The sequence below is a fragment of the Heloderma suspectum genome, chromosome 6 (assembly GCF_057233095.1).
Source record: "Heloderma suspectum isolate Gila_16-S chromosome 6, 16-S_ref, whole genome shotgun sequence".
Taxonomy (NCBI): Eukaryota; Metazoa; Chordata; class Lepidosauria; order Squamata; family Helodermatidae; genus Heloderma; species Heloderma suspectum.
In genome coordinates, this window is record NC_139463.1 from 87,177,460 (window position 1) to 87,316,195 (window position 138,736).

A 138,736-nucleotide genomic window follows, 5' to 3' on the forward strand; every position below is an offset into this window, starting at 1 on the left:
GGAATCCACATTCTGCAAAACCCTGTCAGACCCAGAAAGGCTCGTAGCTCCTTTGGGCTTTTAGGAGCAGGCATATTTTGTATAGCTTGAATTCGATCTTTGCTCAGGGCTCTTGTTCCCATTTCAATTTCATAGCCTAAGAAAGTGACCTTTGGTTGGCATATTTGAGCCTTCTCTCGTGATACTTTGTACCCCCTTTCTCCCAAGGTGTTCAGCAAGGACTCTGTTGCTCTCTTCCCCATTTGCATGCTAGGGCTCGCTATCAACAGGTCATCAACATATTGCAACAGTGCCACCTCCTGGTGCTTGTCTCTCCACTGCTCCAAATCCTTCTGCAATGCTAATCCAAAAATGTGGGGGGCTGAAACGAGCCCTTGGAGCAACACAGCCCATAACAATTGAGTTTTATGATAAGTATCTGGGTCTTCCCATTCGAATACAAATATTTTCTGGCTGTCTTTGTGCAGTGGGATAGAGAAGAAAGCATCTTTTAAATCTAGGATGAAAACACCCTTGCATTTGCTGGGACTTGGGTCAAAATGGTGTGGGGGTTCGGAACCAGGGGATGATCCACTAAAACTTTCTTGTTTATGGCTCTCAGGTCTTGCACCAGCCTGTAGGAGGTGCTGTTTGGTTTGAGCAACCCCAATATTGGGGTGTTAAAGGGGGATGAGCCCTCTACTAGCCAGCCATACTTCTTAAACTTTTCAATAAGCAGTTTTAAGCCTGCACGAGTAGCTCTCTTCAAAGGATACTGTTTCACGCACACAGGCAGCCCTCCCTCCTTTAGGGGAATTTTGATTGGTGTTACATACTTTGCCCGAGCTGGGGTTCCATCTGCCCATACACACGGGTCAACATTCTCTAAGAGCTCAATCCCCTTGGCCTTTGACACAGTTTCAGTTGCCTGGAGGGCCATCTGGTAATTTGAGCTCTGCTTCACTGGTAGCTGTACTACAATCTGATCCCCACGAAAGAAGATCTCAGCTTGCAGCTTCGTCAGCAAGTCCCGCCCCAGAAGGGCAACCGGACATGTGGGCGAGACCACAAAGGCATGTTCTAGTCTATTGTCTCCGATCTTTGTGAGGAGGGGCTCACATACAGGCAATCTAGCCTTTCTTCCTTCAATTCCTTCTATTGTTACGTGTCGTCCGCTTTCTTTGGCGAGGGTTTTTTTTGCAGGGATCATGGAAAAGGTGGCTCCAGTATCTACCAGAGCCTCATAGTCTCTGCCACCGACCCTTATCTTTACCATGGGATCTTCCCGAGTACTTACTCGTAGGGTGGTGGCTTTAGATCCCGGTCTCCTTCAGCTACATTCCTCATAGGAGTCTGCTCTCAATTGGCGCCCCTCCCCCTGGCTCTTCTCTCTTTGCCTTCTCAGCAGGCAGTCCTTCTTCCAGTGTTCCTTCTCTCGGCAATATGCACATTCGTCAAACCTTGGGCGGCCCTTTCCCTTCTTCTGCCCCCCCTCTTGCCTCTGCTGAGGCTCTATGCATCCTGAGTTGCCACTCAAGGCGGCTGCTAGCATCGCCAGCTGCTTTTCGCCACGTTTTGTCTCCCTTCTTTCTGTTACTTGCTCTCGGTTGCCATACACTTTATATGCAATCTCTACCAACTCGGAGAGTGGCTTGCCCATGGCTCCTTCAGCTTTCTGCAGCTTCTTTCTTATATCTGGTGCTGCTTGCCCTATGAACATTGTATTTACCATGCGCTGGTTTTCTGAGGCTTCAGGATCTAGGTCACTAAACTTCCTAAATGCATCAAACAACTGTCCTAGGAACACAGAGGGATTTTCATCCTTCTCTTGGCGGACTTCATACAACTTTGAAAAGTTAGTCACACGTGGCACAGCCCTCCCCAATGCCTCCACTATTATTCCCAAATAGTCCTGACTCCGCTCTCGGTCTCTGGGGTCGTTGGGATGCCACTCAGGGTCTACTTGGGGGCATAATTCATGGGGGTCCCTAGTAGTTCCTGCTACTCGCTCCTCAGCGATCCTATTAGCGGTGCCTTCCAGTAGGCGCCTTTCCTCAGATGTTAGTAGGGTTTGCAACATCATCTGCACATCTGCCCATGTGGGACGATGTGTCTGCCCCACAGATCGAAATAAACTTTGCATCTTATCAGGGTCTTCTCTAAAGGAAGGATTCTGATTTTTCCAATTGAACAGATCAGCAGTGCTGAAGGTCACATATACAAATGCAGTCTGCCCCTCCCCTGTCATTACCTCTCGCATCAGGCACTGGTATTTAGGGTGCGGGTTTCGGGTAGCCCTAGGCTCAGCCAGAGGAGAAAAATGTATTGCTAACTGGGATGGATCCTGCAGGGGTCTTGGTGAGCCGGGTTGGGCCACTTGTCTTGGGACTTGGTCAGAGGAGGAGTCGGCAGGGCACGAGGGAGTCACGTTAAACTCTCCATCATAGGGTGGTGGTTGAGAGAGACTTTGCGATGTGGACCCGGCTGGCCAGGGTTGAGAGGCTGTGGCCACCGTTGGGGTACTTTCTACTGGAGGTTGAGGCGAAATTGCACGATCACGATCCTGCCCCCTCAAACCTTGCGCCAAGTCTATCTCATCTTCTCCCTCTAAGATTGGCTTTCCCTTCCCTCCCTTCTTTCTCTGAGGGTCTGCAGCCAGCATTTGTTTGCACATCTCTCCTTTACATTGTTTCACCCAGGAAGGGTTGCTCAAAGCACAACTCAACCATGAGTCTATGTAGGGATACTGATCCCAGTGCCCATCATTTACAACAATAATGTGCACTTTTCTAATTGTGGCCTCATTAAAGGAGCCGATATCTGACCAGTTGACTCCAAATGACGGCCATTCCAATTGACAGAGTGTAACCAGCTTGCCTTTCGACAACTTAGTGCCATAATTATCTTTGACTTTGCTAAAGTTCTTTAGCATGCATCCCAAAGGAGTGGCAGAGCTTTCTAAATGGGAGCTACCCACACCCATTGTGCCTACCTCTATTTGAAACCATACACGGAGCCTGACAAACCTCCGACACTTACACGGAGTCTAACAAACCTCAGACATTTACACAGAGTCTGACAAACCTCAGACGCTCCGAAGGCAACTCAAACAGAAAGACACAAGGGAAATCAAATACTTACTCTGCCCAGCACCCTGGCGCCGTCTCTTCGGACCCGTTCAGCCTGGTTGACTCAATCAATGGAGTCCACACCTTTAACCTCCTGGGTGTCCCGACCCCTGTTCTCTGGTGCCGTGGCAGACCTCAAAGGCGGTCCGGCATGCCCCACAGGCACCTTTGCCGGTTCTGTCATTTGACCCCAGGGTGCTCCAAGGGACTCCTGGCTACTCGCCAGTTTGTTGCACGAAATGCTAGTTTCGCCCCCTGGAGGCTAGTCCAATTTGCCCCAAAGAGGAGAGTCAACTGCAGGCTGGGTCCAACTCGATTTTATTGTTTGCAAACAGTTCGACAAAGGAGCTCACGCTCAAAAGCAAAGTCGACCCCCGGCAACCCCCGCGCTACAGTTTTATCACTTAGCTTGCATTCCTCAGCCAGCATGTTACTTTTGATTGGTTGCCAGAGGTTTGCTTAGCAACCTTATCTTAGGGTTACTGTCCGCTCATTCCAGGTATGTGCAGCTCTTACCATGCTACGTGCTGCTTAAGGCACATACAATGGCTTTTAGGTTACATTTTTACTACACTGCCTATTTGTAAATAAACTCAAATACGGAAAAATGCCATAAGCCTCCATTGCCTACCATCCAAAAGAAATCAAACCCAGGTAGACACAGCACCCAACACCAGCCCTACCATTATGCTCAGCAAGCCTCTTGCTGAGTTGGCAGAATGGGATGGGTGGTGAAATGAGAATCCGCCCCCTCCATTCCCAGCTCAGCTTCCAGATACCACTGCCACCCTTGTTTAGTGTTCAGTTCCTGCTTGTGTCATGTTGGGTATTGCTCAGCTAACATTGTATGTCCCAACAGTTGTCACTACTGTTTTAAAATGACAGAACAGCTCTTTGCTTTGAGAATTTTAGTTGGAAAAAAATCAAATTTCACCTGCACCTAGCTCAAACAATACTGGGCCAAACTATCTGAAATTTTGGAGGTGGACTCCCCACCATGGGAGCTGAGAATCCCGATGATTTTAAAGGGTGGTTGCCTTCTGCTGTGTCCAATACGCAGGAGTAAAGTGGGAGCCAAGTTTTTACAATAGGATGCTACTGCTATGATTGCCAAAACCAAGTAAGCTGAGCTGTTAGGGCAGAAGGATGTAATGAGTAGAGTTCCCAGGTCTGGAACATCCCAGGCCCTGAGATTTCAGGATACAAACCTGATACCTAGAGGTGGCCCATGGTGATGTCAAGGCGGCGGGCCCTGGTGATATCATGAAGCATCAACCATGATTGCTCAGAGCATGTAATTCAAACAAAAAACACAAAGGCCAAAAAATGAGAAAATATTTATCTGGTTGGAAATTACGATAGAAATCTTAGCTAAAAGTGGGTGTTCCAAGGTCCAGCTGAAGTGAGGGGATCATTCCTTCTCACCTGTTTACAAAGCCTTGCATTAAGCCGTGATAGGCTACATAAGTATTTACGTAGCCTATCACGACAAAAGGCAGGGACGCAAATGGCGGCCGCTCCACCATTTGCTGCTGCAGCCGCAAATGGCGTGCCTGCATTAGGCCGTGATAGGCTATGTAAATACTTATGTAGCCTATTATGGCAAAGAGCAGGGGCACAAATGGCGTAGTGGCCGCCATTTGTGCCCCTCCTCTTTGCCATGATAGGCTACATAAGTATTTACATAGCCCATCACAGCCTAATGCAGGCACGCCATTTGCGGCCGCAGGAGCCCGGGAGCAGCTGGAAGACGAGCCGGAGCCGCTGCATCCGCCGCTGCCACCGCATCCGCCGCATCCACTGCCGCATCCGCCGCCGCATCTGCTGCCGCACCCGCATCTGCCGCCAGGTAGGTCTGTTCCAGGGGGGATTTCGGGGGGGTGGCGGGGGGGATGCCGTTCCACCACGGACTCCGGGGGCCTGTGGCAGAATTCTCGAACATCCCTAACTGCAGCCACAGTCAGCAGCAGAAGGAGAGGGATTCCAACCCCAGACATCAGCCAGTCTCTCTTAGCCTTGTAGGAAGAGTGCATCAGCCACTTCTCTAGTCCTGGGAACTAGGGCTGTGCGTCACTTTGTTCTGAAGCCCGAATAATGAGGCAAAGTGGGCTAATTCGGAGGTGCCCCCGCGTGATACAAGGTGAACAGCACCGAAGCGAAGCGGCTGATATACAAGGTGCCTCATCCACCTTGGAGATTCGTAGCTCTTTTGATGCCTTCTGAACACCCCAGTGGAGAGATCAGCCTGCTTGCTTGCTTCTGTTACATTGTGTGGGAGGGTGGTGCCCTGGGGCGAAGTGACACCTCCAGAAATAACGTTAGGAAAACATCACCATAACTCTAAATCCTTTTATGCATCTTAATGTCCTGAGGCACACAGTCTTCTCTAACATTATTTTCACTGTTTTATCCTGGTATTGCAAAGCACATTTTGAATCTGCTGAGTACATTGGGGCTTCTGAGAGCCTGACTAGGGATGCTGGAGAAATCCGAAACAGACTCTAATGGGTCTGGGGTGGTCTGTGATTTCCTCAGCTTTTAAAATTTTATTTACCAAAGCAGCAACTTCCTTATAAATTTACTGTGTGTGTGTGTGTGCGTGTGTGCAGTATTGTGCTTACTGGTAACATAGTGAGTAATATGGGTGTTCTTTTTTTCCATTTAAATCCTAGTGTGCTGTAATGTCCACCCTGTTTAGTGAACTTCCTGGAATTCCATAAAAGGACTCCTGTTCCTCTCATGGGTATTCCTGAGGGAGGTGCCTGCATGGAGGCAAAGTGCCCATTGACAGCATTGTTGTCTTCAATCTTATACACACTTACCCGAGAGTAACTGTCATTCAAATCAGTAGGACTTATTTTTGAGTAGACGGGCACAGACGTGAGCTGTAAACTAGTTAACCATCCCCAGTGCTTCTCTGAGATCCCACTCAACACTGCAATGCTTGCTTCTGAGTAAACACATTGGCTGTAAGGCTATCTTTTTCTTTCTTTCTTTTTGGGGAAGGGTGCAGGGAGGTCTTGTCTTTCTCAGCAAACCTTCTGCTTTACTGCTGCAGTCCTCAGAGTGTTTAGAATCCAGTGTCAGTTCTAACTGCAACAAGATGCTACTCAACATTAAAAGAGGGAGTTTGGCTGAACTGACTTGTAGATTGTATTGAAACGTGTGGCTTCATAACGACACCTGATCCTTTACTTTCCTGGGAGTAGGTGCCATTGAATTCAGTGGGGCTTGCTTCTGAGTAGGTTTGCATAGCAGCGCACTGTAGTCTGCTTAGAGTAGCAGTCTTAAGATCCCTCATCCCCTTCAGTGCGTTTACTTGGAACCTCCCCCTCCCACTGACTTCAGTGGAGTTTTTATCTAAGAGAGGGAGGATTCTCCTCCTTAGCCCTTGCCTGCTTCTTCTCCCTTTTGCTCACTAGTTTGATGGATGCCCCCCCCCCGCTATTTTAAAATGCCTTCCATCCCTCCCTGAATACATTCATAATGCAGAGCTTGGCATGGTCATTTTTAAAAGTTTCACTGCCTCCAAAGCACAAAGAAACCTTAAAGGCAATTTGCTTTCAGTGAGATTTCCCTCCCTCCTTGCAAAGATGCAGGCGCAGGCAAGCCGGACCCCAGGGATTTCCCAATGGAAGGGTGGACCTGAAAACCCAGACCAGATTAAATACAATCCTAATATCCCTATGGAGGACAGAAGGAAGGGATTTAATAAAATCCCTAGTTGAGCAGTCGACAGCAGTCACTCATGCCAACTCTGCTGCCATTGGTTATCCCACATAATGGCTGTGAAAAACACACACCCTTAACACAGAGAATGAGAACACAAAGGTAAAACATATTAGAGAATATATTACATTGACACAGTGGTGAAATAGAAGATATACAGCTAAATCAGTAATGTTAGAAAATGTGAACTGTGATGCAGCTATAATGGTATACGATATGATATAACATCATATACCCCAACAGTTGTGACTACTGTTTTAAAATGACAGAACAGCTCTTTGCTTTGAGAAGTTTAGTTGGGAAAAAAAATCAAACTTCACCTGCACGTAGCACAAACAATACTGGGCCAAACTATATGAAATTTTGGAGGTGGACTCCCCACCATGGGAGCTGAGAGTTCCCTAAATTTCTTTTTTTTAAATCTATTTTTATTTTATTTTTATAAATGAAATAAACAATACCAACAACATAATCAGAATCCTCAGTTTCCAATAATACAGTATTCTGAGGGGGAAAAAAGGGAGGACAGCAAAAGAAGAAGGAAAAAAAGAAAAAGAAAAAAAGGGATTATATCTAAAAGCAAACGAAATATCCAAATATAAATTCAACTGCAGATTATACTTATACAGCACTCTTCCAAACATTGCACGTATTATTAAATCTTCAATCCACTGCACCACAAACGATGATCCTTATCTTTCAGTGTCATAACCTCAGTCTTATAGCAAAGGAACGGGAGCAAACAATCCATTTCTATTGGCCATATATTACCATTCAATTAACATGTATTAATAAACATTAAAGGTTTAGCCAGCAAGGAATAGTAATAATCATAATCCCATAATGATGTTAATAATAATAATAATAATAATAATATTTTTTTAAAGAAAAAGATAAAAAACAAAAAAGCAAACCATTTGTATATTTTAAGTAATATCATATCTAAAAATATATTTATATGTGTGCACACACATATACACACAAACAGGCATTTTATTACAATATAACATAAAAAAGGAGAAAGAAAACAGAAATATGCAAACATTTGCTCTGGCATGCTGCCTAGACATCTTATCAGCTATAGCCCAAACAGCACTTCAAAAGAACAGTAAAGATGGCTAAATTCCAACTCTGGAGGTAGGGTTGGCAGAGAATTTCTCTCCGAAACTTCGGGGGGCCGAGCGCCAACGTGTTCGGCCCCCCGAACAAGTTTCGGGGAGAAATTCTCTGCACCCCCCTGCCCCCGCACCCCCCCCAGGATGGGACTTACCTTTGGCGAATGTCCCTCCCTGCGGCGGGTCTGGCCGGCGGTTCAGCGGGTGTTCGTCCGGGGCGGGAGCGGCAGCCGGTCTTTTGACCGGCTACCGCCGCCGCCATTCCAATCAAAGAAAAAAAAAACACCCCCGTGATAGGCTACGTGACGATTAACGTAGCCTATCATGGCTAGATTTCCAAAGTCAGCCTTGATAGGCTACGTAAATCGTCACGTAGCCTATCACGGGTGACTTAAAAAAAAAAAGCGCGTACGGATAATGACGGCCCCCATAGGGAGCTGCCATTCCCATTCCTTATTTGGTCGCTGTAGTCTACGTAAATCTTTATGTAGACTACGGCGAAAATAAGGGAAATGCTATTTGCGTTGCCCTTATTTTCGCCGTAGTCTACCTAAAGATTTACGTAGACTACAGTGACCAAATAAGGAACGCGAATGGCGGCTGCCTATGAGGGCCGCCATTTGCGTACATGCTTTTTTTTTTTAAAGTCACCCGTGATAGGCTACGTGATGATTAACGTAGCCTATCACGGCTGACTTTGCAGATCTAGCCGTGATAGGCTACGTTAATCGTCACGTAGCCTATCACGAGGGCGTTTTTTTTTTTTTTTAAACTTTTTAGTTCGCGGCCGGGCGAGGAGAGGCGCCTCTTCCCTGGCCTGAATTTCGGCCGGGCGAGGCAGGAAGCCTCCCCCCCGGCCTGAATTTCGGCCGGGCGAGGCGGGAAGCCTCCCCCCCAGCCTGAATTTCAGCCGGGCGAGGAGGGAAGCCTCCCCCCCGGCCTGAACTTCGGGGGGAGCAGCGAAGCGCCTCCCCCCCACCATGAAGCAAGCTGCAAGACCAGGTAAGTGACTTTCGTGCACCCCTAGATTTCTTTAGTTAAATCAGGAAAGAGCATAATCTTGTCATTTGCTGGTCCCCACCGAAGCTCACCTCGTTCTCTTGCCAGACACATAAGATAATTTTTTGTAGAGACTCATGAAAATTGAACAATAACAGTCCCAAAAGTCCCTTTAGTGCTATGTATTGAACTAGGAACACGATATGCATGCTCAATACCAAGTAGAAAATCAGATGGTAAAACCAATAGGTCATGCAAAAGTTTATCCATAAATTCAGCCAAGAGACTTCCCCAAATTTCAAGTATTTATCTTGAAAACTGAAAACGTTATGGCCATTTGTGTTTCCCCATGCAAGTCAATGGGAAAACATCAAAAATAAGTGATTTGGATGTCCAAACCTTGCTTTGGATTCCGATTTGAGTCAAAGCAGATGGGGTCTGAATCGGTCTGAAGGGAAGCGGGGCTATTTCAGAAGGTCCGAGTTGGCATCAGAAGCAAAGTGGAGAATCCGTGCACAGCCCTACTGGGAATCCTATCCTATCCTGTGCTTGCTTGCTTGCTTTCTCCCTCATCTCTGGGCTGGGGGTGGGAGAGAGAGAGAGAGGAGAGGTCGTATCTTGACTTGTATAAAAGCAAGAGGATCTCTTCCAGTGGAGGCAATCTTGGCAGATCTTCTTCACGCCAAAGAGAGAAATGTGGGAAGCTGCAAAGTTGTCTGGGACATTGGTGGCACTCACAGGGTGGGCTGGAGAAGCTGGCATGCTTCTAAAAGGGGGAAGGGGGCAGCAGGCAAGGGTGGGAGGGGGCAGAGAGCTCTCATCCGATCAGAGATTCTTTCCCTCCCCTCCTGCCCTAAGGTCAAGGGTGGGGCCCAGATACCCTGGGCAGGGCCCGGGGGTCTGGCAATACTAGTCATGAGTGATTGGCACCAGCCACAGGGCCAGGTGCATGGGAAGCAGCCTGATTGGGGGGGGGGGACAGTTTTGTTGTGTGTGTGTGGGTGGGAGGGGGGAATCTTTGTTTACCTACCTTAGGCAGTGGCATGGTGTGGGCTGAGGCTGACAGTGCCCCAAGGAATTCACTGAGAGAGAGAGAGAGAGAGAGAGAGAGAGAGAGAGAGAGAGAGAGAGAGAGAGGCTTCTCAGTGAGCTTGTGGTGGTCAGGTGAGATTTAGACCCAGATGTCTTGGTTCACAGTTCATGCATTATCATGCTAAACCTCAAAGCACCATGTTCTCTCTTGTATTTGAGTTATCTTTTATTCTATTTTTCTTTGTTTCTTTGTTCTTCCAGACATGGATTAATGCAGATGTATGAGAGCAGTGCTGTCTGATTAGAAGTTATTTAAACCATGCTACACTGTTGCTTCAAGGCCTCAACTATCTTTTTAGATTGCATTAGCTCTGTATCTCTCATATAAAAAGCACTACTTTTTCCTTCCAGATATGGATTCCTGCACTGAATGTTCAGAAGATCATTACTCAAACTTAGAACAGAATCAATGCATTCCCAAGGTTATACACTATCTCTCATATGAGGAACCTTTGGGGATCACTTTGTCTTTGTCTGCTGCTGCTTTTGCTTTGGTCACAGCTTTGGTACTTGGAACCTTTGTAAAGTACCAAGAGACTCCCATTGTTAAAGCCAGCGACCGGAACCTCACCTACATCCTCCTCATCTCCCTCCTTCTTTGCTTCCTCTGTACCTTGTTGTTCATTGGAGAGCCAAAGAAGATCACCTGCCTTCTCCGGCAAACTGCTTTTGGCATCATCTTCTCAGTCGCCCTTTCTTCTCTTTTGGCAAAAACTGTCACTGTGGTTCTGGCTTTCATGGCTACCAAACCAGGATCCAGAACGAGGAAATGGGTAGGGAAAAGGGTGGCAAATTCGATAGTCATTTCCTTCTCCTTTCTTCAAGCAGGAATTTGCGTGATTTGGCTAGCTACATTTCCTCCATTCCCAGATATGGACATGCATTCAATGAATGAGGAAATTGTAGCAGAATGTAATGAAGGTTCTGTCACCATGTTCTACTCTGTCCTGGGCTACATGGGCTTTCTGGCCATTGTTAGCTTTACACTAGCTTTCCTTGCAAGAAAATTGCCAGACAGTTTCAATGAAGCCAAATTTATCACTTTCAGCATGTTGGTCTTTTGCAGTGTTTGGCTGTCTTTCGTTCCAGCCTATCTGAGTACCAAAGGAAATACCTGGTGGGCATCGAGATCTTCTCTATACTAACTACCAGTGCTGGCTTACTGGGTTGCATCTTTTCTTCTAAATGCTTCATCGTTGTCTTCAGGCCCCATATGAACATCAGAGAGCAAAGCATAAGGACAAAGAACTCACAAAAATGTGTGAATCATTAGCTTGAATTGTTTATGAATAAAAATAGTGGTCCTACTTCACAACCAAACTGACTGTATTTTATTGAAAAATGTGGGATTTGTTCTATGTGTATTGCTTGTATGTATGTATGTCCTTCTGGGTATACAGAGGCATGCTGCTATATAATTATTAGGTTGAGGACCTTGGTGATGACTACAGACTTGTTGTACCTTTGGCTTTCAGTCTGTGGAGGGAGTCATGTATACGTACCCTGACTGAATCCTAAATCCGTATGTGTTTTACACTGATTGAGACAATGGCCTGGCTGGTTCACATGTAATGACTAACTATGGGTTAAACTACCCATAGTTAGTCAGCACTGTACCAGAGAAAAGCACACACTGTGCTTCCTACATGCTTGCCAGTTTTGCTTTATATCCATTTTCATAAACGGTCCTGGAAAGCCGCATTCCTAAGTTGTTTGATGCAACGTCTAAACCCAGAACTCTGGGTTGTTGTGTAATGAACAAACCACATGTTTTGGCAATTCTTAGGTTAAAACACTGAGTTGTTTTTCCCTCAACAACCCAGGGTTCCAGGTTTCGACTTCACATTAAATAAGCCAGGAATGGGGCACTCCTCTTGTTTTGTTTTGTAATGAAACTGAATGCAAAACAGAAGCGATGGCATGTGGGAAGTAGCCCGCTTGCCTGCTATCATGTGGCCATGACAATTCGTGGATTAAACAACCCAGGAGGTGCCATTACATGCAAACCAGGTCAATGTGTGTAAATGTTATGTTTGTAAATTTAGGATTTTTCAAACAACAACAGCAACAACCAACATTTGTTGCATCTAATGAAGGGAAATACTTATGCCATCATAAAAATGTTAATGTGGAAGAGACTGCAGAAGCTATTTTGGACAGTTGCCTATCCGGTCTCCAGTCCCCCTCTGTCCTCTTCCCTGAAGCTGCAGCTAGACGCTAGACTCTCTATCCTGTGCTGCGGCTGTCCTGCATAGGATCGTCAGTAGACTCCGAGGTTGGAGGCTGGTGCCTCTCTCGATAGGATGGTGCCCTTGCTGTCTCCATTTTAATGTCTTTTGAATTTATGATTCCAATTCCCCTGGTGAATGAACTACATCCGGTGATTCACTTCAGTTTTTCTTTCAAAAAATGGCTTTCAAGGACTTTGTCTGTGGTCTCCGACTTCCTCAGCTTTTGGTGTATCAGGTTTTCCTTTGCACCCAGAGTTCCATGTCAAAAGATTCTGCGTCTCTATGTTTAGTTGACAGGTATGTAATCTGCAGGCATGTATGTAAATAGGCACATGTCACAACAGGTTGAAGAGAAGGGTGCCAAGCTAACTCGGGCTTTGCATCAGGGTGGGTGGGCCTGTGATGGGAGGGGAGCCAGTCAACAACATCTGGGGGAGGCACAGCACAAATGTCAATTGGTCAGGTTACAGATCGAGCAAGGGGGTTTCAGATCTCCTCCCAGTGAACCTGGTTGGTGCACAGGTGGTAGTGATCCGGGCTGGCACTGCCTGGACATCTCGCTGCCCACATGCATTGAGAGGGCAGAGCTGCCCACAATAGTTAGCTCAGGACTTAGCTGAGATCCTGGGGACCATTTACTTGCACGGCATCTATGCCAATCGGCCCAGGCATAGGGAATCCATGAGCTGGCTCTCCTCCTCAGTGGCTTATAGTTGTTTAAAGAGTTGTGTGTGTGTTTTTAATATAAGTTGAGATTAATAAGGCTGCAGACTGTTTCAAAGTAGCACACACAGTTCTGCAAGTGGTGGGGCTGTGGTCAAGTGGGTGCAGATGCTAAATGAAATGAGGATTATTTCCGTGTCTCTCATACCAAAACAGCCTGAGCAGAAAGGCAGCTGACATTCCCCTTGCTTGGGCTAAGGGTGGCCAAATGCACTGGGTCACCTGCCGGCTGCTGCTGCAGCTGTTGTTTGGCTCCTTTCCGTGCCACAGTAATGGCAGCACAGGGGAAGGGAGTTTCCTCCCCTGTAATTATTGGCATGTCTCTGATTAACTGTGCTCCTCACTAAGCCCCAAGGGAGATCTAGAGGCCTCAAGAAAAATTAACAATAATACTGGGAAATCCTGTAAAAGACATCCATGATGCTCAGAGCAGTGCAGAAGGGCCAGAGGCTCTGTCCATGAGGTTGTTTGTTGATCATTTTCAGGGATGTCTGCACTGCACAACTTTCCCGGGATTTCTCTCAGGGAAAAACTAATACGAGTAGCTTGAGAAATCGGCAACTATTGGGGTCATCTCTCTGGCAAAGGATTGCTCCATTTCTGGGTCTTGTTTGTTGCACTAGTATAGGAAAGGGTCTAAATCTCTGTGGGGATACAGCAGTGCATGAAGCAGTACCAAGCCCTCCTAAACATTTTGAAATAAAGGATGGGGGAATTGGTGAAGTCATATCTGATATAAGTTGACCATATTTTCAGTAGGGTCGGCACCCATTCAAAGCAGGTTGAAAACAGCCCAGTGCTGAGACATTAACTGCTCTGGAGGAAAACAGTGGAATGTGGGTCTAGATGGGAACGTTTCTTCTCCAAATGGTGGTTTTCTTGGTGTGGCTGCTTGTGCTGCTGCCACATGTTGTGAGCAAGAGAGATTCTGTTCATCCCAGCATGAAGACTCCTTCCAGTAAATGCAGAGTCATTGACCACATCGCGAGTTGGCATGAGTTTTATCAACCGGAAGACCTTGTCATCGGAGAGATTGCTTCTACATTCTCTTCCCTCTACCCCTCTACAAATTTCAGTGCAAAGTCATCTCCACTGTTCATGAAGGAACTCATGTAAGGACTTCTCCTCCACACCCATAGCATCTTTTTGCTTAGCTCATAATAACTTGGAGCAGATTATTATCCAACTGAAAGCTTAAAAAATGGTTTCCGTTCAGTACAAAAAAATGTATCTAGGCCACTTCTGGGTTTTCACTGATTTTGTTTGTTAATTGGTAAAAATTAATTTATTTTTTCCATCACTTAATTCTAACATGAAATGAAAATTAAAGACATAGGGGCAAAAAGTCCTTTTTTCCCTGTTCTTTCACATGGTTTCTCTATGGAGCAAGTGGAAACTAGATCAGTTTTTGACCTTTTTTGTGGCATTATGCCTGGCACAATGTTATTGTAGCACTCCAGGAACAACCCAGAGCTGTAGTAATTTCATGCTATGTAGAATCCTGATGCTACACATAACGCAGAAGAGCAACCAATGTCCCATCAAAAAAAATCAAGTCCATAAGAAACTCTATTTCTCTAAGATGCTTCAGCTATTGTTATTGTTTCAGTACACAGTATGTATCTTCTATTGCAGTGTGATGCCAAAGAATTACCAGCATATCCTAGCCTTAGTATTTGCTATCAAGGAGATCAATGGAAATCCCTCACTCCTACCTAATGTCACGTTGGGGTTTCGCATCTCTGAGAGCTACTACAATCCACAGATTACTTATATGGCCACCCTTGGTCTGCTTTCTACAGTGCATAGATTCCACCCCAACTACAAGTGTGATCTGCAGAACAATTTGATAGCCATCATTGGAGGAATGTACCCTCTCATCTCTCTTGAGATTGCCACAATTTCACAGCCTTACAAGATTCCACAGGTAGGTTTGTAGACATGAATTGGCTCCTTCCCCCATAATAGGAGAAAGAGCAGGCTTTCACAGTTGAATTTTGGCTCCTTCCTCACATCAGTTAAGAGGCATAGGCAGAGAGAATGGGCAGTCAGTGTTTCTGCAAGGTGGTTCTTTGATTGGTATTTTGTTCCAAAGCTGAGAGGGAACCCCAGGCAATGAAAAGCAAGCAGGAAGGTGCTGGCATTTATCCATTGTGAGTTCCATACATGTAAGTTTCATCTGGTGTTTACACCTTGCAAAATAAAACACATTGCAAAAATTGCCCATGTATACTTACAATTCTAACAATGATAAACCCAGAGAATGTGAAGATCTTGTGCAGAAAGGCAATGAAGTGGTTTTTGAGACTTAAAACCTTAGTTCCACATGACCTCAAGGAGGGGGTGGATTAGTTTTCCTCTGGAAGGCTGAGCGCCGAAGAATTGATGCTTTCGAACTGTGGTGCTGGAGAAGACTCTTACGAGTCCCCTGGACTGCAAGGAGGTCAAATCAGTCAATCCTAAAGGAAATCAACCCTGAGTGCTCATTGGAAGGACAGATACTGAAGCTGAAGATCAAATATTTTGGCCACCAAATTCGAAGAGAAAAGTCACTGGAAAAGACCCTGATGCTGGGAAAGACTGAAGGCAAAAGGAGAAGGGGACGGCAGAGGATGAGGTGGCTAGATAGCATCACTGATGCAATGAATATGAACTTGAGCACACTCCAGGAGAGAGCAGAGGACAGGAAGGCCTGGCGTGCTATGGTCCATGGGGTCACGAAGAGTCGGACATGACTGAACGACTGAACAACAACACGTAATTCAGACCTTACAGCTAGAGACACTTCCCCTTGGAGTACCAGTACAACCAGTTTGTCCCTGACATTTAATCATGAGTTATGACTAATGCCTGTGTAGCAGATTGATAACTTCTGTTGTATGGTGTAAATTGTAACACCTTGCATCATCTTCAAATGTAAGAGACAGCACTGACAGAGGTCTCTGAAGGCCTTTTAAAGAATTGTAAGTATACATATACCATTTTTGCCATGTGTATTATTTGATGTTAGTAGTTATGGATGATATACTAAACTAATATATTTTCTGTTTTTATGGTCCCAATGAAGGACATTACTAATAATCTGTCTGAAACGCTTCGGGTTTCTGGAAGAATAGAACTATGTTTTCAGAGAAGTTATAACCAGGCAGGCAGACAGAGTTAAGCAGACATTCAGTTCTGGCAGTTCCCCCATCACACCCCAGATAGGCATGATTCAGAAGGTGGGCTTAATATTTGCCATTCCACACGCCCAGCACCTACCAGCACCTAGGGACATGAATTCGGAGTGGGCGAATATGTCAGTTTCAGTTTTTCACACATTCATTAAAAAAAAGCAAAACACAAGGTTCTCCCCCCACCAGATATGTTCACCAATTTTGGTTCCGATTTGGTTCCTAAATTCCTATCAAAACTGGACTGAAATTAAATTCTCACCAATTCCTACATAAAATATCTGGAAATTGTGAGTGGAGATGGGTTAAAGAAGATGCAGACAACAAAGTTTGGGTTGAAAATTGGGCCACATTTATTGAAAATATCTGCAAAGGGGTACCTAGGATGGGCACCTTACTGTGCCAGCGACTAGCTGGCACTTCTTGGGCGAAAACACACCCAGCCTGAGGGGTGGCGTCGATCTCGCCATCCCTCCAGACTGCCCCTTCTGGGGGAGGTAGACCTCCCCCTGTCACCCCCTCCCGGTGCCACACAACACCTGGGTGAGTGAGTAGGGTTGGTCTCCCAGGCAACCCTTATCCCCCCGCTGAGCAGCACAACCTGTTCAGGGGGCCTCAGGCATCACCTGTCACTATAAGGTGCCTCTGCATGCACACCATCCCTAATCTCATTCTGCTTTTGCCCATCCTAACCACCAACTGAAATGTGACCTATGAGAGATTGAACTTGATTTGCCTACTAGATGCACCCTACCCCAATAACAGTGTGAAGTAGGCAAAAACACATGTAGTAAAGGCCAACTGAACTGTGAGCCAAACTTACCTCGTGCGAATGTCCCCCCGTGAAAACACCGTGATAGGCTACGTAAATCTTTACATAGCCTATCATGGCTGACTTTGAAAAAAAAAAGAAAAGCGTGTATGCAAATGGCGGCGCCCATGGGCGCCGCCATTTGTGTTCCATATTTTGGCACGGGTAGTCTATGTAAATATTTACGCAGACTACGGCGAAAATAAGGGCAACGCTATTTGTGTAAGCGCTTTTCTTTTCTTTTTTTCAAAGTTAGCCTATCACGGTGTTTTTTTGAAAATCTAGCTGTGATAGGCTACGTAAATCTTTACGTAGCCTATCACATTGGTTATTTTTTTTTTAACTTGGAAATGGCAGTGGCGGCAGCTGGTCAGAAGACCGGCTGCCGCTGCCGCACCGCCGCCGCACCACCACCGCACCACCCCCGCACCGCCGCTGGGACCCACCGCCGCGAGGGACATTCGCACGAGGTCCCATCCTGGGGGGTGGCAGGGGGGTGGCGGACTGTTTGTCCACCAATTTTGGGGGGCTGAATGCATTGGCATTCGGCCTCCCGGAGATTCGTGGAGAAATTCTCTGACATCCCTACTTGGAGGTGGGCCGAAGTGGTGCACAGCTTGGGCTTTGGGCTGAAGCAGTGCATGGCCCTACTCTCTCTCTCTCTCTCTCTCTCTCTCTCTCTCTTACACACACATACACACACCAATCCATCTATTCACGCATGTGCACGCGCACACACACAATAGCAAGGATGCCATGTCCTCATAATGCACACGTCCATGAATACACACAGGGCCTGCCCTTCTGTTCATTGCAACCCCAGTTAGATCACACTCACTCTCCTTAGGATCCCTCCAAAAGCCCCCCTTTGGGGAGCACCCCTAAAATCTTTATTTCTCCCCTTGTGTGACGCACACATATGCATCTGACCTCCATTCAGACATCAGGAAACTGCACTGCCTATCACCCCCAGGACACTTGAAGCTGGCTCCCCTAACCCTCTGGAGGGCCTCCTGCTGCCCTTCCTAGGCCCCCACTGGTCTCCCTACCTCCTCACTGCTTTCTAACCCCCGCATATGCTGGATCTTGCCAAACAGCAGCAACAGGCATCCCATCATCTTCTCCCCCCTTCTTGGTCTTGATGGCTGGGTGTGTTGCAGAGGGAAGTATCAACCTGCAGCCATCCAGCCATCTTAATTTCCTATGCCTGTCTCTGAGCCCCACATGCAGGCCAAAGCCATGCATGCGACAGTTGTAAAGGCAGGGGCTGGAGGCCCTCGCTTCGCTTTGAAGCAGTCCCAGCTGCTTGTAAGTCCTTTAAAAACAATACTGTAAAATAAAAATCAGGAGGACGAGGGCACCATGGTGGGCACCATGGAAGGTATCGGGGGGCACACTGGTGCCTGCAGGCAACATGTCGCCTACCCCCGATAACCAGAACAGGCCCAGAAACAGAGCACTCTATGGCCCACACCCCAAACTGACAAGAACAATATTTTCCTTAGATGTAATGATATGACCCTAGTCACATGTTGGGAAACTGAGCATGACTTTGAGTATCCCTTTTGTTGTTGTTGTCATTCAGTCGTTCAGTCGTGTCCGACTCTTCGTGACCCCATGGACCATAGCATGCCAGGCCTTCCTGTCCTGCATTCTCTCCCGGAGCGTGCTCAAGTCCATATTCATTGCATCGGTGATGCTATCTAGCCATCTTATCCTCTGCCGTCCCCTTCTGCTTTTGCCTTCAGTCTTACCCAGCATCAGGGTCTTTTCCAGAGAGTTTTCTCTTTGCTTTAGGTAGCCAAAATATTTGATCTTCAGCTTCAGTATCTGTCCTTCCATTGAGCACTCAGGGTTGATTTCCTTTAGGATTGACTGATTTGAACTCCTCGCAGTCCAGGGGACTCGTAAGAGTCTTCTCCAGCACCACAGTTCGAAAGCATCAATTCTTCGGCGCTCAGCCTTCCTTATAGTCCAGCTCTCACAGCCATACATTACTATTGGGAAAACCATAGCTTTGATTAGACGGACCTTTGTCGGCAAGGTGATGTCTCTGCTTCTGACTATGCTGTCTAGGTTTGCCATAGCTTTCCTCCCAAGGAGCAAGCGTCTTTTAATTTCATGGCTACAGTCACCGTCTGTGGTGATCTTGGAGCCCAAGAAAGTAAAATCTGTCACTGCTTCCATTTTTTCCCCTTCTATATGCCAGGAAGTGATTGGGCCAGATGCCATGATCTTCATTTTTTTAATGTTGAGTTTCAAACCAGCTTTTGCTCTCTCCTCTTTCATCCTCAACAAGAGGCTCTTTAGATCCTCTTTGCTTTCTGCCATTACAGTGGTATCGTCTGTGTATCGGAGGTTGTTGATAAGTCTCCCGGCAATCTTAATTCCCTAAATGTCCCTAAATGTATATCAGTAAAAGACACATTAGATCAATAATATTAATAAACAATGGAATATATTTAATGAATCCTAAAAGGTAGATGATGATGATGATGATGAATTTCCCCCCATCGGTCCACAATTTCCAGAAAGTTTAGATCTCTCATTTTTCTATAAAGGTCTTCTTATTACATAGTTCGTCTTCTTAAATGTATTTTAAAACAAAACATGTCTTAAAACAAAATATTTCATAATCCAGAGTTGCTCATTTCTTCCAAAACATTCGTGTGTGTGTGTGTACAAAACAAGGTCCTTAGGAGGGGAAAATTGAAAAACCCATTTTTTTCCCTGGATTTTCTCATTTTCTTGACCTTCACATCTCTACCCCCACCATCATGCTCTTGATGGCAGGAAAAACTGGCATTTCCTCCAGGCCATCATGCACATTAAATTTCAGTCAGAGTTCACTAAAGTAAAGGTGAAAAAAATGTGAAAATGATAATGAACGTATTTATTCTTCACATTCTTGTCTCCTTTTTGTCTTCTTTTCATTCTCTTTACATTAAACAAATATAGAACAAATGAGAAAGCATTGATTTCATGTTTCATTTCTTTTTTATAGGAATGCACACTTCTGTTTTCTGGCATACAATGATGTTCACCAGCTTAGGCTAGTGAGCAAGCTACAACATCTCCGAGACAGTGATTGCCTGCCCATTGTTTTATCCATGCACTATTACCCTGTAGATTGGAGTGCTGCAATTAGGGATGTACGAAAGTTCCACCACGGATCTCAGGGAGGCTGAATGCCAGCGCATTCGGCCCCCCGAAATCAGTGGCAGAACAGCCCGCCACCCCCCTGCCACCCCCCAGGACGAGACTTACCTTGGGAGGATCTTTCTGGCGGCGGCGGTGGCTGGTCTTCTGACTGGCTGCCACCACCTCCATTTCCAGGTTAAAAAACAAAACAAAACAAAAAAAGTTATAGGCTACGTAAAGACTTAAGTGTGCTAGATTTTAAAAAACCCCGTGATAGGCTACGTAAATCTTTATGTTGCCTATCACGGCTGACTTAACCCCCCCCAAAACCACGCATATGCAAATGGTGGCAGCCATGGCCGCCGCCATTTGTGTTCCTTATTTTGGCACGTCTTAGTCTACGTAAACATTTACGTAGACTAAGACGGTGAAAACAAGGGGAATGCAAATAGCTTAGACACGCGTTTTTTTAAAAAAAATCAGCCGTGATAGGCTACGTAAAGATTTACGTAGCCTATCACGGCTGACTGCAGGGACACAAACGGCGGCGGCTATGTCTGCCGCGATTTGCATCCCTGCTAGCCAGTGGCTGGATGTCCGGCTGCTGGCGGAGCCGGCCGGCGGTTCCGCAGAATTGCTGAGGAGTGGAGCCGGCCAGCCAGGATTCTGGACGGGAGGAACGGAGTGCCTCCCCCCCCGGCCAGGATTCCGGGGGGAGAGACGGAACGCCTCCCCCCCCATCAACATAATCCATGGAAAGGTAAGTCACTTTCGTACATCCCTAGCTGCAATGCATTGTATTTGGGGCTGCCTTTGAAGACTTCTTGGGAACTTCAGTTAGTACAAAATGCAGCATCTCTGTGATTCCACAGCTGGCTGGAGAACCATAGGCTGTCTTTACACAAGGCGTTTATTGTGCGCTCGTGATTGGTCACTCATGGAAGGTTGTGGGTCATTTACATAATGCCATCAGCCTCCAGGGCACATCCAGCTGGTTTTTTTTTAATCTTTATCCTGCTAAATAAATAAATAAAAAGAGATAATCCACTACTGAGATGTAAATTTGCTTCAATGGCTGTTTGTGTGTGCAGTTCTGCTATAACCACAGCCTGGGAAAAAGAAGCCATTGAGCTAGTAGGAAAATCACAATTCCACCCCCTTGACTTGGAGGAAGATTTGGGGAAATGCTTCTCAAATTTGCAGATGACCCAAGATTGGTGTGGTAGCTATTAAAGACAGCAACAAAATTCAAAATGATCTTGATAGGTTAGAAAACTGGGCAGAAAGGAACAGAATGAAATTTCACAGGGGCAAGGGCAAAGTTCTTCATTTAGGGGGGGAAATCAAATGCACATGTGTAAGATGGGGAATGCCTGGCTGGTACATATGACAAGAATCTTGGGCTTGTAGTCTATCACCAGCTGAATATGAGTCAGCAGTGCGATGTGGCTGTAAAGAAGGCGAATGCATTTTCAGGAGGCATCAATAGAAGTATAGTTTCAAAATCATGGGAAGTAATCATTGCATCCAACACTGTGCTGGTCAGACCTCGCCTCGAATACTAAGTTCAGTTCTGGACACCACACTTTAAGGAGTCAGATAAATTGTAACGAGTTGGGCAACAGAGACGATCAAGGTATGTTTAGCCTTTAGAATAGTAGACCAAGAGGAGATATCATAGCACTTTTCAAGGACCTGAAGGAGAGGGCCACAACCTGGTCTCTACCATCCAGGACTGTAGGACATGAAATAACATAGCCTGTTGAATGGTTTAATGTGCTTTTAGCTGTATAAATTCTTTATTGTTTTATACTGTTGAAATTGATTTTCTTTGTAAGGCACCCTGAGAACTTAATGATATACCAATGTTTTAAACAAACAAACAAACAAACAAACAAACAGGCTTAAGGTAGGTGAAGGAGGATTTTGGTTAAATATCAGAGCAGTCAGACAATGTGTCCACATGCCTAGGGAGGTGGTCAGGTATTGAATACTGGAGGTATTCAAGCAGAGACTGGACAGCTGTCTGTCAGGGGTACTTTAAACTGGATTCCTGCAGTGAGCAGGGGGTTAGACTCGATGGCCTGTTATAGGTAATTGATACTATGAAAGGATGACTCTATACATATTTTGTATAATACAGTTTAAATCCCTGAAAATACAACTAGAATGTCAGGGATAAAGCTTTAGATGAGTCATTTTTCTGTAGGAGGGGCAGCATTGAGAGGGTTCCATCAACTGAGACTTCAACTGAAGCATAAAATGATACAAGAGATACATTATGATAACTAGACCTCATTTATCCATGCAGGGAATTTTTACCCCATCCCATCAGGTATTTGGTAGAAATGATTAGATGTGTCATTTATTGCACACAAAAATGTGTGCAATTCATAAAATATTCATATTCATAAAATCTTTTCATAAAATCTTTATATTTCAGCTCACCTGTGCAGCATTTCTCCCGGCTTGGGGTGACAAATCAGTCTCCCGTCCTTTGTACCAGATGGTCCCAAATGAAGCTCAGCAGTACACTGGGATTGTCCAGTTGCTTGTGCATTTCAAATGGACATGGATTGGGCTCTTTACTGTGGATAATATTCATGGAGAAGGGCGTTTGCAAAAATTACTGCCAATGCTGTCACAGGGGGGCATCTGTGTTGCCTTCATAGAAAAATTGCCACCATTCCAAAAACACGCTGAAAAGGCAGGGTCATTGCAGGGTGAATTGGAATACAATTCAGCCTTCATGGAAACAAAAGCCAATGTATTTTTTGCTGATGCTGCACATACATTAATAATTAAAATTAGCTCATTTCTTCAGAGGGCAGTCCTGGATTCCCCAATAAGTAAGGTATGGATTATGAAAACAGCCTGGGATTTCACATCAGGCACCAATTTAAGGGGCCATGATATACAGTCCCTCCATGGCATGCTATCCTTTGCAGTCCACTCAAAGGAACCGTTAGGATTCAAGCAATTTCTTCAGAGCGTAAAACCTTCCTGGGCAAAACAAGACGGATTCATCCATGATTTCTGGGAGAAGGTTTTCAAGTGTTCATTGAAAAAATCAAATGAGGGTGAGGTGATAAATCAAGGCTGCAGTGGGGAGGAGGAACTGGAGAGCCTCCCTGGAACTTTCTTTGAGATGAGTATGGCTGGTCACAGCTACAGTGTTCACAGTGCTGCCCATGCTGTGGCGCATGCTCTACACTCGATGTGTGAATCCAGATCCAAACACAGGTCATGGGTGGCCGGAAGAAAGCTGGAGCCCTTGAATCTGCTGGCATGGCAGGTATTTTCACTCAAAAGTTCATCTCTTCTTTGTTTGGATTGGGTGGTGGCTGTGGGAAATGTAAGCTGATACCAGTGCCATCAAAATCCATGTAAAACCTTTTCATGTCCACTCTACGTTAATTAATTAATTTCATTTATTTTATTTCTTTCATTTCTATACTACGCAATAGCCAAATCTCTCTGGGTGGTTCACAAAAATTAAAACCACAAAAACACAGCATAAAACCATATAAAATGTGAATGCTTAAAACCACCATAGAACAGTACAAACAGAATAAAACAAAGCAGCAATGCAATGATTTAAAATACAGATTTAAAACACCAAAGATAAAAGACTAGGAGGCTTAAATGCTAAAATACTGGGCGAATAGAAGGCTCTTCACCTGGTGCCTTTTATTAAGGAGTACGGCATAGGTGCCAGCCAAACCCCTCTAGGGAGCTCATTCCACAGCCGGGGCGCCACAGCAGTAAAGGCCCTCTTCCTGGTAGCCACCCACCTCACTTCCTTTGACAGGGGCTCACAGAGAAGGACCACTGAGGATGATCTTAGGGTCCAGGCAGGCGCATATGGAAGGAGGGAATCCTTCAGATAACCTGGCCCCAAGCCATTAAGGGCTTTGACTGTTAATACCAGCACTTTGAATTGGGCCTGGAAATGGACTGGCAGCCAGTGCAGCTGGAAAAGTACTGGTGTAATGTGATCTCATTGGCCAGTCCCTGCTAACAGTCTTGCTGCCCTATTTTGGACTAGCTGAAGTTTCTGGACCATTTTCAAAGGCAGCCCTCCTATAACGCATTGCAGTAATCCAGATGAGAGGTATCAGATCATGGAGTTAGAGGTTATCAGAGGTTATCAGAGCATCAGTAGCTAGAGTTTTGCTGTCCAGATAAGGGTGTAGTTACCACAAATTGCTTCCCAGCTTCTCAATGGAGCATTGCTTGAAGGCATGAGCCCTATTCAGGTATTCATGTTACCATGTTCAATCAACACACAAGGAGAGGGAACGCTCCAGCCCCCCCCTCTGCTGTCACATCTGTCACTCTGTATACATGGAGGGTGATGATCTGAAGAGGAGCAACTCCTGTATCTATGGGTTCTTAAACAGGGTTCCTAATGGGGCCTCCGTGGATACAGGAAGCTCTTCTCTTCCAACTGCCACCATCCACATGTACAGGGCGATGGATGTGGCAACAGAGCAGGGTGGGGCTGGAGCACACTATCTCCTCATGTGTTGAGTAAACATGGTAACAAGTATGCCTGAATGGGGCCATGATACATGAGTTGTTAGGGTTTCGATTTGGGTTAAATTAGGGTTTGTTGTTGTTGTTCAGTCGTGTCCGACTCTTTGTGACCCCATGGACAATAGCACGCCAGGCCTTCCTGTCCTCTGCTCTCTCCCGGAGTGTGCTCAATTCCATATTCATTGCATCAGTGATGCTATCTAGCCATCTCATCCTCTGCCGTCCCCTTCTCCTTTTGCCTTCAGTCTTTCCCAGCATCAGGGTCTTTTCCAGAGAGTTTTCTCTTTGCATTAGGTGGCCAAAATATTTGAGCTTCAGCTTCATGGTCATAATATTGACCATGTGGTGATGTGTAGAGTCACCATTTTGTGCTGTTGGAAAAGAGTGTTTGCTATGATCAGCGTGTTCTCTTGGCAAAACTCTATTAGCCTTTGTCCTGCTTCATTTTGTACACCAAGGCCATGCTTGCTTGTTAAATTAGGGTTAAATACTATCAATTTGATCATTGTCTCCATCTCCTTTTCCAGAAACCCCTGATCAGTAACTTAGTTTTCTCGAGGGTCACATTAAGACAGGATGGGGGTGTGATGACTCAACACCTAATTAACCAAATTGTTCTGTCACAAATTTCTGTTTCCACTCGGTTAGCAAGACAGACAACTCTTCCTGGTAGACAGACTTTGCATCCCTCCAGCCACAGAACTCTCAGGGAAAGCCTTTAAGGGGCTAGACCCAGACAAATGTAAAATATTCTCAACAAATCTAGGATAGTTACTTGTCAGTGTGATTGTGAAAATACTTTGCTGTCCCATTATATCTTTTCCTCCTTGAATTTAGCTCCATCCTTTTCTAAGGGGCATCTCATTCAACAACAGTGCAGGAGAGACAATACAGTTTGATGAAAATGGAGAAGTAGTCACAGAATTTGATGTTACCAACTGGGTAATTTTCCCAAATCAGTCTTTTCTGAGAGTTCAAGTTGGAAGGTTTAGTCCACAGGCTCCTTGTGGAAATCAGTTAACAATTGAAGATAAAAGCATTGTGTGGCCTAGGATGTTTAACCAGGTGAGACAGAAAGAACCTAAAGTTTTTTTAGATGAAAAATTGTAGATGGCTAATTCATATGAGTCTGATTTAACACAACCTATTTTTTGTGAGTTTGTTGAAAATGAACTTAATGCCATCTGTCATATACAACGTATCAAGGTGATAGACAACAATAACAACAATATCTAAATATTAAAGGGCCATAGCTGTGTGGCCCTGTGTTAAGGCTGAGTTGGAACAATCTCATTCCATCAGTATAACCAGAAATCAGCGGGGATTACGTTCTATATCATATACTGAGAAAATGTCTCAATGGACTGATCTGAAATCTCAAAAGAGAGCCTTCTCAGTAGTGATGCCCACCCCCTGGAACAACTTCCCCCATGTAGTTCAGGAGGCTGAAAACAGGACGTGTTTAAGAGCCTCCTGAAAATGTACCTGTTAACTCAAGCTTCCCCTGGCTTGTAATTAATAATTGTCATGCTGGTCCATTTTATTCTTTTTATTATATTTTTGTCATACTAGATGTAATTGTTTAATAACAGTATATTTCTAACAGTAATTTTAATACTTTAGTACGTGAATCGCTTAGACACTTTGTTATATTAAGTGGCATGTAAGTTGGGGAATTCTGTTGGGGAACTCTGCCATGGAACCCAATGAGGCTGGATTCCAAGAATCCGGCCCCATTGGGGTCCATGGTGGAATGGAGCACTCACCTCCGCGCCCCTCCGGAATCCGTCTAGGCTGGCTCCTCCATGCGGTGACCCTGTGGAGCCAGCCGCTGTTTTTTCACGCGATAGGCTTAGGGATGTCAGAGAATTCCGCCACGGACTCCAGTGAGGCTGGATTCCTTAGAATCCAGCCCCCTGGAATCTATGGTGGAACGGCCTCCCCCCCGCCACCCCATGGAATCCCCCTGGGACAGAGCTTACCTGGCAGTGGATGTGGAGGCGATGGCTCCGGCTGGTCTCCCAGCCGCTGCCAGGTTGCTGTGGCCGCCATTTGCATGGATTCCTTTTGCTGTGATAGGCTAAGTAAATACTTATGTAGCCTATCACAGCAAAGAGCAGGGGCGCAAATGGCGGATGCTACACCATTTGCGCCCCTGCTCTTTGCCGTGATAGGCTACATAAGTATTTATGTAGCCTATCATGGAAAAAGGAAGCCACGCAAATGGTGTAGCAGCCACCATTTGCGTGGCTGCCTTTTGCCATGATAGGCTACATAAATACTTAAGTAGCCTATCACGGCTTGACAGCCATGCGAATGGCGGCCGGCATAGCAGCCACCATTTGTGGCCGCAGCAGCCCAGCCATGGCCGGAATTCCGGCTGCAGCCAGCCCTGGCCAGCTGCTCAACGGAGTCGCCACAGACTGGAGCCGACCGGGGAGGATTCCGGGGGGAGGGACGGAGCGCCTCCCCCCTACCGCCGATGCCCCAGAACAGATTGGTGAGTGGGATTTGTACATCCCTAGATAGGCTACACAAATATCTACATAAATATAATTTGCATAGCCTATCGCATGAAAACAGGGACGCAAATGGCAATGTGGACGCCATTTGCGTCCAGGTTTAGCACAGCAATATGGCACGGCAATGGCGGCCGGCTGTATTGCCAGTGCTGTGGAGCTGGCAGCTGGATCTGCAGGATCACCGCAGAGCGGAGCTGGCATGGATGGATTCCGGGGAGGAGGGACAGATCGCCGCCCCCCCCAGCCGGAACGGGGTAAGTGATCTACCCGGCCCTACATGTAAGTATTGTTAACAAACAAACTCATAGGAAATCCACCCCATTTCAAACACCACGTTTATTTACACCTGCAAATGAGTCCTCAGCCATCAGATGAATCCTCAACCATATCATTCTCAGTCCTAACCCTTCTCCGCTGATATTTCTGATTAGGTGCTGCCCCGTTCTCTGTGTAATGACAACTGCCATCCTGGTTACAGCAGGAAAAAGAAGGAAGGGGAGCCATTTTGCTGTTATGATTGTGTTCCATGTCCACGAGGGAAGGTTTCTTATCAAAAGGGTAGGAGGCATAGTCTTCACAGCTGTCAAGTGCACTACATCTCATACTATCAAGCAAAACTAATTTAATCAAAATTAGCATGGCCCCTGATCTGGAGGGAGTCAGAAGGTCTTAGGTGTCCTTGAATATACCAGAGCCCTTGTTATAGAAGAACGTAAATCTCCTTTTCACATACGGGCCTAGCTATGCTTGGTTATGTCTTTCAACACTCAAAACACTGGATTTGTGGTTTGATTTAGTTAATAATGTGCTTCATAAGCAAATGAAAGAAGAAAGATATATGTACGTAGCTACCAACAAAGAATGCATGGGCATGTCATCTCACAAAAACGATGTGTGTTTTGGGTCATGAGAGCTCTATGGCTGACTCTATGTTAGTCATGTAATTAAATATCTCCCCATACCTCAATGGAAAGAAATTACTGCATACAGAAAGGTAGATGCCACAGAGAAGGATTCTGGTGTTTATGCACATTTTATTATAGTCTTAAGTCCCATGACATTGTGTGTGTGTGTGTGTGTGTTTAAGCCTTCCACCATTTTAAATGGTGATCGGGGCTTGGGTTGTTCTAACTTTTATAAAATTGGAATAATTTCCCCAATCTCTCTGAAACTTTCAGATGCCCGAAAGAAGGTTCACTGTACATATCCTGACAATATCAGGAATATTGGTGAATGTTTGAGGGAGAAAGAGCAGTTTAAAGACAAAAAGTGAAAAAAGCCGCTCCATTTGTCAGAAGTGACTTTCAGGTAGGGATGGCGGAGAATTTCTCCCCGAAACTTCAGGGGGCCGAGCGCCAACGTGTTCGGCCCCCCGAACAAGTTTCAGGGAGAAATCCTCCGCCCCCCCCCAGGACGGGACTTACCTTCCCTGAATGTCCCTCCCGGCGGCGGGTCCGGCTGGCGGTTTGTCCGGTGTTCGAGCGGGGCGGGAGCGGCAGCCGGTCTTTCGACCGGCTGCCGCCCCCGCCATTGCAATCAAAGAAAAAAAAAAAAAGTCCCCTGATAGGCTACGTGACGATTCACGTAGCCTATCACGGCTAGATTTGCAAAGTTAGCCGTGATAGGCTACGTGAATTGTCACGTAGCCTATCACGGGTGACTTTAAAAAAAAAAAAAAAGTGTGTACGGATAATGGCGGCCCCCATAGGGAGCCGCCATTCGCGTTCCTTATTTGGTGGCTGTAGTCTACGTAAATGTTTACATAGACTACGGCGAAAATAAGGGCAACGCTATTTGCATTGCCCTTATTTTCGCTGTAGTCTACGTAAACATTTACGTAGACTACAGCCACCAAATAAGGAACGCGAATGGAGGCTCCCTATGGGGGCCGCCATTCGCGTACGCGCTTTTTTTTTTTTGAAGTCACCCGTGATAGGCTACGTGACAATTCACGTAGCCTATCACGGCTGACTTTGCAGATCTAGCCATGATAGGCTACGTGAATCGTCACGTAGCCTATCAGGGGACGTGTTTTTTTTTTTTTACTTTCGTATTCGTGGCCGGGAGAGGCGGGAAGCCTCCTCCCCGGCCTGAATTTCGGCCGGGCGAGGCGGGAAGCCTCCCCCCCCAGCCTGAATTTCGGCCGGGCGAGGCGGGAAGCCTTCCCCCCGGCCTGAACTTCGCGGGGGGAGCAGCGAAGCGCTCCCCCCACCGCGAACAAGCTGCGAGAAAAGGTAAGTGACTTTCGTCCACCCCTACTTTCAGGGCTCCTTCACATGGAGCTTTTATTCTATTGAGATTGCTCACTCACACAAGTTTGTGGGGCCTTTTCATGATGTCGTTAACCTCCAGGGCACATCCAGAACAATTTCCTGGTTATTGTGCTCCAAAAAAAGTCAGAATGAATAAACCGTCTTTTATTGTTGGATTGTTACACTATTCAAACAGCCACGAGATGGCGCAGATTCATTGTGTTCGATGGAACCTTGAAAATAACATGCTACCCTTCTCAGCAGTCATGTGGTCACCGTGTGGGAGCATGCGATAAATGCAGAAATGGTCCAGAATGGGAGGGCTGGTGACCACCTTTTTAGTCAAGATTTCTGAAGAAGTGAAAGCGTTCTCACATAAAAAGATATTCCTCTTGTACTTTAGTTGGTGAAAAACTGTTTCAATCAAATTTCTATTTGTAGAATAGGAATTCTAATTCTGTCCTCCAAAATGACAACCTGGATTGCCCCCCCTTGCAACAACCAGAATTACCCACCACCCTAGGAGAGCCCTGACTTTCCCCTCCCCCCAACAGATCACACAGATCACACACCCCTACAACAACAACCCAGATTGCCCCCTCCCCACACCCAGACAGCCTGGAATCCCCCAACGCTGAGATATCGTGGGTTGTCCCAACAGTAGGTTTGTGTGTTCTGTATCTCCCCACCCTACAGTAAGAGTGTGGATGTGCGTATGTCCACCCACACCCCAGTGTACGGGTTTGTGGGTCTGTGTCTCTCCCCACCCTTCTGTATATGTTTGGATCTCTCCCCAGCCCCCGATGTGTGTATGTCCCCCCCCCAGTGTGCATCTGTGTGCCTGTCTTTCTCCTCATTCTCCAGTGTGTGTGCATGCTCTGGTCTGTGTCTCCTCACCTCCTAGTGTGTCTCTATCTGTGTCTCCCCAGTCCCCAGTGTGTGCATGTGTCTGTCTCTCTCCCCAGTCCCCAGGATGTATGTATGTCTGCTCCCTGCCCACAGTGTGTGTGTTTCTGCGTGTCCCCACCCCCGCCCTTCAGTCTGTATCTGCGTGCATCTTCCCTCACCTCCCAGTTTGTGTCTTCTTTAGTATTTCAACTAATATCAGAAACAAACAATGAGGGGGGAAAACAGCAAAAGAAAAAGTATCCATTCATAATAACATTTTGCAGCACCAATAACACAAAAAGAGGGAAAAGTGTGGGTGCTTGGAGGGAAAATTGTAAGCAAGCACAATATGTGACATTGCACAACTTCATTACTGATCACAAGGCATGTCACTTACGGCATCTGCCTCAGCTTCCTGGCCTTTGGGGCTTTGGTCCAAAATGAGAGAGCCTCTGGTCTTTTAACCCAGCAGGTTTTTTGATAATTGAATAGAGTTATAGTTGGAGAGAGAGAGAGAGAGAGAGAGAGAGAGAGAGGATAGATATGTAGGGGATTGGACAGGGAAAGGTTAATCAGTCCAGAATGTCTACAAATCTTCCTTAATATGGCAAGCTTCCAAGCACACCTTTCTGTTATGGAAATTAAAGGAAAATGCCCCTGGGAGGCTAGGAGCAAGTTGGAAAGGTGATTTATCCTTATTTATCCCCTCCAAAGAGAGGGAGGTGACAAGATGTCAGTGGGAAACAATACAATATTTTTGGGGACACAGAGAATGAGAATAAGAAAGAACTGAGGTGTAACCTCTGGAAGCATGTGGGAGTTATACCTGCTTCTTAGGAGATCTGATGAGGGACAGGAAGGTTTGCTATTATGGTGTTTTAGGGCATGAAGAGGGTATGGGACTGGCAGAAGCAAAAGAGGCATGCATGCAGGTGATAGATTGATGGGGGCAGCCTGGCTGGGGGCAGTCTTTGCTTGCCTACCTCATGGAGTCGCATGGCTTGGGCTGAGGTTGGCTGGGCCCATGGAAATTCTCACTGGTTGGGCAAGTGTGTGTGTGTGTGTGTGTGTGAGAGAGAGAGAGAGAGAGAGAGAGAGAGAGAGGACTTCTGGGTGATTTTGTACTGCTCAGGTGAGATCTTAAACACAGACGTCTTGGCTTACAGTTCATGCTATAGCACAAAGCACTGCCTTCTCTTTCATATCTGAAGCATCCTTTATTTTATTTTTTCTTTGCACATATGAACTAAGGCCTATGTATGTGGGCAATGCTGAATAATAAGGAAATGAAGTTTGAACTATGCTACATTGTTGCTTCGAGGCCTCTGCTAGCGTAGATTTCATGACCTGTCAATCTCTCTTTTCTTTCCAGATATGGATTTCTGCACTGAATGTTCAGAAGACCATTATTCAAACTTAGAGCAGATCCAATGCATTCCCAAGGTTATAAGCTTCCTCTCCTATGAAGAACCTTTGGGGATCACTTTAGCTTTCTCTGCTCCTGGTCTTGCTCTGATCACAGCTTTGGTACTTGGAACCTTTGTGAAGCACCACGACACTCCCATAGTCAAAGCCAATAACTGGAGCCTCACCTACGTCCTCCTCATCTCTCTCCTTCTTTGCTTCCTCTGCTCTTTGCTGTTCATTGGAAAGCCAAAAGCATTGACTTGCCTTCTCCAGCAAACAGCTTTTGGCATCATCTTCACACTTGCGCTTTCTTCTCTTCTGGCAAAGACCATCACGGTGGTTCTGGCATTCATGGCTACCAAACCAGGATGCAGAATGAGGAAATGGGTAGGGAAAAAGGTGGCCAATTTGATAGTCATTTCCTGCTCCTTGATTCAAACAGGACTTTGCGTGATTTGGCTGAGTACTTTTCCTCCATTCCCAGATATGGACAGGCATTCAGTGACTGGGGAAATTGTGGCAGAATGTGATGAAGGTTCTATCACCATGTTCTACTGTGTCCTGGGCTACATGTTCTTTCTGTCTATTGCCAGCTTCACAGTAGCTTTCCTAGCCAGGAAGTTACCTGACAGTTTCAATGAAGCCAAGTTCATCACCTTCAGCATGTTGGTCTTTTGCAGTGTTTGGCTCTCCTTTGTCCCAGCCTACCTGAGCACCAAAGGAAAATACATGGTGGCTGTGGAAATTTTCTCTATTTTAACCTCCAGTGCTGGCTTACTGGTTTGCATCTTTCTCCCGAAATGCTACATCCTCATGCGGAGGGCTGATCTGAACAACAGGGAGCAACTAATGAGGAGAACAAACTAAAGGAACTCTAAAATTAAAAATTATGAGAGTCACTTTCCTTTTTTTCTGATTTTGTAAATAATTAGGCCAAGTTATCTACAAGAAAAGACAATGGTCCTACTCTATGATTGAACAGGAAGCATCCTTTTGACAGATGCAGAGTCAATCTAGTCCAAAGTCCTAGTGAGTGCAACAGCTTATATTTCTAAGTAAACATCCCTTGGATTAACCAGCATATTTACTCTCTCTGCATGATCCACCAAAAAAGATAATATGTCTAATATGCCAACAAATAAATAATAAAATAAAACCAATCCAAGGGGATGTTATGTATTAACCCTAATCTCCATAAAGCCTGGCTTGGCAACTTGTGCCCCCCTCCCAGATGTTGTTGGACTGCAACTCCCACCATCCCACATCATCGGTTATGCTGGTTGGTTCCCTTGTTTTAATTCTAATACCACTAAGGAATGTCTCTGCAGCATCAGGTTTTAAAAACCTTTTCATCTGGCCTTCAAAAAGAATGCAAAATGTAGCCAGATACAGTATTGAACATGATATTGCAGGTAGGGATGTACGAAAATCACTTACCTGTTGGCGGATTATGTTTATGGTGGTGGTGGGGAGGCATTCCGTCCCTCCCCCCGGAATCCTGGACAGGGGGGAGGCGCTCCCTTTCTCCTCCTCGGATCCTCCGTGGCTGGCTGTGCTCTGCGGCAGCTTTGCGGAGCAGCTGGCCAGGCCCAGCCAGGCCAGAGTCATCCGCAGCCGGATTTCGTAGTGTACGCTATTTGCGTTCCCCTTATTTTCGCCGTCTTAGTCTATGTAATTATTTACATAGACTAAGATGGCCCAAAATAAGGAACGCCACCGCCATTTGCGTATGCCTTTTTTTTTTTTTTACCCAGACGTTTTAGGCTACGTAAAACTTAGGTAGCCTATCACGTCTGTGTAACCCCCCCCCCAACAACTTCAAATGGTGGCGGCGGCAGCCAGTCAGAAGACCAGCCACCGCCGCTGGAGCCGCCGCCGCCCGGAAGATCCGCCCCAGGTAAGTCTCGTCCCATGGGGATCCGCAGGGGTTGCGGGGGGGGGTGCTTTCTCTTTAAAATTAACATTTTTATGATGGCATAAGTATTTCCACATTAACATTTTTATGATGGCATAAGTATTTCCCTTCATTAGATGCAACAAATGTTGGTTGTTGCTGTTGTTGTTGTTTGAAAAATCCTAAATTTACAAACATAACATTTACACACATTGACCTGGTTTGCATGTAATGGCACTTCCTGGGTTGTTCAATCCATGAATTGTCATGGCCACGTGATAGCAGGCAAGCGGGCTACTTCCCACATGCCATTGCTTCTGTTTTGCATTCAGTTTCATTACAAAACAAAACAAGAGGAGTGCCCCATTCCTGGCTTATTCAATGTGAAGTCGAAAGGTGGAACCTTGAGTTGTTGTGGGAAAAACAATTATTTACATAGACTAAGACGGCCCAAAATAAGGAATGCTGCCGCCATTTGCGTACACCTTTCCCCCCCCCCCCAGACATTTTCGGCTACCTAAAAACATACGTAGCCTATCACGTGTGTGTGAAAAAACCCCAACACTGCAAATGGCGGCGGCGGTGGCAGCTGGTCGGAAGACCAACCACTGCCGCCGCCGCTGCCGGAGCCGCCGCCGCCCGGAAGATCTGCCCCAGGTAGGTCTCGTCCCGGGGGGATCCTCAGGGGTAGCGGGGGGTGGCCAACCGTTCCACCACACATTTCAGGGGGCTGAATGCACTGGCATTCAGCCTCCCCGAGATCTGTGGCGGAATTCTCTGCCATCCCTAATTGCAGGTTAATTTGCTTTGCCAAACTTCTCGCCTTGGTAAATTGCCTTCTTCTGTCAGCAATTCCTTTAGTATATTCAGGAAAGAGCATAACCTTGTCATTTGCTGGTCCTCACCGAAGCTCACCTCATTCTCTTGCCAGACGCATAAGATAATTTTGTAGAGACTCGTGAAAATTGAACAATAACAGTCCCAAAAGTCCCATTTAGTGCCATGTATTGAACCAGGAACACGATATGCATGCTCAATATCAAGTAGAAAATCAGATGGTAAAACCAATAGCTCATGCAAAAGTTTATCCATAAATTCAGCCAAGAGAGTTCCCCAGATTTCAAGTATTTATCTTGAAAACTGAAAAGGTTATGGCCATTTGTGTTTCCCCATGCAAGTCAATGGGAAAACGTCAAAAATAAGTGATTCGGATGTCCAAACCTTGCTTTGGATTCCGATCTGAGTCAAAGCAGATGTGGTCTGAATCGGTCTGAAGGGAAGCAGGGCTACTTCAGAAGGTCCGAGTCGGCATCAGAAGCAAAGTGGGGAATACGTGCACAGCCCTACTGGGAATCCTATCCTGTGCTTGCTTGCTTGCTTTCTCCCTCATCTCTGGGCTGGGGGTGGGAGAGAGAGAGAGAGGAGAGGTCGTATCCTGATCTTGACTTGTATAAAGCAAGAGGATCTCTTCCAGTGGAGGCAATCTTGGCGGATCTTCTTCACGCCAAAGAGAGAAATGTGGGGAGCTGCAAAGTTGTCTGGGACATTGGTGGCACTCACAGGGTGGGCTGGAGAAGCTGGCATGCTTCTAAAAGGAGGAAGGGGGCAGCAGGCAAGGGAGGGAGGGGGCAGAGAGCTCTCATCCGATCAGAGATTCTTTCCCTCCCCTCCTGCCATAAGGTCAAGGGCAGGGCCCGGGGGTCTGGCAATACTAGTCATGAGTGATTGGCACCAGCCACAGGGCCAGGTGCATGGGAAGCAGCCTGATTTGGGGGGGGGCAGTTTTGTTGTGTGTGTGTGGGTGGGAGGGAGGGAGGGGGAATCTTTGTTTGCCTACCTTAGGCAGTGGCATGGTGTAGGCTGAGGCTGACAGTGCCCCAAGGAATTCTCTGAGAGAGAGAGAGAGAGAGAGAGAGAGGCTTCTTGGTGAGCTTGTGGTGGTCAGGTGAGATGTAGACTCAGATGTCTTGGTTCACAGTTCATGCGTTATCATGCTAAACCTCAAAGCACCATGTTCTCTCTCATATTTGACTTATCTTTTATTCTATTTTTCTTTGTTTCTTTGTTCTTCCAGACATGGATTAATGCAGATGTATGAGAGCAGTACTGTCTGATTATAAGTTATTTCAGCCATGTTACACTGTTGCTTCAAGGCCTCAACTATCTTTCTATTTCTATTTCATGCCATTTGTGTCCCTATGGTAGCCCGTGATAAGCTACGTAAATATTTACGTAGCCTATCACGGCTAAAGCGGGGATGCAAATGGCATCCCCTATGCCATTTGTGTTCCCATTTTCTCCGTGATAGGCTACGTAAATATTTACGTATGTAAATATACGTAGCCTATGACAGCTAAAGCAGGAACTCAAATGGCGTAGGGAATGCCATTTGTGTCCCTGCTTTAGCTGTCATAGGCTATGTAAATATTTACGTAGCCTATCACGGGCTAACATAGGGACACAAATGGCGTCCCCTACTCAGGATGCCTTTGTGTCCACAGCAGCCCGGCAGATGCTGGAGGCTCCGCTGCGGGTTGGCCTTGCTGGCGGCTCCGCGGCCTGGCCGCAGAGCGGAGCTTGCCAGACAGGATTCTGGGGGGGGAAGGAATGGATCGCCTCCCCCCTCATTGAGGATTTCGGGGGGAGGGACGGAGCACCTCCCCCCCACCACGGATGTCCCTGGACAAAACCAGGTAAGTGTTTCATATAGGGATGTACGAAAGCCACTTACCTTTTACGAAATTTGATTCGCGGTGGGGGGGAGGCGCTCCATCCCTCCCCCTGAAATTCTGGCCGGGGGTGGAGGCGTCCTGTCCCTCCCCCCCCAAATTCTGGCTAATACCAAGGCATGCTGCCATATAATCATTAGTTTGAGGACCTTGGTGATGATACAGACTTGTTGTACCTTTGGCTTTCAGGCTGTGGAGGGAGTCATGTATACGTACCCTGACTGAATCCTAAATCTGTATGTGTTTTACATTGATTGAGACAATGGCCTGGTTCACATGTAATGACTAACTATGGGTTAAACTACCCATACTTAGTCAGCACTGTACCAGAGAAAAGCACACACTGCGCTTCCTACATGCTTGCCAGTTTTGCTTTATATCCATTTTCATAAACGGTCCTGGAAAGCCGCATTCCTAAGTTGTTTGATGCAACGTCTAAACCCAGAACTCTGGGTTGTTGTGTAACGAACAAACCACATGTTTTGCAAATACTTTGCTCTTGGGTTAAAACATTGAGTTGTTTTTTCCTCAACAGCCCAGGGTTCCAGGTTTCGACTTCACATTAAATAAGCCAGGAATGGGGCACTCCTCTTGTTCTGTTTTGTAATGAAACTGAATGCAAAACAGAAGCGATGGCATGTGGGAAGTAGCCCGCTTGCCTGCTATCATGTGGCCATGACAATTCATGGATTAAACAACCCAGGAAGTGCCATTACATGCAAACCAGGTCAATGTGTGTAAATGTTATGTTTGTAAATTTAGGATTTTTCAAACAACAACAACAGCAACAACCAACATTTGTTGCATCTAATGAAGGGAAATACTTATGCCATCATAAAAATGTTAATGTGGAAATACTTATGCCATCATAAAAATGTTAATGTGGAGGAGACTGCAGCAGCTATTTTGGACAGTTTCCTATCTGGTCTCCAGTCCCCCTCTGTCCTCTTCCCTGAAGCTGCAGCTAGACGCTAGACCCTCTATCCTGTGCTGTGGCCGTCCTGCATAGGATAGTCATTAGCCTCCGAGGTTGGAGGCTGATGACTCTCTCGACAGGATGGTGCCCTCGCTGTCTCCATTTTAATGTCTTTTGAATTTATGATTCCATTTCCCCTGGTGAATGACATTCATACCCTCTGCTCTTCCCCAGTAGTATATTGGACAACTTCCGACCTGAGGGGCTCATCTTCCGGCGTCATCTCTTTTAGCCTTGTGATACGTTCCATGGGGTTTTCTTGGCAAGAATACTGGAGTGGGTTGCCATTTCCTTCTCCAGTGGACCACATTTTGTCAGAACTTTCCGCCATGACCTGTCCGTCTTGGGTGGCCCTGCACGGCATAGCTTATGGCTTCACTGAGTTACGCAAGCCCCTTCGCCACAAGAAGGCAGTGATCCATGAAGGGGTGATGAAGAGTACCTTCCCCCAAATAGGCTAAATGTTTGAGGGATCGTGTAGTTTAAGAAAAGGATGATTAAAGGGGGACCTGATACAAGTGTATAAAATGATGCATGACATGGCATGAGAGATGATTTTCCTTCTCTCTCTCATAACACTAGATCTCTTGACTGCCCAATAAAATTGTAGCAGTAGATTCAGGACAGATATAAGGAAGGAGTTCTTTACCCAAGATGTAATTAGAATATGGAATATGGAACATTTGTGTGGCTGCCTTTACTGTGATAGGCTACGTAAATACTTATGTAGCCTATCAGGGCAAAGAGCAGGGGTACAAATGGTGTAGCGGCCGCCATTTGCATCCCTGCTTTAGCTGTGATAGGCTACATAAATATTTATGTAGCCTATCACAGGCTAACATAGGGACACAAATGGCATCCCCTACGCAGGACACGATTTGCGTCTGCACCAGCCCGGTAGCAGCTGGAGGCCCCGCTGCAGATCAGCCTGGCCAGTGGCTCCGCAGACTGGCTCCGGAGTGGAGCCGGCTGGGCAGGATTCCGGGGGGAGGACCAGATTGCCTCCCCCCCATCGAGGATTCCAGTGGGAGGAATGGATCGCCTCCTTCCCCCCAGCGGATGCCCGGACCGGAACCAGGTAAGGGATTCGTACATCCCTAGTCTCACATGTAAAAACTGGTGATGTATGGATTGTGTTTAATCCATTCTGTCTGTGTGGTCAGGCACCTTTTGCAAGTTGCCGGCCACCTTTTCTTCCATTGGATTCAGGGTTTAATTTATTTTTTAAATATGCACAAATTTGGAGATGGGAAAAGGTTGAGAAACCTTTTTATCTTCCCCTGGAATTAAAAGGGAAAGCTTACAGTACCATCTGGATGAAATCTTGGAAGAACAGCTGCTTCTGTGGAGAAACAGAGGGGCTGAAATCTAAGAATAGATGCTGGTGTGTCATCTACTGAACACTGTTTGAAACTCCTAAGCAATTAGGAGACACAAGGATAAACGGCTCCAAGTAGCATTTCTGATTTTAAACTACCAGCAATATCTGAGTAACTAAATCTGCATACGTTTGTTTTTTTTGTTTCTGCAATTATACTTGCTTGTTGTGTTTTGGAAAGTGGAGGATGGCAGTACCAAAGGAAAAAAGGAAAGGCTTGAGAACACCACCTACCCCTCCAATTGCTCCCTTGGCAAAGGTTTCTAGAAAAGCTGGAGATGAAGAGGAGTTGCTTGCTTTGATAAAAACGATGTCTTCTCAGCTACCAGAGCAGTCAAAGAAACTGGAAACAATTCAGGACTCAATCATTGCCCTTCAGGGGGCTGTGGATTTAATTAATATCTCTTTTCAAAAGATGGAATCGAAAGTTAATGCTCTTGAAGATTGGGTTACTGCTAATGAAACGGCCATCGAAGCATCTCTTAATATTTTGTCTGCTCAAATTTCTCAACTGGAGGCCTTCACATGTAGAGCGAATCTACGTATCCTTGGTATTAAAGACGTGGCTACTGATATAAGTTTGACGGAATTTATGGATAAACTTTTGCATGAGCTATTTGCTTTACCATCTGATTTTTTACTTGATATTGAACATACATATTGTGTTCTTGGTTCAATACAAGGCACTAAAGAGACTTTTGGGACTGTTATTGTTCAATTTTCACGAGTCTCTACAAAAAATTACCTTAAGCATCTGGCAAGAGAACGAGGTGAGCTTTGGTGGGGACCAGTAAATGACAAGATTATGCTCTTTCCTGATTGAACTAAAGAAATCTAGGGGTGCACAAAAGTCACTTACCTGGTCTTGCAGCTTGCTTCGCGGTGGGGGGGAGGCGCTTTGCTGCTCCCCCCAAAGTTCAGGCCGGGGGGGAGGCTTCCCTCCTCGCCCGGCTGAAATTCAGGCCGGGGAGAAGTGCCCCGTCTCCCCGGCTGCGAATTTCAAAAGAAAAGTAAAAAAAAAAAAAAACGCCCCGTGATAGGCTACGTGACGATTAACGTAGCCTATCACGGCTAGATCTGCAAAGTCAGCCGTGATAGGCTACGTTAATCATCACGTAGCCTATCACGGGTGACTTAAAAAAAAAAAGCGCGTATGCAAATGGCGGCCCCCATAGGGAGCCACCATTCGCGTTCCTTATTTGGTCGCTGTAGTCTACGTAAAGATTTACGTAGACTACGGCGAAAATAAGGACAACGCAAATAGCGTTTTTTTTTACTTTGGTTGTAATGGTGGCGGTGGCAGCCGGTCGAAAGACTGGCTGCCACCCCCACCCCTGACGAAGACCTGCCGAACTGCCGCCGGGACCCGCCGCCGGGAGGGACATTCATGAAAGGTAAGTCCCATCCCGGGGGGGGGGGGCGGGGGGTGGGGGGGCAGAGAAGTTCTCCCTGAACAACCTTCGGAGGACCGAATGCGTTGGCGCTCGGCCCCCCGAAGTTTCGGGGAGAAATTCTCCCCCATCCCTATTGACAGAAGAAGGCAATTCACCAAGGCAAGAAGTTTGGCAAAGCAAATTAACCTGCAATATCATATTAATTATCCGGCTACATTTTAAATTCTTTTTGAAGGCCAGATGAAAATATTTTTGGATCCTGATGCTGCAGAATCATTTTTAATTGGTATTAAAATCAAAACAAGGGAACCAACTCTCTCAGCCTCTGGAGTTGGAACTGAGCCAACTTTACTGTTTTTTTGAAGTGCTGTCTCGGCTATAGCTGATAAGATGTCTAGGCAGTATGCCAGAGTAAATGTTTGCATACTTTTGTTTTCTTTCTCCTTTTTTTGTGTCATATTGTAATAAAATGCCTATTTGTGTGAGTATGTGTGTGTGTTGTTGTTGTTTATTTGGTCAGTTGCTTCCGACTCTTCATGACTTCATGGACCAGCCCACACCAGAGCTTCCTGTTGGCCGTCACCACCCCCAGATCCCCCAAGGTCGAGTCCGTCACCTCCAGAATATAATTCATCCACCTTGCCCTTGGTCATCCCCTCTTCCTTTTGCCTTCCACTTTCCCTAGCATCAGCATCTTCTCCAGGGTATCCTGTCTTCTCATTATGTGGCCAAAGTACTTCAGTTTTGCCTTTCATATCATTCCCTCAAGTGAGCAGTCTGGCTTTATTTCCTGGAGTATGGACTAGTTTGATCTGTGTGTACACATATAAATATATTTTAGGTATGATATTACTTAAAATATACAAATTATTTGCTTTTTTTGATCTTTTTCATAAACTTTTGATCTTTTTATTATTATTATTAATAATAATATCATTGTTGTTGTTCAGTTGTTAAGTCGTGTCCAACTCTTCATGACCCCATGGACCATAGCACGCCAGGCCTTCCTGTCCTCTGCTCTCTCCCAGAGTGTGCTCAAGTTCATATTCATTGCATCGGTGATGCTATCTAGCTATCTCATCCTCTGCCAGCTCATCCCCTTCTCCTTTTGCCTTCAGTCTTTCCCAGCATCAGGTCTTTTCCAGTGACTTTTCTCTTCACATTAGGTGGCCAAAATATTTGAGTTTCAGCTTCAGTATCTGTCCTTCCAAAGAGCAGTCAGGGTTGATTTCCTTTAAGATGGACTGATTTGACCTCCTTGCAGTCCAAGGGACTCGTAAGAGTCTTCTCCAGCACCACAGTTCGAAGGCATCAATTCTTCGGCGCTCAGCCTTCCTTATAGTCCAGCTCCCACAGCCATATGTTACTACAGGGAAAATAATATCATTATGGGATTATTATTATTACTATTCCTTGTTGGCTTAACCTTTAATGTTTATTAATATGCATTAACTGAATGGTAATATATGGCCAATGGAAATGGATTGTTTGCTCCCATTCCTTTGCTTTAAGACTGAGGTTATGATATTGAAAGATAAGGTTTACCGTTTGTGGTGTAGTGGGTTGAAGATTTAATAATACTTGGAATGTTCAGAAGAATGCTGTATAGGTATAATCTGCAATTGAATCTATATCTGGATATTTGGTTTGTTCTTACTGAAGTTTAATATAATCCTTCCTTCCTTCCTTCCTTCCTTCCTTCCTTCCTTCCTTCCTTCTTTCCTTCCTTCCTTCCTCTTCCTTCTTTGCTATCCTCCCTTTTTCTTTTCCTCAGAATACTGTAATGTTGGAAACTGAAGATTCTGATTATGTTGTTGGTAGTGTTTATTTCATTTATAAAAATAAAAAAATAGATTAAAAAAAGAATGTGCACAAATTTACCCATGAAAAAATGTGCAAATTCCCACAATATGAGCAAATGCCCCCAACTGTGCATTTTCATGCTTTAGCCTATGGGGGAAATGCACATTTTCAGACTTTTTTAGAGGTTTATAATATATATATATATATATATATATATATATATAAAAAGAGAGAGATTGAGATAGACCGGCTCCCTATTGTGTGTAATGCAAGGTCAAGATAAATTCCCTTAATGCTTTCAAATGAACCAGATGTGAAGGCTTGCCTATTTCTATATCTAAGGGAGAATGTTGTACTTGAAATAGGGATGTGTAAATCAGCAAAAACTGAGCTTGCTGAAGTTCTCTGAATTCCACCTCGAAGCTTGTTCTGACTCAAGCCCATATCAGATTGTGAGCTTTGTTTTTTTTTTCTTTTCATGTGAAAATCCATGCGTATTTTTGTGCATATTTTTCCAAATGTGTGCATCAATTCTGTGTGTCTTTGAAATGGATGTCTTCTTCTCCCATCGATTAAAGTGTATATGTGTGCATTTTTCAACAGTGTACATTTTTTTCATGTGGAATTTTCAGATATACGCATACTGTCAAACACTTCTTTCTTCTTCTGTGAATCTCTTTGTAAGCTCGCAAGTGTGTGGACTTTGACCACAGATTGCATCTGAGTCCATGCTTGATCCCGAAGTCGCAAACTAGGTAAATCCTGATCAAAAACGAGCTGAAACCAATTTCTCATACTTCCCAAATTTGAAGTTCCAGCCTCGCAAGTGCATACTTCAGAATATCATAGAATTAAAGCTTTGGAAAGGATCTTTGAAGACACCAAGTCCAACCCTGTGTTCAAGGTAGGATGCAACTACAACATCTCTAACTCAAGTAAGTAAGCCAGTCATGCGGCACGCCTAGCTCTACTATGCAAGATTAGCAGAGCATTTAATTGGGCCCTACAGCATCTCTAACAAAAGGCCATCCAGCATCTGCTTAAAACCCTTTAGTGCAGGAGAGCACACCACCTCTTGAGTCAATCTGCGCCACTGTCAAATATTTCTGACTGTTAGGAAGTTCTCCTAAAGTTCAACTGAAATCTACTCCCCTACTCCACCCACTGGCTCTAATCTGGAACAACAGAGACCAAGTCTTCTTAACCTTCAGCATGGTAAACCTTCCAGTTTTTGAAGACAGTTGTCATTTAGGTGCCGAACAACAACAACATGAAAGAAAGAGACAAAGAGATGGGGTCGGGGGGTGAGCTGTCTGGCAGAGGAAAAAATAGGGAATTGTGTGTTTATTTGTTTGTAGGAAATTGATTTGAGGGTGATCCACTCCTAATTTGGGGGGATTCATTAACTCCATTTAAATGCCAAGTAGTGCTTAAATTTAAACTGTTAACGTTCTATTCTCTTCAAAGTGCAACTCCCAACCCCCACCCCTCTTCTAAGTCAGACACTGGGGCTAGCCCCAGGCATTTTGCTGCCTTAGGTGGAGCAAAAAATGGTTGCCCGAACCCACCCTAGTCAAACCAGGCAATAAAATCCCGCAACCACCTTGACTCCTTCTGTGTAGTAAAAATCCCACACTTTGCTGCCCTTTCATGACACCCAAAATCTGGTATCTCAGGCAGCTGCCAGCATTGTAACACACACACACACACACACACATGCACGCACGCACCAGTGCACACACTCATGCATGCACAGACACACACACACACATATACACACAAACACTTGTCGATGTACCTCAATGTATCTAGCTATATGACTGATGATTAAATGCTTGTCCTCTTCTAACGATCAGAATTTTAATGTCTTTGGACTGCTTGATTCCAGTTCCCCTGGTGTATGAATCAAATTCACTTTAGTTCTTTATTATACAGGAAATTGCTTTCAAGGACCTTGTCTGTTGGTCTCTCACTCCCTTAGTTTGTGGTTTTCATCCACACCCAGAGTACCAGGTCAAAAGATTCTGCTTATGTGTGTTCAGTTGGCATGTATACAGTGTGCATGCATATATGTAATTATGCACGCATCGTAACAGGTTGGACAGACAGGTGCCAAGCTGAGCTGGTCTTGCCTTAGGGCGTGTGGGTGAGCAATGGAAGGGGAGCCAGTCAGGAATCACACCTGGGGGAGGTGCAGCCCCAATGCCAACAGGTCAGGTTACAGATCAAGCAAGGAGGTCTCTGATCTCCTCCAGGTGAAACTGGATGCTGCATAGGTGGCAGTGATCTGGGCAGCTGCTGCCTGGGCATCACACTCCCCACATGCATTGAAAGGGCAGACCTGCCCAGAATACTCAGCTCAGGACTTAGCCGAGAGCCTGTATGCCCCGTCTGTGGGCTGCTAAGGTTTGGAGGTGCCGTGGAAGTGATAAGCAGGATCCAGGTTTACTTAGAAGGAGACTTTATTGAGTTACTTACAGCACACAGGCATACCCAATGGTTGTTGGATCAGACAGCTTCTCTGAACCCAGAGCCAAGGGGAAAGATGGGTTTTATACCATACATGTTAGCAGTGAGTCAGCATGACAGCAGCAAGCATGAATTAGTGCAATGTTCTGCAATGTTCCCAGCAGAGACTAACAGTGCTTGTTCAGAAGGAAAACAATCAGAACCTTCCCAGAACAGACACCTGTAGCATAGCACAAACACAGCCTCTCTTCTCAGGTGCATCTTAGGCCCTGGTAAGAGCAACAGTTCAGAGTCCATTAGCATGGAATGTGCTGAGGTGAGGATGTCGACCTTTGACTCATCTTATCAGCCAAGAGGCCCACTAGCAAGAGAACTGCACTAATAATGAACCAAGGCAGAAGGCATTATGGATCTCTAGGCCCCTCTAAAACTCCTGGTGACTTGGTTACAGGCCTGGGGCCATTACAGAGCCTTGGGACCATTTTACAGGGGGACATCCAGGCTAATCTACCCAGGCAGAGGGAATCCATGATCTGGCTCTCCTCCTCACTGGCCTAGAATGGTTTAAAGAGTTGTTTAATATGGGCTGAGTTCAATAAAACTGTAGACTATTTCACAGTAGCATACACAATTCACCAAGATGTGAGCCTGTCATCAAACAAGTGGGTATACAAAATGATACGTGCAATTTTATCTGTGTCTGGAACACCGAACTAATCTGAGCAGGAAGCTGGTGCCTATCGCTCTGAGCAAAGAGAGGCTGGACGGACCTGGTCACCTGCCACTTGCTGATGCTTCCGTGTTTTGTTATCTTTGGTGCTGCAATGATGGTGGAATGTGGAAAGCGGATTTTCTCCTCCGTAATTATCAGCATGTCTCTAACTGTCCTCCTCACTAATCCCTGAGGGTTATCTAGATGCCTCAAAAAGAATAACCTTGGAAAACCTTGTATATGACATGTGCTGATAATTTCAAGTGCTGATAATTTTAAGGAATGTCTACACTGCAGGGCTGTATTGGGATTTCTGCCAGAGATAAACCATTCCAAGTAACCTGAGAAATCAGCATCTACTACTGCTATTGCTTTTCCAAAGGATTGCTCCATTTCTGGTTATTGTTTGGTGCATTAGTACCAAGTATGGGGGATACTGGGCTCAACAATACTACAAGTGAGAAGGATCTTGGAATTGTTGAAGATCACAAGGTGAATATGAGCCAACAATGTGATGTGGCTGCAAAAAAGGCAAATCCTATGGGCTGCATTAATAGAAGTATAGCCTCCAAATCCCATGAAGTACTAGTTCTCCTCTACTCAGCACTGGCTAGGCCTCATCTGGAGTACTGTGTCCATTTCTGGGCACCACACTTGAAGAGGGATGCAGCAGACAAACTGGAGAGGGTTCAGAGGAGGGCAACAAAGATGATCATGGGACTGGAAACAAAGCCCTATGAGGAGAGACTGAAAGAACTGGGCACATTTAGCCTTGAGAAGAGAAGAATGAGGGGAGATAGGATAGTTCTCTTCAAGTACTTGAAAGGTTGTCACAGAGAGGAAGGCCAGGATCTCTTCTTGATCATCCCAGAGTGCAGGACACGGAATAATGGGCTCAAGTGACAGGAAGCCAGATTCCAGCTGAACATCAGGAAAAACTTCCTGACTGTTAGAGCAATACATCAATGGAACCAATTACCTAGAGAGGTGGTGGGCTCTCCCACACTGGAGGCATTGAAGATGAAGATGGACCGCCATCTGTCAGGGATGCTTTGACTTGAATTCGATGGTCTTATAGGTCCCTTCCAACCCTACTATTCCATGATTCTATGAATCCAATATGCTACCTCGAGTTTCAGAGGCAGTATGCCTAGTTACCCCAGTTGCTGGGGAACATGGTGGGAAAGTGCTGTTGCACTCATATCCTACTTGTGGGTTTCCCATGGGCAGCTCTTCTTATGTTCTTCATCACAAGAGGGGGCCTTTTTAACACTGGTGCACACCCTCTGAGTCTCCTAAAAATGTTTACCCATTCCTTCCCTGTCTTGCAATAGATAATCTTGACCCTGCTCCATTTTATTATTTCTTTTTATTTGCTTGTTTTTGTGTTTGTCTCATAATTGTTTATTAATTCTGTATTTTGCAGTGATTTTAATACTCTGTTATGTCTTCTGCTTAGAGATTCTATAATTTCTAGCAGTATAAAAGCATTATCAATCCAATCAATCAATCAATCAATCAAATCTACCCCATTTAGAACACCATGTTTCTTTACACGTGCAACTGAAATCACAACAATCAAAACATCCTTTTCTCAGTCCTAACTATTCTCCACTCATTTTTCTAACAAGGTGCTGCCCATTTCTGTGTGTAATGACAATTGTAATCCTGGTTACATCAGGAAAAAGAAGGAAGGGGAGCCTTTTTGCTGTTATGATTGTGCCTTGTGTCCAGAAGGAAAGATTTCAAATCAGAAGGGTAGGAGTCATAGTTCTTCACAGATGTCAAGCACGCTACATACCATACCATATCCAGCAAAACCCATGTAATGAAAATTGACATGGCCTTTGGTCTGGAAGGAGTAGGAAGATGTCACCCACCCTTGGATATCAGGCTATAGGTAGAGCCCTTCTTATACAAGAATGTAAACCTCTCTTTTACATTCAGGACTAGTTATGCTTGGTTGTGCTTTTTGACACAAAACATGTTGGATTCATGGTCTGTTTTAGTTGGAAATGTGGTTCATAGGTAAAGGGAAGAAGAATGACATATATAAGTAGCTACTGATAAAGAACACGGTGATCAAATACAGATGCATACTTTGTATCAGGATAGCTCTGTGTCTGACTCCATATCAGACACGTAATCCAATATTCTCTATATCAAAAAAGACAGAAATCACTCCATATAGAAAGGTAGATGGCAGGGAGAAGAATTATAGTGTGTGTCTGTGAAAAATTTACTATATACAGTTATAGATGGATGAATGATAGACAGGCAGACTGATATGTAAAGTTTGTGGGGAACTGGACTGGAGAGGGTTAATAGAGGCAGAAGGACTACCAATGTTCCTTAATAGTCCGTGGCAAAGTTTCAAGACACATCTTCTGTTATAGACTGCAAAGAAAAATGCCCTGGAAGGGCTTGGGGATAGTTAGAGAAGGTGACTCATCCTTATTCACTCTCTCCAGCAAGAGGGAGGGGACAAGCTAGGTGTGACTGAGAAACACTACAAGAACTCTTGGGAGAAAAAGATGGAGAATGAATGAGAATGACAGTGAATTGAGGTGGAGCCTCTGAAAATATTTCAGGATTACATCTCGCTCTGGAGATCTGATGTGGGACAGGAAGGGTTGGTATTGGAGTGTTTTCTTCCACCTATGTCCCACCTGCCTATTTGTAAATAAACTCAAATACTGAAAAATGCCATAAGCCTCCAGTGATCAAACCCAGGTAGACACAGCACTCAACACCAGCCCTACCATTAGGCTCAGCAAACCTCTTGCCTCAGCTGGCAGATTGGGATGGGTGGTAGAAATGAGAATCCTCACGTCACCCCCAGCCCTGCTCCCTGCCCAGCTCAGCTTCCAGACACCACTGCCATCCTTGTTGAGAGTTGAGTTCCTGCTAGTGTCATGTTGGGTATTGTGTTCCAGATGATTTTAAAGGGTGGTTGCCTTCTGCTGTGTCCAACACTCTGGAGTCAAGTGGGAGCTAAGTTTTTACCATAGGATGCTGCTGCTATGATCGCCAGAACCACGTAAGCTGTTAGGGCAGAAGGATGTCATGATGAGTAGAGTTCCCAGGTCTGGAACATCCCAGGCCCTGAGATTTCAGGATCCAAACCTGAGACCTAGAGATGGCCCATGGTGATGTCAAGGCAGTGGGCCCTGGTGATATCATGAAGCATCAACCATGGTTGCTCAGAGCATGTAATTCAAACAAAAAACAGAAAGTCCAAAACATGAGAAAATATTTATCTGGTGGGAAATTACGATAGACAGACTGTAATCTAGCTAGCTACACTCGACATTGCATTCAGCTGTAACAGTATGGAAACCTGGCAGGACTGCGTTTGTTATGCATATGTAGCAATCACAACAGAAATTGTAGGATATTTGCCCACACACTACATCCTAGAGTAGTGGGAGTTTTACATTGTTCCCACCATTGTCAAAACACACCTGGTCATGTGAAATGCTACTCTTCTGCTGACATCTACACAGTGGTACCTGCATATTTGAGATGAGTCCATAGCAAGCAGGTCAGATCACCGATCCAGTTCCAAGTCCCCACTAGAGGAGACCCGTGGAAGCAATGGAACATAGAGAAGTGTGGACTTACCAAGTTCCCATTGGTTCAGTGTGTCTACTCTAGCTGAGAGTAGCAATTGGATTTAGGCCACTATCTCCCTTTCAAAACAGAAGCTCTGCATATCTGTGCGAAAAAGGGGACTGTTTGATATGAAAGATCAAATCTCATAAGCATGTGACAGACTGTTAGAGCTGGATTGAAATGCTAAGCATACTTACTAGGAAATCCCCTCAGACTTTGTGGGACCTATGTAAACATGTGTATTGTGTTTTCTTTGGAGGGGCAGACTAAGCAGCTTTATGTCTAGGAACATCTCCTAATTTCATATGCTGTAAAACATGTTTAAGATCCTTCCTTTGAGGAACAGGCTGAGAAAACTGCCCACTGCCCAGTAATATTTTTCAAAGGGTTAGAGATGTGGAATTACAAATAATTATTTATTATATTTCTATACTGCCCCATAGCCAAAGCTCTCTGGGCGGTGTACAAAAGTTAAAACATTAAAATACAATAGAGAAAGTTTAAAAAACATTTACATAAAACCGTGTGGACAAAATAGACAACAACACATACTAAAAACTATTATGATTTTTCCTAGACTGGAATGCCTTTCTGGCAGGATCCCATGTGCCTCACTGTGAAGCTGAAGGTCTGCTCTGATGTTGCTGGATGGTTCAGTGGTTGTTTGTTCTAATGGCGACTTTGGCACAGTGAGCCCTAGCTGTGGAACTGTGTTCTGGATGCGCAAGGGATTTGGCCTTTTGTCTTCTGATTTCATCTTCTGGAAATGCCCATCCAAGTAGCAATGGAACTACTGTAAAACAGTGCCCCAGTTTCCCAACCCAAAGAGCTGATCCAGAAGGATACCATGGTCAATGGTGTCAAAAGCCACTGCGGGGTCCAACAGAATCACGACGGTTGCACTCCCATCTTTCTCTCAGCAAAGGTCATCCCAGAGGGTGACCAGGGAAGTTCTTAGTTCTCCTCCACTTCTGGGTCAAGCATAGGGTTTTTTCAGGAACAGCCTTAGTGCTGTTTTTAAGAAAGCTGGTACCACCCGCCTCTCTCAAAGAGTAATTTACATCCTCCTGGACCCAACCATCCCCCCCCCCTCATTCAGTGTAACAAGTCAAGAGGGACAGGAGCTGAGGATACAGTTCATATACTCAATGCTGTTTAATGCTCAGTGCTTAAATGTAATATGTTAATATGAAATTATCTTCAAGGTCCCACTCCCACCACTACCCCTTTTCTCAGTCAGACATCAAGGCTGGTCCCAGAAAATTGGTTGCCTTGGGAGGATCGACAACTCACACTCCTCACCCACCCAAGCCAAGCCAGGCTACTCTGGCACACGAGGCAGAAAATCCTGCTATCTCCCCTCCTCATCTTAGACCTTATAAAATACAAGAATGACAAACTAAACAACTACCATTTGGGTGTCCTTCCCTGATTCCCAAAATCTGATGCCTGAGGCAGGTACATGACTCTGCCTTAATGGTAGGATTGACCTTCTCTCTCTCTCTCTCTCTCTCTCTCTCTCTCTCTCTCACACACACACACACACACACACTCACTCACTCACTTTCTATATATTGCTGTATCTAGATATATAATTGAAATTTAAATTCTTGTCCTCTTTTAAAAGACCAGTCCCATGCCACTAGACATTATCTAGGCAGCAATAGGATTTTGTTTGTTTGTTTCTGGAAAACGAGAACGTCCAACCTCAGTTCCCAGAAATGGCACTCCCCGCCCCCTTCCTTGCTCCCTCATAGCTGGCACAGCTCTTTCCAACCTGCTGCCCTCACTATGCTTGTAAATGGAGCACGGTGAGGGTGAAAATGGGGGAATTTCTGGACACAGGGAGGGGAGGAGACCGCAGAAGCTATTTTGGACAGTTTCCTATCCAGTCTCCAGTCCCCCTCTGTCCTCCTCCCTGAAGCTGCAGCTAGACGCTAGACTCTCTATCCTGTGCTGCGGCTGTCCTGCGTAGGATCATCAGTAGCCTCTGAGGTCGGAGGCTGGTGCCTCTCTCGATAAGATGATGCCCTCGCTGTCTCCATTTTAATGTCTTTTGAATTTATGATTCCAGTTCCCCTGGTGAATGAACTTCATCCGCTGATTCACTTCAGTTCTTCTTCCAAATAACGGCTTTCAAGGACTTTGTGGTCTCCGACTTCCTTGGCTTTTGGTGTGTAAGGTTTTCCTTTGCACCCAGAGTTCCATGCCAAAAGATTCTGCATCTCTAGGTTCAGTTGACATGTGTGTAATCTGCAGGCATCTATGTAAATAGGCACACATCACAACAGGTTGAACAGAAGGGTGCCAAGCTAACTCGGGCTTTGCATCAGGGTGGGTGCGCCTGTGATGGGAGGGGAGCCAGTCAACAACATCTGGGGGAGGCACAGCACAAATGTCAATTGGTCAGGTTACAGATTGAGCAGATTGGGCCTCAGATCTCCTCCCGGGGAACCTGGTTGGTCCACAGGTGGCAGTGATCCGGGCTGGGGCTGCCTGGATATCACGCTGCCCACATGCATTGAGAGGGCAGAGCTGCCCACAATAGTCACTAAGGACTTAGGTGAGATCCTGGGGACCATTTTGTGGCATGACATCTATGCCAGTCGGCCGAGGCATAGGGAATCCATGATCTGGCTCTCCTTCTCAGTGGCTTATACTTGTTTAAAGAGAGGGGTGTGTGTGTGTGTGTTTAATATAAATTGAGATTAATAAAGCTGCAGACTGTTTCAGAGCAGCACACACAGTTCCAAAAGTTGTGGGGCTGTGGTCAAGTGGGTGCAGATGCTAAATGAGATGAGGATTACTTCTGTGTCTCTCATACCAAAACAGCCTGAGCAGGAAGGCGGCTGACATTCCCCTTGCTTGGGCTAAGGGAGGCCGGACGCACCAGGTCACCTGCCGCCTGACACTGCAGCTGTTGTTTGACTCCTTTCTGTGCCACAGTATGGCAGCACAGGGAAAGGGACTTTTCTCCCCTGCAATTATTGGCACGTCTCTGATTAACTGTGCTCCTCACTAAGCCCCAAGGGAGATCTAGAGGCCTCAAGAAAAATTAACAATAATACTGGAAAATCCTGTAAAAGACATCCACGATGCTCAGAGCTTTGCAGAAGGGCCAGAGGCTCTGTCCGTGAGGTTGTTGATCATTTTCAGAGATGTCTGCACTGCAGGGCTGTCCTGGGATTTCTCTCAGGGAAAAACTAATATGAGTAGCTTGAGAAATCGGCAACTATTGGGGCCATCTTGCAAAGGATTGCTCCATTTCCGGGTCTTGTTTGTTGCACTAGTATAGGAAAGGGTCTAAATCTCCGTGGGGATACAGCAGTGCATGAAGCAGTACCAAGCCCTCCTAAACGTTTCGAAATAAAGGATCAGGGAATTGGTGAAGTCATACTCTGATATAAATTGACCAATTTTTCAGTAGGGTCGGCTCCCATTCAAAGCAGGTTGTAAACAGTCCAGCGCTGAGACATTTACTGCTCTGGAGGAAAACAGTGGAATGTGGGTCTAGATGGGAACTTTTCTCCTCCAAACGGTGGTTTTCTTGGTGTGGCTGCTTGTGCTGCTGCCACATGTTGTGTGCAAGAGAGATTCTCTTCATCCCAGCATGAAGACTCCTTCCAGTATATGCAGAGTAAGTGACCACATCGCGAGTGGGCATGAATTTTATCAACTGGAAGACCTTGTCATCGGAGAGGTTGCTTCTACGTTCTCTTTCCTGTACCCCTCTACAGAGTTCAGTGCAAAGCCATCTCCACTGTTCATGAAGGAACTCATGTAAGGACTTCTCCTCCACATCCATAGCATCTTTTTGCTTAGCCCATAATAACTTGGAGCAGATTATTATGCAACTGAAAGCTTAAAAAATGGTATCGGTTCAATATGAAAAAATGTATCTAGGCCACCTCTGTGATTTTTTTTTGTTAATTGGTAAGAATTTATTTTTTCCATCACTTAATTCTAACATGAAATGAAAATTAAGGAAATAAAGACGAAAGTCTTTTCTTCTGTTCTTTCACATGGCCTCTCTATGGAGCAAGTGGAAACTAGATCAGTTTTTGACCTTTTTTGAAGGGGTATACGAAACCCTGCTTACCTGGATCTGCCAGGTTCTGCAGGTGGGGGGAGGCGCTCTGTCTCTTCCCCTGGAATCCTCAATGGGGGGAGGTACTCTGTGCCTCCCCCCGTAATCCTGCCTAGCTGGCTCCGCTCTGCGGCCAAGCCGCGGAGCCGCTGGCTGGCTCCGGCCACCCGCAGCCGGACATCCGGCCGCTGGGCAACCCTTAAATTATTTATTTATTTATTTAAATTTTTATTTAAATAAATATTTATTTATTCAACCTCTATCATGGCTGAAGAGGAAGAAGCGAATGGCGGCCGCAGGACAGCTGCCATTCGCACAGCAGCGCGGACGGGAGCAGGTAAGTGCTCCGTTTTGCGTGCCTTTTGTGGGTTGGGGGGGTGGGGGCTTTGTTCCATGATGGTTTTTTGGGGGAAGAATGCACTGGAATTTGGCCTCACCGAGATCCGTCGTGGAATTCTCTGACATCCTTACTTTTTTGTGGCATTATGCCTGGCACAATGTTATTGCAGCACTCCAGGAGCAACACAGAGCTGGAGTAATTTCATGCAATTAGAATCCTGATGCTACACATAATGCAGAAGAGCAACCAAAGTCCCATCACAGAAAATCAAGTCCATAAGAAACTCTATTTCTCTAAGATGCTTCAGCTATTGTTATTGTTTCAGTACACGGTATGTATGTTCTATTGCAGTGTGGTGTCAAAGAATTACCAGCATATCCTAGCCTTAGTATTTGCTATCAAGGAGATCAATGAAAATCCCTCACTCTTACCTAATGTCACGTTGGGGTTCCGCATCTCTGAGAGCTTCCACAATCCACAGATTACTTATATGGCCACCCTTGGACTGCTTTCTACACTGCATAAATTAGACCCTAACTACAAGTGTGATCTGCAGAACAATTTGATAGCCATCGTCGGAGGAATGTACCCTTTCATCTCTCTTGTGATTGCCACAATCTCAGAGACTTACAAGATTCCACAGGTAGGTTTGTAGACATAAGCTGGCTTCTTCCCCCATAATAGCAGAACGAGCAGGCTTTCCCATTTGAATTCTGGCTCCTTCCTCACATCAGTTAAGAGGCATAGGCAGACAGAGCGAGCAGTCAGTGTTTCTGCAAGGTGGTGCTTTGATTGGTATTTTGTTCCCAAGGTGAGAGGGAACCCCAAGCAAAGAAAAGCAAGCAGGAAGGTCCCGGCATTTATCCATTGTGAGTCCCATACATGTACGTTTCATCTGGTGTTTACACCTTGCAAAATAAAACACATTGCAAAAATTGCCCATGTATACTTACAATTCATAAAACGGCCATCAGACCAATGGTAAACCCAGAGAATGAGAAGATCTTGTGCAGAAAGGCAATGAAGTGGCTTTTGAGACTTAAAACCTTAGTTCCACATGACCTCAGGGAGGAGATGGATTTGTTTTCCTTTCATGTAATTCAGACCTTAGAGCTAGGGACACATCTCCTTGGAGTACCAATACAACCAGTTTGTCCCAGACATTTAATCATGAGTTATGACTAACACCTGTGTAGCAGATTGATAACTTCTGTTGTATGGTGTAAATTGTAACACCTTCCATCATCTTCAAATGTAAGAGACAGCCCTGACAGAGGTCTCTGAAGGCCTTTTAAAGAATTGTAAGTATACATATACCATTTTTGCCATGTGTATTATTTGATGTTAGTAGTTATTGATGATATACAAAACTAAGATGTTTTCTGTTTTTATGGTCCCAAGGAAGGACATTACTAATAATTTGGCTGAAATGCTTCAGGTTTCTGGAAGAATAAAACCATGTTTTCAGAGAAGTTATAACCAGGCAGGCAGACAGAGTTAAGCAGACATTCAGTTCTGGCAGTTCCCCCATCACACCCCAGGTATGCATGATTCAGAAGGTGGGCTTAATATTTGCCATTCCACACCCCCAGCACCTACCAGCACCTAGAGACATGAATTAGGAGTGGGCGAATATGTCAGTTTCAGTTTTCCCCACATTCATTTTAAAAACAAAAAACAAAAAATGCAAGGTTCTCCCCACCCCCCCAGATATGCGAGATCTAACTAATTTTGTTAAATTCCTATCAAAACTAGGCTGAAATTAAATTCTCACCAATTCCCACATAAAATATCTGGAAATTTTTGATGGTAGAAAATGTTGTGTTTTGGCATTTTTTTTTTCGTCTGGAAAATAATGAAAGTTTAATGGATAATTGAAAAATATACCATTCCTATATTTTTACAGCTCTTTAAAGATTTGTAGTCACTTTGCTAATTTAGGAACATAAAATACATTATGTATAACTTGGTTTTCTCATATAATTATCATTAAAATGAAAAACATTTAAAAGTAAATTCAGTAAATTTGTAATTATTGTCTGCATAAAGTATAATTTTAAATTTAATATACCAAACAGTATAGTTTTATGAGCAAACTGAGTTATACATTCTATATTTTAGGAACTTCAGCAAGTACTTCCTAAAACATCTGAACTATCTAGGGGTGGACGAAAGTCACTTACCTGTCGTCGAAGGCCGTTCGCGATGGGGGGGAGGCACTTCGCTGGTCCCCCGCGAAGTTCAGGCCGGGGGGGGAGGCTTCCTGCCTCGCCCGGCCGAAATTCAGGCCGGGGAGGAGGCGCCTCGCCCGGCCGCGAACGCGAAGGTAAAAAAACAAAACAAAAAACGCCCCCTGATAGGCTACGTGACGATTCACGTAGCCTATCATGGCTAGATCTGCAAAGTCAGCCGTGATAGGCTACGCAAATCGCCACGTAGCCTATCACGGGTGACTTAAAAAAAAAAAAGCGCGTACGCGAATGGCGGCCCCCATAGGGAGCCGCCATTCGCGTTCCTTATTTAGTCGCTGTAGTCTACGTAAATGTTTACGTAGACTACGGCGAAAATAAGGGCAACGCAAATAGCATTGCCCTTATTTTCGCCATAGTCTACGTAAACATTTACGTAGACTACAGCCACCAAATAAGGAACGGGAATGGCGGCTCCCTGTGGGGGCCGCCATTATCCGTACACTCTTTTTTTTTTTTAAAGTCACCCATGATAGGCTACTTGACGATTCACGTAGCCTATAACGGCTGACTTTGCAAATCTAGCCATGATAGGCTACGTGAATCGTCACGTAGCCTATCAGGGGGCGTTTTTTGTTTTTTTCTTTCATTACAATGTTCCTGCCATGCTCGAACACCCGCCGAACAGCCGGCCGGACCAGCCACCGGGAGGGACATTCGCAAAAGGTAAGTCCCGTCCCGGGGGGGGGGGGTGCGGGGGGCAGGGGGGTGCGGAGGATTTCTCCCTGAAACTTGTTCGGGGGGCCGAACACGTTGGCGCTCGGCCCCCCGAAGTTTCGGGGAGAAATTCTCCGCCATCCCTAGAACTATCCTAAAAAAACAGAAGTAGGAAGAGCTGGAGGCAGAGGATGACTGCTGTACAACATCTGTTCCTGTGTGTGAGGAATTGGTTGGGGTGGAGTTCCGGAAAATCTGGACTGAAGGGAAATCTAGCCGCGGAAGACTCTCTTATCTATTTGGAAGGGTAGGGAAGAGAGAGGGGGAGGCTGAGGCTGTTTCAGCTGCATCCCACTGAGTTGGCGGGGGAGAGAGAGAGACTGACTTCTTAGATGGCAATCGACTCCAGGCCTCAGAGCTGGAGAAAGACCTAAGGCAGGCAGAATTTGGGAGCCATTTGACTCTGGCAATTCCCCATCACCCCCACATGTGAAGGATCCAGAAAGGAGTCATGATGCTTGCCCTTCCCCCATTGACTGTCTGCTACAGCATCTCAGCAAGAGGTCTGCAACCTCTCTGGGCCCACGGTATGTTTGGTAACTTGAGAAACTGTCTTGAGCACCACCACAAACTAGTGGCTGCCATGGCGAGTTGCAAAAGAAAAGTAAACAAGGTGGGATCTGAGCCCCGACACACAAAACAGCTCTTTGGCACCCACAGCTTTCTGTGCCAACAGAAACCTATTTCTCCAAGAGCAAAGTCTCTTTCTCTACTCCATCTCTCTGTCAGTCATTGCCCCATCTCTTCTCTCACCCTGGATCACTGCCTACGCAGTCTGTCCCACCCTGGCTCACCAGCCGCAGACACCTGCTCTCGCTCCCACTACGAAACCAAGTCGGGGTTCAGACATCCGAATCCTGCGTCGCCCTCCCCAGCATGCCAGCCAACCCCAGCTCCTCACCTGGGCCCTTGTTCCGTGTAGGGATGTCAGAGAATTCCACATTCGGCCCCCCAAAATCTGTCGCTGAACGAAGCCCCCGCCCCCACAACCAACGAAAGGCGCACGGGATGAAGTCCCCGCCGTCCCCAACCCACAAAAGACGCATGAAACGGAGCACTTACCTGCTCCCGTCCACACTGCTTTGCGAATGGCGGCCGTCCTGCGGCTGCCATTCGCTTCCTCCTCTTCATAGCCGTGATAGGCTACGTAAATACTTACGTAGCCTATCATGGCTAATGCAGGGACGCCATTTGCGGCTACTGCCATTTGCATATGGCAAATGTCCATCCCTAGTTCCGTGTGGGGGGAGGCTGCCGCCACCACCCTGGGAGCCACCACTGAGGGAGCTGCTGCTGTGGGCACTGCCTGGCACAACCCGCCAACCGCCTGCCCTCTTTGCAAGGAGGGACGGAGGGGTGATTGGCGGGAGGCACTGCCCATCAAGCCTGCATGGCCTCCTTTCTTGCACTGAAGCAGACCATGCAGATTTGACAGGCATGAGGGCGGGAGTCACCCTGCAACTGTGCTCTCTCCCTTCCTTGCAAGGAGGGCAGAGTGCCCGGTTGGAGGATGACTCCTGCCTCAGCAGAAGCCTTCATGGGTTCCTTGCTTGCGAGGATCCTGTGCAGGCTTGAGTGAGGCCAGTGCTGGCAGCTCTCAATGAAGGTGAGCTGCCGCCGGTGCTTCCGGGGGAGCCGCTGCTGCTGCCAGCTCCTAGGGCCTCTGGGGACACGCCAGCAGCCATCTTGTCATTCTGGGGAATGGGGAAATGCAGGAAATACAGGGAGTCACCATTCTAACAATTCCTTGCATTGGAGGTGGGCCTACGTGGTGCAAATCTCGGGCTTTGTGCCGAAGCGGTGCACGGCCCTACTCTCTCTCTTTTACACACACATACACACACCAATCCAGCTATTCGCACATGTGCGCGCACACACACCCAATAGCAAGGATGCCATGTCCTCATAATGCGCACGTCCATGAATACACACAGGGCCTGCCCTTCTGTTCATTGCAACCCCAATTCAATCACACTCACTCTCCTTAGGATCCCTCCAAAAGCCCCCCTCTGGAGAGCGCCCCTAAAACCTTTATTTCTCCCCTTGTGTGACACACACGTATGCATCTGTCCTCCATTCAGACATAAGGACACTGCGCTGCCCAACAACCCCAGGACACCTGAAGCTGGCTCCCCTAACCCTCCGGAGGGCCTCCTGCTGCCCTTCCTAGGCCCCCACTGGTCTCCCTACCTCCTCACTGATTTCTAACCCCCGCATATGCCTGATCTTACCAAACAGCAGCCACCGGGGTCCCATCTTCTTCTCCCCCCTTCTTGGTCTTGATGGCTGGGTGTGTTGCAGAGGAAAGTATCAACCTGCAGCCATCCAGCCATCTTAATTTCCTACGCATGTCTCTGAGCCCCACGTGCGGGCCAAAGCCATGCATGCGACAGTTGTAAAGGCAGGGGCTGGAGGCCCTTGCTTCGCTTTGAAGCAGTCCCAGCTGATTGTAAGTCCTTTAAAAACAATACTGTAAAATAAAAATCAGGAGGACGAGGGCACCATGGTGGGCACCATAGAAGGTATCAGAGGGCACACTGGTGCCTGCAGGCAACATGTTGCCTACCCCCGATAACCAGAACAGGCCCAGAAACAGAGCGCTCTATGGCCCACACCCCAAACTGGCAAGAACAACATTTCCTTTACACGTAATGATATAATGACCCTAGCCGCATGTTGGGAAACTGAGCGTGACTTGGAGCACCCCGAAATGTCCCTAACTGTATATCAGCAAAAGATACATTAGATCAATAATATTAATAAACAGTGGAAGATATTTAATGAATCCTAAAGGGTAGATGATGATGATGAATTTCCACCCGTGGGTCCACAATTTCCAGAAAGTTTAGATCTCTAGTTTTCCTATAAAAGTCTTCTTATTACATAGTTCATCTTCTTAAATGTATTCATGATTTTAAAACAAAATATTTCATAATGCAAAGTGGCTCATTTTTTCTAAAACATTTGTGTGTGTGTAGGGCGGGGACAAAACAAGGTTCTTTGGAGGGGAAAATTGAAAGACCCCAGTTTTTCGCTGCATTTTTCCAGTTTTTTTCTTGACCTTCACATCTCTACCCCCACCATCATGCTCTTGATGGCAGGAAAACAAGGCATTTTCTCCATCCAAGTTTTCCACTAATCCTCCAGGCCATCATGCACATTAAATTTCAGTCAGAGCTCTCTAAAGTAAAGGTGAAAAAATGTGAAAATGAAAATGATCATATTTATTCTTCACCTTCTTGTATTCTTTATGTCTTCTTTACATTCTCTTTACATTAAACAAATGTAGAACAAACGTGAACGCATTGATTTCATGTTTCATTTCTTCTTTAAAGGAATGCACACTTCTGTTTTCTGGCATACAGTGATGTTCACCAGCTTAGGCTAGTGAGCAAGCTACAACATCTCCGAGACAGTGATTGCCTGCCCATTGTTTTATCCATGCACTATTACCCTGTAGATTGGAGTACTGCAATGCATTGTATTTGGGGCTGCCTTTCTTGGGAACTTCAGTTAGTACAAAATACAGCATCTCTGTGGTTCCACAGCTGGCTGGAGAACCATAGGCTGTCTTTACACAAGGCGTTTATCGTGCACTTGTGATTGGTCACTCATGGAAGGTTGTGGGTCATTTACATAATGCCATCTACCTCCAGGGCACATCCAGCTGTTTTTCATCTTTATCCCGCTAAATAAATAAATGAATAAATAAAAAAGGGAGATAATCCACTACTGAGATGTAAATTTGCTTCAATGGCTGTGTGCAAGTGTGTGCAGTTCTGCTATAACCACAGCCTGGGAAAAAGAAGCCATTGGGCTAATAGGAAAATCACAACTCCGCCCCCTTGACTTGGAGGAAGATTTGGGGAAATGCTTCTCAAATTTGCAGATGACTTAAGATTGGTGTGGTAGCTATTAGCTTAAAGACAGCAACAAAATTCAAAATGATCTTGATAGGTTAGAAAACTGGGCAGAAAGGAACAGAATGAAATTTCACAGAGGCAAGGGCAAAGTTCTTCATTTGGGGGGGATCAAATGCACAGGTGTAAGATGGGGAATGCCTGGCTGGTACATATGACAAGAATCTTGGGCTTGTAGTCTACCACCAGCTGAATATGAGTCAGCAGTGCGATGTGGCTGTAAAGAAGGCGAATGCATTTTCAGGAGGCATCAATAGAAGTATAGTTTCAAAATCATGGGAAGTAATCATTGCACCCAACACTGTGCTGGTCAGACCTCGCCTCGAATATTAAGTTCAGTTCTGGACACCACACTTTAAGAAGGAGTCAGATAAATTGTAACGAGTTGGGCAACAGAGACGATAGAGGTATGTTTAGCCTTTAGAGTAGTAGACCAAGAGGAGATAGCATAGCCATTGTCAAACACCTGAAGGAGAGGGCCACAACCTGGTCTCTATCATCCATGACTGTAGGACATGAAAGAACATAGCTTGTTGAATGGTTTAATGTGCTTTTAGCTGTTTAAATTCTTTATTGTTTTATACTGTTGAAATTGATTTTCTTTGTAAGGCGCCCTGAGATCTTAATGACATACCAATGTTTTAAACAAACAAACAGGCTTAAGGAAGATGAAGGAGGATTTTGGTTAAATATCAGAGCAGTCAGACAATGTGTCCACATGCCTAGGGAGGTGGTCAGGTTTCTGTCACTGGAGGTATTCAAGCAGAGACTGGACAGCCTTCTGTCAGGGGAACTTTAAACTGGATTCCTGCAGTGAGCAGGGAGTTGGACTCCATGGTCCGTTATAGGTAATTGATACGATGAAAGGATGACTCTACATATTTTGTTTAATACATTTTAAATCCCTGAACACACAACTAGCATGTCAGGGATAAAAATTTAGATGAGCCATTTCCATAACATCCCACTTTTCTGTAGGAGGGCATCATTGAGAGAGGGTTCCATCAACTGAGACTTCAACTGAAGCATAAAGTGATACAAGAGAGACATTATGATATCTTAGACCTCGTTTATCCATGCAGGCAATGTTTACCCCATCCCATCAGGTATTTGGTAGAAATGATTAGATGTGTCACTTATTGCACACAAAAATGTGTGCAATTCATAAAATATCTTTGCATTCTATTTCAGCTCACTTGTGGAGCATTTCTCCCAGCCTGGGGTGACAAAACAGTCACCCGCCGTCCTTTATACCAGATGGCCCCAAATGAAGCTCAGCAGTACACTGGGATTGTCCAGTTGCTTGTGCATTTCAAATGGACATGGATTGGGCTCTTCAGTGTGGATAATATTCATGGAGAAGGGCGTTTGCAAAAATTACTGCCAATGCTTTCACAGGGAGGCATCTGTGTTGCCTTCATAGAAAAATTGCCACCATTCCAAAAACACGCTGAAAAGGCAGGGTCGTTGCGGGGAGAATTGGAATACAATTCAGCCTTCATGGAAACGACAGCCAATGTATTTTTTGCTGATACTGCACATAGATTAATAATTAAAATTAGCTCATTTCTTCAGAGGGCAGTCCTGGATTCCCCAATAAGTAAGGTATGGATTATGAAAACAGACTGGGATTTCACATCAAGCACCAATCTAAGGGGCCATGATATACAGTCCTTCCATGGCATGCTATCCTTTGCAGTCCACTCAAAGGAACCGTTAGGATTCAGGCAATTTCTTCAGAGCGTAAAACCTTCCTGGGCAAAACAAGACGGATTCATCCATGATTTCTGGGAGAAGGTTTTCAAGTGTTCATTGAAAAAATCAAATGAGGGTGAGGTGATAAATCAAGGCTGCAGTGGGGAGGAGGAACTGGAGAGCCTCCCTGGAACTTTCTTTGAGATGAGCATGACTGTTCACAGCTACAGTGTTCACAGTGCTGCCCATGCTGTGGCGCATGCTCTACACTCGATGCGTGAATCCAGATCCAAACACAGGTCATGGGTGGCTGGAAGAAAGCTGGAGCCCTTCAATCTGCTGGCATGGCAGGTATTTCCATGCAAAAGCTCATCTCTTTTTTGTTTGGATTGGGTGGTGGTCATGGGAAATGGAAGCTGATAACAGTGCCATCGAAATCCATGTAAAACCTTTTCAGCTTTATTAGGTCCACTCTACATTAATTAATTTTCATTTATTTTATTTCTTTTCTATACCATGTGATAGCCGATATCTCTGGGCTGTTCACAAAAATTAAAACCACAATACACAGCATAAAACTATATAAAATATGAATGCTTAAAACCACCATAGAACAGTACAACCAGAATAAAACCTAGCAGCAATGCAGGGATTTAAAATATAGATCTAAAACACCAAAGATAAAAGACTAGGAGGCTTAAATGCTAACATACTGGGCGAATAAAAGGCTCTTCACCTGGTGCCTTTTATTAAGGAGTACGGCATAGGTGCCAGCCAAACCCCTCTAGGGAGCTCATTCCACAGCCGGGGTGCCACAGCAGTAAAGGCCCTCTTCCTGGTAGCCACACACCTCACTTCCTTTGACAGGGGCTCACAGAGAAGGACCACTGAGGTTGATCTTAGGGTCCAGACAGGAAGGAGGGAATCCTTCAGATAATCTGGCCCAAACAGGTTAAGGGTTTTGACTGTTAATACGAGCACTTTGAATTGGGCCCAGAAATGGACTGGCAGCCAGTGCAGCTGGAAAAGTACTGGTGTAATGTGATCTCATTGGCCAGTCCCTGCTAACAGTCTTGCTGCTAGGGGTGGACGAAAGCTGTCGTCGAAGCTTGTTCGCGGTGGGCGGGAGGCGCTTCGCTGCTCCCCCCGCGAAGTTCAGGCTGGGGTGGGGGAGGCTTCCCGCCTCGCCTGGCCAAAATTCAGGCCGGGGGGGAGGCTTCCTGCCTCGCCCAGCCAAAATTCAGGCCGGGGAGGAGGCTTCCCGCCTCGCCCGGCCGCGAACTCCAAAGTTTTTTTAAGAAAAACAAAACGCCCCCGTGAGAGGCTACGTGACGATTAACGTAGCCTATCATGGCTAGATCTGCAAAGTCAGCCGTGATAGGCTACGTTAATCGTCACGTAGCCTATCACGGGTGACTTAAAAAAAAAAAAGCACGTACGCTACTGGCGGCCCCCATAGGGAGCCGCCATTCGCGTTCCTTATTTGGTCGCTGTAGTCTACGTAAAGATTTACGTAGACTACGGAGAAAATAAGGGCAACGCAAATAGCGACTAAAGCAACCAAATAAGGAACGGGAATGGCGGCTCCCTATGGGGGCCGCCATCATCCGTACACGCTTTTTTTTTTTTAAGTCACCCGTGATAGGCTACGTGACGATTTACGTAGCCTATCACGGCTGACTTTGCAAATCTAGCCGTGATAGCCTACGTTAATTGTCACATAGCTTATCATGGGGGCTTTTTTTTTCTTTTATTGGAATGGCGGCGGCGGCAGCCGGTCGAAAGACTGGCTGCTGCTCCCGCCCCTCACGAACACCCGCCGAACCGCCGGTCAGACCAGCCGCCAGGAGGGACATTCGGCAAAGGTAAGTCCCGTCCTGGGGGGGGGGTGCGGTTTGCGGGGGGGTGCAGAGAATTTTTCGCTGAAACTTGTTCGGGAGGCCGAACACGTTGGCGCCGGCCCCCTGAAGTTTCGGGGAGAAATTCTCCGCCATCCCTACTTGCTGCCCTATTTTGGACTAGCTGAAGTTTCTGGACCATTTTCAAAGGCAGCCCAGCCTATAACGCATTGCAGTAATCCAGATGAGAGGTTATCAGAGCATGGATAAGTGTAGCTAGGCTTTCACTGTCCTGATAAGGGTGTAGTTACCACAAATTGCTTCCCAGCTTCTCAATGGAGCATTGCTTGAAGGCATGAGCCCTATTCAGGTCTTCACGTTACCACGTTCAATCAACACACAAGGAGAGGGAACGCTCCAGCCCCACCCCTCTCTGCTGTCACATCTGTCACTCTGTATACATGGAGGGTGATGGTCTGAAGAGGAGCAACCCCTGTATCCATGGGTTCTTAAACAGGGTTCTTAATGGGGCCTCCATGGATACAGGAAGCTCTTCTCTTCCAACTGTCACCATCCACACATACAGGGCGATGGATGTGGCTGGCAACAGAGCAGGGTGGGCCTGGAGCACACCCTCCCCTCATGTGTTGAGTAAACATGGTAACAAGAATGCCTGAATGGGGCCATGATACATGAGTTATTTGGGTTAAATTAAGGTTAAGTACTATCAATTTGCTCATTGTCTCCATCTCCTCTTCCATAGAACCCTGATCAATAACTTAGTTTTCTCAAGGGTCCCATTAGGACAGGATAGGGGTGTGATGACTCAATACCTAATTAACCAAATCATTCTGTCACAAATTTCTGTTTCCACCTTGTTTGCAATTGGGGACAGACAACTCTTCGTAAGAGACAGACTTTGCATCCCTCCAGCCACAAAACTCTCAGGGAAAGCCTTTAGGGGGTAGACCCAGACAAATGTGAAATACTCTCAACAAATCTAGGATAAGTACTTGTCAATGTGATTGTGAAAATACTTTGCTGTCCCATTATATCTTTTCCTCTTTGAATTTAGCTCCATCCTTTTCTAAGGGGCATCTCATTCAACAACAGTGCAGGAGAGACAATACAGTTTGATGAAAATGGAGAAGTAGTCACAGGATTTGATGTTACCAACTGGGTAATTTTCCCAAATCAGTCTTTTCTGAGAGTTCAGGTTGGAAGGTTCAGTCCACAGGCTCCTCGTGGAAAGCAGTTAACAATCGAAGATAAAAGCATTGTGTGGCCTAGGATGTTTAACCAGGTGAGACAGAAAGAACCTAAAGTTTTTTTAGATGAAAAATTGTAGATGGCTAATTCATATGAGTCTGATTTAACACAACCTATTTTTTGTTAGTTTGTTTAAAATGAACTTAATGCCATCTGTCATATACAACGTATCGAGGTGATAGACAACAATAACAACCATATCTAAATATTAAAGGGCCATAGCTGTGTGGCCCTGTGTTAAGGCTGAGTTGGAACAATCTCATTCCATCAGTATAACCAGATATCAGCGGGGATTACGTTCTATATCATATACTGAGAAAATGTCTCAATGGACTGATCTGAAATCTCAAAAGAGAGCCTTCTCAGTAGTGATGCCCACCCCCTGGAACAACTTCCCCCATGTAGTTAAGGAGGCTGAAAACAGGACGTGTTTAAGAGCCTCCTGAAAATGTACCTGGTTACTCAAGCTTCCCCTGGCTTGTAATTAATAATTGTCATGCTGGTCCATTTTATTCTTTTTATTATATTTTTGTCATACTAGATGTAATTGTTTAATAACAGTATATTTCTAACAGTAATTTTAATACTTTAGTATGTGAACTGCTCAGACACTTGGTTATATTAAGTGGCATGTAAGTAGGGATGTTGGGGAATTCTGCCACGGACCCCAATGAGGCTGGATTCCAAGAATCCGGCCTCACTGCAGGCCGTGGCGGAATGGAGCACTCACCTCTGCGCCACTCTGGAATCCGTCTAGGCTGGCTGCTCCATGCAGTGACCCTGTAGAGCCAGCCGCTGTTTTTTCACTCGATAGGCTACAGAAATATCTATGTAAATATAATTTGTGTAGCCTATTGCATGAAAACAGGGACGCAAATGGCGTAGTGGATGCCATTTGTGTCCGGGCGTAGCACAGCGATACAGCACGGCAATGGCGGCGGGCCATATCACCAGCGCTGCGAAGCCGGCGGCCAGCTCCATAGGATCACTGTGGAGCAGAGCTGGCATGGACAGATTCGGGGGGGGGGAGGGACGGATCACCTCCCCCTGTGCCCCCCCCAGCTGGGATGGGGTAAGTGATCTGCCCGCCCCTACATGTAAGTATCATTAACAAACTCATAGGAAATCCACCCCATTTAGAACACCACATTTCTTTACACCTGCAAAGGAGTCGTCAACCATCGGATGAATCCTCAACCATTGGATGAATCCTCAACCATATCATTTGCAGTCCTAACCCTTCTCCACTGATATTTCTGATTAGGTGCTGCCCCGTTCCCTGTGTAATGACAACTGCCATCCTGGTTACAGCAGGAAAAAGAAGGAAGGGGAGCCATTTTGCTGTTATGATTGTGTTCCATGTCCACGAGGGAAGGTTTCTTATCAAAAGGGTAGGAGGCATAGTCTTCACAGCTGTCAAGTGCACTACATCTCATACTATCAAGCCAAACTAATTTAATCAAAATTAGCATGGCCCTTATCTGGAGGGAGTTGGAATATGTTAGGTATCCTTGAATATCAGACTATAGCCAGAGCCCTTGTTATAGAAGAACGTAAATCTCCTTTTCACATACAGGCCTGGTTATGCTTGGTTATGTCTTTCAACACTGAAAACATTGGATTTGTGGTTTGATTTAGTTAATAATGTGCTTCATATGCAAATGAAAGAAGAAAGATATATGTAGGTAGCTACCAACAAACATTGGCATGTCATGTCATAAAAACGATGTGTGTTTTGGGTCATGAGAGCTCTATGGCTGACTCTATGTTAGTCATGTAATTAAATATCTCTCCAAACCTCAAAAGAAAGAAATTACTGCATACAGAAAGGTAGATGCCACAGAGAAGGATTCTGGTGTTTATGCACATTTAATTATATTTTTAAGTCCCATGAAGTTTTGTGTGTGTGTGTGTGTGTGTGTGTGTGTGCGTTTAAGCCTTCCACCATTTTAAATGGTGATCGGGGCTTGGGTTGTTCTAACTTTTATAAAATTGGAATAATTTCCCCAATCTCTCTGAAACTTTCAGATGCCAGAAAGAAGGTTCATTGTACATATCCTGACAATATCAGGAACATTGGTGAATGTTTGAGAGAGAAAGAGCAGTTTAAAGACAAAAAGTGAAAAAAGCCGCTCCATTTGTCAGAAGTGACTTTCAGGGCTCCTTCACATGGAGCTTTTATTCTACTGAGATTGCTCACTCACAGAAGTTTGTGGGGCCTTTTCATGACGTTGGTAACCTCCAGGGCACATCCAGAGCAATTTCCTGGTTATTGTGCTCCAAAAAAAGTCAGAACGAATAAACCGTCTTTTATTGTTGGATTGTTACACTATTCAAACAGCCACGAGATGGTGCAGATTCATTGTGTCCGATGGAACCTTGAAAATAACATGCTACCCTTCTCAGCAGTCATGTGGTCACCGTGTGGGAGCATGCGATAAATGCAGAAACGGTCCAGAATGGGAGGGCTGGTGACCATGTTTTTAGTCAAGATTTCTGAAGAAGTGAAAGCGTTCTCACATAAAAGATATTCCTCTTGTACTTTAGTTGGTGAAAAACTGTTTCAATCAAATTTCTATTTGTAGAATAGGAATTCTAATTCTGTCCTCCAATGACAACCTGAATTGCCCACCACCCTAGGAGAGCCCTGAATTTCCCCTCCCCCCAACAGATAACACAGTTCATACACCCCTACAACAACAACCCAGATTGCCCTCTCCCCAGTCCCCAGGATGTATGTATGTCTGCTCCCTGCCCACAGTGTGTGTGTGTCTGTGTGTCCCCACCCCCGCCCTTCAGTCTGTATCTGTGTGTGTCTTCCCTCACCTCCTAGTTTGTGTTTTCTTTATTATTTCAACTAATATCAGAAACAAACAATGATGGGGGGGGGACAGCAAAAGAAAAAGTATCCATTCTCAATAACATTTTGCAGCACCAATAACACAAAAAGAGGGAAAAGTGTGGGTGCTTGGAGGCAAAATTGTAAGCAAGCACAATATGTGACATCGTACAGCATCATTACTGATCACAAGGCATGTCACTTACGGCATCAGCCTCAGCTTCCTGGCCTTTGGGGGTTTGGTCCAAAATGAGAGAGCCTCTGGTCTTTTAACTCAGCAGGTTTTTTGATAATTGAATAGAGTTATAGTTGGAGACAGAGAGAGAGAGAGAGAGAGAGAGAGAGAGAGGATAGATATGTGGGGGATTGGGCAGGGAAAAGTTAATCAGGCCAGAATGACTACAAATCTTCCTTAATACTCACCGGCAAGCTTCCAAGCATACCCTTCTGTTATGGAAATTAAAGGAAAATGCCCCTGGGAGGCTAGGAGCCAGTTGGAAAGGTGATTTATCCTTATTTATCCCCTCCAGAGAGAGGGAGGGGACAAGATGTCAGTGGGAAACAATACAATATTTTTGGGGAGACAGAGATTGAGAACAAGAAAGAACTGAGGTGTAACCTCTGGAAGCATTTGGGAGTTATACCTGCTTCTCAGGAGATCTGATGAGGGACAGGAAGTTTTGCTATTATGGTGTTTTAGGGCATGAAGAGGGCATGGGACTGGCAGAAGCAAAAGAGGCATACACGCAGGTGATAGATTGATGTAGGGATGTCAGAGAATTCCACGACAGATCTCGGTCAGGCCGAATGCCAGTGCATTCGGCCCCCTGAAAACAGTCGCGGAACGAAGCCCCCGCCCCCTGCACGAAAGGAGCGCAGGACGAAGTCCCCGCCGCCACAACCCCACAAAAGGCCCGTGAAACAGAGCACTTACTTGCTCCCGTCCGCGCTGCTGTGTTAATGGCGGCCGTCCTGCGGACGCCATTTGCTTCTTCCTCTTCAGCCACGATAGGCTACGTAAATATTTACGTAGCCTATCATGGCTAATGCAGGGACGCCATTTGCTGGGGAACCCCAGCGTACGCTAATGGCTGTGGCTACCGCCATTTGTGTACGCTAGGTTTTTTTCCCCCCTTCCGTGATAGGCTACGTAAGTATTTATGTAGCCTATCATGGCAAGGGAAAAAAAACCCAGTACGCTGGGGTTTTCCCCCTGACGTGCTAGGCTATGTAAATATTTACATAGCCTATCATGGCTCGCTACAGGGACGCAAATGGCGGCGGCTATGGCAGCTGCCATTTGTGTCCCAGCAGGGCTGCCCAGCGGCTGGATGTCCAGCTGCGGGAGGCTGGAGTCAGCTGGCAGCTCCGCGGCTTGGCCGCGGAGCGGAGCCAGCCAGGCGGGATTCCGAGGGGAAGCACGGAGCACCTCCCCCCACCTGTGGAACCCGGTGGAGCTAGGTAAGCGGGGTTTTGTACATCCCTAGATTGATGGGGGCAGCCTGGCTGGGGGGCAGTCTTTGCTTGCCTACCTCATGGAGTGGCATGGCTTGGGCTGAGGTTGGCTGCGCCCATGGAAATTCTCACTGGGTGGGCAAGTGTGTGTGTGTGTGTGTGTGTGAGAGAGAGAGAGAGAGAGAGAGAGAGAGGACTTCTGGGTGATTTTGTACTGCTCAGGTGAGATCTCAAACACAAACGTCTTGGCTTACTGTTCATGCTATAGCACAAAGCACTGCCTTCTCTTTCATATCTGAAGCATCCTTTATTTTATTTTTGCTTTGCAGCACATATGGACTAAGGAGTATGTATGTGGGCACTGCTGAATAATAAGGAAATGAAGTTTGAACCCTGCTACATTGTTGCTTCAAGGCCTCTGCTAGCGTAGATTTCATAACCTCTCAATCTCTCTTTTCTTTCCAGATATGGATTTTTGCACTGAATGTTCAGAAGACCATTATTCAAACTTAGAGCAGATCCAATGCATTCCCAAGGTTATAAGCTTCCTCTCCTATGAAGAACCTTTGGGGATCACTTTAGCTTTCTCTGCTTCTGGTCTTGCTCTGATCACAGCTTTGGTACTTGGAACCTTTGTGAAGCACCACGACACTCCCATAGTCAAAGCCAATAACCGGAGCCTCACCTACGTCCTCCTCATCTCTCTCCTTCTTTGTTTCCTCTGCTCCTTCTTGTTCATTGGAAAGCCAAAAGCATTGACTTGCCTTCTCCGGCAAACAGCTTTTGGCATCGTCTTCTCACTTGCGCTTTCTTCTCTTCTGGCAAAGACCATCACGGTGGTTCTGGCATTCATGGCTACCAAACCAGGATCTACAATGAGGAAATGGGTAGGGAAAAAGGTGGCCAATTTGATAGTCATTTCCTGCTCCTTGATTCAAACAGGACTTTGCGTGTTTTGGCTGAGTACTTTTCCTCCATTCCCAGATATGGACATGCATTCACTGACTGGGGAAATTGTGGCAGAATGTGATGAAGGTTCTATCACCATGTTCTACTGTGTCCTGGGCTACATGTTCTTTCTGTCTATTGTCAGCTTCACAGTAGCTTTCTTAGCCAGGAAGTTGCCTGACAGTTTCAACGAGGCCAAGTTCATCACCTTCAGCATGTTGGCATTTTGCAGTGTTTGGCTCTCCTTTGTCCCAGCCCACCTGAGCACCAAAGGAAAATACATGGTGGCTGTGGAAATTTTCTCTATTTTAACCTCCAGTGCTGGCTTATTGGTTTGCATCTTTCTCCCGAAATGCTACATCCTCATGCGGAGGGCTGATCTGAACAACAGGGAGCAACTAATGAGGAGAACAAACTAAAGGAACCCCAAAATTAAAAATTATGAGAGTCACTTTCCTTTTTTCTGATTCTGTAAATAATTAGGCCAAGTTACCTACAAGAAAAGACAATGGTCCTACTCTATTGTTGAATAGGATGCATCCTTTTGACAGATGCAGAGTCAATCTAGTCCAAAGTCCTAGTGAGTGCAACAGCTCATATTTCTAAGTAAACATCCCTTGGATTAACCAGCATATTTACTCTCTCTGCATGATCCACCAAAAAAGATAATATGTCTAAAATGCCAACAAATAAATAATAAAATGAACTAAAACCAATGGTTTGTGAGAAATGGTTATTCTTCAGTTATGTGTTTTCCTTCAGTGATAACAACCATCCACGGGTTTCTGATTACATGTACAGTGACTACATTCACGTAGAGCCATATGCTCACCTTCTCTTTAGCCTATGGCGGTCTAGGGCAGGGCCAAGAGATATGATCCTGATCCCCTATCCAGAGATTTAAGGATGAGAATAGGGCCATATATTTACCTGCTTTGGGACCAAGAATGCTGAACAACTTGCCATGAGGGGGATGCAACATCTGGTGGCATGTCAACAAGACAGAGTCCAAATGCCAAATCAGACTACCGGAGGTCAGGAGAGGTAGTGCCAACCCCCAATGCACCTCCAACCCCCACATAATTCTGTTTCTCAAATGCACTTGATCTTCATTATTACCCTGTAGGCACCAATGCATGGAGAAAGGAGAGGGGATGTTATGTATTAACCCTAATCTCCATAAAGCCTGGCTTGGCAACTTGTGCCCCCCTCCCAGATGTTGTTGGACTGCAACTCCCACCATCCCTCATCATTGGCTATGCTGGTGAGGGCTGAGGGGAGTTGCCGTCCAAAATATCTGCAGGGTCACAAGTTGCCCACCCCTGCCATAAAGAGATCAACATTGAGACTCCAGGCTGTGGTTCCAATGTGGTTCCCATTTCTGTATTCAAATGTGGTCTCACTTATTCTCACTAATCCCTCTGTGAGCCATTTGGCCCATGAACTCAAACTAATTACAGCAGGCTGATCCGACTTTTGCTCTAGGCATGCAAATGTGGGTGTGCCATACTGCTTCTTATTTCAAGGAAAAACAGTTTTGAGTCCTCCTGGTAAGATCTCTGGTGAAAACAGCAACTTTCTCCAGGTGTTCTGCTGTGCTTGCAGTTTCAGTGCATGGGGGCTATTTACCTCCCCTGTAATTATCAGCATGTCTTTGAGTAATTTTTCTGCCAGAAAAGTGCCAATGGAATATCTGGAGGCCTCAAGAAAAATAAGTAATGAGGACTAGATGTGGTCATAAGAGCCCTTTCTAGTGCTAGAAACATTTGCACAAGGTCAGGAGCAGACAGGGTTCTGTCACTCTGATGGAGTGCATGATTGCTCCCGTTGATTTATTGTCCTGTGATTTGTATGAAAGGGAACATATTGTGAGCAACTTCAGCAATCAGCACCTCAAGCCCACTGATTTCTCTGAAGAGTGCTCCACTTCTGGATCTTCCATGAAAAGTAGGCATGGGAGAGAATTCTGCCACGGATCTCTGTGAGGCTGAATGCAGCCTCACAAAAATCCACCCCATTTAGAACACCACGTTTCTTTATACCTGCAAATGAATCCTTAACTATCAGACAATATCTTTCTCAGTCCTAACCTTTCTCCACTGATATTTCTGATTAGGTGCTGCCCCGTTCCCTGTGTAATGACAATTGCCAACCTGGTTACAGCAGGAAAAAGAAGGAAGGGGAGCCATTTTGCTGTTATGATTGTGTTCCATGTCCACGAGGAAAGGTTTCTTATCAAAAGGGTAGGAGGCATAGTCTTCACAGCTGTCAAGTGCACTACATCTCATACTATCAAGCAAAACTAATTTAATCAACATTAGCATGGCCCCTGATCTGGAGGGAGTCGGAATATCTTAGGTGTCCTTGAATATCAGACTATAGCCAGAGCCCTTGTTATAGAAGAATGTAGATCTCCTTTTCACATACAGGCCTAGTTATGCTTGGTTATGTCTTTCAACACTGAAAACATTGGATTTGTGGTTTGATTTAGTTAATAATGTGCTTCATATGCAAATGAAAGAAGAAAGATATATGTAGGTAGCTACCAACAAAGAATGCATTGGCATGTCATCTCATAAAAACGATGTGTGTTTTGGGTCATGAGAGCTCTATGGCTGACCCTATGTTAGTCATGTAATTAAATATCTCTCCATACCTCAAAAGAAAGAAATTACTGCATACAGAAAGGTAGATGCCACAGAGAAGGATTCTGGTGTTTATGCACATTTAATTATATTCTTAAGTCCCATGAAGTTTTGTGTGTGTGTGTGTGTGTGTGTGTGTGTGTGTGTGTTTAAGCTTTCCACCATTTTAAATGGTGATCGGGGCTTGGGTTGTTCTAACTTTTATAAAATTGGAATAATTTCCCCAATCTCTCTGAAACTTTCAGATGCCAGAAAGAAGGTTCATTGTACATATCCTGACAATATCAGGAATATTGGTGAATGTTTGAGGGAGAAAGAGCAGTTTAAAGACAAAAAGTGAAAAAAGCCGCTCCTTTTGTCGGAAGTGACTTTCAGGGCTCCTTCACCTGGAGCTTTTATTCTATTGAGATTGCTCACTCACAGACGTTTGTGGGTCCTTTTCATGATGTTGTCAACCTCCAGGGCACATCCAGAGCAATTTCCTGGTTATTGTGCTCCAAAAAAAGTCGGAACGAATAAACCGTCTTTTATTGTTGGATTGTTACACTATTCAAACAGCCACGAGATGGTGCAGATTCATTGTGTTTGATGGAACCTTGAAAATAACATGCTACCCTTCTCAGCAGTCATGTGGTCACCGTGTGGGAGCATGCGATAAATGCAGAAACGGTCCAGAATGGGAGGGCTGGTGACCACCTTTTTAGTCAAGATTTCTGAAGAAGTGAAAGCGTTCTCACATAAAAGATATTCCTCTTGTACTTTAGTTAGTGAAAAACTGTTTCAATCAAATTTCTATTTGTAGAATAGGAATTCTAATTCTGTCCTCCAATGACAACCTGAATTGCCCACCACCCTAGGAGAGCCCTGACTTTCCCCTCCCCCCAACAGATCACACAGATCACACACCCCTACAACAACAACCCAGATTGCCCTCTCCCCACACCCAGACAGCCTGGAATCCCCCAACACTGAGATAGCGTGGGTTGTCCCAACAGTAGGTTTGTGTGTTCTGTATCTCCCCACCCTACAGTAAGAGTGTGGATGTGCGTATGTCCACCCACACACCATTGTACGGGTTTGTGGGTCTGTGTCTCTCCCCACCCTTCTGTATATGTTTGGATCTCTCCCCAGCCCCCGATGTGTGTATGTCCCCCCCCCCCAGTGTGCATCTGTGTGCCTGTCTTTCTCCTCATTCTCCAGTGTGTGTGCATGCTCTGGTCTGTGTCTCCCCACCTCCTAGTGTGTCTCGATCTGTGTCTCCCCAGTCCCCAGTGTGTGCATGTGTCTGTCTCTCTCCCCAGTCCCCAGGATGTATGTATGTCTGCTCCCTGCCCACAGTGTGTGTGTTTCTGCGTGTCCCCACCCCCGCCCTTCAGTCTGTATCTGCGTGCATCTTCCCTCACCTCCCAGTTTGTGTCTTCTTTAGTATTTCAACTAATATCAGAAACAAACAATGAGGGGGGAAAACAGCAAAAGAAAAAGTATCCATTCACAATAACATTTTGCAGCACCAATAACACAAAAAGAGGGAAAAGTGTGGGTGCTTGGAGGGAAAATTGTAAGCAAGCACAATATGTGACATTGCACAACATCATTACTGATCACAAGGCATGTCACTTACGGCATCAGCCTCAGCTTCCTGGCTTTTGGGGGTTTGGTCCAAAATGAGAGAGCCTCTGGTCTTTTAACCCAGCAGGTTTTTTGATAATTGAATAGAGTCATAGTTGGAGAGCCCCAGAGAGGCGGGGCGCTCCCCCCGGCTAGAATTTCGGCGGGGAGGGATGGGGTGCCTCCCCACCTGCCAAGATTTTCGGGGGGAGAAACGGAGCCGAAAAAAGCTGCGGGACCAGGTAACGGACTTTCGTCCATCCCTATCATAACCTGTCAATCTCTCTTTTCTTTCCAGATATGGATTTCTGCACTGAATGTTCAGAAGACCATTATTCAAACTTAGAAAAGATCCAATGCATTCCCAAGGTTATAAGCTTCCTCTCCTATGAAGAACCTTTGGGGATCACTTTAGCTTTCTCTGCTCCTGGTCTTGCTCTGATCACAGCTTTGGTACTTGGAACCTTTGTGAAGCACCACGACACTCCCATAGTCAAAGCCAATAACCGGAGCCTCACCTACATCCTTCTCATCTCTCTCCTTCTTTGTTTCCTCTGCTCCTTGTTGTTCATTGGAAAGCCAAAAGCATTGACTTGCCTTCTCCGGCAAACAGCTTTTGGCATCGTCTTCTCACTTGCGCTTTCTTCTCTTCTGGCAAAGACCATCATGGTGGTTCTGGCATTCATGGCTACCAAACCAGGATGCAGAATGAGGAAATGGGTAGGGAAAAAGGTGGCCAATTTGATAGTCATTTCCTGCTCCTTGATTCAAACAGGACTTTGCGTGTTTTGGCTGAGTACTTTTCCTCCATTCCCAGATATGGACATGCATTCACTGACTGGGGAAATTGTAGCAGGATGTAATGAAGGTTCTGTCACCATGTTCTACTGTGTCCTGGGCTACATGTTCTTTCTGTCTATTGCCAGCTTCACCGTAGCTTTCTTAGCCAGGAAGTTACCTGACAGTTTCAATGAAGCCAAGTTCATCACTTTCAGCATGTTGGTCTTTTGCAGTGTTTGGCTCTCCTTTGTCCCAGCCTACCTGAGCACCAAAGGAAAATACATGGTGGCTGTGGAGATCTTCTCTATTTTAACCTCCAGTGCTGGCTTACTGGTTTGCATCTTTCTCCCGAAATGCTACATCCTCAAGCTGAGGGCTGATCTGAACAACAGGGAGCAACTAATGAGGAGAACAAACTAAAGGAACCCCCAAATTAAAAATTATGAGAGTCACTTTCCTTTTTTTCTGATTTTGTAAATAATTAGGCCAAGTTATCTACAAGAAACGACTTGTAGGCACTCAACTGGAGGCCTTCACTTGTAGAGCCCTACTCTATTGTTGAATAGGATGCATCCTTTTGACAGATGCACAGTCAATCTAGTCCAAAGTCCTAGTGAGTGCAACAGCTCGTGTTTCTAAGGAAACATCCCTTGGATTAACCAGCATATTTACTCTCTCTGCATGATCCACCAAAAAAGATAATATGTCTAATATGCCAACAAATAAATAATAAAATAACACCAATCCAAGGGGATGTTATGTATTAACCCTAATCTCCATAAAGCCTGGCTTGGCAACTTATGCCCCCCTCCCAGATGTTGTTGGACTGCAACTCCCACCATCCCACATCATCGGTTATGCCGGTTGGTTCCCTTGTTTTAATTCTAATACCACTAAGGAATGTCTCTGCAGTGTCAAGTTTTAAAAACCTTTTCATCTGGCCTTCAAAAAGAATCCAAAATGTAGCCAGATACAGTATTGAACATGATATTGCAGGTAGGGATGTACGAAAATCACTTACCTGTTGGCGGATTATGTTTATGGGGGTGGAGGTGTTCTGTCCCTCCCCCCGGAATCCTGGACAGGGGGGAGGCGCTCCGTTCCATCCCCCTGGAACCCTTCGCGGCTGGCTGTGCTCTGCGGCAGCTCCTCAGAGCAGCCAGCCAGGCCCAGCCAGGCTAGAGCCGTCCGCAGCCAGATTTCGTAGTGGACGCTATATGCGTTCCCCTTTTTTTCGCTGTCTTAGTCTACGTAATTATCTATGTAGGTGACGCCATTTGTGTCCCCGCTTTAGCTGTCATAGGCTACGTAAATATTTACGTAGCCTATCATGGGCTACCATAGGGACACAAATGGCATTCCCTACTCAGGAAGGCAATTGTGTCCTCAGCAGCCTGGCAGTGGCTGGCGGCCCCGCTGCGGGTTGGCCTTGCTGGCGGAGCTTGCCAGGCAGGATTCGGGGGGGGGGGAGGAATGGATCGCCTCCCTCCTCATCGTGGCTACTGATATAAGTTTGATATTATATATCAGTAATATAAGTTACTGATAAAAGATTTAAGATATAAGTTTGACGGAATTTATGGATAAACTGTTGCATGAGCTATTTGCTTTACCATCTGATTTTTTACTTGATATTGAACATACATATTGTGTTCCTGGTTCAATACAAGGCACTAATGGGACTTTTGGGACTGTTATTGTACAATTTTCATGAGTCTCTACAAAAAATTACCTTAAGCATCTGGCAAGAGAATGAGGTGAGCTTCGGTGGGGACCAGCAAATGACAAGATTTTGCTCTTTCCTGATTATACTAAAGAAATCTTTGACAGAAGAAGGCAATTCACCAAGGCAAGAAGTTTGGCAAAGCAAATTAAGCTGCAATATCATATTAATTATCCGGCTACATTTTACAATCTTTCTGAAGGCCAGATGAAAAGATTTTTGGATCCTGATGCTGCAGAATCATTTTTAATTGGTATTAAAATTAAAACAAGGGAACCAACTCTCTCAGCCTCCGGAGTTGGAAGTGAGCCATCTTTACTGTTCTTTTGAAGTGCTGTCTGGGCTATAGCTGATAAGATGTCTAGGCAGTATGCCAGAGTAAATGTTTGCATACTTTTGTTTTCTTTCTCCTTTTTTTGTGTCATATTGTAATAAAATGCCTATTTGTGTGAGTATGTGTGTGTGTTGTTGTTGTTTATTTGGTCAGTCGCTTCCGACTCTTCATGACTTCATGGACCAGCCCACACCAGAGCTTCCTGTTGGCCGTCACCACCCCCAGCTCCCCCAAGGTCGGTTCCGTCACCTCCAGAATATCGTTCATCCACCTTGCCCTTGGTCGTCCCCTCTTCCTTTTGCCTTCCACTTTCCCTAGCATCAGCATCTTCTCCTGGGTATCCTGTCTTCTCATTATGTGGCCAAATTACTTCAGTTTTGCCTTTCATATCATTCCCTCAAGTGAGCAGTCTGGCTTTATTTCCTGGAGTATGGACTGCTTTGATGTGCGTGTACACATATAAATATATTTTAGGTATGATATTACTTAAAATATACAAAGCTTTTTTTGATCTTTTTCATAAACTTTTGATCTTTTTATTATTATTATTAATAATAATATCATTGTTGTTGTTCAGTTGTTAAGTCATGTCCAACTCTTTGTGACCCCATGGACCATAGCATGCCAGGCCTTCCTGTCCTCTGCTCTCTCCCAGAGTGTGCTTAAGTTCATATTCATTGCATCGGTGATGCTATCTAGCTATCTCATCCTCTGCTGGCCCATCCCCTTCTCCTTTTGCCTTCAATCTTTCCCAGCATCAGGTCTTTTCCAGTGACTTTTCTCTTCACATTAGGTGGCCAAAATATTTGAGCTTCAGCTTCAGTATCTGTCCTTCCAAAGAGCAGTCAGGGTTGATTTCCTTTAGGACTGACTGATTTGACCTCCTTGCAGTCCAGGGGGCTCGTAAGAGTCTTCTCCAGCACCACAATTCGAAAGCATCAATTCTTCGGTGCTCAGCCTTCCTTATAGTCCAGCTCTCACAGCCATATGTTACTACAGGGAAAATAATATCATTATGGGATTATTATTATTACTATTCCTTGTTGGCTTATTGGCTTAACCTTTAATGTTTATTAATATGCATTAACTGAATGGTAATATATGGCCAATGGAAATGGATTGTTTGCTCCCATTCCTTTGCTATAAGACTGAGATTATGATATTGAAAGATAAGGTTTACCGTTTGTGGTGTAGTTGGTTGAAGATTTAATAATACTTGGAATGTTCAGAAGAATGCTGTATAGGTATAATCTGCAATTGGATCTATATTTGGATATTTGGTTTGTTCTTACTGAAGTTTAATATAATCCTTCCTTCCTTCCTTCCTTCCTTCCTTCCTTCCTTCCTTCCTCTCTCTTCCTTCTTTGCTATCCTCCCTTTTTCTTTTCCTCAGAATACTGTAATGTTGGAAACTGAAGATTCTGATTACATTGTTGGTAGTGTTTATTTCATTTATAAAAATAAAAAAATAGATTAAAAAAAGAATGTGCACAAATTCACCCATGAAAAAATGTGCAAATTCCCACAATATGAGCAAATCCCCCCAACTGTGCATTTTCATGCTTTAGCCTAAGGGGGAAATGCACATTTTCAGACTTTTTTAGATGTTTATAATATATATATATATATATATATATATATATATATATATATATGAGAGATTGAGATAGACCGGCTCCCTATTGTGTGTAATGCAAGGTCAAGATAAATTCCCTTAATGCTTTCAAATGAACCAGATGTGAAGGCTTGCCTATTTCTATATCTAAGGGAGAATGTTGTACTTGAAATAGGGATGTGTAAATCAGCAAAAACTGAGCTTGCTGAAGTTCTCTGAATTCCACCTCGAAGCTTGTTCTGACTCAAGCCCATATCAGATTGTGAGCTTTGTTTTTTTCCTTTTCATGTGAAAATCCGTGCATATTTTTGTGCATATTTTTCCAAATGTGTGCTTCAATTCTGTGTGTCTTTGAAATGTATATCTTCTTCTCCCATCGATTAAAGTGTATATGTGTGCATTTTTCAACAGTGTACATTTTTTTCATGTGGAATTTTCAGATATACGCGTACTGTCGAACACTTCTTTCTTCTTCTGTGAATCACTTTGTAAGCTCGCAAGTGTGTGGACTTTGACCACAGATTGCATCTGAGTCCATGTTTGATCCCAAAGTTGCAAACTGGGTAAATCCTGATCAAAAATGAGCTGAAACCAATTTCTCATACTTCCCAAATTTGAAGTTCCAGCCTCGCAAGTGCATACTTCAGAATATCATAGAATTAAAGCTTTGGAAAGGATCTTCGAAGACACCAAGTCCAACCCTGTGTTCAATGTAGGATGCAACTACAACATCTCTAACTCAAGTAAGTAAGCCAGTCATGCGGCACGCCTAGCTCTACTATGCAAGATTAGCAGAACATTTAATTGGGCCCTACAGCATCTCTAACAAAAGGCCATCCAGCATCTGCTTAAAACCCTTTAGTGCAGGAGAGCCCACCTCCTCTTGAGTCAATCTGCGCCACTGTCAAATATTTCTGACTGTTAGGAAGTTCTCCTAAAGTTCAACTGAAATCTACTCCCCTACTCCACTCACTGGCTCTAATCTGGAACAACAGAGACCAAGTCTTCTTAACCTTCAGCATGGCAACCCTTCCAGTTTTTGAAGACAGTTGTCATTTAGGTGCCGAACAAAAACAACATGAAAGAAAGAGACAAAGAGATGGGGGCGGGGGTGAGCTGTCTGGCAGAGGAAAAAATAGTGAATTGTGTGTTTATTTGTTTGTAGGAAATTGATTTGAGGGTGATCCTATTTCTAATTTGGGGGGATTAATTAGCTCCATTTAAATGCCAAGTAGTGCTTAAATTTAAACTGTTAACGTTCTATTCTCTTCAAAGTGCAACTCCCAACCCCCACCCCTCTTCTAAATCAGACACTGGGGCTAGCCCCAGGCATTTTGCTGCCTTAGGTGGAGCAACAAATGGTTGCCCAAACCCACCCTAGTCAAACCAGGCAATAAAATCCCGCAACCACCTTGACTCCTTCTGTGTAGTAAAAATCCCACACTTTGCTGCCCTTTCATGACACCCAAAATCTGGTATCTCAGGCAGCTGCCAGCATTGTAACACACGCAAACACACACACACACACTTGTCGATGTACCTCAATGTATCTAGCTATATGACTGATGATCAAATGCTTGTCCTCTTCTAACGATCAGAATTTTAATGTCTTTGGACTGCTTGATTCCAGTTCCCCTGGTGTATGATTCAGATTCACTTTAGTTCTTTATTATACAGGAAATTGCTTTCAAGGACCTTGTCTGTTGGTCTCTCACTCCCTTAGTTTGTGGTTTTCATCCACACCCAGAGTACCAGGTCAAAAGATTCTGCTTATGTGTGTTCAGTTGGCATGTATACAGTGTGCATGCATATATGTAATTATGCACACATCGTAACAGGTTGGACAGACAGGTGCCAAGCTGAGCTAGTTTTGCCTTAGGGCGTGTGGGTGAGCAATGGAAGGGGAGCCAGTCAGGAATCACACCTGGGGGAGGTGCAGCCCCAATGCCAACAGGTCAGGTTACAGATCAAGCAAGGAGGTCTCTGATCTCCTCCAGGTGAAACTGGATGCTGCATAGGTGGCAGTGATCTGGGCAGCTGCTGCCTGGGCATCACACTCCCCACATGCATTGAAAGGGCAGACCTGCCCAGAATACTCAGCTCAGGACTTAGCCGAGAGCCTGTATGCCCTGTCCGTGGGCTGCTAAGGTTTGGAGGTGCCGTGGAAGTGATAAGCAGGATCCAGGTTTACTTAGAAGGAGACTTTATTGAGTTACTTACAGCACACAGGCATACCCAATGGTTGTTGGATCAGACAGCTTCTCTGAACCCAGAGCCAAGGGGAAAGATGGGTTTTATACCATACATGTTAGCAGTGAGTCAGCATGACAGCAGCAAGCATGAATTAGTGCAATGTTCTGCAATGTTCCCAGCAGAGACTAACAGTGCTTGTTCAGAAGGAAAACAATCAGAACTTTCCCAGAACAGACACCTGTAGCGTAGCACAAACACAGCCTCTCTTCTCAGGTGCATCCTAGGCCCTGGTAAGAGCAACAGTTCAGAGTCCATTAGCATGGAATGTGCTGAGGTGAGGATGTCGACCTTTGACTCATCTTATCAGCCAAGAGGCCCACTAGCAAGAGAACTGCACTAATAATGAACCAAGGCAGAAGGCATTATGGATCTCTAGGCCCCTCTAAAACTCCTGGTGACTTGGTTACAGGCCTGGGGCCATTACAGAGCCTTGGGACCATTTTACAGGGGGACATCCAGGCTAATCTACCCAGGCAGAGGGAATCCATGATCTGGCTCTCCTCCTCACTGGCCTAGAATGGTTTAAAGAGTTGTTTAATATGGGCTGAGTTCAATAAAACTGTAGACTATTTCACAGTAGCATACACAATTCACCAAGATGTGAACCTGTAGTCAAACAAGTGGGTATACAAAATGATACGTACAATTTTATCTGTGTCTGGAACACCGAACTAATCTGAGCAGGAAGCTGGTGCCTATCGCTCTGAGCAAAGAGAGGCTGGACGGACCTGGTCACCTGCCACTCGCTGATGCTTCCGTGTTTTGTTATCTTTGGTGCTGCAATGATGGTGGAATGTGGAAAGTGGATTTTCTCCTCCGTAATTATCAGCATGTCTCTAACTGTCCTCCTCACTAATCCCCGAGGGTTATCTAGATGCCTCAAAAAGAATAACCTTGGAAAACCTTGTATATGACATGTGCTGATAATTTCAAGTGCTGATAATTTTAAGGAATGTCTACACTGCAGGGCTGTATTGGGATTTCTGCCAGAGATAAACCATTCCAAGTAACCTGAGAAATCAGCATCTACTACTGCTATTGCTTTTCCAAAGGATTGCTCCATTTCTGGTTATTGTTTGGTGCATTAGTACCAAGTATGGGGGATACTGGGCTCAACAATACTACAAGTGAGAAGGATCTTGGAATGGTTGAAGATCACAAGGTGAATATGAGCCAACAATGTGATGTGGCTGCAAAAAAGGCAAATCCTATGGGCTGCATTAATAGAAGTATAGCCTCCAAATCCCATGAAGTACTAGTTCCCCTCTGCTCAGCACTGGCTAGGCCTCATCTGGAGTACTGTGTCCAGTTCTGGGCACCACACTTTAAGAGGGATGCAGCAGACAAACTGGAGAGAGTTCAGAGGAGGGCAACAAAGATGATCATATGACTGGAAACAAAGCCCTATGAGGAGAGACTGAAAGAACTGGGCACATTTAGCCTTGAGAAGAGAAGAATGAGGGGAGATAGGATAGTTCTCTTCAAGTACTTGAAAGGTTGTCACAGAGAGGAAGGCCAGGATCTCTTCTCGATCATCCCAGAGTGCAGGACACGGAATAATGGGCTCAAGTGACAGGAAGCCAGATTCCAGCTGAACATCAGGAAAAACTTCCTGACTGTTAGAGCAATACATCAATGGAACCAATTACCTAGAGAGGTGGTGGGCTCTCCCACACTGGAGGCATTGAAGATGAAGATGGACAGCCATCTGTCAGGGATGCTTTGACTTGAATTCGATGGTCTTATAGGTCCCTTCCAACCCTACTATTCCATGATTCTATGAATCCAATATGCTACCTCGAGTTTCAGAGGCAGTATGCCTAGTTACCCCAGTTGCTGGGGAACATGGTGGGAAAGTGCTGTTGCACTCATGTCCTACTTGTGGGTTTCCCATGGGCAGCTCTTCTTATGTTCTTCATCACAAGAGGGGGCCTTTTTAACACTGGTGCACACCCTCTGAGTCTCCTAAAAATGTTTACCCATTCCTTCCCTGTCTTGCAATAGATAATCTTGACCCTGCTCCATTTTATTATTTCTTTTTATTTGCTTGTTTTTGTGTTTGTCTCATAATTGTTTATTAATTCTGTATTTTGCAGTGATTTTAATACTCTGTTATGTCTTCTGCTTAGAGATTCTATAATTTCTAGCAGTATAAAAGCATTATCAATCCAATCAATCAATCAATCAATCAAATCTACCCCATTTAGAACACCATGTTTCTTTACACGTGCAACTGAAATCACAACAATCAAAACATCCTTTTCTCAGTCCTAACTATTCTCCACTCATTTTTCTAACAAGGTGCTGCCCATTTCTGTGTGTAATGACAATTGTAATCCTGGTTACATCAGGAAAAAGAAGGAAGGGGAGCCTTTTTGCTGTTATGATTGTGCCTTGTGTCCAGAAGGAAAGATTTCAAATCAGAAGGGTAGGAGTCATAGTTCTTCACAGATGTCAAGCACGCTACATACCATACCATATCCAGCAAAACCCATGTAATGAAAATTGACATGGCCTTTGGTCTGGAAGGAGTAGGAAGATGTCACCCACCCTTGGATATCAGGCTATAGGTAGAGCCCTTCTTATACAAGAATGTAAACCTCTCTTTTACATTCAGGACTAGTTATGCTTGGTTGTGCTTTTTGACACAAAACATGTTGGATTCATGGTCTGTTTTAGTTGGAAATGTGGTTCATAGGTAAAGGGAAGAAGAATGACATATATAAGTAGCTACTGATAAAGAACACGGTGATCAAATACAGATGCATACTTTGTATCAGGATAGCTCTGTGTCTGACTCCATATCAGACACGTAATCCAATATTCTCTATATCAAAAAAGACAGAAATCACTCCATATAGAAAGGTAGATGGCAGGGAGAAGAATTATAGTGTGTGTCTGTGAAAAATTTACTATATACAGTTATAGATGGATGAATGATAGACAGGCAGACTGATATGTAAAGTTTGTGGGGAACTGGACTGGAGAGGGTTAATAGAGGCAGAAGGACTACCAATGTTCCTTAATAGTCCGTGGCAAAGTTTCAAGACACATCTTCTGTTATAGACTGCAAAGAAAAATGCCCTGGAAGGGCTTGGGGATAGTTAGAGAAGGTGACTCATCCTTATTCACTCTCTCCAGCAAGAGGGAGGGGACAAGCTAGGTGTGACTGAGAAACACTACAAGAACTCTTGGGAGAAAAAGATGGAGAATGAATGAGAATGACAGTGAATTGAGGTGTAACCTCTGAAAATATTTCAGGATTACATCTCGCTCTCTGGAGATCTGATGTGGGACAGGCAGGGTTGGTATTGGAGTGTTTTCTTCCATCTATGTCCCACCTGCCTATTTGTAAATAAACTCAAATACTGAGAAATGCCATAAGCCTCCAGTAATCCAACCCAGGGAGACACAGCACTCAACACCAGCCCTGTCATTAGGCTCAGCAAGCCTCAGCTGGCAGATTGGGATGGGTGGTAGAAATGAGAATCCTCACGTCACCCCCAGCCCTGCTCCCTGCCCAGCTCAGCTTCCAGACACCACTGCCATCCTTGTTGAGAGTTGAGTTCCTGCTAGTGTCATGTTGGGTATTGTGTTCCAGATGATTTTAAAGGGTGGTTGCCTTCTGCTGTGTCCAACACTCTGGAGTCAAGTGGGAGCTAAGTTTTTACCATAGGATGCTGCTGCTATGATCGCCAGAACCACGTAAGCTGTTAGGGCAGAAGGATGTCATGATGAGTAGAGTTCCCAGGTCTGGAACATCCCAGGCCCTGAGATTTCAGGATCCAAACCTGAGACCTAGAGATGGCCCATGGTGATGTCAAGGTGGCGGGCCCTGGTGATATCATGAAACATGATACATGAAGCATCAACCATGGTTGCTCAGAGCATGTAATTCAAACAAAAAACAGAAAGTCCAAAACATGAGAAAATATTTATCTAGTGGGAAATTACGATAGAAATCTTAGCTAAAAGTGGGTGTTCCGAGGTCCAGCTGAAGTGAGGGGATCATTCCTTCTCACCTGTTTACAAAGCCTGGAGAGGGAACGTTTAATCTAGCCTATTCGCTTCTGGGAAGAAGGTTGAGGTGCCCTCAGGCCAGTCGCCAGAGGCCACTGTAGGAAGAGGGAAGCCTAGTCTTGTGCAGTTTTGAGATGGGAACACTCAAGAGCAAAACTGATGCCCCTGAAGGATGCAGTTCTAAACACACGTACTTAGTGAGGACTAAACCCCGCAGAACCTCATGGGACTTACTTCTGAGTAGATATGGCTAGGATTCTGCTGTTGCTGGTAAGCCTTGACTAGTCCCTCTCAACATTATCCATAGCCCATTGAAGCTTCTTGTGTTGATCATTCTCTGTTCAAAGAAATCCGACTCTTCTGTTTGCAAGTTACCTCAGTTCAGACTGTAATCTAGCTAGCTACACTCAACATTGCATTCAGCTGTAACAGTATGGAAGCCTGGCAGGACTGCATTTGTTATGCATATGTAGCAATCACAACAGAAATTGTAGGATATTTGCCCACACACTACATCCTAGAGTAGTGGGAGTTTTACATTGTTCCCACCATTGTCAAAACACACCTGGTCATGTGAAATGCTACTCTTCTGCTGACATCTACACAGTGGTACCTGCATATTTGAGATGAGTCCATAGCAAGCAGGTCAGATCACCGATCCAGTTCCAAGTCCCCACTAGAGGAGACCCGTGGAAGCAATGGAACATAGAGAAGTGTGGACTTACCAAGTTCCCATTGGTTCAGTGTGTCTACTCTAGCTGAGAGTAGCAATTGGATTTAGGCCACTATCTCCCTTTCAAAACAGAAGCTCTGCATATCTGTGCAAAAAGGCAACTGTGTGATATGAAAGATCAAATCTCATAAGCATGTGACAGACTGTTAGAGCTGGATTGAAATCCTAAGCATACTTACTAGGAAATCCCCTCAGACTTTGTGGAACCTATGTAAACATGTGTATTGTGTTTTCTTTGGAGGGGCAGACTAAGCAGCTTTATGTCTAGGAACATCTCCTAATTTCATATGCTGTAAAACATGTTTAAGATCCTTTCTTTGAGGAACAGGCTGAGAAAACTGCCCACTGCCCAGTAATATTTTTCAAAGGGTTAGAGACGTGGAATTACAAATAATTATTTATTATATTTCTATACTGCCCCATAGCCGAAGCTCTCTGGGTGGTGTACAAAAGTAAAAACATTAAAATACAATAGAGAAAGTTTAAAAAACATTTACATAAAACCGTGTGGACAAAATAGACAACAATACATACTAAAAACTATTATGATTTTTCCTAGACTGGAATGCCTTTCTGGCAGGATCCCATGTGCCTCACTGTGAAGTGAAGGTCTGCTCTGACGTTGCTGGATGGTTCATTGGTTGTTTGTTCTAATGGCGACTTTGGCACAGTGAGCCCTAGCTGTGGAACTGTGTTCTGGATGCGCAAGGGATTTGGCCTTTTGTCTTCTGATTTCATCTTCTGGAAATGCCCATCCAAGTAGCAATGGAACTACTGTAAAACAGTGCCCCAGTTTCCCAACCCAGAGAGCTGATCCAGAAGGATACCATGGTCAATGGTATCAAAAGCCACTGCGGGGTCCAACAGAATCACGACGGTTGCACTCCCATCTTTCTCTCAGCAAAGGTCATCCCAGAGGGTGACCAGGGAAGTTCTTAGTTCTCCTCCACTTCTGGGTCAAGCGTAGGGTTTTTTCAGGAACAGCCTTAGTGCTGTTTTTAAGAAAGCTGGTACCACCCGCCTCTCTCAAAGAGTAATTTACATCCTCCTGGACCCAACCAGCCACCCCCCCCCCTCATTCAGTGTAACAAGTCAAGAGGGACAGGAGCTGAGGATACAGTTCATATACTCAATGCTGTTTAATGCTCAGTGCTTAAATGTAATATGTTAATATGAAATTATCTTCAAGGTCCCACTCCCACCACTACCCCTTTTCTCAGTCAGACATCAAGGCTGGCCCCAGAAAATTGGTTGCCTTGGGAGGATCGACAACTCACACTCCTCACCCACCCAAGCCAAGCCAGGCTACTCTGGCACACGAGGCAGAAAATCCTGCTATCTCCCCTCCTCATCTTAGACCTTATAAAATACAAGAATGACAAACTAAACAACTACTATTTGGGTGTCCTTCCCTGATTCCCAAAATCTGATGCCTGAGGCAGGTGCATGACTCTGCGTAATGGTAGGATTGACCTTCTCTCTCTCTCTCTCTCTCTCTCTCTCTCTCTCATACACACACACACACACACTCACTCACTCACTTTCTATATATTGCTGTATCTAGATATATAATTGAAATTTAAATTCTTGTCCTCTTTTAAAAGACCAGTCCCATGCCACTAGACATTATCTAGGCAGCCATAGGATTTTGTTTGTTTGTTTCTGGAAAACGAGAACGTCCAACCTCAGTTCCCAGAAATGGCACTCCCCGCCCCCTTCCTTGCCCCCTCATAGCCGGCCCAGCTCTTTCCAACCCGCTGCCCTCACTATGCTTGTAAATGGAGCACGGTGAGGGTGAAAATGGGGGAAATTCTGGACACAGGGAGGGGAGGAGACCACAGAAGCTATTTTGGGCAGTTTCCTATCCAGTCTCCAGTCCCTCTCTGTCCTCCTCCCTGATGCTTCAGCTAGACTCTCTATCCTGTGCTGCGGCTGTCCTGCGTAGGATCATCAGTAGCCTCCGAGGTCGGAGGCTGGTGCCTCTCTCGATAGGATGGTGCCCTTGCTGTCTCCGTTTTAATGTTTTTTGAATTTATGATTCCAGTTCCCCTGGTGAATGAACTTCATCCGCTGATTCACTTCAGTTCTTCTTTCAAATAACAGCTTTCAAGGACTTTGTCTGTGGTCTCTGACTTCCTTAGCTTTTGGTGTATCAGGTTTTCCTTTGCACCCAGAGTTCCATGTCAAAAGATTCTGCGTCTCTATGTACAGTTGACGTGTGTGTAATCTGCAGGTATGTAAATAGGCACACGTCACAACAGGTTGAACAGAAGGGTGCCTGTGATGGGAGGGTGAGTGGGCCTGTGATGGGAGGGGAGCCAGTCAGTACCATCTGAGGGAGGTGCAGCACTAATATCAATCGGTCAGGTTGTTACAGATTGAGCAGGGGGGTGTCAGATTTCTTCCTGGTGAACCTGGTTGGTCCACAGGTGGCAGTGATCTGAGCAGGCGCTGCCTGGATATCACGCTGCCCACATGCATTGAGAGGGCAGAGCTGCCCACAATAGCCACTAAGGACTTAGGTGAGATCCTGGGGACCATTTTGTGGCATGGCATCTATGCCAGTCAGCCCAGGCACAGGGAATCCCTGAGCTGGCTCTCCTCCTCAGTGGCTTATACTTGTTTAAAGAGGTGTATGTGTGTGTTTAATATAAGTTGAGATTAATAAAGCTGCAGACTGTTTCAGAGCAGCACACACAGTTCCAAAAGTTGTGGGGCTGTGGTCAAGTGGGTGCAGACGCTAAATGAAATGAGGATTACTTCTGTGTCTCTCATACCAAAACAGCCTGAGCAGGAAGGCGGCTGACATTCCCCTTGCTTGGGCTAAGGGAGGCCGGACGCACCAGGTCACCTGCCGCCTGCCACTGCAGCTGTTGTTTGGCTCCTTTCCGTGCCACAGTATGGCAGCACAGGGAAAGGGACTTTTCTCCCCTGCAGTTATCGGCATGTCCCTGATTAACTGTGCTCCTCACTAAGCCCCAAGGGAGATCTAGAGGCCTCAAGAAAAATTAACAATAATACTGGAAAATCCTGTAAAAGACATCCACGATGCTCAGAGCTTTGCAGAAGGGCCAGAGGCTCTGTCTGTGGGGGTGTTGATCATTTTCAGGGATGTCTGCACTGCAGGGCTGTCCCGGGATTTCTCTCAGGGAAAAACTAATACGAGTAGCTTGAGAATTCGGCAACTATTGGGGCCATCTTGCAAAGGATTGCTCCATTTCCGGGTCTTGTTTGTTGCACTAGTATAGGAAAGGGTCTAAATCTCCATGGGGATACAGCAGTGCATGAAGCAGTACCAAGCCCTCCTAAACGTTTCGAAATAAAAGATGGGGGAATTGGTGAAGTCATATTCTGATATAAATTGACCAATTTTTCAGTAGGGTCGGCTCCCATTCAAAGCAGGTTGTAAACAGCCCAGTGCTGAGACATTTACTGCTCTGGAGGAAAACAGTGGAATGTGGGTCTAGATGGGAACTTTTCTCCTCCAAACGGTGGTTTTCTTGGTGTGGCTGCTTGTGCTGCTGCCACATGTCGTATGCAAGAGAGATTCTCTTCATCCCAGCATGAAGACTCCTTCCAGTATATGCAGAGTAAGTGACCACATCGCGAGTGGGCATGAATTTTATCAACTGGAAGACCTTGTCATCGGAGAGGTTGCTTCTACGTTCTCTTTCCTGTACCCCTCTACAGAGTTCAGTGCAAAGCCATCTCCACTGTTCATGAAGGAACTCATGTAAGGACTTCTCCTCCACATCCATAGCATCTTTTTGCTTAGACCACAATAAGTTGGAGCAGATTATTATCCAACTGAAAGATTAAAAAAATGGTTTCCATTCAATACAAAAAAATGTATCTAGGCCACTTCTGGGTTTTCAGTGATTTTGTTTGTTAATTGGTAAGAATTAATTTATTTTTCCATCACTTAATTCTAACATGAAATGAAAATTAAGGAAATAAAGGCAAAAAGTCTTTTCTTCTGTTCTTTCACATAGCCTCTCTACGGTGCAAGTGGAAACTAGATCAGTTTTTGACATTTTTTGAAGGGGTGTGCGAAACCCCACTTACCTGGCTCCGCCAGGTTCTGCAGGTGGGGGGAGGCACTCTGTCCCTTCCCCCAGAATCCTCAATGGGGGGAAGGCACTCCGTGCCTCCCCCCATAATCCTGCCTAGCTGGCTCCGCTCTGTGGCCAAGCTGCGGAGCCGCCGGCTGGCTCCGGCCACCCGCAGCCGGATATCTGGCCGCTGGGCAGCACTGCAGGGACGCAAATGGTGGCTGTTGTAGCCGCCGCCATTTGCGTCCCTGTACTGAGCCATGATAGGCTATGTAAATATTTACATAGCCTATCATGGCAAGGGGAAAACTCCAGCGTACGCAAATGGTGGTAGCCGCCACCATTTGCCTACGCTGGGTCCCCCCCCCCCCCCCCGTGATAGGCTGCGTAAATATTTACGTAGCATATCAGGGCCTCTGCAGGAACACAAATGGCATCCCTGCGTTAGCCGTGATAGGCTACATATTTACGTAGCCTATCATGGCTGAAGAGGAAGAAGCGAATGGCGGCTGCAGGACGGCCGCCATTCGCACAGCAGCGCAGACGGGAGCAGGTAAGTGCTCCGTTTTGTGCGCCTTTCATGGGTTGGGGGGGCGGGTGCTTTGTTTCTCGACGGTTTTTGGGGGTCCGAATGCACTGGAATTTGGCCTCACCGAGATCCGTCATGAAATTCTCTGACATCCCTACTTTTTTGTGGCATTATGCCTGGCACAATATTATTGCAGCACTCCAGGAGCAACACAGAGCTGGAGTAATTTCATGCAGTTAGAATGCTGATGCGACACATAATGCAGAAGAGCAACTAATGTCCCATTCAGCTATTGTTATTGTTTCAGTACACGGTTTGTATCTTCTATTGCAGCGTGATGCCAAGGAATTACCAGCATATCCTAGCCTTAGTATTTGCTATCAAGGAGATCAATGAAAATCCCTCACTCTTACCTAATGTTACTTTGGGGTTCCGCATCTATGAGAGCTACTACAATCCACAGATTACTTATATGGCCACCCTTGGCCTGCTTTCTACACTGCATAGATTCCACCCCAACTACAAGTGTGATCTGCAGAGCAATTTGATAGCCATCATTGGAGGAATGTACCCGCTCATCTCTCTTGTGATTGCCACAATCTCAGAGACTTACAAGATTCCACAGGTAGGTTTGTAGACATGAGCTGGCTTCTTCCCCCATAATAGCAGAACGAGCAGGCTTTCCCATTTCAATTCTGGCTCCTTCCTCACATCAGTTAAGAGGCATAGGCAGACAGAGCGGGCAGTCAGTCTTTCTGCAAGGTGGTTCTGTGATTGGTATTTTGTTCCCAAGGTGAGAGGGAACCCCAGGCAAAGGAAAGCAAGAAGAAAGGTACCGGCATTTATCCATTGTGAGTCCCATACATGTAAGTTTCATCTGGTGTTTACACCTTGCAAAATAAAACACATTGCAAAAATTGCCCATGTATACTTACAATTCATAAAACGGCCATCAGACCAATGGTAAACCCAGAGAATGAGAAGATCTTGCGCAGAAAGGCAATGAAGTGGCTTTTGAGACTTAAAACCTTAGTTCCACATGACCTCAAGGAGGAGGTGGATTTGTTTTCCTCTCATGTAATTCAGACTTTAGAGCTGGAGACACATCTCCTTGGAGTACCAATACAACCAGTTTGTCCCAGACATTTAATCATGAGTTATGACTAACGCCTGTGTAGCAGATTGATAACTTCTGTTGTATGGTGTAAATTGTATCACCTTCCATCATCTTCAAATGTAAGAGACAGCCCTGACAGAGGCCTCTGAAGGCCTTTTAAGGAATTGTAAGTATACATATACCATTTTTGCCATGTGTATTATTTGATGTTAGTAGTTATTGATGATATACAAAACTAAGATGTTTTCTGTTTTTATGGTCCCAAGGAAGGACATTACTAATAATTTGGCTGAAACGCTTTGCGTTTCTGGAAGAATAAAACTATGTTTTCAGAGAAGTTATAACCAGGCAGGCAGACAGAGTTAAGCAGACATTCAGTTCTGGCAGTTCCCCCATCACACCCCAGATATGCATGATTCAGAAGGCGGGCTTAATATTTGCCATTCCACACCACCAGCACCTACCAGCACCTAGAGACATGAATTAGGAGTGGGCGAATATGTCAGTTTCAGTTTTCCCCACATTCATTTTAAAAACAAAAAACAAAAAATGCAAAGTTCTCCCCACCCCCCCAGATATGGAGATCTAACTAATTTTGTTAAATTCCTATCAAAATTGGACTGAAATTAAATTCTCACCAATTCCCACATAAAATATCTGGAAATTTTTGATGGTATAAAATGTTGTGTTTTGGCATTCTTTTTTTTCCCGTCTGGAAAATAATGAAAGTTTAATGGATAATTGAAAACTACAATTCCTATATTTTTTACAGCTCTTTAAAGATTTGTAGTCACTTTGCTAATTCAGGAACATAAAATACATTATGTATAACTTGGTTTTCTCATATAATTATCATTAAAATGAAAAACGTTTAGAAGTAAATGCAGTAAATTTGTATTTATTGTCTGAATAAAGTATAGTTTTAAATTTAATATACCAAACATTATAGTTTTATGAGCAAACTGAGTTATACATTATATATTTTAGGAACTTCAGCAAATACTTCATAAAATATCAGAACTATCCTAAAAAACAGAAGTAGGAAGAGCTGGAGGCAGAGGATGACTGCTGTACAGCATCTGTTCCTGTGTGTGAGGAATTGGTTGGGGTGGAGTTCCGGAAAATCTGGACTGAAGGGAAATCTAGCCGCGGAAGACTCTCTTATCTATTTGGAATGATAGGGAAGAGAGAGGGGGAGGCTGAGGCTGTTTCAGCTGCATCCCACTGAGTTGGCGGGGGAGAGAGAGAGAGAGAGAGACTGCTTAGCTGGCAATCAACTCCAGGCCTCAGAGCTGGAGAAAGACCTCAGGCAGGCAAAATTTGGGAGCCCTTTGACTCTGGCAATTCCCCATCACCCCCACATGTGAAGGATCCAGAAAGGAGTCATGATGCTTGCCCTTCCCCCATTGACTGTCTGCTACAGCATCTCAGCAAGAGGTCTGCAACCTCTCTGGGCCCACGGTATGTTTGGTAACTTGAGAAACTGTCTTGAGCACCACCACAAACTAGTGGCTGCCATGGCGAGTTGCAAAGGAAAAGTAAACAAGGTGGGATCTGAGCCCCGACACACAAAACAGCTCCTTGGCACCCACAGCTTTCTGTGCCAACAGAAACCTATTTCTCCAAGAGCAAAGTCTCTTTCTCTACTCCTTCTCTCTGTCAGTCATTGCCCCATCTCTTCTCTCACCCCGGATCATTGCCTACGCAGTCTGTCCCACCCTGGCTCACCAGCCGCACACACCTGCTCTCGCTCCCACTACGAAGCCAAAGCGGGGTTCAGACATCCGAATCCTGCGTCGCCCTCCCCAGCACGCTGGCCAACCCCAGCTCCTCACCTGGGCCCTTGTTCTGTGTAGGGATGTCAGAGAATTCCACGACAGACCTCAGTGAGGCTGAATGCCAGTACATTCGGCCCCCCCAAATCCGTCGCTGAACGAAGCCCCCGCCCCCCCAACCAAAGAACGGCGCACGGGAAGAAGTCCCCGCCGTCCCCAACCCACAAAAGACGCATGAAACAGAGCACTTACCTGCTCCCGTCCACGCTGCCTTGCAAATGGCGGCCATCCTGCAGCTGCCACTTTCTTCCTCCTCTTCATAGCTGTGATAGGCTACGTAAATACTTACATAGCCTCTCACGGCTAATGCAGGGACGCCATTTGCTTCTACTGCCATTTGCGTAGGCTGGTTTCTTTTCCCGCTGCCGTGATAGGCTACGTAAGTATTTACGAAGCCTATCACGGCAGAGGGAAAAAAACCCAGCATATGCAAATGGCAGCGGCTACTGCCATTTGCGTACACTGGGTTTTTTCCCCCCTGCTGTGATAGGCTACGTAAATATTTACGTACTCTATCACGGCGAAATACAAGGACGCAAATGGCGGCAGCTACGACAGCCGCCATTTGGGTCCCTGCAGGGCTGCCCAGCGGCTGGATGGCTGCGGAGCGGAGCCGGCTGGGTAGGATTCCGGCGGGAGGACCGGATCGCCTCCCCCCCAATGCGGAAACAGAACGGAACGGAAGGTAGGAGTTCCGTCCATCCCTAGTTCCGGGGGGGGGGGGGAGGCTGCCACCACCACCCTGGGAGCCACCGCTGAGGGAGCTGCTGCTGTGGGTGCTGCCCGACACAGCCCGCCAACCGCCTGCCCTCTTTGCAAGGAGGGACGAAGGGGTGATTGGCGGGAGGCACTGCCTGTCAAGCCTGCACGGCCTCCTTTCTTGCACTGACACTGAAGCAGACCATGCAGATTTGACAGGCATGAGGGCGGGAGTCACCCTGCAACTGTGCTCTCTCCCTTCCTTGCAAGGAGGGCAGGGTGCCCTGTTGGAGGACGACTCCTGCCTCAGCAGAAGCCTTCATGGGTTTCTTGCTTGCGAGGAGCCTGTGCAGGCTTGAGTGAGGCCAGTGCTGGCAGCTCGCAATGAAGGCGAGCTGCCGCCGGTGCTCCTAGGGGAGCCACTGCTGCTGCCAGCTCCTAGGGCCTCTGGGGACATGCCAGAAGCCATCTTGTCATTCTGGGGAATGGGGAAATGCAGAAAATACAGGGAGTCACCATTCTAACAATTCCTTGCCTTGGAGGTGGGCTGAAGTGGTGCACAGCTCGGGCTTTGTGCCGAAGCGGTGCACGGCCCTACTCTCTCTCTCTCTTTTACACACACATACACACACCAATCCAGCTATTCGCGCATGTGCCCGCACACACACACGATAGCATGGATGCCATGTCCTCATAATGCGTACGTCCATGAAGACACACAGGGCCTGCCCTTCGGTTCATTGCAACCCCAACTAAATCAAACTCACTCTCCTTAGGATCCCTCCAAAAGCCCCCCCCTGGAGAGCGCCCCTAAAACCTTTATTTCTCCCCTTGTGTGACACACACGTATGCATCTGCCCTCCATTCAGACATAAGGACACTGCGCTGCACAACACCCCCAGGACACCTGAAGCTGGCTCCCCTAACCCTCTGGAGGGCCTCCTGCTGCTCTTCCTAGGCCCCCACTGGTCTCCCTACCTCTTCACTGCTTTCTAACCCCTGCATATGCCGGATCTTACTAAACAGTAGCCACCAGGGTCCCATCTTCTTCTCCCCCCTTCTTGGTCTTGATGGCTGGGTGTGTTGCAGAGGGAAGTATCAACCTGCAGCCATCCAGCCAACTTAATTTCCTACGCATGTCTCTGAGCCCCACGTGCAGGCCAAAGCCATGCATGCGACAGTTGTAAAGGCAGGGGCTGTTGCCTACCCCTCATAACCAGAACAGAACCAGAAACAGAGCGCTCTATGGCCCATACCCCAAACTGGCAAGAACAACATTTCCTTTACACGTAATGATATAATGATCCTACCCGCATGTTGGGAAACTGAGCATGACTTGGAGCATCCCTAAATGTCCCTAACTGTATATCAGCAAAAGATACATTAGATCAATAATATTAATAAACAGTGGAAGATATTTAATGAATCCTAAAGGGTAGATGATGATGATGAATTTCCACCCGTGGGTCCACAATTTCCAGAAAGTTTAGATCTCTACTTTTCCCATAAAAGTCTTCTTATTACATAGTTCATCTTCTTAAATGTATTCATGATTTTAAAACAAAATATTTCATAATGCAAAGTGGCTCATTTTTTCTAAAACATTTGTGTGTGTGTAGGGCGGGGACAAAACAAGGTTCTTTGGAGGGGAAAATTGAAAGACCCCATTTTTCCCCTGCTTTTTTTCAGTTTTTTTCTTGACCTTCACATCTCTACCCCCACCATCATGCTCTTGATGGCAGGAAAACAAGGCATTTTCTCCATCCAAGTTTTCTACTATTCCTCCAGGCCATCATGCACATTAAATTTCAGTCAGAGCTCACTAAAGGTGAAAAAATGTGAAAATGAAAATGATCATATTTATTCTTCACCTTCTTATCTTCTTTATGTCTTCTTTACATTCTCTTTACATTAAACAAATGTAGAACAAATGTGAACGCATTGATTTCATGTTTCATTTCTTTTTTAAAGGAATGAACACATCTGTTTTCTGGCATACAATGATGTTCACCAGCTTAGGCTAGTGAGCAAGCTACAACATCTCCGAGACAGTGATTGCCTGCCCATTGTTTTATCCATGCACTATTACCCTGTAGATTGGAGTACTGCAATGCATTGTATTTGGGGCTGGGAACTTCAGTTAGTACAAAATACAGCATCTCTGCGGTTCCACAGCTGGCTGGAGAACCATAGGCTGTCTTTACACAAGGCGTTTATTGTGCGCTCGTGATTGGTCACTCATGGAAGGTTGTGGGTCATTTACATAATGCCATCAACCTCCAGGGCACATCCAGCTGTTTTTTATCTTTATCCCGCCAAATAAATATATAAATAAATAAATGAGATAATCCACTACTGAGATGTAAATTTGCTTCAATGGCTGTTTGTGTGTGCAGTTCTGCTATAACCACAGCCTGGGAAAAAGAAGCCATTGGGCTAGTAGGAAAATCACAATTCCGCCCCTTGACTTGGAGGAAGATTTGGGGAAATGCTTCTCAAATTTGCAGATGACTTAAGATTGGAGTGGTAGCTATTAGCTTAAAGACAGCAACAAAATTCAAAATGATCTTGATAGGTTAGAAAACTGGGCAGAAAGGAACAGAATGAAATTTCACAGAGGCAAGGGCAAAGTTCTTCATTTGGGGGGGGGGGAATCACATGCACAGGTGTAAGACGGGGAATGCCTGGTCTACCACCAGCTGAATATGAGTCAGCAGTGCGATGTGGCTGTAAAGAAGGCGAATGCATTTTCAGGAGGCATCAATAGAAGTATAGTTTCAAAATCATGGGAAGTAATCATTGAATCCAACACTGTGCTGGTCAGACCTCACCTCGAATACTAAGTTCAGTTCTGGACACCACACTTTAAGAAGGAGTCAGATAAATTGTAACAGTTTGGGCAACAGACACGATCAAGGTATGTTTAGCCTTTAGAGTAGTAGACCAAGAGGAGATATCATAGCACTTATCAAGTACCTGAAGGAGAGGGCCACAGCCTGGTCTCTATCACCCAGGACTGTAGGACATGAAAGAACATAGCTTGTTGAATGGTTTAATGTGCTTTTAGCTGTTTAAATTCTTTATTGTTTTATACTGTTGAAACTGATTTTCTTTGTAAAGCGAAGCTTGTTGAATGGTTTAATGTGCTTTTAGCTGTTTAAATTCTTTATTGTTTTATACTGTTGAAACTGATTTTCTTTGTAAGGCGCCCTGAAATCTTAATGACATACCAATGTTTTAAACAAACAAACAGGCTTAAGGTAGATGAAGGAGGATTTTGGTTAAATATCAGAGCAGTCAGACAATGTGTCCAAATGCCTAGGGAGGTGGTCAGGTTTCTGTCACTGGAGGTATTCAAGCAGAGACTGGACAGCCATCTGTCAGGGGTACTTTAAACTGGATTCCTGCAGTGAGCAGGGGGTTGGACTCCATGGCCCGTTATAGGTAATTGATACGATGAAAGGATGACTCTATACATATTTTGTATAATACATTTTAAATCCCTGAACATGCAACTAGCGTGTCAGGGATAAACATTTAGATGAGCCATTTTCATAACATCCCACTTTTCTGTAGGAGGGCATCAGTGAGAGAGGGTTCCATCAACTGAGACTTCAACTGAAGCATAAAGTGATACAAGAGAGACATTATGATATCTTAGACCTCGTTTATCCATGCAGGCAATGTTTACCCCATCCCATCAGGTATTTGGTAGAAATGATTAGATGTGTCACTTATTGCACACAAAAATGTGTGCAATTCATAAAATATCTTTGCATTCTATTTCAGCTCACTTGTGGAGCATTTCTCCCAGCCTGGGGTGACAAAACAGTCACCCGCCGTCCCTTATACCAGATGGCCCCAAATGAAGCTCAGCAGTACACTGGGATTGTCCAGTTGCTTGTGCATTTCAAATGGACATGGATTGGGCTCTTCAGTGTGGATAATATTCATGGAGAAGGGCGTTTGCAAAAATTACTGCCAATGCTGTCACAGGGGGGCATCTGTGTTGCCTTCATAGAAAAATTGCCACCATTCCAAAAACACGCTGAAAAGGCAGGGTCGTTGCAGGGTGAACTGGAACACCATTCAGCCTTCATGGAAACGACAGCCAATGTATTTTTTGCTGATACTGCACCTATATTAATAATTAAAATTAGCTCATTTCTTCGGAGGGCAGTCCTGGATTCCCCAATAAGTAAGGTATGGATTATGAAAACAGACTGGGATTTCACAGCAAGCACCAATCTAAGGGGCCATGATATACAGTCCTTCCATGGCATGCTATCCTTTGCAGTTCACTCAAAGGAACCGTTAGGATTCAGGCAATTTCTTCAGGGCGTAAAACCTTCCTGGGCAAAACAAGACGGATTCATCCATGATTTCTGGGAGAAGGTTTTCAAGTGTTCATTGAAAAAATCAAATGAGGGTGAGGTGATAAATCAAGGCTGCAGTGGGGAGGAGGAACTGGAGAGCCTCCCTGGAACTTTCTTTGAGATGAGCATGACTGTTCACAGCTACAGTGTTCACAGTGCTGCCCATGCTGTGGCGCATGCTCTATACTCAATGCGTGAATCCAGATCCAAACACAGGTTATGGGTGGCTGGAAGAAAGCTGGAGCCCTTGAATCTGCTGGCATGGCAGGTATTTTCATGCAAAAGCTCATCTCTTCTTTGTTTGGATTGGGTGGTGGCCATGGGAAATGTAAGATGCTCCGTGCAATCAAAATCCATGTAAAACCTTTTCAGCTTTATTAGGTCCACTCTACATTAATTAATTTTCATTTCTTTTATTTCTTTTCTATACCACGTAGCCTAAGCTCTCTGGGCTGTTCACAAAAATTAAAACCACAAAACACAGCATAAAACCATATAAAATATGAATGCTTAAAACCACCATAGAACAGTACAAACAGAATAAAACCAAGCAGCAATGCAGAGATTTAAAATATAGATCTAAAACGCCAAAGATAAAAGACTAGGAGGCTCAAATGCTAAAATACTGGGAAAATAAAAGGCTCTTCACCTGGTGCCTTTTATTAAGGAGTACGGCATAGGTGCCAGCCAAACCCCTCTAGGGAGCTCATTCCACAGCTGGGATGCCACAGCAGGAAAGGCCCTCTTCCTGGTAGCCACCCACCTCACTTCCTTTGACGGGGGCTCACAGAGAAGGACCTTTGAGATTGATCTTAGGGTCCAGACAGGAAGGAGGGAATCCTTCAGATAATCTGGCCCCAAGTCATTAAGGGCTTTGACTGTTAATACCAGCACTTTGAATTGGGCCCAGAAATGGACTGGCAGCCAGTGCAGCTGGAAAACTAGTGGTGTAATGTGATCTCATTGGCTGGTCACTGGTAACAGTCTTGCTGCCCTATTTTGGACTAGCTGAAGTTTCTGGACCATTTTCAAAGGCAGCCCAGCCTATAACACATTGCAGTAATCCAGATGAGAGGTTATCAGAGCATGGATAAGTGTAGCTAGGCTTTCACTGTCCTGATATGGGTATAGTTACCACAAATTGCTTCCCAGCTTCTCAATGGAGCATTGCTTGAAGGCATGAGCCCTATTCAGGTCTTCACGTTACCACGTTCAATCAACACACAAGGAGAGAGAAGCTCCAGCCCCACCCCTCTCTGCTGTCACATCTGTCACTCTGTATACATGGAGGGTGATGGTCTGAAGAGGAGCAACCCCTGTATCCATGGGTTCTTAAACAGGGTTCTTAATGGGGCCTCCTTGGATACAGGAAGCTCTTGCCTTCCAACTGTCACCATCCACATGTACAGGGCGATGGATGTGGCTGGCAACAGAGCAGGGTGGGCCTGGAGCACACCCTCTCCTCATGTGTTGAGTAAACATGGTAACAAGAATGCCTGAATGGGGCCATGATACATGAGTTATTTGGGTTAAATTAGGGTTAAGTACTATCAATTTGCTCATTGTCTCCATCTCCTCTTCCATAGACCCATGATCAGTAACTTAGTTTTCTCAAAGGTCCCATTAGGACAGGATAGGAGTGTGATGACTCAATACCTAATTAACCAAATCATTCTGTCACAAATTTATGTTTCCACCTTGTTTGCAATTGGGGACAGACAACTCTTCGTAAGAGACAGACTTTGCATCCCTCCAGCCACAAAACTCTCAGGGAAAGCCTTTAGGGGGTTAGACCCAGACAAATGTGAAATACTCTCAACAAATCTAGGATAGGTACTTGTCAATGTGATTGTGAAAATACTTTGCTGTCCCATTATATCTTTTCCTCTTTGAATTTAGCTCCATCCTTTTCTAAGGGGCATCTCATTCAACGACAGTGCAGGAGAGACAATACAGTTTGATGAAAATGGAGAAGTAGTCACAGGATTTGATGTTACCAACTGGGTAATTTTCCCAAATCAGTCTTTTCTGAGAGTTCAGGTTGGAAGGTTCAGTCCACAGGCTCCTCGTGGAAAGCAGTTAACAATTGAAGATAAAAGCATTGTGTGGCCTAGGATGTTTAACCAGGTGAGACAGAAAGAACCTAAAGTTTTTTTAGATGAAAAATTGTAGATGGCTAATTCATATGAGTCTGATTTAACACAACCTATTTTTTGTTAGTTTGTTTAAAATGAACTTAATGCCATCTGTCATATACAACGTATCGAGGTGATAGACAACAATAACAACCATATCTAAATATTAAATGGCCATAGCTGTGTGGCCCTGTGTTAAGGCTGAGTTGGAACAATCTCATTCCATCAGTATAACCAGATATCAGCGAGGATTACGTTCTATATCATATACTGAGAAAATGTCTCAATGGACTGATCTGAAATCTCAAAAGAGAGCCTTCTCAGTAGTGATGCCCACCCCCTGGAACAACTTCCCCCATGTAGTTCAGGAGGCTGAAAACAGGACATGTTTAAGATAGGGATGGCGGAGAATTCCACCACGGATCTCGGTGAGGCCGAATGCCAGTGCATTTGGCCCCCCGAACTCCATGGAGGAACGGCCTGCCCCCCAGCCCCCCTGCGGATCCCCCCCGGGACGAGACTCACCTGGGGCGGATCTTCCAGGTAGCGGTGGCTCCGGCAGTGGCTCTGGCGGCGGCTTCGGCGGCGGCCGGTCTTCGTACCGGCTGCTGCCGCCGCCATTTCCACTCTGGTAAAAAAAAGAAAGAAAGAAAAAGAAAGACATGATAGGCTACGTAAAGATTTACGTAGCCTATCATAACTAGGTTTTTCTAAAAAAACATGACGTGATAGGCTACGTAAATCTTTACGTCGCCAATCATGGCTAGGTGGGTTAAAAAAAAAAGCGTACGCAAATGGCGGCTACGGCCGCCGCCATTTGCGTTCCTTATTTTTGCCCTCTTAATCTACGTAAATATTTACATAGACTATGATGGCAAAAATCAAGGGGAACGCAAAGACCATAGCGGGCGCTATTTGCGTCCCTTTTTGATTCCCTGTTTTAACCTACGTAAATATTTACATAGGCTAAAACGGGGAATCAAAAAGGGGCACAAATAGCGCCCGCTACGCTATTTGCGTTCCCCTTTCTTTTCGCCGTCATAGTCTATGTAAATATTTACATACATTAAGAGGGCAAAAATAAGGAACGCAAATGGCGGTGGCCGTAGCCGCCACCATTTGCATACGCGGTTGGTTTTTTTTTTTACCCAGAGCCCTCCGCGGCCGGAAATCCGGCTGCGGACAGCTCTGGCCTGGCCAGCTGCTCCGTGGAGCTGCCGCGGAGTACAGCTGGCCTCGGAGGATTCCGGGGGGGAGGAATGGAGCGCCTCCCCCCCCAGCGAGGATTCCCGGGGGAGGGATGGAACACCCCCCCCACCATCAACATAATCCGCGAACAGTTAAGTGACTTTCGTACATCCCTAGCAGAGAAAGTCATTCAAAATTCTCACCTACCAAGCCTCTTTCCCCAGAGTTTTCATTTCACCCCCACCCTCAAAGGCCCCAAATGGAAGAATCCAAATATTCAGCATAGCACCAGCTCAAACACAGGAATTTCCAGAGAACCACTAAGTTATCAGGAAAATACCAGGCAGAAAGACAGTGCACAGACCTGGTTCCAGTACTCTGTGCATACAACTGAAGGCTTTTAAGCCAGAGCCTTACCTAGAGCACACCCGCAGGCCATACAGTCACCTGAGGAATGGCCTACTCATAAACAAAGCCTTGCTCATGAGTATACTTTTACTGACGAGGAGTCCCTCACCCTCAGGTGGGCACTTCTGCCTCTGGCAGTTGGCCAAGCTTGAACTTTTAAGCACCTGCTCTCCCTGGGGCTAGGTGGCCACTCAGCATCTGCCTCACATTCCAAGAGAAGGATAACTACATATTGGGGTAAGGACCCCAAGTGGCCAGGTTCCTCCTGATCTGCCTCAAGGTCCCTTAACATGGGCAGCTCTTCTGGGATGTTCAGTCAAGGAACTCCAGGTCATCCTCTAAGGAGAAGTCCACCAGAGGAGGCATGACACTGACATCACTTAGTGGGGACGCTAACCCTGTCCAGTAGTTTTATGTATCCAGCATTCTACATGGAAATATTGCTAAGTTCCTTAACATCTGCCAGTAAGGACAGCTTTTTAATTCCTTGATTAGTCAACTTGCCTGTCAACATTTATGCCCTAACCCCAGCGACAGCTTGTCTGGCTGTAAGGGGGGGGGGATATTGCGGGCGGGTGGGGAAAGATGACGTGGGTGCTTGCCACTGGCACCCCCAGTGGTGCCACCAAGCAGGGAGGGGCAGGCAGAGTTGCCTTAAGCTCTGCCCCCCTCCCAGCCAAAGCTCTCTCGCTCATGTGGCTCTCTCCCACCCTCCCTTAAGCAGTGTGGGTTTATCACCGGTTGCCCTATTGGGGGCCATGTAGGAATTTTTGGCTCACAGTTTAATTGGCCTTCTACTGTGAGTCTTTTTGCCTACTTCACACTGTTATTAGGGTAGGGTGCTTCCCGTAGGCAAATTAGGTCCAATCTCTCATAGGTCACATTTCACTTGGAGGCTAGGACGGGCAAAAGCACAATGAGATTAGGGATGGTGTGCATGCAGAGGCACGTTATGGTGACAGGTGATGCCTGAGGCCCCCCGAATGCGTTGTGCAGCTCGGCGGGGGGATGAGGGTTGCCTGGGAGACCAACCCTCCTCACTCACCCAGGTAGGGATGTCAGAGAATTCTGCAACGGATCTCAGTGAGGCCGAATGCCAGTGCATTCGGCCCCCCGAAATCCATCGCGGAATGGCCTGCCACCCCCCCGCCCTCTGCGGATCCCCCCCGGAAGAGACTTGCCTGGGACGGATGTTCCGTATAGCGGCAGCTCCAGTGGCGGCTTCGGTGGTGGCGGCGGCAGCAGCTGGTCTTCCAACTGGCTGCTGCCGCCGCCATTTGTAGTCTGTGTCTTTTGCTTTTTTTTCTCCCATAGACGTGATAGGCTACGTAAAGACTTATGTAGCCCATCACGTCTGGTTTTTTTTTTTAAAAAAAAAGCGTACGCAAATGGCGGCGGCTATGGCCGCCGCCATTTGCATTCCTTATTTTAATCCGTCTTAGTCTGTGTCAATATTTACCTAGACTAAGAGGAAGAAAAGAAAGGGGAACGCAAATAGCTCCCACTACACTATTTGCATTCCCCTTTCTTTTCTTCGTCTTAGTCAACGTAAATCTTGACATAGGCTAAGATGGAGAAAAATAAAGAATGCAAATGGCGGTGGCTGTAGCCACTGCCATTTTCATACGCATTTTCATTTTTTTTTACCCAGAGCCCTCCGTGGCTGGAAATCCGGCTGTGTATGGCCCTGGCCTGGGCCTGGCCGGCTGCTCCACAGAGCCGCTGTGGAGCACAGCCAGCCGTCGAGGATTCCGGGGGGAGGAACAGAACGCCTCTCCCCCCATGAACAGAATCCGCGAAAAGATAAGTGAGTTTCGTACATCCATAGACGTCAGAGCTGCTGGCCGCCAGAGTCCCTGTCACCACACAGAAACCGCTTGCCCCTTTCCCCCGTACAAGGAGGAGAGGGAAACGAGTCATTGGCGTGCAGCGATGGGGACTCCTTGTAAGGAAAGACACCTGGAGGGCTTGCGAAGGGGAGTGGGGAGAGCAGCTGGCATGCAGCGATGGGGACTGCAGTGGCAGCCATGGCTTGCAACGGGGGCGGAGTGCTCCTGGCCACTCGCGGAGACCCAGGGAGCTTGGTGACTGAAACCGTGAGTGCCGCACAGCTCGGTGAATGGAGTCTGGAGGGGCAGTCATGCAGGCGTCTGCTGGACTCCCAGACCAGGTGGGCACTTGCAACATCCCTAATTCAAGATCTCGGGGTCCATGAACATTGGCTTGCCACTCACCCCATGCCCGATCCCTGTTCAGATCTGCCGTCTTGTTTTGACTGTAGCAAACGCTAACTGCAGTGAAGTTGGGAAGCCTCTGTGCCTACAGCTGGGGATCTAGTGGGGCTCAGGCTACATCAGAGGTGGTCTAAAGCCAGGCAGAAATCAGAGCCAGTCAGACACAGAAGATCAGGAAACGGCAGGGCAGTCACGATGCAAGCAGGAGGTCAGACACAGTAAATCAGTCAGGTACGTGATGCGCTCCAGAGGCAGAGTCATGAGGCAGTCCAAAATGTCAGGAAACGGAGCATCCATCCCAGGGCACGGTTCGGGAGGGAAGGTACACAGCTGGGGCAGGATGGACCAAATTGCACCAACACTGGCTGTTTCTAGTGAAGGCTTTTGAGCGTAAAGCCTGTTTGGGCTCAAAAGACTCAACCAGGGCGAGCGAACAGGAGGAGCAAACAGGAGTTGGCCAGGGGAGTTCGGCTGGCGGAGGCCCTGCCATCAATGGGGAGGCCCCTAACATTTTTTTTTAAAAATTGTAACAAACACTTCCACACCAGTGGGTCTCTCCTTTTAACCTCTAGTGAGTAGAGGACCAGGCACAGGCTAGTCTAGAACAATCACAAAGCTAGACACAAAAAGGGAAAACAGGCTATGGAAGGACAGGACTCTCCAGTGGTGGTGACCTGCAAGGTGTGTGCAATGGTTGTTTTCTTGCCTGAGAACAACATGGCCTACACCTGCAACAAGTGCAAGTTGATCACGCTGCTGGAAGAAAAAGTAAGTGGACTGGAGCGGCGACTGTTGACCCTTCGGGGAATAAGAGAACACGAAGAGTTCTTGGGCAGAATGGGGGAACTACAGCAGCAAAGGGAAGACCAGAAGCTTGAAGAGCAATAGCAAGATGAGGCAGTGGGAAATGCTGAGGTGAAGAAAAATGGAGTAGAGGATACTCCTTGGAAAAGAGTGACAGTTAGGAGAAGAAGAACTAGATGCCACGCTGCACCAGTGGAAGCAGTGGAGCATGATTTGAGCAATCATGGAAGACGGGTGAAGTGCCAGATGACTGGAGGAGGGCTAATGTTGTCCCCATCTTCAAAAAGGGTAAAAAGGAGGAACCTGGGAACTACAGACCAGTCAGTCTGACATCAGTCCCTGGGAAAATACTGGAGCAGATTTAAGGATGTCAGAGAATTCCACCACGGATCTCGGTGAGGCCGAATGCCAGTGCATTCGACCCCCCCCCGAAATCTGTGGCGGAACGGCCTGCCACCCGCCCCCCTGTGGATCCCCCCCGGGACAAGACTTACCTGGGGCGGATATTCCAGGCGGCGGCAGCTCCGGCGGCGACTTTGGCAGCGGCGGCTGCGGCGGCTGGTCTTCCAACCGGGATAGCGGGGAAAAAAACAAACACACGTATGCAAATGGTGGCGGCTACGGCCGCCACCATTTGCGTTCCTTATTTTTGGCCATCTTAGTCTATGTAAATATTTACGTAGACTATGACGGCAAAAATAGGGGAACGCAAATAGTGTAGCGGGCGCTATTTGTGTCTCTTTTTGATTCGCCGTTTTAGCCTACGTAATTATTTACGTAGGCTAAAACGGCGAATCAAAAAGTGACGCAAATAGCCGGCCGTGGAGGATTCCGGGGGGGAGGAACGGATCGCCTCCCCCGCGTCGAGGATTCCAGCGAGAGGGACAGAACGCCTCCCCCCCCATCAACAAAATCCGCGGAAAGGTAAGTGACTTTTGTACATCCCTAAGCAGATGATAAAGCAATCCATCTGGAAGCACCTTGACAACAATGCCGTGATTACTCGAAGCCAACATGGATTTGTCAAAAACAAGTCCTGCCAGACAAATCTGATCTCATTTTTTGATCAAGTAACCTCCCTTGTAGACCGTGGGAATGCTGTAGACATCATATACCTCGACTTCAGCAAAGCTTTCGACAAAGTGCCCCATGATATCCTGATGAGCAAACTAGCTCAAAGTGGGCTAGATGAAACAACGATCCGGTGGATCCACAGTTGGCTACAGAATCGGACTCAAAGAGACCTTCTCAAAATCAATGGGACCTTCTCAAAATGGGGAGAAGTAACAAGCGGGGTACCGCAGGGCTCAGTCCCGGGCCCAGTGCTCTTCAACATTTTTATGAATGACTTGGAGGAGGAGGTGCAGGGAATGCTGATCAAATTTGCAGATGATACAAAATTGGGCAGGATAGCGAATACTTCGGAAGGCAGAAATAAAATTCAAAGTGATCTAGATAGACTGGAGCGCTGGACAGAAAACAACAGAATGACATTTCATAGGGATAAATGCCAAGTTCTGCACCTAGGAAAAAGAAACCAAATGCACAGTTACAAGATGGGGGATATGTGGCTCAACAACACTACAAGCGAGAAGGATCTTGGAATTGTTGTCAATCATAAGCTGAATATGAGCCAGCAATGTGATGTGGCTGCAAAAAAGACCAATGCTATTTTGGGCTGCATTAATGGAAGCATAGCTTCCAAATGCCGGGAAGTACTAGTTCCCCTCTACTCAGCACTGGTTAGGCCTCATCTGGAGTACTGTGTCCAGTTCTGGGCACCACACTTTAAGAAGGATGCAGACAAAGTGGAGAGGGTTCAAAGGAGGGCAACAAAGCTGATCAGGGGACTGGAAACAAAGCCCTATGAAGAGAGACTGAAAGAACTGGGCATGTTTAGCCTTGAGAAGAGAATACTGCGGGGAGATATGATAGCACTCTTCAAGTACTTGAAAGGTTGTCACAGAGAAGAAGGCCAGGATCTCTTCTTGATCATCCCAGAGTGCAGGACACAGAATAATGGGCTCAAGTGACAGGAAGCCAGTTTCCAGGTGAACATCAGGAAAAACGTCCTGACTGTAAGAGCAATACGACAATGGAACCAATTACCTGGGGAGATGGTGGGCTCTCCCACACTAGAGGCCTTCAAGACAAGGCTGGACAGCCATCTGTCAGGGATGCTCTGACTTGGATTCCTGTATTGAGCAGGGGGTTGGACTCGATGGCCTTGTAGGCCCCTTCCAACCCTACTATTCTATGGTTCTATGGTTCTATGGTCTGAGTTGGGAGTTGGGGCACTGTTTTACAATGATTCTATTCCTACTTAGATGGTTGTTTCCAGAAGGTGGTGCTGGAACTTGATTGTTCGGTTCCATGGTAATTATGGAACAGATTTCTATGGGGCTCAGTTTTATCCCCCATGCTATTTCATATCTACATGAAAGTACTGGGGGAGGTGATCCAGGGACACGAGTTGAGGTTGGGAATCATGCAGGCACCCGATTCCATCTGAGAATCTGGCAGAACCTGCATCCTCCTCCCTGCACCCCAGAGTCACGCTCACCAAGCCGCTGTCACCACTCGCCCCCACCCATGCTGGCCAGGCTGCCCTCACGGACCCAGGCAGTCTCGTCAAGCTCTTCAGTCACCACTTTTTGAAAAATGAATGGCAATCATGAAAATGTGCCTTTTTTGCATGTGTGTGAATATGCGCATCTTCACAAATTCACACATATGCAAATGTACACATTTGGGAAAATCCGCATATTTGCACGTATGCATTTATGTGCATTTTTGCAGTTGTCATTTAATTTTTTTAAAATGGTGAGCGCGGTGCTCAATGAGGCTGCCCAGGTCAGAGCAGGTGGCTCAGCAAGTGGTGGGGAGCTCAAATGTGCATCTGGGTGCATTCAAGTGGGGGCAGCGGCTGGACAGGCACCTGGAGAACCCCAATGGGAGGGTGCCCGTGCATCCCTAGTTGTGGTGTCATCACTTGAGGCCCAGGTGGCCTTGGTGGCTAAGAGCACCTTTTGACAGCTTAGGGACACAGCTGGTATATCCACCTGTTTGGACAGAGATACCCTGGCAACAATTACCCACACTCTCGTAACATCCAGTTGGATCACTGCAATGCATTGTATGTGGGGCCACATTTGAAGATGGGGAGAAACATCATTTAGTTCAAAACACATGTGTCAGGTTGCTAACTGGGAGTGACTGATATGATCATGTGACAGCAGTGATTCATCAGCTGCACTGACTTCCAATCTATTTCCAAGCCCATTTTAAAGAATTTGTATTGATCTGTAAAAGCCTAAATGGACTGAAGCCACAGTATCTCAGAGCCTTTCTACATGAGACTTTTATTGTGTGCTTGTGATCACTCAGTCACAATAGTTTGCGGGTCCTTTACACAAAGTCGTCATCCTCCAGGGCCTCTCCCGTGCTTTGCAACCATTTTTGTGGGGCGGAGGGGGGGTGGATCAACACTCAAATTGCAGTGTTTTTCTGAATGGTGTTATATTTACAGTCTGTAATTGCACAGTTGTGCTATTTCACAGAGCCACCCAGCAGCTGTATAAGAAAGGCAGAGAAAGAAACCCCCTAGAGAAAAGCATGTGTAAAGCAGGTGATCTTAAGTCCTCAAAGAATCCAGAAGCAGAAGCCCCAGTAAAGGTGTGTGGTGAAAGCCTCATGTAGAAATGCCCTGAAGGAACATCTCATCTTGTATGTCTCATCTTGTCTTCCATGATTGCTCAAAGAGAATAGATAGTGGTTCTGAGAGTTCTTCTGCCAGTTCCTTTATTACTCTAGGATGCAGTTCATCTGGCCCTGAAGATTTGAACTCATTCAAAGTAATTAGGTGTTCCTTGACCATATGCCTATTGATCTCAAGCTGCAATCCTGCCCCTTCAGCCTGTATGTCGCCTTTGCCAGGGGGGTCATAGACCCTCTTTTGGGAGAGAACTGAGCCAAAGTAGGAATTGAGCACCTCTGCCTTTTCTTTGTCATCTGTTATCGTTTTGCCATCCTTATTTAATAGCTGAACCACCATTTCTTTCCTCTGCCTTTTACTATGCACGTAGCTGAAGAAAGCCTTTGTGTTGGTTTTAGCATCCCTCGCTAGCCTCAACTCATTCTCAGCTTTAGCCTTCCTGAGGCCATCCCTGCAATTCTGTGCTACCTGCCTGTACTCTTCCTTTGTTGCTTGGACTTCTTTCCACTTCCTATATGTGTCCTTTTTTGTTTTCAGGTCATCCCTAAGCTTTTTGTGAAGCCACATTGGCTTCTTCTGTTGTCTTCCACCTTTTCTTCTTGTTGGAATTGTTTGTGATTGTGCCTTGAGAATTTCCTTTTTTAAAAGCTCCCACCCATCTTGGACTCCTTTTCTCGTTAGCGTTGCTTGCCATGGGACCTTACTGATCATTGTTCTGAGTTTATTAAAATCAGCTTTCCTAAAATCCAGGGTACGCGTTTGACTACACTCGGCTTTTGCTTCCCTTAGAACCAAGAACTCAAGTACAACATGGTCGCTTTCCCCCGGAGTTCCTGTAACTGCTACTTTATCCACTAAGTCATCTCTGTTGGTTAGGATCAAGTCAAGGATAGCTGATCCTATAGTTCCTTCCTCCACTTTCTCTAGGAGGAAGTTATCTGCCACACATGTCAGGAATTTCCTGGAGGGGCCATGTTTTGCAGAATTTGTCTCCCAACAAATATCGGGGAAATTGAAGTCCCCCATTACTACTACATCATGCTTCCTTAAAACATTGGCTATTTGCTTTTCAAAAGTTTCATCCCCATCTTCTCCTTGATTGGGTAGTAGACTCCGGCCACCAGGTTCCTTTTATTTTTTGCTCCATTTATTTTGATCCAGATGCTTTTGATGGGGCTACCTAGCTCCTCCTCCTGTATTTCTGTGCAGAGATATGTATTTTTCACATACAGTGCAACCCCACCTCCCTTTCTCTTCCTTCTGTTCTTTTTGAACAAGTTATATCCTTCAATTGCTGTATTCCAGTCATGAGAGTCATCCCACCAAGTCTCAGTTACACCTATGAAGTCATAATTTCCCTCTTGTATTAAGAGTTCAAGTTCATTCTGTTTGTTTCCCACACTCTGGGCATTAGTATATAGACACTGAAGACCATGTGCTTCATAGTCTGGCTTTCTTCCTACATGTTTCTGAAGACTATTATTGGGCGCTATCAGAGCTGTTCTCTCTGTTGCAGTGCATGCGCCTACATCCATTGTTACCCCCAACATTACATCTCCCTTCCCCGTAGGATTCAGTTTAAAGCCCTCCTAATGAAGTTCTTCATGCTGTGGCCAAACACATTCTTCCCATCCTTTGTGAGGTGCAACTCATCCCTTGCCAACAGCCCATCTTCCAGGAAGTATAGGCCGTGGTCCCAGAATCCAATTCTCTCATGTCGGCACCACCTTCATAGCCAGTCATTCACCCGGAGTATTGTTTGTTCCCTTTCTATCCCTCTTCTAACTACTGGAAGGATGGATGAGAAAACTATCTGGGCCCCAAAGTTCTTGAGTTTCCATCCCAAAGCTTCAAAGTCTGATGTGATTTCTTCATAGCTCCACTTGGCGGTATCATTTGTTCCCACATGGATGAGAAGAAAGGGATACCTGTCAGTGGGCTTTATGAGTGCAGGCAACCTTTCAGTCACGTCTCCAATTCGTCCTCCTGGGAGACAACATACCTGGTGAGTCCACGGGTCCTCGCGACATACCTGGGTCTCGATCCCACGCAGCAAGGAGTCCCCCACTACTACCACTCTTCTCTTCTTGTTGTTGTAGGCCTGGGTTTCATCGCCTCTGTTTGACTGACCTTCAGCCTCTTGCTCACTCTCATGTAGGTTCCCCTGTCATTCTTCCTCTGCAGGCTGTCCTCCAGTCTCATCCGCAAGTAACTGGAATAAGTTCCACAGCTCCACTGCTTCCACTGGTGTAGCGTGGAATCTAGTTCTTCTTCTCCTAACTGTCACTCTTTTCCAAGGAGTATCCTCTACTCCATTTTTCTTCACCTCAGCATTTCCCACTGCCTCATCTTGCTGTTGCTCTTCAAGCTTCTGGTCTTCCCTTTGCTGCTGTAGTTCCCCCATTCTGTCCAAGAACTCTTCATGTTCTCTTATTCCCTGGAGGGTCGATAGTTGCTGCTCCAGTCCACTTACTTTTTCTTCCAGCAGCGTGATCAACTTGCACTTGTTGCAGGTGTAGGCCATGTTGTTCTCAGGCAAGAAAACAAACATTGCACACACCTTGCAGGTCACCACCACTGGAGAGTCCTGTCCTTCCATAGCCTCTTTTCCCTTTTTGTGTCTAGCTTTGTGATTGTTCTAGACTAGCTTGTGCCTGCTCCTCTACTCAGTAGAGGTTAAAAGCAGAGTCCCACTGGTGTGAAAGTGTGTGTTACAAGACAAATAAATGGAAAAAAGTTAAAAAATAAAATAAAATAAAATGAAAAAATGAAAAAAAATGTTAGGGGCCTCCCCCTTGTCCTCCCCTGCCGACCTCCCCTGGCCAACTCCTGTTTGCTCCCCCTGTTTGCTTGCTCTGGTCGCTCACTCTCTGGGAGCTTGCTTGCTTCTGTAGTCCCTGGACCAGCTGGAGCAGCTTGCTCTGCTCTGCTCTGCTCAGCTGGGAGGCGGGAAACAGACTGAAGCTTCCCGCCCACTCAGCTGCTGGGAGTACTCAGGCCACCCCCCCAATTCAGTTGGAGCTCTCAGAAGCACCTGGTGAGCTCACAGCCAATCAGAAGGATAAAGGGCAGCCCCCTGGGCTTCCTGCAGCCCACTTACCTCTTCACCTCTGTTTACTTTGTCTCCTTTGTCTCCTTTGTCTCCTTTGTCTCCTTTGTCTCTTCAACCACTGCAACTCCCCTGGCCAACTCAGCTGGCCAACTCAACAAGACAACTGATCCAGAAGGATACCATAGTTGATGCTATTAAAAGCTACTGAAGGGTCCAAGAGAACGATGAGGGTCACATTTCTCTCTCTCTTTGTGAGGCTGTCTTAGCAAAGGTCATCCCACAGGCGTCCAAGGCATTTTCTGTCCCAACAGCAGGCCTAAAGCTGGATTGAAATGGATCTAGAAATTCAGCTTCATCTAAGAATGTCTGGAGTTGATCAGCAACCTTGCCCAAGAAGGGGCAAGGTTGCTGCAGCCCGCCTATAGTTGTCCTCCAGTTTGGGGTCCAGCTTAGGGTATTTTTTTTCTCAGGAACAGCCAGATTACTGCCTCTTTTAAGGAGGCTGGTACCACCACCACCCTCAAAGAGTAATTGACAACCTCCTAGACCCATCCAGCCACCCCCTCCTTATTAGATGTTAGGCAAGATGGGCAGGAGTTGAGCATAGTCTGCATCCTACTGCCTCAGCACTGAAATGTATCACACACCACCCCAAAACCTGCTCATTCCAACCATCGCAAGATCAAAATCACGATTTTGAAATGGAAGGCCTCCTGCTTTTATTACTAGTTTCCATTTAAATGCGACATGCTGTTTAATGCTCTGTGCTCAAATGGAAACTGTTAACTGTTAATAGCATTGCCCTTATTTTCGCCATAGTCTACGTAAAGATTTACATGGACTACAGGGACCAAATAAGGAACGCAAATGGCGGCGCCCCATGGGGGCTGCCATTTGTATACGCGCTTTTTTTTTTTCCAAAGTCACCCGTGATAGGCAACGTGACGATTTATGTAGCCTATCACGGCTGACTTTGGAGATCTAGCCGTGATAGGCTACATTAATCGTTACGTAGCCTATCACGGGTTTTTTTTTTTTTTTTACTTTACTTGTAATGGTGGCGGCGGCAGCCGGTTGAAAGACCGGCTGCTGCCCCCGCCCCTGACGAAAACCCGCCGAACCGCCGCCGGGACCCGCCGCCGGGAGGGACATTCGTGAAAGGTAAGTCCCATCCCAGGGGGGGCGGGGGGGTGGAGAATTTCACCGCAGATTTTGGGGGGGCGAATGCATTGGCACTCGGCCCCCCGAAGTTTCGGGGAGAAATTCTCCCCCATCCCTATGTAGGAGTCATAGTTCTTCACAGATGACAAGCATGCTACATATCATACCATATCCAGCAAAACCCATGTAATGAAAATGGGCATGGCCTTTGGTCTGGAAGTAGTAGGAAGATGTCACCCACCCTTGGATATCAGGCTATAGCTAGAGCCCTTCTTATACATGAATGTAAACCTCTCTTTTACATTCAGGCCTAGTTATGTTTAGTTGTGCTTTTTGACACTAAACACGTTGGATTTATGGTTTGTTTTAGTTGGAAATGTGGTTCATAGGTAAAAGGAAGAAGAATGACATATATAAGTAGCTACTGATAAAGAACTTGGTGATCAAATACAGATGCATACTTTGGATCAGGATAGCTCTGTGTCCTAGGGATGTATGAAAGTCACTTACCTTTTGAGGAAATGTGATTCGAGGTGTGGAGGAGGTGCCCCATCCCTCCCCCCAAAATTCTGGCCAGGGGGGAGGTGTCCCATCCCTCCCCCCAAAATTCTGGCCGGGGGGAGGCACCCCATCCCTCCCGCCATGAATCCTGGCCGGCTGGGTCTGCAAATGGCGGCGGCTGTAGCCGCCGCCATTTGTGTCCCTGCAGTCAGCTGTGATAGGCTACGTAAAAGTTTACGTAGCCTATCACGGCTGAGTAAAAAAAACGCAAAAATCCCACGCGTACACGAATTGCAGCGCCCATGGGCGCCGCCATTTGCTTTCCTTATTTTGGCACATCTAGTCTACGTAAACATTTACGTAGACTAAGACGGCGAAAATAAGGGGAACACAAATAGCGTAGATGCTACGCTACTTGTGTTCCCCTTATTTTCGCCGTAGTCTACGTAAATGTTTATGTAGACTAGACGTGCCAAAATAAGGAACGCAAATGGCGGCGCCCATGGGCGCCGCCATTTGCATATGCGCAGTTTTTTTTTTTACTCAGCCGTGATAGGCTACGTAAACATTTACGTAGCCTATCACGGTATTTTTTAAAAATCTAGACATGATAGGCTACGTAAATCTTTACGTAGCCTATCACTTTTTTTGTTTTTTTGTTTCTGGAACCATATCCTGTGCTTGCTTGCTTTCTCCCTCATCTCTGGCCTGGAGGTGGGAGAGAGAGAGAGAGAGAGAGAGAGAGGGAGAGAGAGAGGAGAGGTCTCATCCTGACCTCGACTTGTATAAGGCAAGAGCATCTCTCCCAGTGGAGATCTTGGTGGACGTTCTGTGCACAAGAGAGAAATGTGGGGAGCTGCTTGTCTGGGAAGTTGGCGGCACTCACAGGGTAGGCTGTAGGAGCTGGGACACTTCTAAAAGCTTGTGCGAGAATGGGACATTAGGCAAGGGAGGGAGAGAGGGGGCAGAGAGCTCTCGTTCGATCAGAGATTCTTTCCCTCCCGTCCTGCCCTGAGGTCAACGGTGGGGTCGAGATACTCTGGGCAGGACCCGGGGGTCTGGCAATACTAGTCATGAGTGACTGGCACCAGCCACAGGGAAAGGTGCACGGGGAGCAGCCTGATTGGGGGGGCAGTTTTGTTGTGTGTGTGTGTGTGTGGGGGGGAATCTTTGAGCACCTAACTTAGGCAGTGGCATGGTGTTTGCTGAGGCTGATAGTGCCACTAGAAATCCTCCGAGAGAGAGAGAGGGGGAGGGCTTCTCGGTGAGCTTATGGTGTTCAACTGAGATGTAGACCCAGATGTCTTGGTTCACAGTTCATGCATTATCATGCTAAACCTCAAAGCACCATGTTCTGTCTCGTATTTGAGTTATCTTTTATTCTATTTTTCTTTGCTTCTTTTTTTTTCCAGACATGGATTAATGCAGATGTATGAGAGCAGTGCTGTCTGATTATAAGCTACTTAAACAGCCTCAACTATCTTTCTAGATTGCATTAGCTAGGGATGTCAGAGAATTAAGCCACGAATCTCGGGGAGGCCAAATGCCAGTGCATTCGGCCCCCCGAAATCGGTGGCGAAACGGTCTGCCACCCCCCCCGGGACGGGACTTACTTTGGGCAAATCTTCCTGGCGGTGGCGGCGGTGGTTTGGCGGTGGTTCGGCGGCGGCAGCTGCGGCGGCCGGTCTTCTGACCGGCTGCCGTCGCCGCCATTTCCAGTAAAAAACAACAACAACAAAAAAAGTGATAGGCTACATAAAGATTTACGTAGCCTATCATGGCTAGATTTTTAAAAAATACCGTGACAGGCTACATAAATGTTTACGTAGCTTATCACGGCTGATTTAAAAGAAAAAAAAATGCGCGTACGCAAATGGCGGCACCCATGGGCGCCGCCATTTGCATTCCTTATTCTGACACGTCTTAGTCTACGTAAACATTTTTGTAGACTAAGATGGCGAAAATAAGGGGAATGCAATTAGCGTAGACACTACGTTTCTTGCGTTCCCCTTATTTTCGCTGTCTTAGTCTACGTAAATGTAGAGACGTGTACATACACGCCGTCTTAGTCTCTACGTAAATGTAGAGACGTGTACTTATGTATAGTGAGACGTGTCAAAATAAGGAACGCAAATGGCGGCGCCCATGGGCGCCGCCATTTGCGTACGCGCGGTTTTTTTCTTTTAAATCAGCCGTGATAGGCTACGTAAACATTTACGTAGCCTATCACGGCTGACTGCAGGGACACAAACAGCGGCGGCTATGGCCGCCGCCCTTTGCGGACCCGGCCGGCCAGGATTCGGGGGGGAGGGATGGAGCGCCTCCCTCCCACCGCGAATGTCACCCTTCGAAAAGGTAAGTGACTTTTGTACATCCCTAGCATTAGCTCTCTATCTCTCATATAAAAATCATTACATTTTCTTTCCAGATATGGATTCCTGCAGTGAATGTTCAGAAGATGACGCCTCAAACTTAGAACAGCATCAATGCATTCCCAAGGTTATATGCTGTCTCTCGCATGAAGAACCTTTGGGGATCACGTTGGCTTTGTCTGCTGCTGCATTTGCTCTGGTCACAGCTTTGGTACTTGGAACCTTTGTGACGCACCAAGAGGCTCCCACTGTTAAAGCCAACAACCGGAGCCTCGCCTACATCCTCCTCATCTCCCTCCTTCTTTGCTTCCTCTGTACCTTGTTGTTCATTGGAGAGCCAAAGAAGATCACCTGCCTTCTCCGGCAAACTGCTTTTGGCATCATCTTCTCCGTTGCCCTTTCTTCTCTTTTGGCAAAAACTAGGGATGTCTGAGAATTCCGCCACGGACTCCAGTGAGGCTGGATTCTTTAGAATCTGCCCCCCTGGAACCTGTGGCGCAACAGCCTTCCACCCCCCGCCACCCCGCGGAATCCCCCCGGGATGGAGCTTACCTGGGGCAGCTCCAGCGGCGGTGGCAGCTCCAGCTGGTGTCCCAGCTGGCCACTGCCAGGCTGCTGCGGCCACAAATGGTGGCTGTTGTAGTGGCTGCCACTTGCGTGCTTGCAGGCAGCCATGATAGGCTACGTAGGTATTTACATAGCCTATCACGGCAAAGAGGAGGGACGCAAATGGCTGCTGCTATGCCATTTGCGTGGCCGCCTTTGCTGTGATAGGCTACGTAAATACTTATGTAGCCTATCATGGCAAAGAGCAGGGGCGCAAATGGTATAGCGGCTGCCATTTGCTTCCCTACTTTAGCCATGATAGGCTATGTAAGTATTTACGTAGCCTATCATGGGCTACCATAGGGACGCAAATGGTGTCCCCTACGCAGGATGCCATTTGTGTCTGCACCAGCCCAGCAGTGGCTGGAGGCCATGCTGCGGATTGGCCTTGCCAGTGGCTCCGAAGCATGGCCATGGAGCGGAGCCGGCAGGGCATGATTCTGGGGGGGGGGAGAACTGGATTGCCTCCCCCACATCGAGGATTCCAGGGGGAGGAACGGATTGCCTCATGCCCCCAGTGGATGCCCCGACCGGAACCAGGTAAGGGATTCATACATCCCTAGCAAAAACCATCACTGTGGTTCTGGCTTTCATGGCTACCAAACGAGGATCCAGCATGAAGAAATGGGGAGGGAAAAGGGTGGCAAATTTGATAGACATTTCCTGCTCCTTTCTTCAGACAGGACTTTGCATGATTTCACTAGCTACATTTCCTCCATTCCCAGATATGGACATGCATTCACTGAATGAGGAAATTGTAGCAGAATGTAATGAAGGTTCTGTCACCATGTTCTACGCTGTCCTTGGCTACATGGGCTTTCTGGCCATTGTTAGATTTACACTAGCTTTCCTCGCAAGAAAGTTGCCAGTAGGGATGGCCGAGAATTTCTCCCCGAAACTTCGGGGGGCCAAGTGCCAATGCATTCGGCCCCCCAAAATTGGTGGGGAAATTCTCCGTCGGCCCCCCGCCCCCCCTGGGATGGGACTTAAAATGGCCGAATGTCCGTCTCAGCGGCGGGTCCTGGCGGCATTTTGGTGGCGTTTTGGCGGCGTTTTGGTGGCATTTTGGCGGCGTTTTGGCGGGGGCAGGGGTGGCGGCCAGTCTCCCGACCGGCTGCCGCCGCCGCCATTGCAAAAAAAGAAAGTAAAGTAAAAAAAAACAAACACCCCCGTGATAGGCTACGTAACAATTTACGTAGCCTATCACGGCTAGATTTCCAAAGTCAGCCGTGATAGGCTACGTAAATCATCACATAGCCTATCCCGGCTGACTTTGAAAAAAAAAAAAAGCGCGTACGCAAATGGCGGCGGCCCATGGGCGCTGCCATTTGCATTCCTTATTTTGGCACGTCTAGTCTACGTAAAGATTTACGTGGACTACAGCGAAAATAAGGGAACGCTATTTGCATTGCCCTTATTTTCACCGTAGTCTACGTAAATCTTGACGTAGACTAGACATGCCAAAATAAGGAACGCAAATGGTGGCACCCATGGGCTGCCGCCATTTGCATGAGCGCTTTTTTTTTTTTTCAAAGTCAGCCGTGATAGGCTACATGATGATTTACATCGCCTATCACGGCTGAATTTGGAAATCTAGCCGTGATAGGCTACGTAAATCATTACGTAGCCTATGACGTGTGTGTGTGTGTGTTTACTTTTTTTTTGTGGCCGGGTAGACGGGGCACTTCTACCCGGTCTGAATTTCGCTGGTGAGGGATGGGGCGCCTCCCCCCCGGCTTGAATTTCGGCTGGGCGAGGCGGGGCGCCTCCCCCCCCTCGCCTGAACTTCGGGGGGAGAAGCGAAGTGCCTCCCCCCCACCGCGAAGCAAGCTTCGAGGAAAGGCAAGGGACTTTCACCCATCCCTAGTTGCCAGAGAGTTTCAATGAAGCCAAGTTTATTACTTTCAGCTAGGGATGGCGAAGAATTCCATCACAGATTTCAGTCAGGCTGAATGCCCCCCGAAACCCTGGGCGGAACGGCCTCCCACCCCCTGCCACCCTGCGGAATCCCCCTGGAACAAAACTTACCTGGGGTGGCGGCTGGTCTTTCGGCCGCCATTTGCATCCTGCCAGGCTGCCGGGATAGGCTACATAAGTATTTATGTAGACTATCACAGCAAAGAGCAGGGACGCAAACTGCAGCCACTACGCTGTTTGCGCCACTGCTCTTTCTGTGATAGGCTATGTAAATACTTATGTAGCCTATCATGGCAACCTGGCAGGATGCAAATGGTGGCCACTACAGCGGCCGCCATTTGCGTCCACAGCAGCCCAGCCGCGGCCGGAACTCTAGCTGTGGACGGCCCTGGCTGGCGGCTCTGTGGAGCTGCTGCGGAGCTGCCGTGGAGCAGAGCTGGCCAGGGAGGATTCCGAAGGGAGGGACGGAGCGCCTCCCCCCCACCGCAAATCACACCTGCGAAAAGGTAAGTGACTTTCATACATCCCTACTTTCAGCATGTTGGTCTTTTGCAATGTTTGGCTGTCTTTCGTTCCATCTAGGGATGTATGAATCCTACTCCCCCGTCTGTTCCGGGGCATCGGTGGTGGTGGGGAGGAGCTCCATTCCTCCCCCCGGAATCGTCCCTGGACCGGCTCCGCTCTGCGGCGGCTCCACAGAGCCACTGGCTGGGGCCAGCCGCAGCGAGTTCCGGCCGCTACGCCATTTGCGCCCCTGCTCTTTGCCATGATAGGCTATGTCAGTATTTACGTAGCCTATCACGGTAAAGGCAGCCCTGCAAATGGCAGCTGCTATGCCATTTGCGAGCGGAGATGGGTCAAAGAAGATGCAGACAACAAGCTTGGGTTGAAAATTGGGCCAGATTTTATTGAAATATTTGCAAAGGGGTAACTAGGACGGGCATCTAACTGTGTCAGCGGCTACCTGACACTTCTTGGGCGAAAACACACCCAGCCTGAGGGGTGGCGGTGATCTCGCCATCCCTCCGGACTGCCCCTTCTGGAGGAGGTAGACCTTCCGGTGCCACACAACACCTGGGTGAGTGAGTAGGGTTGGTCTCCCAGGCAACCCTTATCCCCCCGCCGAGCCGCACAACCCGTTCTGGGGGCCTCAGGCATTCCCCCGGCCACCATAAGGTGCCTCTGCATGCACACCATCCCTACTCCCTTTCCTGTTTTGCCCATCCTAGCCGCCAAGTGGAATGTGACCGATGATATAGACCGTATTCCCCTATAGGACACACCCACCCCAACTAACAGTGTGATGTAGGCGAAAAAGACCCACAGTCCCAGGCCAATCGGACTGTGAGCCAAAAAATTCCTACATGGCTCCCGAAGGGGCAACTGGCAAAAACCCACACTGCTAAGGGGAGGGTGGGAGGGAGCTGCGACGCACCAAAGAGCTGAAATTGGGAGGGGGAGCTGAGTTTAAGGCAGCTCAGCATGCCTGTCCCTGCATGGTGGTGCCACTGGGGTGCACCAATCAGAGGCCCCTACGTCTTGTCACCCCACCTGCCCGCAATGGCCCCCCCCCTTTTAGCCGGACAAGCTGGCGCCGGGTAGGGCATTTGCGTGGCCGCCTTTGCCGTGATAGGCTACATAAATACTTATGTAGCCTATCACAGCTGACTGCAAGCAAGCAAATGGTGGCCGCTATGACAGCCACCATTTGAGGCCTCAGCAGCCCGGCCGTGGCCAGCCGGGAGACCAGCCGGAACCGCCGCCACCACCGTATCCACTGCCAGGTAAGCTCCGTCCCAGGGGGATTCCACGGGGCGGCAGGGGGGCGGGAGGCCATTCCACCATGGATTCCGGGGGGGGGGGCGGATTCTAAAGAATCCGGCCTCACTGGAGTCCATGGCGGAATTCTCTGACATACCTAGTTTCTGCCTATCTGAGTACCAAAGGGAATTACCTGGTGGCCGTCGAGATCTTCTCTATCCTAACTTCCAGTGCTGGCTTACTGGGCTGCATCTTTTCTTCTAAATGCTTCATCATTGTCTTCAGGCCCCATATGAACCTCAGAGAGCAAAGCATAAGGACAAAGATCTCACAAAAATGCTGGAAACGGAACTGTTTTTCAAAAATGTGTGAATAATTAGTCTGAATTGTTCATGAATAAAAATAGTGGTCCTACTTCACAACCAAAGTGACTGTATTGTATTGAAAAATGTAGGATTTATTTGACGTGTATTGCTTGTATATATGTATGTCCCTCTGGGTATACCAAACATGCATGGGGGAAACAAATGATTCCCCCACAGTTTCAATGTGGAGTGCTGTTGTTGAATCACCAACTACTGGCATCTCATTGCCAAACTGAAGGCAGGTATGGCCTTCATACAATACAATAATAACAAATTATATAAATAACCATTTGCTACCCTTTCATGATACCCCAAATCTGCTCTCTGAGGCAACCACCTCACTCTGTGTAATGGTAAGGCTGGGCTTCTCTCTCTCTCCCCCCCCATCCCCACACATACATGCACACACACACATTTACACACACACACACACACACACACACATATATATATATATATATAATATTTGTGTGTGTGTGTGTGTTTATTGCTCATTTTAAAATATGTTTTAACTTTCTCCATTTGAATGTCTTTGGATTGTATGATTGTATTTCAGGCAATGTATGATTTAAATTCACTTTAATTTCCGGGGTGAGGAAATGGGTGGGGCAAAATATGACACGTTTTCTTTTCTTGCTCCTTTATATGAGCTGGGAATTGGACGGTTTGGTCAAATACTTCACCTCCATTCCACACAGGGAGACACACTCATTCAATTTGCATATCACAGTAGAATGTAATGAGGTCTTTGTTCTCATGTTTTGCTGTGTCTTGGGCTGTATGGCTTTACTAGCCATTGTCAGCTTCATACTGACTTTCCTAGCCAGGACACTACTTGACCATTTCACTGAAGCCAAAATTATCACTTTCAGCATGTTGGTCTTTTGCAGTATTTAGCTCTTTTCTTCCAACCTATTTGGGCACCAAAGGGAGAGATATTGTGGCTGTGTAGATCCTCCCTGACTTAACCTCCTGCAAAGGTTGACTAAGCTGCACTTTTGCACCTTAACTGCTTCATCATTGTGTTTAGGCCCAATCTGAACGACACAGAGAAAAATAATACAGACAGAAACCTTACAGTAAAAAAGTCTGGGAATCAGCCTCCCCTTCCCACGACCCTTCCTCATTTTGTGAATAGCTACTCTGGGTTCTATATGAAGTAGGAAAAATGGCCCTCTTCACAACTGAATAAGGTCTATTCTAGTGAGAGCTGTAGAATCCAATTCCATGTCTGTTTGGTGCTTACAAGCATGTCAGTCTCACTGAATTCAATGGGGCTTTCCTTCAGCTAAGTGCCATTTAATGCAGTGTGGCTTCCACTTTAGGAAATATCCTTGGGACAAGGCTGCAAGTTTATTTCCTCACATTGTTCAACTAAACACAGCAAATATGCCTGAAAATCCTAGGAACAGATTAAAGAAGATAATAGTAGGGATGTCAGAGAATTCCGCGACGGAATGAGATGCACTGGCATTCGGCCTCACCGAGATCCGTCGCGGAATTCTCTGACATCCCTACTATTATCTTCTTTAATCTGTTCCTAGGATTTTCAGGCATATTTGCTGTGTTTAGTTGAACAATGTGAGGAAATAAACTTGCAGCCCTGTCCCAAGGATATTTCCTAAAATGGAAGCCACGCTGCATTAAATGGCACTTAACTGAAGGAAAGCCCCCCGAAATCCATCACGGAACGAAGCCCCTGCCCCCCCACGAAAGGCACATGGGACGAAGTCCCCGCCGCCCCCACCCCATGAAAGGCATGTGGAATGGAGCACTTACCTGCTCCCGTCCGCGCTGCTTTGCGAATGGCGGCCGTCCTGCAGCCCCCATTCGCTTCCTCCTCTTCATAGCCATGATAGGCTACGTAAATACTTATGTAGCCTATCACGGCTAATGCAAGGATGCCATTTGTGTAAATACTTATGTAGAGTATTGCGTAAATACTTATGTAGCCTATCATGGGGGGGGGAACCCAGTGTACGCAAATGGCGGCGGCTACCGCCATTTGTGTACGCTGGGTTTTTTTCTCCCTGCCGTGACAGGCTACATAAGTATTTATGTAGCCTATCACGGCAGGGGGAAAAAAACCCAGCGTATGCAAATGGCAGCGGCTACCGCCATTTGCGTACGCTGGGGTTTTTCCTCCTGCCATGATAGGCTACGTAAATATGTATGTAGCCTATCATGGCTTAATACAGGGACACAAATGGCGGTGGCTACGACAGCCGCCATTTGCGTCCCTGCAGGGCTGCCCAGCGGCTGGATGTCTGGCTGCGGGTGTCCGGAGCCGGCCACGAAGCGGAGCTGGCTGGGCAGAATTCCAGGGGGAGGGACAGAGCGCCTCCCCCCCCACTGAGGATTCCGGGGGGAGGGACGGAGCGCCCCCTCCCCACCGCGGATGCCCCTGCGCGGAGCCAGGTAAGGGATTCGTACATCCCAAGATAATAGTAAACCTATGATTTGCAGAATTATTCTTCTTCAGTGAGGAGCTTCTTGAAGAAATCTGAATTAAGGGATTATTTTTTTAAAATATAAATGTTTACTTGAAATTAGATCCACTGTGCTTTCTTTCAGAGAAGTATGCATACAATTGCAGTCTTAGGGTGCAATCCTGTGGGATCAGCCCTGGGTACTCATTAGATACCTGATAGCCTGACATCCCCAGTCTTCTCCCTCCCTGCCCCATTTTCCCCATCTCCGTGCCCTGTTTTGTGAGCACAGAGAGGGGCAATTCTCTCGGTGTCGGCTACGAGGGGAAGGGGCGGGGAGCAGTTTCCTGGCTCTGAGGTTGGAGCCCTGACTATGAGCTCAGAGCCAGGAACCAAGGAATCCTATGTCCCCCAGATGCTGTCTATGTGACATAGGATTGCGCCCTCCGTTGGAAATCCTTTAATCTAGTTTTTCCCAAGCTGGGGCCTATCAGATGTTTTGGACTACAGTCCCCAGCAATCGGGACTATTGGTCATGCTTGCTTGGGCTGATGAATGTTGCAGTTCAAACCATCTGGAGGACAGTTGGTTGGGAAAGGCAGCTCTATATAATGTCATGTTTACGACCTGAATATGGGGGAAAACTGACATTGAGAAACCAAGGTTTTCTAATCTTATTTTGTTGTCCTGCGTCACTAACATGTATGTTCAAATATTTTAGTAAGATTCACACACACAGCAGGTCTTGAATCTGGGGCTTGTCAGGAAAGGATTCAGTCTGTGTACCATCTGTGCACCCCTCTGTGGACAAAGGACTGACCAGCAGAAATCTCTCCCAGACTCCGAAGGAGGCTTCTGAACAAGAATCGGCCGGAGCATGACAGTTGACACTCAGTGACCCCTTGTAAAGTGTTTCAGTCAGGTTTGCTCATTTATAAGTGGTTAACAGGCTGATCAGATATTTTTTGCCTTCATGATAGGGAAGTCAGAGAATTCCGCCATGGACTCCCTTGAGTCAGAAATCCATGGCGGAATGGCCTCCGCCCCCTGCCCCCCTGGGGAATCCACCCAGGATGGAGCTTACCGGGGGCGGATGCAGGGGCGGCTCTGGCAGCAGCTCCGGCAGCAGCTCCGGCAGCGGCTCCGGCAGCGGCTCTGGCGGCTCCGGCTGCTCCAGCGGCAGCTCTGGCTGGTCTCCTGGCCAGCCGCTGACTGGCTGCTGCAGCCGCAAATGGCGGCTGCCATAGCAGCCGCCATTTGCATCCTTGCAGGCAGCCGTGATAGGCTATGTACGTATTTTGTAGCCTATCACGGCAAAGTGCAGGGATGCAAATGGCGGCCGCTACACTATTTGCACCCCTGGTCTTTGCTGTGATAGGCTATGTAAGCTCCCTGCCCCCTACCCTGCCCCCCCATAGCTGGCACAGCTCTTTCCAACCCGTTGCCCTCTCCATGCTTGTAAATGGAGCACAGTGAGGGTGAAAATGGGGGAATTTCTGAACACGGGGAGGGGAGGAGACCGCAGAAGCTATTTGGGACAGTTTCCTATTGGTCTCCAGTCCCCCTCTGTCCTCTTCCCTGAAGCTGCAGCTAGACGCTAGACCCTCTATCCTGTGCTGTGGCCGTCCTACATAGGATAGTCAGTAGCCTCTGAGTTTGGAGGCTGGTGACTCTCTCGAAGGGATGGTGCCCTCGCTGTCTCTGCTTTTTTAAGATATAGGTTGAGATTTAAAAAGCTGCAGAATGTTTCAGAGTAGCACACACAGTTCCGCAAGTTGTGGGGCTGTGGTCAAGTGGGTGCAGATGCTCAGTGAAATGAGGATTACTTCCTTGTCTCTCATACCAAAACAGCCTGAGCAGGAAGGCGGCTGGCACTCCCCTTGCTTTGGGCTAAGGGAGGCCGGGCGCACCAGGTCACCTGCCACTGCAGCTGTTGTTTGGCTCCTTTCTGTGCCACAGTAATGGCAGCACAGGGGAAGGGACTTTTCTCCCCTGTAATTATCGGCACATCCCTGATTAACTGTGCTCCTCACTAAGCCCCAAGGGAGATCTAGAGGCCTCAAGAAAAATTAACAATAATACTGGAAAATCCTGTAAAAGACATTCATGATGCTCAGAGCAGTGCAGAAGGACCAGAGGCTCTGTCTGTGGGGGTGTTGATCCTTTCAGGGGATGTCTGCACTGCAGGACTGTCCTGGGATTTCTCTCAGGGAAAAACTAATATGAGTAGCTTGAGAATTCAGCAACTATTGGGGCCATCTCTCTTGCAAAGGATTGCTCCATTTCAGTGTCTTGTTTGTTGCACTATTAAAAGAAAGGTCTAAATCTCCTTGGGGATATAGCTGTGCATGAAGCAGTACCAAGCCCTCCTAAACATTTTGAAATAAAAGATGGGGGAATTGGTGAAGTCATACTCTGATATAAGTTGACCATATTTTCAGTAGGGTCGGCTCCCATTCAAAGCAGGTTGTAAACAGCCCAGTGCTGAGAAATTAACTACTCTGGAGGAAAACAGTGGAATGTGGGTCTAGATGGGAACGTTTCTCCTTCAAATGGTGGTTTTCTTGGTGTGGCTGCTTGTGCTGCTGCCACATGTTGTGTGCAAGAGAGATTCTCTTCATCCCAGCATGAAGACTCCTTCCAGTAAATGCAGAGTAAGTGACCACATTGCGAGTGGGCATGAGTTTGATCAACCGGAAGACCTTGTCATCGGAGAGGTTGCTTCTACGTTCTCTTTCCTGTACCCCTCTACAAAGTTCAGTGCAAAGCCATCTCCAGTGTTCATGAAGGAACTCATGTAAGGACTTCTCCTCCACACCCATAGCATCTTTTTGCTTAGCCCATAATAACTTGGAGCAGATTATATGCAACTGAAAGCTTAAAAAATGGTTTCCATTTAATAAGAAAAAATGTGCATGGGCCACTTTTGGTTTTTCAGTGGTTTTCTTCATTATTGGTAATTGATTGTGATTGGTAAGAATTAATTTATTTTTTCCATCACTTAATTCTAACATGAAATGAAAATTAAAGAAATAAAAGCAAAAAGTCTTTTTTTCTGTTCTTTCACATGGTCACTCTATGGTGCAAGTGGAAACTAGATCCTTTTTTGACTTTGTTTTGTGGCATTATGCCTGGGACCCTATTATTGCAGGCAGCATTGCAGGAGCAACACAGAGCTGGAATAATTTCATGCAATGTAGAATCCTGATGCAACACATAATGCAGAAGAGCAACCAAAGTCCCATGAAAGAAAATCAAGCCCATAAGAAATCCGATTTCTCTAAGATGCTTCAGCTATTGTTATTGTTTCAATACACAATATGTATTTTCTATTGCAGTGTGATGCCGAAGAATTACCAGCATATCATAGCCTTAGTATTTGCTATCAAGGAGATCAATGAAAATCCCTCACTCTTACCTAATATCACTTTGGGGTTTCGCATCTATGAGAGCTACTACAATCCACAGATTACTTATATGGCCACCCTTGGCCTGCTTTCTATACTGCATAGATTCCACCCCAACTACAAATGTGACCTGCAGAACAATTTGATAGCCATCATTGGAGGAATGTACCCTGTCATCTCTCTTCAGATTGCCACAATCTCACAGCCTTACAAGATTCCACAGGTACGTTGGTAGACATGAGCTGGCTTCTTCCCCCATAATAGCAGAATGAGCAGGCTTTCCCATTTGAATTCTGGCTCCTTCCTCACATCAGTTAAGAGGCACAGGCTGACCGAGTGGGCAGCCAGTGTTTCTGCAAGGTGGTTCTGTGATTGGTATTTTGTTCCCAAGGTGAGAGAGAACCCCAGGCAATGAAAAGCAAGCAGGAAGGTGCTGGCATTTATCCATTGTGAGTCCCATACATGCAAGTTTCATTTGGTGTTTACAGATGAAATGATGATTTCATGATTTCATGATTTCATGATTTCATGATGAAATGATGATTTCCACAGTTATAAACCCGGAGAATGAGAAGATCTTGTGTAGAAAGGCAATGAAGTGGCTTTTGAGACTTAAAACCTTAGTTCCACATGACCTCAAGGAGGAGGTGGATTGGTTTTCCCCTCATGTAATTCAGACCTTACAGCTAGAGACACATCTCCTTGGAGTACCAATACAACCAGTTTGTCCCAGACATTTAATCACGAGTTATGACTAACGCCTGTGTAGCAGATTGATAACTTCAGTTATATGGTATAAATTGTATCACCTTCCATCATCTTTTCACCTGCCTCTCTTCAAATGTATGAGACAATCCTGACAGAGGTTTCTGAAGGCCTTTTAAAGAATTGTAAGTATACATATACCATTTTTGCAGTGTGTATTATTTGATGTTAGTAGTTATTGATGATATACTAAACTGATATATTTTCTCTTTTTATGGTCCCAAGGAAGGACATTACTAATAATTTGGCTGAAACGCTTTGCGTTTCTGGAAGAATAAAACTATGTTTTCAGAGAAGTTATAACCAGGCAGGCAGACAGAGTTAAGCAGACATTCAGTTCTGGCAGTTTCCCCATCACACCCCAGATATGCATGATTCAGAAGGTGGGCTTAATATTTGCCATTCCACACCACCAGCACCTACCACCACCTAGGGACATGAATTCGCAGTGGGCGAATAAGTCAGTTTCAGTATTTCACACATTCATTAAAAAAACAAAAAACAAAAAATGCAAGGTTCTCCCCACCAGATATGGAGACCTAACTAATTTTGTTAAATTCCTATCAAAACTGGACTGAAATTAAATTCTCACCAATTCCCACATAAAATACCTGGAAATTTTCGATGGTATAAATGTGTGTGTTTGGGCATTTGTTTGCTTTCTTCTTCTGGAAAATAATGAAAGTTTTGTGGATAATTGAAAACTGTGCAATTCCTACATTTTTACAGATCTTTAAAGATTTACAGTCACTTTGTTAATTTAGGAACATAACACACATTACATATAACTTGGTTTTCTCATATAATTATCAGTAGAATGAAAAACCTTTAAAAGTAAATGCAGTAAATTTGTAATTATTGTCTGCGTAAAGTAAACTTTCAAATTTAACATACCAAACATTATGGTTTTATGAGCAAACTGAGTTATACATTATATATTTTAGGAACTTCAGCAAGTACTTTGTAAAATATAAGAACTATCGTAAAAAAATAGAAGTGGGAAGAGCTGGAGGCAGAGGACGACTGCTGTACAGCATCTGTTCCTGTGTGAGAGGAATTGGTTGGGGTGGAGTTCAGGGAAATCTGGACTGAAGGGAAATCTAGCCGGGGAAGACTCTCTTATCTATTTGGAATGATAGGGAAGACGAGAGAGGGGGAGACTGAGGCTGTTTCAGCTGCATCCCACTGAGTTGGCAGGGAAGAGAGAGAGAGACTGACTGCCTAGCTGGCAATCGACTCCAGGCCTCAGAGCTGGAGAAAGACCTAAGGCAGGCAGAATTTGGGAGCCATTTGACTCTGGCAATTCCCCCCATCACCGCCATATATGAAGGATCAGAAAGGAGTCTTGATGCTTGCCCTTCCCCCATTGACTGTCGGCTACAGCATCTCAGCAAGAGGTCTGCAACCTTTTTGGGCCCACGGTATGTTTGGGAACTTGAGAAACTGTCTTGAGCATCACCACAAACTAGTGGCTGCCATGGCGAGTTACAAAGGAAAAGTAAACAGGGTGGGAACTGAGCCCCAGCACACAAAACAGCTCCTTGGAACCCACAGCTTTCTGTGCCAACAGAAACCTATTTCTCTGAGAGCTAGGGGTGTACGAAACCCTGCTTACCTGGCTCCGCCGGGTTCCGCAGGTGGGGGGAGGCGATCCGTTCCTCCCCCCCGGAATCCTGCCCGGCTGGCTCCGCTCCACGGCCAGGCTGCAGAGCTGCTGGCCAGGCCAACCCGCAGCAGGGCCTCCAGCCACTGCTGGGCTGGTGTGGACGCAAATGGTGTCCTGAGTAGGAGACGCCATTTGCATCCCTATGGTAGCCCGTGATAGGCTACGTAAATATTTACGTAGCCTATCACAGCTAAAGAAGGGACACAAATGGCATCCCCAATGCCATTTGCATTCCCGTTTTATCCGTGATAGGCTACGTAAATATTTATGTAGCCTATCATGGGCTACCATAGGAACGCAAATGGCGTCCCCTACTCAGGACATCATTTGCGTCTGCAGCAGCCCGGCAGCAGCCAGAGCCGCCTCTTCCACCACCGCCGGCACTGCCGGAGCTGCGGTCAAAGCCACAGGAGGAGCCTTAGCCAGGTAGGCTCCATTTCGTGGGGCTTTCGCGGGGTGGAGGGGCAGGGTGCTCCGTTCCGCCATGGATTCCGGGGCCCCGAATTCACTGGAATTCGGCCCCCCGGGATCTGTGGCAGAATTCTCTAAAATCCCTACCGAGAGCTAAGTCTTTTTCTCTACTCCTTCTCTCTGTCAGTCATTTCCCCATTTCTTTCATAGAATCACAGAATCACAGAATCACAGAATCACAGAATCATAGAATCATAGAATCATAGAATAGTAGGGTTTCAAGGGGCCTACAAGGCCACCGAGTCCAACACCCTGCTCAATGCTGGAATCCAAGTCCAAGCATCCATGAATGCCTGCAGTGTGGGAGAGCCCACTACCTCCCTAGGTAATTGGTTCCATTGTCATATTGCTCTGGCAGTCAGGAACGTTTTCCTGATGTTCAGCCGGAATCTGGCTTCCTGTAACTTGAGCCCATTATTCCGTGTCCTGCACTCTGGGATGATCAAGAAGAGAACCTGGCCTTCCTCTCTGAGACAACCTTTCAAGGACATGAAGAGCGCTATCCTATCTCCCCTCAGTCTTCTCTTCTCAAGGCTAAACATGCCCAGTTCTTTCAGTCTCTCTTCATAGGAGTTTGTTTCCAGTCCCATGATCATCTTTGTTGCCCTCCTCTGAATCCCCTCCAGTTTGTCTGCACCCTTCTTAAAATGTGGTGCCTGGAACTGGACACAGTACTCTAGATGAAGCCTAACCAGTGCTGAGTAGAGGGGAAATAGTACTTCCCGGGATTTGGAAGCTATGCTTCTATGAATGCAGCCCAAAATAGCAGTTGCCTTTTTTGCAGCCACATCATACTGTTGCCTCATATTCCGCTTGTGATCTACAACAATTCCAAGATCCTTCTCTCTTGTAGTGTTGTTGAGCCATGTATTCCCCATCTTCTAACTGTGCATTTGGTTTCTTTTTCCTAGGTGCAGAACTTGGCATTTATCCCTACTGAATTTCATTCTGTTGTTTTCTGTCCAGCACTCCAGCCTATCAAGTTCACTTTGAATTCTGTTTCTGTCTTCCAGGGTATTAGCTATCCTGCCCAATTTTGTGTCATCTGTAAATCTGATCAGCATTCCTTGCACCTCCTCCTCCAAGTCATTCATAAAAATGTTTAAGAGCACTGGGCCCAGAACTGAGCCCTGCAGTACCGCGCTTGTTACCTCTCCCCAGTTTAAGAAGATCCCATTGATAAGCACTCTTTGAGTCCGATTCTGTAGCCAACTGTGGATCTACTGGATCATTGTTTCATCTAGCCCACTTTGAGCTAGTTTGCTCATCAGGATATTATGGGGTACTTTGTCGAAAACTTTGCTGAAGTCGAGGTATATTATGTCTACAGCATTCCCACAGCCCACAAGAGAGGTTACTTGATCAAAAAATGAGATCAGATTCATCTGGCAGGATTTGTTCTTGATACATCCATGTTGGCTTCGAGTCATCACGGCATTGTTTTCAAGGTGCTTCCAGATGGATTGCTTTATCATCTGCTCCAGAATTCTACCAGGGATTGATGTCAGACTGACTGGTCTGTAGTTCCCAGGGCCCTCCTTTTTACCCTTTTTGAAGATAGGGACAACATTAGCCCTCCTCCAGTCATCTGGCACTTCCCCCGTCCTCCATGATTGCTCAAAGAGCATAGCCAGTGGTTTTGAGAGTTCTTTTGCCAGTTCCTTTATTACTTGCAGTTCATCCGGCCCTGGAGATTTGAACTCATTCAAAGTAATTAGGTGTTTTTTGACCATATGCCTATCGATCTCAAGCTGCAATCTTGCCCCTTCAGCCTGTACTTCGCCTTTGCCAGGGGGGTCATGGACCCTCTTTTGGGAGAAGACTGAGCCAAAGTAGGAATTGAGCACTTCTGCCTTTTCTGTCCCTTTGTCATCTGTTATCATTTTGCCATCCTTATTTAATAGCTGAACCCCCATTTCTTTCCTCTGTCTTTTATTATGCATGTAGCTGAAGAACGCCTTTTTGTTGGTTTTAGCATCCCTCGCTAACTTCAGCTCGTTCTCAGCTTTAGCCTTCCTGACGCCATCCCTGCAATTCTGTGCTATCTGCCTGTACTCTCCCTTTGTTGCTTGGCCTTCTTTCCACTTCCTATATGCGTCCTTTTTTATTTTCAGGTCATCTCTAAGCTTTTTGTGAAGCCTCATTGGCTTCTTCTGTTGTCTTCCACCTTTTCTTCTTGTTGGAATTGTTTGTAATTGTGCCTTGAGAATTTCCTTTTTTAAAAGTTCCCACCCATCTTGGACTCCTTTTCTCATTGGAGTCGCTTGCCATGGGACCTTACCTATCATTGTTCTGAGTTTATTAAAATTGACTTTCCTAAAATCCATGGTACACATTTGACTACACTCAGCTTTTGCTTCCCTAAGGACCAAGAACTCAAGTGTAACATGGTCGCTTTCCCCCAGAGTTCCTGACCTGCAACTGCTACTTTATCCACTAAGTCATCTCTGTTGGTTAGGATCAAGTCAAGGATACCCAGTCCTCTAGTTCCTTCCCCTACTTTCTGTAGGAGGAAGTTATCCACCACACAAGTCAGGAATTTCCTGGAGGGGCCATGTTTTGCAGAATGTGTCTCCCAACAAATATCAGGGAAATAGAAGTTCCCCATTACTACTACATCATGCTTCCTTAAAACATTGGTATTTGCTTTTCAAAAGTTTCATCCTCGTCCTCTCCTTGATTGGGTGGCCAGTAGTAGACTCCGACCACCAGGTTCCTTTTATTCTTTGCTCCATTTATTTTGGTCCAGATGCTCTTGATGGGGCTACCAAGCTCAGCCTCCTGTATTTCTGTGCAGAGATATCTATTTTTCACATACAGTGCAACCCCACTTCCCTTTCTCTTCCTCCTGTTCTTTTTGAACGAGTTATATCCTTCAATTGCTGAATTACAGTCATGAGAGTCATCCTACCGAGTCTCAGTTACACCTATTAAGTTATAATTTCCCTCTTGTATTAAGAGTTCAAGTTCATTCTGTTTGTTTCCTATACTCTAGGCATTAGTATATAGACATCGAAGACCATGTGCTTCATAGTCTGGCTTTCTTCCTACATGTTTCTGAAGACTATTATAGGGTGCTATTAGAGCTGTTCTCTCTGTTGCGGTGCATGAGCCTTCATCCATTGTTACCCAAACTTTACGTCTCCCTTCCCCGTAGGATTCAGTTTAAAGCCCTTCTGATGAAGTTCTTCATGCTGTGGCTAAACACATTCTTCCCAGCCTTTGTGAGGTGCAACCCATCCCTTGCCAACAGCCCATCTTCCAGGAAGTATAGCCCGTGGTCCCAGAATCCAAATCTCTCCCGCCGGCACCACCTTCTTAGCCAGTCATTCACCTGGAGTATTTTTCATTCCCTTTCTATCCCTCTTCTAACTACTGGAAAGATGGATGAGAAAACTATCTGGGCCCCAAAGTTCTTGAGTTTCCATCCCAAAGCTTCAAAGTCTGATGTGATTTCTTCGTAGCTCCACTTGGCAGTATCATTTGTTCCCACATGGATGAGAAGAAAGGGATACCTGTCAGTGGGCTTTATGAGTGCAGGCAACCTTTCTGCCACATCTCTAATCTGTTCTCCTGGGAGACAACATGCCTGGCGAGTCCACGGGTCTTTGCGACATACTTGCGTTTCAATCCCAAGCAGCAAGGGTCTCCCACTACTACTACTCTTCTCTTCTCCTTGTTGTAGGCCTGGGTTTCATCACCTCTGCTTGACTGACCTTCAGCCTCTTGCTCACTCTCATGTAGGTTCCCTGTAATTCTCCCTTTGCAGGCTGTCCTCCAGTCTCATCCTCAAGTAACTGGAATCAGTTCCACAGCTCCACTGCTTCCACTGGTGCAGAGTGGCATCTAGTTCTTCTTCTCCTAACTGTCACTCTTTTCCAAGGAGTATCCTCTACTCCATTTTCCCTCACCTCAGCATTTCTCTCTTCTGCCTCAGCTTGCTGTTGCTCTTCAAGCTTCTGGTCTTCACTTTGCTGCTGTAATTCCAACATTCTGTCTAAGAAGAACTCTTCGTGTTCTCTTATTCCCCGGAGGGCCAGCAGTTGCCGCTCCAGTCCTCTTACTTCGTCTTCCAGCAGCGTGATCAACTTGCACTTGTTGCAGGTGTAGGCCATGTTGTTCTCAGGCAAGAAAACAAACATTGCACATGCCTTGCAGGTCACCACCACTGGAGAGTCCTGTCCTTCCATAGCCTCTTTTCCTGTTTTGTGTCTAGCTTTCTGATTGCTCTAGACTAGCCTGTGCCTGGTCCTCTACTCACTAGAGGTTAAAAGCAGAGTCCCACTGGTGTGGAAGTGTTTGTTACAATTTTTTTAAAAAATGTTAGGGGCCTCCACATTGATGGCAGGGCCTCCGCCAGCCGAACACCCCTGGCCAACTCCTGTTTGCTCCTCCTGTTCGCTCGCCCTGGTCGCTCGCTCTCTGGGAGCTTGCTTGCTTCTGTAGTCCCTGGACCAACTGGAGCAGCTTCCTCTGCTCTGCTGTGCTCAGCTGGGAGGTGGGAAACAGACTGAAGCTTCCTGCCCACAGAGCTGCTGGGAGTACTCAGGCCACCCCCACCCCCCAACTCAGTTGGAGCTCTCAGGAGCCTCTTTGCCTTTGCCTCCTTTCTCTCACCCCGGATCACTGCCTACACAGTCTGTCCCACCCTGGCTCACCAGCCGCACACACCTGCTCTCGCTCCCACTACGAAGCTGTCAGGGTGGACATTGAGCCCATAGAATCCCAGAGTAGTTCTGATTCTGAGGAAGAGCAGTTGCTCCTGGGAGAGGAGCGCGCTCCTCTTTCCCAGGGCCCACAGCTGATGGAGATTCCTCCCACCCGCATTCCTAGTTTAGTTAGCCATCCAGGGAGTGACCGAGCACAGATAGGAGACTTAGTGGATTTGCGACGCAGACACAGAGAGCGGCGCCAGATGGAGGGCGCGGAAAGGAGCGTAGTGCCCGGTTGGCGCACACACAACGGCTGCGCCCCGAGGATCCAAGGGAAAAGGGGGAGGGACTCTCCCTAGTCCTTACGTTCAGGGGTCTGCCAGTAATTCCCTTTCAAACGGGGACCAACTGTTCCAACTTAGGGCATAGGTACTCTGCTGCTCAGATCTAGTTGCTACCTGTAGAGTTGTTAAGTTGTTAAAGAAGAATAAAGCTTTGAAAAGAATCCCTTTGTCTGTGGCTGGACTTGGCTACTGGATGAGACTGAGAGAGCCCTCCAAGGAGCCCTTGACAGAAGCCAAGGCAGGGTTGAGACATCCAAATCCAGCGTCGCCCTCCCCAGCATGCCGCCCAACCCCAGCTCCTCACCTGGGCTCTTGTTCCATGGGAGGGGGAGGCCGCCGCCACCACCCTGGGAGCCACCGCTGAGGAAGCCGCTGCTGCTGGCGCTGCCTGCCAAAGCCCACCAACATTTAGGCACCACATCCGCCTGCCCTATTTGCAAGGACCGAAGAAGGGGTGATTGGCGAGAGGCACCACCCATCAAGCCTGCACGGCCTCCTTCCTTGCACCGAAGGAGACCATGCAGACTTGACAGGCATGAGGGCGGGAGTCACCCTTCAATTGTGCTCTCTCCCTTCTTGCAGGGGGGCAGCGTGCCCGGTTGGAGGATGACTCCTGCCTCATCGGAAGCCTTCATGGGTTCCTTGCTTGCGAGGAGCCCATGCAGGCTTGGGTGAGGCCAATGCTGGCTGCTCGCAAGGAAGCCACTGCTGCTGCCAGCTCCTAGGCCCTCTGGGGACACGCCAGCAGCCATCTTGTCATTCTGGAGAATGGGGAAATACAGGAAATACAGGGAGTCGCCATTCTAACAATGGCTCCCCCCTCCAGAACTGCAAGACGGCTGCCGGCGCACGTCCACAGGATCCAGGCAAGGAGCTGGGGGGGGGGTGGCGGCGGTGGGGACAGTGTGGCAGCTGGGCCTCCACATTGCTTTGAAGCACACCAAAGCCCTTTGGAGCTACCCATTTGCTTTGGGCCGCTTCAGGCCCCTGTCACCTTGTCTTGGAGGTGGTCCGAAGTGGTGCACAGCTCAGGCTTTGGACCAAAGCGGTGCATGGCCCTGCTCTCTCTCTCCAAAAGCCCCCCTTTGGGGAGCACCCCTAAAACTTTTATTTCTCCCCTTTTGATGACACACACATATGCACCTGCCATCCATTCACACGTAAGTGCACAATGCTTCCCAACACCCCCAAGTCACCTGAAGCTGATTCCCCGAGCCCTCTGGCTGGCCTCCTGCTGCCCTTCCTAGGCCCCCACTGGTCTCCCTACCTCCTCACTGCTTTCTAACCCCCGCATATGCCAGATCTTTAATACTTGCAATTTTTAAAAAGGCCATCAGAACAATGATAAACCCAGAGAATGAGAAGATCTTGTGCAGAAAGGCAATGAAGTGGCTTTTGAGACTTAAAACCTTAGTTCCACATGACCTCAAGGAGGGGGTGGATTGGTTTTCCCCTCATGTAATTCAGACCTTACAGCTAGAGACACTTCTCCTTGGAGTACCAGTACAACCAGTTGTCCCTGACATTTAATCACGAGTTATGACTAACGCCTGTGTAGCAGATTGATAAGTTCTGTTGTATGGTATAAATTGTAACACCTTCCATCATCTTCAAATGTAAGAGACAGCCCTGACAGAGGTCTCTGAAGGCCTTTTAAAGAATTGTAAGTATACACATACCATTTTTGCCATGTGTATTATTTGATGTTAGTAGTTATTGATGATATACTAAACTAATATATTTTCTGTTTTTATGGTCCCAAGGAAGGACATTACTAATAATTTGGCTGAAACACTTTGCGTTTCTGGAAGAATAAAACTATGTTTTCAGAGAAGTTATAACCAGGCAGGCAGACAGAGTTAAGCAGACATTCAATTCTGGCTGTTCCCCCATCACACCCCAGATATGCATGATTCAGAAGGTGGGCTTAATATTTGCCATTCCACACCCCCAGCACCTACCAGCACCTAGAGACATGGATTCGGAGTGGGCGAATATGTCAGTTTCAGTTTTCCCCACATTCATTTTAAAAACAAAAAACAAAAAATGCAAGGTTCTCCCCACCCCCCCAGATATGCGAGATCTAACTAATTTTGTTAAATTCCTATCAAAACTGGACTGAAATTAAATCCTCACCAATTCCCACATAAAATATCTGGAAATTTTTGATGGTATAAAATGTTGTGTTTTGGCATTCTTTTTTTTTTCATCTGGAAAATAATGAAAGTTTAATGGATAATTGAAAACTACAATTCCTATATTTTTACAGCTCTTTAAAGATTTGTAGTCACTTTGCTAATTCAGGAACATAAAATACATTACGTATAACTTGGTTTTCTCATATAATTATCATTAAAATGAAAAACGTTTAAAAGTAAATGCAGTACATTTGTAATTATTGTCTGCATAAAGTATAGTTTTAAATTTAATATACCAAACAGTATAGTTTTATGAGCAAACTGAGTTATACATTATATATTTTAGGAACTTCAGCAAATACTCCATAAAATATCAGATGTAGGAAGAGCTGGAGGCAGAGGATGACTGCTGTACAACATCTGTTCCTGTGTGAGAGGAATTGGTTGGGGTGGAGGTCAGGGAAATCTGGACTGAAGGGAAATCTAGCCGCGGAAGACTCTCTTATCTATTTGGAATGATAGGGAAGAGAGAGGGGGAGGCTGAGGCTGTTTCAGCTGCATCCCACTGAGTTGGCGGGGGAGAGAGAGAGAGACTGACTGCTTAGCTGGCAATCGACTCCAGGCCTCAGAGCTGGAGAAAGACCTAAGGCAGGCAGAATTTGGGACCCTTTAACTCTGGCAATTCCCCTCACCCCCACATGTGAAGGATCCAGAAAGGAGTCTTGATGCTTGCCCTTCCCCCATTGACTGTCGGCTACAGCATCTCAGCAAGAGGTCTGCAACCTCTTTGGCCCCACGGTATGTTTGGTAACTTGAGAAACTGTCTTGAGCACCACCACAAACTAGTGGCTGCCATGGCTAGTTGCAAAGGAAAAGTAAACAAGGTGGCATCTGAGCCCTGACACACAAAACAGCTCCTTGGCATGCACAGCTTTCTGTGCCAACAGAAACCTATTTCTCCGAGAGAAAAGTCTCTTTCTCTATTCCTTCTCTCTGTCAGCCATTGCCCCATCTCTTTCTCTTACCCCAGATCACTGCCCGCACAGTCTGTCCCACCCTGGCTCACCAGCCGCACACACCTGCTCTTGCTCCCACTACGAAGCCGAAGTGGGGTTCAGACATACGAATCACGCGTCGCCTTCACCAGCACGCCGGCCAACCCCAGCTCCTCACCTGGGCCCTAGTTCCGTGTGGGGATGTCAGAGAATTCTGCGACGGATCTCAGTGAGGCCGAATGCCAGTGCATTTGGACCCCCGAAATCCATCGCGGAATGAAACCCCCACCCCCCCAACCCACAAAAGGCACGCGGGATGAAATCCCAGCCGCCCCCAACCCACAAAAGGCACGCAAAACAGAGCACTTACCTGCTCCCGTCCACGCTGCTTTGCGAATGGTGGCTGTCCTATGGCTGCCATTCGCTTCCTCTTCTTCATAGCCGTGATAGGCTATGTAAATACTTATGTAGCTTATCACGGCTATCGCAGGGATGCCATTTGTGTCCCTGAAGAGGCTGTAATAGGCTACGTAAGTGTTTACGTAGCCTATCACAGCAGGGGGGAAAAACCCAGCTAAATCACAGCTAAATACAGGGACGCAAATGGCGGGCGGCTATGACAGCCGCCATTTGCATCCCTGCAGGGCTGCCCAGCGGCCGGATGGCCGTGGAGTGGAGCCAGGGGGGAGGATTCCGGGGGGAGGACCGGATCACCTCCCCCCCACCGTGGACACAGAATGGAACGGAAGGTAAGTGTTCCGTCCATCCCTAGTTCCGTGTGGGGGGAGGCTGCCACCACCCTGGGAGCCACCGCTGAGGGAGCTGCTGCTGTGGGTGCTGCCCGGCACAGCCCGCCAACCTCCTGCCCTCTTTGCAAGGGGGGACGAAGGGGTGATTGGCGGGAGGCACTGCCCGTCAAGCCTGCACGGCCTCCTTTCTTGCACTGAAGCAGACCATGCAGATTTGACAGGCATGAGGGCGGGAGTCACCCTGCAACTGTGCTCTCTCCCTTCCTTGCAAGGAGGGCAGGGTGCCTGGTTGGAGGACGACTCCTGCCTCAGCAGAAGCCTTCATGGGTTCCTTGCTTGCAGGGAGCCTGTGCAGGCTTAAGTGAGGCCAGTGCTGGCAGCTCGCAATGAAGGCGAGCTGCGAGCTGCCGCCAGTGCTCCCAGGGGAGCCGCTGCTGCTGCCAGCTCCTAGAGCCTTTGGGGACACGCCAGCAGCCATCTTGGCATTCTGGGGAATGGGGAAATGCAGAAAATACAGGGAGTCACC

At 46.4% G+C, this 138,736-nt stretch overlaps 3 protein-coding genes across 3 annotated transcripts; all 3 read left to right on the forward strand.

Moving 5' to 3' along the window:
* The first annotated feature begins 13,938 nt into the window (after positions 1-13,938).
* LOC146341726 (vomeronasal type-2 receptor 26-like) lies at positions 13,939-32,596 on the forward strand. Its single transcript, XM_084807629.1, has 5 exons — positions 13,939-14,108; positions 14,632-14,923; positions 25,498-25,725; positions 27,614-27,740; positions 31,695-32,596. Exons 1-5 carry the CDS (start codon positions 13,939-13,941, stop codon positions 32,594-32,596), a joined length of 1,719 nt encoding a protein of 572 aa, XP_084663755.1.
* A 16,950-nt stretch (positions 32,597-49,546) lies between these two features.
* On the forward strand, positions 49,547-75,509 carry LOC146341727 (vomeronasal type-2 receptor 26-like). Its single transcript, XM_084807630.1, has 8 exons — positions 49,547-49,637; positions 50,959-51,033; positions 51,170-51,262; positions 52,437-52,479; positions 53,478-53,769; positions 64,744-64,848; positions 72,173-72,299; positions 74,608-75,509. Exons 1-8 carry the CDS (start codon positions 49,547-49,549, stop codon positions 75,507-75,509), a joined length of 1,728 nt encoding a protein of 575 aa, XP_084663756.1.
* On the forward strand, positions 65,186-70,475 carry LOC146341728 (vomeronasal type-2 receptor 26-like). The gene is made up of 3 exons (XM_084807050.1): positions 65,186-65,215; positions 66,079-66,205; positions 69,574-70,475. Exons 1-3 carry the CDS (start codon positions 65,186-65,188, stop codon positions 70,473-70,475), a joined length of 1,059 nt encoding a protein of 352 aa, XP_084663176.1.
* Positions 75,510-138,736: the final 63,227 nt, after the last annotated feature.

Coding starts and splice junctions, on each gene's coding strand:
- LOC146341726 (XM_084807629.1), top strand. CDS start 13,939: ATGAAGACTCCTTCCAGTAAATGCAGAGTCATTGACCACATCGCGAGT. Junction 14,924..25,497: donor AGCCTTACAAGATTCCACAG/GTAGGTTTGTAG, acceptor CCTTGAATTTAG/CTCCATCCTTTTCTAAGGGG. Junction 25,726..27,613: donor GGCCTAGGATGTTTAACCAG/GTGAGACAGAAA, acceptor ATTTCTGATTAG/GTGCTGCCCCGTTCTCTGTG.
- LOC146341728 (XM_084807050.1), top strand. CDS start 65,186: ATGCCCACCCCCTGGAACAACTTCCCCCAT. Junction 65,216..66,078: donor CCTGGAACAACTTCCCCCAT/GTAGTTAAGGAG, acceptor ATTTCTGATTAG/GTGCTGCCCCGTTCCCTGTG. Junction 66,206..69,573: donor GAAGGTTTCTTATCAAAAGG/GTAGGAGGCATA, acceptor TTTTCTTTCCAG/ATATGGATTTTTGCACTGAA.
- LOC146341727 (XM_084807630.1), top strand. CDS start 49,547: ATGGTCAATGGTGTCAAAAGCCACTGCGGGGTCCAACAGAATCACGAC. Junction 52,480..53,477: donor CTGTTCATGAAGGAACTCAT/GTAAGGACTTCT, acceptor GTTCTATTGCAG/TGTGGTGTCAAAGAATTACC. Junction 53,770..64,743: donor AGACTTACAAGATTCCACAG/GTAGGTTTGTAG, acceptor TTCCCAAATCAG/TCTTTTCTGAGAGTTCAGGT.